The 144179-nt window shown below is 43.5% G+C and overlaps 2 protein-coding genes across 3 annotated transcripts; one reads left to right on the top strand and one right to left on the bottom strand.

Moving 5' to 3' along the window:
- The first annotated feature begins 25228 nt into the window (after positions 1-25228).
- LOC121582834 (exosome RNA helicase MTR4) lies at positions 25229-78916 on the top strand. The gene is made up of 26 exons (XM_041898968.2): positions 25229-25354; positions 26110-26253; positions 27139-27205; positions 27347-27409; positions 27557-27669; positions 28284-28458; positions 28640-28855; positions 29392-29490; positions 30321-30441; positions 30587-30718; positions 38675-38754; positions 41391-41501; positions 41768-41869; positions 46892-47017; positions 49239-49389; positions 50478-50650; positions 50877-50945; positions 51159-51287; positions 53404-53514; positions 55429-55617; positions 59501-59664; positions 62533-62638; positions 69987-70043; positions 70807-70969; positions 78516-78620; positions 78802-78916. The coding sequence occupies exons 1-26, from the start codon at positions 25263-25265 to the stop codon at positions 78852-78854; spliced, it is 3111 nt and encodes a 1036-aa protein (XP_041754902.2). The 5' UTR covers positions 25229-25262; the 3' UTR covers positions 78855-78916.
- A 134-nt stretch (positions 78917-79050) lies between these two features.
- Positions 79051-130032, bottom strand: LOC121582835 (phospholipid phosphatase 1). 2 transcript variants are annotated; one of them, XM_041898969.1, is made up of 6 exons: positions 129503-130032; positions 113441-113595; positions 88725-89008; positions 84953-85010; positions 79885-80061; positions 79051-79607 (listed from the first exon to the last, which is right to left on the bottom strand). In XM_041898969.1, exons 1-6 carry the CDS (start codon positions 129558-129560, stop codon positions 79488-79490), a joined length of 852 nt encoding a protein of 283 aa, XP_041754903.1. In that variant the 5' UTR covers positions 129561-130032; the 3' UTR covers positions 79051-79487. The 2 variants fall into 2 exon arrangements, with proteins under 2 accessions (XP_041754903.1, XP_041754904.1); XM_041898970.1 differs by lacking the exon at positions 113441-113595 and adding an exon at positions 103897-104048 and having other exon boundaries at positions 129503-130031.
- Positions 130033-144179: the final 14147 nt, after the last annotated feature.

Genomic DNA, 144179 nt, shown 5'->3' with positions numbered 1-144179 from the left:
GTGCCATGGAACATTGAAAATCTCTTCTCAACTATTTTGCAACATGTATGGGGCTGCTGTCAACATTTTGGTCCTCAAATGAAACTGGAATATTTTTCTATTCATGACGATTGTTTTGGCCAATTTTGGTCTTTAATAAATAAAGGGCAGTCGCTGTCGTGCTTTCTTCATTACGTTGTCCGTGTGGTTCGACCATTTCAGCTTCTCTGAGATGTGTACGCCGAGGAATTTGAAGTTATTGACCATCTACATGGCGGCCCTGTTGATGGGGATGGGGGAGTGTCCAGCCTGGTTTGTCCTGAAGTCCACAATCAGCTCCTTTGCTTTGCTAACGTTGAGAGAGATGTTGTTTACCTGGCACCATGCTGTCAGAGTACCTACCTCCTCCCTGTAGGCTGTCTCATCGTTGTTGGTGATCAGGCCTATTAGTGTCATGTTGTCAGTGAACTTGATGATGGAGTTGGAACTGTGTGAGGCCACGCAGTCGTGGGTATACAGAGAATACAGGAGGGGACTGAGGACGCACCCTTGTGGGGCCCCCGTGTTGAGGATCAGTGTCGAGGAGGTAATGTTGCCTACCTTCACCACCTGGGGACGGATCGTCAGGAAGTCCAGGACCCAGTTGCATAGGGAGTTCGGATCCAGGGCTGTGAGCTTTGTAATGAGCTTATAGGGTACTATGGTATTGAAGGCCGAGCTGTAGTCGATGAACAGCATCCTCACATATGCATTCCTTTTGTCCAGGTGGGTAAGGGCAGTGTGCAGTGCAATGGCGATTGCGTCGTCCGTGGATCTGTCAGGGCGGTAGGCGAATTGGAGAGGGTTGAGTGTGTCTGAGAGGGAGGAGGTGATATGGTCTTTGCCAGGTCCGGACAGAGAAGAGCTTTGACACCAGACATGACACCAGACATTCCAAAGCATATTGCAACTTTTCAATACAAGAGGGCTAATTTTATTTGTTGATTTATACATGAATATAGAACCAGTGGTGTAAAGTACTTGTGTAAAAATACTTTAAAGTACTACTTAAGTCGTATTTTTACTTCACTACATTCCTAAAGAAAATAATGTACTTTTTACTCCATACTTTTTCCCTGACACCCAAACGTACTCGTTACATTTTGACAGGAAAATGGTCCAATTCACACACTTATCAAGAGAACATCCCTGCTCATCCCTACTGCCTCTGATCTGGCAGACTCACTAAACACAAATGCTTCATTTGTAAATTATGTCTGAGTGTTGGAGTGTGCCCCTGGCTCCCCAGCCACAGCCTGTTCACCCCGCTACCATCCAGAAGGCAAGGTCAGTACAGGTGCATCAAAGCTGGGACCGAGAGACTGAAAAACAGCTTCTATCTCAAGGCCATCAGACTGTTAAATAGTCACCACTAGCCGGCCTCCGCAAGTTCCCTGCCCTGAACTTTAGTCACTGTCACTATGCTATTTTATTGGACAAAAAAATGCTTTCCTATCGAAAACAAGGACATTTCAAAGTGACCCCAAACTTTTGAACGGTAGTGCCTTCGGAAAGTATTCAGACCATTGACTTTTTCCACATTTTGTTACGTTACAGCCTTATTCTAAAATGGATTAAATAAAAACAATTCCTCATCAATCTACACACAATACCCCATAATGACAAAGCGAAAAAAGGTTTTTATCAATTTTGCAAATTCATTAAAAATAAAAAGCAGAAATACCTTATTTACATAAGTATTCAGATCCTTTGCAATGACACTCGAAATTGAGCTCAGGTGCATCCTGTTTCCCCTGATCATCCTTAAGCTGTTTCTACTACTTGATTGGAGTCCACCTGTGGTACATTCAATTGATTGAACATGATTTGGATCGGCACACACCTGTCTATATAAGGTCCCACAGTTGACAGTGCATGTCAGAGCAAAAAGGTTGAGGTCGAAGGATATGTCTGTAGAGATCTGAGACAGGATTGTGTCGAGGCACAGATCTGTGGAAGGGTACCAAAAAATGTCTGCAGCATTGAAGTTCTCCAAGAACACAGTGGCCTCCATCATTCTTAAATGGAAGAAATTTGGAACCACCAAGACTCTTCCTAGAGCTGGCTGCCCGGCCGAACTGAGCAATCGGGGGAGAAGGGCCTTGGTCAGGGAGGTGACCAAGAACCCGATGGTCACTCTGACAGAGCTCCAGAGTTCCTCTGTGGAGATGGGAGAACCTTCCAGAAGGACAACCATCTCTGCAGCACTCCACCAATCAGACCTTTATGGTAGAGTGGCCAGACGAAAGCTACTCCTCAGTAAAAGGGACATGACAGCCTGCTTGGAGTTTGCCAAAAGGCACCTAAGGGACTCTCAGACCATGAGAAACAAGATTCTCTGGTCTGATGAAACCAAGATTGAACTCTTTGGCCTGAATGCCAAGCATCACGTCTGGAGGAAACCTGGCACCATCCCTACGGTGAAGCATGGTGGTGGCAGCATCATGCTGTGGGGATGTTTTTCAGCGGCAGGGACTGGGAGAGTAGTCAGGATCGAGGGAAAGATGAACGGAGCAAAGTACAGAGAGATCCTTGATGAAAACCTGCTCCAGAGCGCTCAGGACCTCAGACTGGGATGAAGGTTCACCTTCCAACAGGACAACGACCCTAACCACACAGCCAAGATAACGCAGGAGTGGCTTCGGGACAAGTCTCTGAATGTCCTTGAGTGACCCAGCCAGAGCCTGGACTTGAACCCGATCTAACATATCTGGAGAGACCTGAAAATAGCTGTGCAGCGACGCTCCCCATCCGACCTGACAGAGCTTGAGAGGATCTGCAGAGAAGAATGGGAGAAACTCCCCAAATACAGGTGTGCCAAGCTTGTAGCGTCATACCCAAGAAGACTCGAGGCTGTAATCGATGCCAAAGGTGCTTCAAGAAAGTACTGAGTAAAGGGTCTGAATACTTATGTAAATGTTACATTTCAGTTTATTTATTTTTATAAATGTGCATACATTTCTAAAAACCAGTTTTTGCTTTGTCATTATGGGGTATTGTGTGTAGATTGATGAGGGGGGGAAATCCTTTAATACATTTTTGAATAAGGCTGTAACCTAACAAAATGTGGAAAAAGTCAAGGGGTCTGAATACCTTCTGAATTTACTGTGTATATATACAGTATATTTATACTCTAAAAAAATAAAATAAAATAAATAAATAAAAGGAAAGTACAAAAAATTAAAATAAAATATGCATTCACTAACTGTAAGTCGCTCTGGATAAGAGCGTCTGCTAAATGACTAAAATGTAAATGTAATATTACTGCACTGTTGGAGATAGGAACACAAGCATTTCACTACACCCGCAATAACGTCTGCCAAATATGTGTATACGACCAATAAAATTAGATAAGATTTGATTCTTATGTATAATTTTTTGCACTGACTCTCTTGCACAGGCTCGATGTACACTCACTGGACTCTAACCACACACTCACACACACACACACAGACACTCACACAAAACACACACATGCATATTGATGACACACACACACAGCTGTGTTTTCATGACATGTCTGGACTTTTTGGAGTGTAGAAATGTTTCACCGTTACAAATCCTATTTTCCTTATTTTGCAATTTTGTCATGTAAAAACTGGCGCACTGGCATTTATTTTCCAACCCTAATGTCAGGTTCTGCAATTTACCTATATGACATTAGCTCGCTTGCGCTGTGGTGGGAGGTGTGGCAATATGTGTCCTTAAAAACAAGCCTGTCACAAGCGTAGAGAGGAGTAGGCAGGAGGCAGTCGCAGGTTTAGAACTACAGAATTTATTTAAGCACCATAGCTTAAACGGGACGAAACCCACAGTGCAAAATATAAAGTACTCAGGAGAGAGAATCCTCTCAGGAAACAAGCAACATATACAATGACCGACAAAGACAAATGACAGAGGGAGTATATATACAGTGATAGAGTGGGGATTGGAACCAGGTGTGTGTAATGATGATGAGACATGTCCAGGGTTGATGAGTGAAGGGCGTTTGACAGCAGCAGGTTTGGCTGCAGCTAGAAGGCCGGCGACGGCGAACGCCTGAGCTGGACAGGAGGGTGAGCCAAAGCGAAGGCTGGTGTGACAGAGCCCATCCTCCTATAGCTCCTTCCACCAGCCTCCTCTGATGCATCCCCATTTTCAAAGAGCGCCCCTCGTCCGATTTCATACATACAGTCGTGGTCAAAAGTTTTCAGAATGACACAATTATTGGTCTTCACAAAGTTTGCTGCTTCAGTGTTTTCAGATATTTTTGTCAGATGTTACTATGGTATACTGAAGTATAATTACAAGCAAAGGCTTTTATTGACAATTACATTAAGTTTATGCAAAGAGTCAATATTTGCAGTGTTGACCCTTCTTTTTCAAGACCTCTGCAATCCGCCCTGGCATGCTGTCAATTAACTTCTGGGAGAAGTTGCTCTCGGAGGATGTGTTGGTACCATTCTTTATTCATGGCTGTGTTCTTAGGCAACATTGTGAGTGAGCCCACTCCCTTGGCTGAGAAGCAACCCCACACATGAATGGTCTCAGGATGCTTTACTGTTGGCATGACACAGGACTGATGGTAGCGCTCACCTTGTCTTCTCCGGACAAGCTTTTTTCTGGATGCCCCAAACAATCGGAAAGGGGATTCATCAGAGAAAATGACTTTACCCCAGTCCTCAGCAGTCCAATCCCTGTACCTTTTGCAGAATATCAGTCTGTCCCTGATGTTTTTCCTGGAGAGAAGTGGCTTCCTCGCTGCCCTTCTTGACACCAGGCCATCCTCCAAAAGTCTTCGCCTCACTGTGCGTGCATATGCACTCACACCTGCCTGCTGCCATTCCCGAGCAAGCTCTGCACTGGTGGTGCCCCGATCCCGCAGCTGAATCAACTTTAGGAGACGGTCCTGGCGCTTGCTGGACTTTCTTGGGTGCCCTGAAGCCTTCTTCAAAACAATTGAACCTCTCTCCTTGAAGTTCTTGATGATCCGATAAATGGTTGATTTAGGCGCAATCTTACTAGCAGCAATATCCTTGCCTGTGAAGCCCTTTTTGTGCAAAGCAATGATGATGGCACATGTTTCCTTGCAGGTAACCATGGTTAACAGAGGAAGAACAATGATTTCAAGCACCACCCTCCTTTTAAAGCTTCCAGTCTGTTATTCTAACTCAATCAGCATGACAGAGTGATCTCCAGCCTTGTCCTCGTCAACACTCTCACCTGTGTTAACGAGATAATCACTGACATTATGTCAGCTGGTCCTTTTGTGGCAGGGCTGAAATGCAGTGGAAATGTTTTTGGGGATTAAGTTCATTTTCATGGCAAAGAGGGACTTTGCAATTAATTGCAATTCATCTGATCACTCTTCATAACATTCTGGAGTATATGCAAATTGCCATCATAAAAACTGAGGCAGCAGACTTTGTGAAAATTAATATTTGTGTCATTCTCAAAACTTTTGACCACGACATGGCTTGAATGTAATGCAAATCTATAAGATGGTTCCATGATGTTTATAAAACATTACATTCATGAGCAGTATGAGTTGACAATCCCCCCTTTCTCTTTATATTGGATGTTTATCCAGCTCCTGTGAAACGTTTGGATGTGCGTAAAACCCTCCATAGTCTAAGTTGCCTTGTCTGTATTATACATCCACAGGGAGCAATTATGGTGCCTGGAACTGTATTTAGACATAGCCTATTTAAAACAAGTTGTTTCATTTTTATTCTAATTTGATTAGCAATATACACTGTCTTTTTAGGCCTTATCAATAGCCTAGGGAATGTAATCTTTCTTATTGATTACGTTTGGCATGTCCGAGCCCCTATATCAGTGTGAATGCTATAGCCTATGTTTAACAATGTATTTCCGTATTGAAGCAATGCATTTACAACAATGTAGACTGAAAACATGTTCAACATATTTAGCAAATATGGGGCAGGCTATTTAACAAAGTAGGCTATAACGGACTAACATTCCGTAAAGACCGTAAATACACAACTTGAAGCAACCACATATTTAGCCATGGAGCACATTCTGATTGGCCAGTGAGGGGCCAAGCCTCGACACATCAACAACTTGTTTATTCATCAAAACCCAGCCCTTTCGCACCATTGCCAGCTACTGCGCCCATAATTCCGGTTGTGAAAATAGCAAAGATATTTCTGACACACTCTCGAACCTATAACACTACCGCCAGCGCTGAGATTTGACATTGTGTTAGGTTTCTTAAAATAGAGCCCCTAATATGGATGCAAAGTGTTCAGCTGTCTGGCAAACTCTTTGAGATGGGTATTCTGCTGTTTTAAAGTGAAGATATCTTCTTGTTTTCTGCTCAGTGTGGCATGGCATGTAGCTGTGGAGATTCATAGTCTGTCATTCACAAATAAACCATATGGTTGTTTTAAATGCAAAGAAAGCCATGTCCATATTTGGGCCTTTGTGGTCTGAGCGAGCCTCAGCCACAGAAATACAGAAGTGAGTGAGGCCTGAGAAAACACAGTGGTAGAATCAGCAGAAATGGGAAATCACACAAAATAATGTCTCAACACTCTACTGTCCAAAACGGCAACTGGTGGTTAAAACGTCATATCAATTATTTCTTAACAATGATGTGTGTGAGTTTTGTCACACAGGGGAGGAGAAGGTCATGATGGAGTCATCTCCATGTATTTTAATTTGTCCTTTATTTAACCTGGTGATCACATTGAGATTAAATATTATTTTCAAGTGAGACCAGTCACTGTGTGAGGTCAGTCGGTGTTCATAAATATTGGTATGTTCTGTTGTCATGGAGGGGTCAGAGAGGGACTGAGAGGGACTGCACTTTATTAAAGCAGAGGTATCTTACCTGGGTTGTGTTAGCGCACACAAGGGAAAATGTTTCAAAACGTTTGAACTGAGCCTTTTATATTGTAGAAGTCAAGGTAATCCCCCCCTGTTTCAGTCCGTTTTCTCCCATTTGGTGCCTAATGAACATGGCCTTGAAGACCTTTATTATATATTCAGGAAATCAAGGTGTAAATTATACCACACTGCCAGAACACACACAGGCATGTGTACACAGTACACTTAGAAAAAAAGGAGTAAAAACAAAATAGATTTGTTTACCCTCCGGGTGCATGGCCACTTCTTTTCTGTGGTTTCTAAATGTCAAGTCAAGTAAATTACATCATAATACATGAAGCTAGCTAGGGGGATAGATCCCTTGATAGTCATTAAAGCAATATTGTTTGTTTGTGTCACAGACAGAGAAAGTATTGGGTTACAGCACTAGGCACAGCTGTTCTCGTTCGTTATTGTTTGGAGATGTTCTATTCTATTCTCATAGACATAATGTTTGGGCATCACCAGTGGCATAATTGCAGGATTATTTCAAGGATGTTTACTAGAATCAAACACAAATCTATTACACTTTTGTTTCTGTCTTTTGGAAAACAGAAACAGTAAACAATTACCAAAGGACGACTGTTACATTCCGAGGGAGGGAGCCATGAAAATTAGTTTTTTCCTAAAACGTATATTCAACATATATCAACACCAAAGACAGTTTTATTTTATGTTTGGCAACAGTCATCATTGGAAAAGAAATATGCTATTTTGTTTAATGATTTACATTTTATTATACAATCACCACCACCCTCTTATCTTAAGGTCATCCATCTGTCCCATCTATCCACCCATCTTGTCTCAGGGACATCTCTATAACTGAGGTCTCCAATGAGAAGTCAGAGTTCACAGTGGTCAGAAGATGTTCTCCATCTTGATCAGTTCTATTATCAACTGGATGGTCTTCTCATCTATGTCAGGGTTGAGTGTAGAGGTAGCGTAGAATCACATGCAGGACACACAGAGGTTTCAAACAGACGTCTTTAGTGAAGTCCAAAGAACAAGTCAACCACGGCAACAGGCAACAGGCGAACTTTACGCACAATGGTAAAGTACAAAATAAAGGCGCACAAAGTGCGGGACTCTCTCTAACAAAAATATACAGAGAGAACAGAACAACAAACTAACACAACACGTGACATCGAACAATTACACACAACACCTGACAAAACTCAAGAGAACTAAATAGGACGCATAATGAACACTAACAAGGAACAGGTGTAACAAAACAGACAAAACCAATCAAACATAGAAACATAGAACGGTGGCAGCTAGTACTCCGGAGACGACGACCGCCGAAGCCTGCCCGAACAAGGAGAAGGAGCAGCCTCGGCCGAAACCGTGACAATCTACAGTTGAGAGACAAAGATAATCAATAATACCATTAGACACTACACAGTGAAACAACACACAGCAAAATGTTTTTATATCATGAACACACAAAAACAAAATTACAGAATTTGAAATGATGAGAGATCAAAAGGAGGGGGAAAGACAGAGAAAGGGTAGAATATTTGGGTCCAACCTCACCATGTCACAATAAGATGAGAAAAACATGCACAAGTTTGTGTGAGAGAATATAGTAGAGTAGACCTGCTGTTCGATCGGCCTCTTTCTTACCGTTTCCCCGGGCTGGGTACGGATGTGGTGTTCAATGAGGGTCGTGCGGCCCAGCTTCTCGGAGAACACCGCCGTGTTCCGATCGACAAGCTCCCGGAGCTCTTGCTTCTGGGCCGGGTCGAGGTCCTCACTGCTCGGGACCACCACTGGTACCGTTGGCGTCCTGACCATAACACGGCCAAGGCTGTCCTCTCGTGCCACTTCTTCAACAGGTTCACGTGGTAAATCTGTTGAGGTTTCCGTCTCCCTGGTTGCCGTACGCGGTAGTTGACAGGTCCCAGTTTCTCGACCACCTCGTATGGTCCGTGCCATGTTGCCAGGAACTTACTTTCGGCTGTGGGGATCAACACCAACACCCTGTCTCCCACCTGGAATTCTCGGGGCTGGGCTCCCCGATTGTAGACCTGGGCTTGGGCGCGTTGGGCCTTCTCCATATGTTCCCTCACGACTGGCCATATGGCTGTCATCCGCTCCCGCATCGTCTCCAGGTGCTCTACCACGCTGCATAAGGGGGTCGGTTGGGCTTCCCAGACGTCCTTGGCGAGGTCCAGTAGGCCACGTGGCCTCCTCCCGTAGAGGAGTCCAAACAGGGAAAACCCAGTGGAGGATTGGGGTACTTCTCGGATTGAGAACAATAGGTGGGGTAGTAGCTGGTCCCAGTTCTTCCCGTCCTGCTCGATGACCTTCCGCAGCATCTGTTTGAGCGTTTGATTAAAGCGGAAGTCCGGATCTGCTTGATCTGCAGGAGGGCACACAACTCTTTCATGAGGCGGGACATAAACTCTGTACCTTGGTCTGTCAGGATCTCATTCGGGATGCCCACCTGGCTAAAGAAGTGGAACAGCTCCCGAGCGATTCCCTTGGATACCTCCGCCCGTAGGGGAATGGCCTCGGGATACCGGGTGGCATAGTCTACTATTACCAAGATGTACCTGTGTCCTCATGCAGTCTTTACCAGGGGTCCCACTATGTCCATGGTGATGCGTTCAAAGGGCACCCCGATGATCGGCAGGGGGACCAGAGGGTTTCGGAAGTGTGCTTTCGGGGTCTTCTCCATTCCCAGGTGCGCCCCCAACAGGTGGGTGTGGGCCAGCTGAAGAACTGTTCCTACGCACTGTCGGGGCAGCAACAATACCTCTTGAAGTTCCCCCTGTTGGCGTGACACCTGATACAAAAGGTTATTCTTAATTTGGAAATGGGGGTATCGCCAGTCACTCACTCCCGGAAGTAGCTGTCCATCCACCGCTATCACTTGGGCTGCGGCAACTTTCAAATTCGGATCCTCCCACTGGGCCGTTCCGAATTGTCCCCTCAGTTGGCCCCCAACGGGGGTCTCGACTGGCCCCTCGATATCGAGAAGGGGGAGGCTGGGCTCCTCCTCCAGTGGTTCCCCAGGGGGTTCAGGTTCCGGCTCCCCCTCCGACTCCGACTCCGGACCGGTGGAGTCAGGTTGGTTAACCGGTGGCGTCCTGGCCGCACAGGCGAGGGGTCGTCCCCGCTCTCTTCCTTGGCCGGCTTGTATCTTTTTTTCAACTCGTGCCCCCATAGGGCCGCAAACAGCGGACAATCCCGTCCTACTAGGATAGGTACCGGCAGCTCTGGTACTGCACCCACCATCATCTGGCAGCTCCCTTGTGGTGTCACGATGTTGGTCCATACGGCGGGATACCGCTTTGTGTCACTGTGAACACAGGAAATGGAATCTCCCTACCCTGTTTGGTCTCCTGGTTCAGCAGGCCTGTGGTTATGAGCGTAACCATGCTTCCGGAGTCTAATAGCGCTTCTGTGTCGTGTCCGTCAACCTTCACCGGGACCATGGGTGCAGTTGATTCACGGTGCGCCCAACAGGAGGTGACATAGTTCACAGCGTGACCCACCTGGCCTCCGGTGCTAGCTGATGGCATCGACTCCTCTCGAGCAGGGCAATTCCAGGCAATGTGCCCCCGGTCGCCACACTCAAAACACCTCTGTTGGTCTCCATCTACCTGGGGTCGTCGGTGGAGGGTCGGCCCTTCCCCAACTGTCTCTCCATGGGTTTGCGGTCCCTTGGCCCTGCCGACTGTCTGTTCAGGGTACACCGCGGTGGGGTTGTCCTTCCGTCCCCTCGTACAGGTCGCCGACTCGTCCCGGCTCCCCCTCAGTAGGGCCTGAGTGTTCTGATGCGTCTCCACGGCTTCCAGGAGGCCCTCCAAGGTCTGGGGCGTGCATAAGTTCGCTGCCCTCTTCATATCATGGGGTAGCGCCCGTACGAAGCGATCCAAGATGCCCGTATTCTCCACCACTTGTGGCAGATCAGGGTGTTGGTTCAAGACGTTTACACAGATCAGACACGGACAGAGTATGATTAGCTCGGTTTCAAGGGTGTTTATTAATAAAATAATCAAAAGAAAAGGATAGGTTGCGCCCATGAGACCCTCTCCAGGATACTGTCTCCAACTACTCAGAAGTTTACCTTACTTCCCCCAGTCCTCCCTCGTGTGCTGCCCTTCTGGCAGCTTTATGGGCCTTGCACAGCTGGTGAGCAATCCGCCCTTAATTTGGTTGGTCAGTTAGTGAATGAAGATGGATAACTACTCTCATATGGGGATTTTCTTGATAAATTAAGAATTCCAATAATCCCGAAAGAATATGCAATTGCTTTTGATGCGATTCCAAGGGAGTTTTTATTCTTTTTTTTTATTCCTCTGTGGTTGATGTAAGTACCATAGATTTACATGAAAATATATTAATTGGCAATATTAACATCCTCAAAGATAAACGTAGCAATAAACAGATTAGGAATATTGTTTGTGATACTACATTTCCCTCATCAAGATTATGTTGGTCGAATATCTATGGTGTTATACATGGAAAATTCCTAACAAATATTGTACTTTAACTAAAATGAAAAACAAAAAGGCAAATCAAACTTTATTAATGAATATGATTAGTTTGTTTAGGATTCCTGGCAATGTAAATAGTTTGTATGTATGCTTGTTTGCATGTGACTATTCCTCTTTTGTTTGTTGATATTTGTTTGTTAATAATAATATAAATAAAATGTTTTAAAAAATAAAAATGTAAAGGACAAAAACAAACAAATAAGTAGCTGCATTTGTTTAATCTGTTTTCTAGTGACATTTATTTAGATACATCCATAACGATGAGCTAATGAGGTGTGATTCCGCCTGGCATAGAAAATGTGCTCTCTCGTCAGGACACTGTTGTTCAGAGGAGCTAACCAACAGCACAGGTAACACAATCACTTCAAACTGAAGCTGGAAAGACTGCAAAGTAGCTGCACAAAAAAAGGACAAAAACAAACAAATAAGTAGCTGCATTTTAATTTGTTCTACCTGTTTTCTATTGATAGTTCTTTATATATATGCATAAACATTATGCTGATTCATGATTTCAACTGGCTGAGAAAAGCCATCCCGACTCCCGACACGTGCATTACTATGGGACAGCTGGACATCGAATTTGAATATTGAAACAATGTTGCAAATATCAGAGAGACAGACAGCAAGGTTTATACAAATCTCCGCTGTTGAAAACTAAATGTTAGTCTAAAATAAATGTGAGATAATGTCTAGATGCTTTTTACAGTGGAGATCAAGTTTATAAATTGCCTGGCTGGGCTGATGAGACAGTGGATTGTGCAGTCAGATGGAACAGAGTAAATAAGCATTTTAACATCATAGATTTATCCAGTGGTAACTTGTGGAATAGACACCAGCTGGAATGTGGTTTTAACCAATCAGCATTCAGGATTAGACCCACCCGTTGTATAAATAATCATGCCACATCAATAATAATGTTTTGGCTGGCCCGAGAATTTTGCAACAGAATCTGCGTAAGCTTGGACATGCGAGGTTCGACTTCAAACAAGGAAGCAAAATAGAATCCATCGTTCTATGTTGTGGTAGGCGGTTTTGGCAACAGCCGCGCTAGACTGTGGTCGACATGGATGATAGTTCTGATGGTATGGGTGGGGATGATGAAAGTCATGGACCTGGATCGTCTGTGGTGAAAAGGAAAAAAAATAAAATGGGCCTGCTCTAAGCGCTGCTGACAGCAGTGGCCCTTCTAGTGTTGAGAATGTGAAAAAACTAAAGTAATGATGTGTCGGAGTGGAACGTTTTAATCATGTTTGAATGCGACCACGGGGTCTCATCTACACCCTATTCGATTAACTAATGCCGTTAAGAAAGAGATAGCTGAAGTCGTATTAGCCCGGTTCATTGGTAATGGTAAGAAGATTCTTAAAATGAAAACTCTCATGGGGAAGAAAATCACAAGTCATGTCCCTGGAGCTTCGGCTAAGCTGAGGGGGGTCATTTCTGGGGTTCCACTACCTATGTCCATAGATGATATAAAAGCTTCCTGGCTTTCACTGTTAGAGAGTTTGTCCCACCTCTATTAATGTGTTTTAAATGCCAAAGAATGGGATATGTAGCGGCTCTGTGCAAAGGAAAGAAAAGATGTGCCAAGTGTAGAGGGGAACATGATTATGGTGAATGTGGGAACAATGTCAAGGTTAAATGTTGTAATTGTGGGGGGCAACCGGTGGATGACCGGTGCAGAAAGAGGCTAGAAAGGCCCAAAGATATAAAATCAGTCATAATGTCTCTTATGCAAAGGCTGCAAGGCAGATTGGTGGAACTATTAGGCAGAATGGTGGAGATAATAGGGTTACTCCTGGAATAAGTGGACCTACTGTAGGAAATGTTGCTTATGTTGGTCCAGACACGGATACGAGACCTGCTCAGAAATCTTGCTCTCACAAATGTGTCGTTTCAATGGACACCTTAATAGTTAATCAGATTGACTTTATAGCTTTCATTGGAAAGGTTATCAACCTGACTGCATTTGTGGAAAGAAGAACTGCCAAGTTGAAGATCGTTGTAGAAGCAGCGAGTTTTTAGGAGTAACAGATGTTACTGTCGCCATGATTGTTGATATGTTGACTCCTAATAATACAAATGATGGAATGTCTCAGTATGATGATAATTTGAGTTATGGTTTTTGTTATCCTTCAGTGGAATGCCAGAAGCCTTATTGCTAACGGTCAGGAGTTTAAGAAATATGTAATTGAATTAGAGATCAAACCTGATGTGATATGTGTTCAATAAACATGGCTTAGACCACATCTTGATTGTATTATTCCTGGTTATTGTTCAATGAGATCTGATAGATCAATTGGACAGAGTGGTGGTTGTGCTACGTTCATAAGAGAAGGTCTTGTATATCGTAATATAACTGTCCCATCTGAATATGAATGTGTGATGGTGGAAATCTACAGTGCAGGTAGTAATATTAAGTTACACAATTTTTACAACCCTTGTCGTCAACTATCTGTAGCGATGTTTGATTAAATATTAGGAGAATTGGGCTCTAGAGAGATATGGTGCAGCGACTTTAATGCACATAATAGTTTATGGGGAAGCACACATACATATGCTAATGGTACTATTGTGGAAGATATGATGGAAACAAGAGCATTAGTATGTCTTAACGATGGATGTGTGTAAGGGATCGGGGGTTGGCAGGGCCTAGACAGAGTCTGACACTTCCCCGATCTACAGAGAGGGGGAGTCATCAGACTCGATCTGGTTCACCTGAGTTCTGAGCACACATGTCAGTAATTAGTGTAGGATTTAAGGTGTGCTCAGAAGCTCAGTCGGCGCGAGGTATTGTTCCTTTGTGACTTGCTAAGCGTTTTGTTCCGAGAGAGAGAGAGAGTTTGTTGTTTTTGATTACCCGTGTATCCGACCTGTGCCTTGTTGTTTGACTCCCCGAATTGCTTAATCCTCTGCTTGTCTACCCCAGTGATTACCGTCCTCTGATCCTGTGCCTGTGCCCTCGACTACGACTAAGCCCGCTCCATTGGTACCTCTGCCTGTCTATGCCTGGCCCGGTTTTGACCACAGCCCGCCCGACCACGATTAAGCTATTCCCTTGTCTGTACTCTAATAAAGCATCGCTATTCTGCGATTGGATCTTACCACTCTGTCCGAGTATTCATTACAGAATACCTCGCCATTACCATGGATCCAGCGGAATTACAGAGGCGATGGGAGATACAGGAGAAACGGATGGATGAACTCCTACAGTTACTCAACGCTGGTGCGGCTGAAGGCACCACCCCGAGCACGGTCAGTCCTCGTCATGCACCTCCGATTTCTCTACCTACAAGGTACGACGGGGAACCTGGCAAATGTCAGGGGTTTCTACTCCAGACGTCCCCTGTATATGTCGTATAATCGTACTATGTTTTTCCGATGACCGTAGCAGGGTGGATTTCATGATTTATCTGCTAACGGGAAGAGCACTGGATTGGGCTACTGCGCTTTGGGCAGCTGAGGTCCCCGAGTTGAATGCGGAAGTTCAGTTCAAGAGACTGTTTCAAGAGGTGTTCGACCACCCAGTATCTGGGCGTAGTGTGGGAGACCAACTATGCGAACTTCAGCAGGGCCGTCGCACAGTAGCCGACTACGCTTTAGAGTTCCGTACTATAGCAGCCGGTAGCGGATGGAGCGAGACTGCTTTGCTCACAGTTTTCCGGAAGAGGGCTGCGCAAAGACGTACAGACTGAGTTGGCTTGTCGAGGAGATATCACTGCGCTACATGAGTTTATCAAAATAGCCATCTCTATTGATAATCTTATAGTGCAACACAAGGCATCCACAATCCGGGAGTCCTCGATCACTGGTCCTATGCAATCGACAGAGCGGAGGAGAGAATCTGAGGAGGAACCTATGCAACTGGGACGGTCACCTCTACAAGGTTCGGTGAGACAACAACGTCGGCAAGACGGACTATGCCTGTATTGTGGTCAGTCGGGTCATTTCGTTCGTCAATGTCCGGTACGACCTAACCGTACACCAGGATATCGCCTCGGAACTGCCAAACCGGTGAGTGAGAATCAAGTTTTGAACATTACATCGAAACAAATGTATGTGCCAGTTACCTTATCTGTCGGAGAGAAAGTGCGCAGGTTGGAAGGACTTATTGATTCCGGAGCGGCTGCCAGCTTTCTGGATATGGGTCTTGCTGAGGAGTTGGGAGTTCAACTTATCCCAATTCAACCTCCCCTGCGAGTCAACGCGCTAGACGGTGAGCCCATGGGCACTGGGTTCATTACGCACCATACAGAGGTAATCAAGTTACAAGTGGGCTCCATACACCAGGAGAACATCTTTTTTTTCGTCATCTCCGCTCCACGGGAGCCACTAGTTCTCGGCCACCCCTGGCTCGTCCTCCATGATCCGGTCATCTCCTGGAAATCTGGCGATATCACAGCTTGGAGTGAGGTATGTAGGGCAGAGTGCCTCAATTTACCGTGCAAAATGTCTACTGTGGAGGATGCGCAGGGTGCGGTGTCTACTGTGGTCCCTACAGAATACCAGGATTATGCGCAGGTGTTCTCCAAGGAGAGGGCTACCGTGTTACCACCTCATCGGGCCTGGGACTGCGGGATTGATCTGCTATCCGGAGCTACACCTCCTCGTGGAAGAATCTACCCGTTGTCACAGCCGGAACGAGAAGCGATGAGCCAGTATATTGATGAGGCGCTACAGCAAGGGGCCATTCGCCCATCGACGTCTCCCGCCGCATCCAGTTTTTTTCTTTGTGAAGAAAGGGATGGCGGACTGCGTCCTTGTATAGACTATCGAGGGTTGAACGATATTACCATCAAAAATCGTTACCCTCTTCCTTTGATTCCAGCAGCCCTTGAACAGGTGGGACAGGCCTCCATGTACAGTAAACTGGACCTCAGGAGTGCGTACAATCTGGTGCGTATTAGAGAGGGGGATGAATGGAAGACCGCCTTCATCACACATCGAGGACACTACGAATATTGTGTCATGCCCTATGGACTTACCAACGCGCCCTCAGTATTCCAGGCGTTCATGAATGACATTTTCAGGGACATGATTGATCGATTTGTCATAGTGTACATTGATGACATCCTAATATATTCTAACTCTCTGAGTGAACATGTGTCCCATGTACGACAGGTTCTGGATCGGCTCCTACAACATTCTCTGTTCGTGAAGGCAGAAAAGAGTGAATTCCATGTCACTACGATTTCCTTCCTTGGGGCCATACTCACTCCCGACGGGGTTAAACTGGATGAATCCAAGGTACAAGCGGTACAAGACTGGCCTCAACCCAAGACGGTGAAGGAGCTCCAGAGGTTCTTAGGGTTTGCCAATTACTATAGACGGTTCGTGCGTAATTTCAGCACAACCGCAGCCCCCCTGTCGGCGATGACCAGCTACAAGGGTCGCGGTCTGAACTGGACGGAGGGGGCAGTGCGTGCGTTTGAGACGTTGAAACAACGCTTTACCACCGCTCCTATTCTATGTCAGCCGGACCCTACCTTACCGTTTATCGTGGAAGTGGACGCTTCGGAGGTTGGAGTTGGAGCCGTGTTATCCCAACGCCAAGGTGAGCCGCCTAAATCACGACCCTGTGCTTTCTTTTCAAGGAAACTGAATTCTGCCGAGCAGAACTATGACGTGGGTAATCGGGAATTACTGGCGGTGAAGTTAGCACTGGAGGAGTGGAGACATTGGTTGGAGGAGCAGAGCATCCGTTCCAAGTGCTCACGGACCACCGCAACCTGGAGTATCTTCACAGTGCCAAACGACTGAACTCCCGACAGGCAAGGTGGTCTTTATTCTTCAACCGTTTCCGATTCACTGTCTCTTATATCCCCGGGTCCAAGAATAGTAAGGCGGACGCGCTTTCCCGACGGTTCGAGCGCACGGAAAGACCCGTGGAGCCAGAACCTATTCTCCCTATGAGTTACCGTGCTGGTCCGGTGAGGTGGGCTATTGATGACACGATTCAGGAGAGCTTACAAGCGGAACCAGCCCCTCCAGAAACCCCGGGGTCTAAGGTGTTTGTGCCAGCTCCTCTTCGACCTCAACTGATGGAATGGTGCCACACGTCGCTGGGATCTGGTCATCCCGGAATCACTCGTACTACACGACTCATCAGCCAAAAATACTGGTGGGATTCCCTCACAGATGACGTCAGAGACTATGTCTTATCCTGTCCAGTATGTGCTCAGTCCAAGGTACCTCGTGCACTACCGGAGGGTAAGCTGATGCCATTGCCAACTCCTCAACGACCATGGTCGCACATTGCTATGGACTTTGTTACCGACCTACCAGAATCAGAGTGCCATACTGTAATTCTCGTGGTCATCGATCGTTTCTCCAAGATGTGCCGGTTAGTACCCATGACCCGTTTGCCTAACGCCACTCAGATGGCTGAGACTATGTTTACCCAGGTGTTCCGGCAGTTTGGTGTCCCGGAGGATATTGTTTCCGACCGGGGACCCCAGTTTGTATCCCGGGTATGGAAGGCCTTCTGCGAACGCTTGGGCATCTCGGTTAGCCTAACCTCCGGATATCATCCCCAGGCCAATGGGCAGACAGAACGGCTTAACCAGGAAATTGGGAAATATCTACGGCAACAATGTTCGCGGCAGCCGCAAGAGTGGAGTCGATTCCTTCCTTGGGTAGAGTATGCTCAGAACTCACTCATTCACACCTCCCTACGCTTAACGCCCTTCCAGTGTGTTCTAGGGTATCAACCCCCCTGTTCCCGTGGGATACCGCATCAGGGATGGTACCGGCGGTGGACGAGTGGTTCCGTCGGAGTGCGCAGGTCTGGGAGACGGCCCATCAACATCTCAGTCAAGCCTCACAACAGCAAAAGACCTACGCCGACCGACGCCGGAGACCTACTCCCACTTATCAACCCGGGCAACGAGTGTGGCTGTCTACCCGAGACCTGCGGTTCCGACGGAGCTGCAAGAAGCTCCAACCCAGGTACATTGGTCCTTTCAAAGTTCAGAGACGTATTAACCCTGTCACCTACCGTCTGTTACTCCCTCGACACTACAGGATAAACCCTACGTTCCACGTCTCCCTGTTGAAACCTGTCCATTATAGCCCGATGTATCCACCAATCGCTCAACAATCTACTACACCACCTTTGGAGGATGAACAGGACACCACCTATACAGTCCACGAGATACTGGAGTCAAGACGGAGACGAGGGGGCATCGAATATCTCGTGGACTGGGAGGGATATGGACCTGAGGAACGGTCCTGGGTTCCGGCTAAGGACATACTGGATCCCGCTCTCAAGGCCACTTTCCACGCTGAGCACCCAGATCATCCAGGACCCCGACCCAGAGGAAGACCACCCGGTAGAGGTAGAAGGCCGTCAGGAGCCGGCCCTGGGGAGGGGGATACTGTAAGGGATCGGGGGTTGGCAGGGCCTAGACAGAGTCTGACACTTCCCCGATCTACAGAGAGGGGGAGTCATCAGACTCGATCTGGTTCACCTGAGTTCTGAGCACACCTGTCAGTAATTAGTGTAGGATTTAAGGTGTGCTCAGAAGCTCAGTCGGCGCGAGGTATTGTTCCTTTGTGACTTGCTAAGCGTTTTGTTCCGAGAGAGAGAGAGAGTTTGTTGTTTTTGATTACCCGTGTATCCGACCTGTGCCTTGTTGTTTGACTCCCCGAATTGCTTAATCCTCTGCTTGTCTACCCCAGTGATTACCGTCCTCTGATCCTGTGCCTGTGCCCTCTACTACGACTAAGCCCGCTCCATTGGTGTCTATGCCTGGCCCGGTTTTGACCACAGCCCGCCCGACCACGATTAAGCTATTCCCTTGTCTGTACTCTAATAAAGCATCGCTATTCTGCGATTGGATCTTACCACTCTGTCCGAGTATTCATTACAATGTGGTACAAGAGTTTATGTTGTTAGAGGCGTAACATCCTGTCTGGACCTCACACTGGCTTCTAACTCTATTGCATCTATGTGTAAATGGAATGGAATGAATGATTCTACTGTTGGAAGTGCTCATGTCCCGATTTGGTGTACCATGAACTTTGATGTTACTATTCCAAATAGGGTACCATTCAGAAGAGTGTGCTTTCATAAAGCAGACTGGGAAAAGTTTGATGATCATTGCTTAAAGTCTGTTGGACAGTTGTCTTTAGAGAGGCCAGTTAATGTATGTGCTGCCTCTGACCTCTCCGATTTTGGGTGCTGCGAATGTAATTTATATGTACCAATGAGTGAAGTGGGTGAGAAAAGGAAGGTGATTCCTTGGTGGACTGAAGAGTGCACTGCGGCTATTCGAGAAAGAAATAGGGCTTACAGAGTGTTGCGTAGGAATATGACTCCTGGGAATCTAGTTGATTTCCAAAGGAAGAGAGCTTTAGTACGTAGGGTCAGTCTGTCAAGAGAAATGCATGGAGACAGTTCTGCTCTACAATAGCCAGGGGTACTGAGCTGGGGAATGTATGGTCATGTTGAAGAAGATGACTGGAAGAAGCAAGTCCAATCGAATTCCAGTTTTGGTTGTGGGTCAAAAAATGGCCATAACTGATAAAGAAAAAGCTGACTTGTTGGCGAAGACATTTGCTAGGGTACATAGTGGGGTTACTTTGGATGAAGTATACAGTGCTATGAAAAAGTATTTGCCCCCTTTCTAATTTAAAGCAACGCATCCCCAAACCATCACACCACCACCACCATGCTTGACCTTTGGTATGATGTTCTTACTGTGGAATGCAGAGTTTGGTTTTCGCCAGGCATAATGGGACCCATCTCGTCCAAAAGGTTGGCTCAAGTTTGCCAAAAAGCACCTGGATGATCATCAAGACTCTTGGAAGAACGTTCTATGGACAGATTATTCAAAAGTATAACTTTTTGGACAACATGGTTCCAGTAATGCCTGGCGAAAACCAAACTCTGCATTCCACAGTAAGAACATCATACCAAAGGTCAAGCATGGTGGTGGTGGTGTGATGGTTTGGGGATGCTTTGCTGCCTCAGGACCTGGACGACTTGCCTTAATAGAAGGAACCATGAATTCTGCTCTGTATCAGAGAATTCTAAGGGAGAATGTCAGACCATCCATCTGTGAGCTGAATCTGAAGCGCAGCTGGGTCATGCAGCAAGACAATGATCCAAAACACACAATCAAGTCTACATGGAAATTGCTAAAAAGTAACAAATTGGAAGTTTTGGAATGGCCTAGTCAAAGTCCAGACCTAATCCCAATGAAGATGTTGTGGCAGGACTTGAAACGAGCAGTTCATGCTTGAAAACCCACACGTCACTGAGTTAAAGCAGTTCTGCATGGAAGAGTGAGCCAAAATTCCTCCATAGCGACGTGAGAGACTGATCAACAACTACAGGAAGCATTTGGTTGGAGTCATTGCAGCTAAAGGTGGCACAACCAGTTATTGAGTGTAAGGGGGCAATTACTTTTTCACACAGGGGAATTGGGTGTTGCATAACTTTGTTTATGAAATAAATATGTAATTGTTGTGTTATTTGTTCACTTATGTTCCCTTTATCTAATATTAGGTTTTGGTTGAAGATCTGATAACATTCAGTATCACAAATATGCAAAAGTAGAGAAAATTAGAAAGGGGGCAAATACTTTTTCATAGCACTGTATAAGCAACGCAGGTGTGAGATTTTAATTGCTCATGTTAATATGGATAAGAAAAGGGATACTGTTGACTCTTCTTTGGATGCTGATTTTGCCATATATGAGTTGCGTTCAGCCTTTATATGCTTTGGATATACAGCCCCAGTTCTTGATCAGTTGTGCTATGTAATGTTTAAGCATCTACCTGATGAGGTCATACATGTTCTCCTGGGATTATTTAATACGATTTGGAGTGAGGGGGTTATACCTTCTGGTTGGAAACGTGCAGTAATATTACCTTTTGTAAAGCCTGGTAAGGACCCTTCATGTGCTGATAGTTATAGACCAATAGCACTGACCTCTAACTTGTGTAATCTAATGGAAAAGATGATAGTCAACAGATTGTCATATTTCCTGGAACATAGAGGTTTATTGAGTCAATGTCAAAGTGGATTCCGTAAAGGTAGATCTACTTTGGATGCATTAGTAAAGGTGAGCAATGAAGTTGAAAAAAATCTGGTCATGAAAGAAGTAATGGCTACCGTCTTTTTTTTACATTGAAAATTGTTATGACACTATGTGGAGAGAAGGCCTACTGATTCAGTGTCACGATCGTCGAGAAGAGAGGAGGACCAAGGCGCAGCGTTGAAGGCGAACATATTTATTTATAGAATGATCACACGATCAAAACAACAAAACGATGACGTGACAGTCAATGGTAATACACAAACCAAATACGAACAAGAAACCACACCAAATGAATGCCTAACGGCTACCTAAGTATGACTCCCAATCAGAGACAACGAGCTACAGCCGTCTCTGATTGGGAGCCACCCTGGCCAACATAGAATTACAAAACCAGAAAGTGAAACCTAGAACACACAGACTATACACACCCTGGCTCAACATATTAGAGTCCCCAGAGCCAGGGCGTGACAGTACCCCCCCCTAAAGGCGCGGACTCCGACCGCGCCCACCAATCTACAGGGGAGGGACCGGGTGGGCACTCCGCTAGGCGGCGGATCCGGCTCAGGGCCTGATCCCCGCTCCCTCTCCAACCCCCAAAAGTACCCCTGGTCCGGTCTGGCCCCGCTGGCCGGAGCTGGACTGCACACTGGTGGAGCGGATTGCTCTAGCTCCGGCGTGAAGCATCTGACCGGTGCCGGACCAGCCACCGGTGGAACAGGCACGGGCCGTGCCGGACTGACGACGCACACCACTGGCTTGGTGTGGGGGAGCAGGAGCGGGCCGAGCCGGGCTGTCGAGCGCACCACTGACTTGGTGCGGGGAGCAGGAACGGGCCGAGCCGGCTGACGGGCGCACCACTGACTTGGTGCGGGGAGCAGGAACGGGCCGAGCCGGGCTGACGAGCGCACCACTGACTTGGTGCGGGGAGCAGGAACGGGCCGAGCCGGGCTGACGAGCGCACCACTGACTTGGTGCGGGGGAGCAGGAACGGGCCGAGCCTGCTGACGAAGCGCACCACTGACTTGGTGCGGGGAGCAGGAACGGGCCGAGCCGGGCTGACGAAGCGCACCACTGACTTGGTGCGGGGGGCAGGAACAGGCCGGACCGTACTGGGGACACACACCACTGGTCCTACGCAGGGATCTGGAATGGGCCGGACCGGACTGGTAACACACCCCAGTACCTCTCGCCGTGCCTCTACACCTTCCACCCCCTCTTCGACCAGTGGCCCCCGTAACCTGGCGGCCTCCTCTGCCAATCCGCTGGGCCGCTCTGCCGCGGTCTCCTGCTGGCCCGTCGTCCAGAAAGTGAAACCTAGAACACACAGACTATACACACCCTGGCTCAACATATTAGAGTCCCCAGAGCCAGGGCGTGACATTCAGTTGGTAAGACTTGGTATTGGTGGGAGATTATATAACTTGGTTTTGGCCTTCTTATTTAATTGCTCTTTTCGAGTTAAAATAGGATCCATTTTATCTGATGCCTATGGAGTTGACAATGGTATTCCTCAAGGTCGTGCAGTCAGTCCTATTTTGTTCAACAATATGATTAATGATGTGTTTTTTCGAATGTAGATAGGGGTATTGGGGCTTCCCAATATGCTAATGATGGAGCTATTTGGAAGAGGGTAAGGAATGTCTCTCGTGATCAAATCTATTCAACAAGCTATAGTGGATGTTGAAAGATGGTCGATTGACTTGGGTTTTTAATTGTCAGTGGCGAAGACTTGTATGTTCTTCTCGAAGAAGAAAGTTGCTGATAATATACAGTTGTTTGTGTATGGACAGCCTATGGTGAGGGTTTCTAAGTACAGATATTTGGGTCTATGGTTCAATGAGTGATATACATGGAAAGAGCATGTCATAAATGTTGAAACAAAGTGTAAGAAGGTGGTGAGTCTTATGCGCTCTGTCTCTGGTTCGTAGTGGGGTGCTGACAAACAATTGTTGATGGATATTTATAGAGCTCTGATCAGGATGACAATTGATTACGGGTGTATAGTTTATGGAACAGCGGCGAAGACTTGGCTTCAGAAGCTGGACAGAATCCAGTATATAGCTTTAAGGATATGTATTGGTGCATTTAAATCAACATCGTAAAAAATTGTCATTAGCTTATTGGGTTAGGGTGAAAAGCTGTGAGGTTGAGCATCCCATTGCTACTGTTCTAGATGACTGCTGGGAATATAATTGTAGACAAGGCAGTGGTTTTGGTTGGACAGTTGGAAAGCTTGCTGATGAGAGTGGTTTGAGGGAGTTAGAGGTTGGCCCTTCTGTGGTGATAGGGGACGTTCCTCCATGGTTACTCCCAGATCCTGTTGTTGATCTAACCTTGGTAGAGAAAAGGAAAGATTGGTCAGATGTCAGTGATATAGGGAAACTGGTTGACAATTACATTGGTAGATGTTTTATGCTTTTTTACCGCTTTTCACAGATGGATCCAAGGACCCAGATAGTGGGCGCACAGGAGCAGGCATTTACGTTCCTGAATTTGATGTGCAGATATGTAGAAGACTAACAGATGAACTGTCAGTATACTCAGTTGAACTGTTGGCGATAATAGTTGCCCTCCTGTGGGTGGAGGACATAGAACCTGTTAGAATTATAGTATGCTCATATTCTCTGTCTGTCTTGAATAGTTTATCATCTGGTAAATCTAATAGGAGTGACCTACTATTGGAGGTATTCATGTTATTATGGATAATTGAGAGAATGGGTGTACTAGTGAGATTCTTCTGGGTCCCAGCACATTCGGGTGTGGAAGGGAATGAAATTGTAGACCAGTTAGCCAAAAGAGCGTTGAAACTAGATATATATTTATATTAATGTTCCACTGGATAGAGGTTAGGCCAAATGTAAGATCAGAGCCATTTTGATAGAAATGTGGCAGAAGAGATGCGACTCTGAGCACAAGGGCTGGCATTTATATGCCCTCCAAAGAAAGGTTGGTGGATCAAGATTCAATGGTCAGATTAGGAAGGAAGAGGTGGTGTTTGCTCAATTGCGCTTAGGACATTGTACATTGAACTCGTCATTACATCTGGTTGGCAAGCATGTGAATGGTGTGTGTCTGGAGTGTATGGTCGATGAAACGGTGGAGCATGTGTTGTAGGGTCATTGAGGTTGGAAGGGATTTGGGGGATGGGGGAGGGTCTATTAGAAGTTTGTAGGGCTCATTTTTATTTTCTCAGAAGTGCCTAGTTAGGTAGGAGGATTTAGAAATGTTGTAAACTGTGATTGACCACACACTCCAGCACATTAGGTGGCGGCATGCACCTTTAACGTTGATTTGCGGACCGCTAATATATCACCAGAGAATTATAAAACCAGAGGCGCAACATCGCAAGACTTCTGGGAACGCTTGCGAAACAGACAAACAGACAAGACCGGGGTTTGGGGTTTGAGAAGTCAATGAGAGTTGTTCATTTTCTCGAAATCTAAAGGCACAACCTAGATTCGAGCCAATGTCTTAAGTAGCTGAACATGTTATTACTCCAATCTTGTGAGAGTGACAAACTGACACGTTTGCATTTTCGTCAAAAACAACTTTATATTGATGGAGTGCCTTTTATTTGACAGCCTGCACATGCGCAGTTTGGCGCGAGACGCCCGTGACCTACAAGTGTGATCGGGGATTTCCGTTTTAGCCTATCGTCATTCTGTACTGTCTTTGATAATACTGTGGCTAGTTTTCCGAATAATAAAACGCGTTTTAAAATATTTTTCGCGTGTTATGAATTGGTTGTTTCCGGATGCCGTACAGGAAGTGACATTGCGGATACTTTTGCATTGTGGGATCTGTGTGCTTTCCTCTTGCAATCATGGCGGATGCCTTTGGTGACGATTTGTTCAGCGTGTTTGATGAAGAACAAACAACTTCAACTAAAAAGAAACCCGCGATACCTGAAAAGGGGTATGTATGTTATGGGTTTTCACTCAGTTAGGAAGATTTTCAGTTCAAGTAGTGACATAGACAACTATCAAATGAGAACACGCGCAGACAGCATCATGTCTTACAGTAGCTAACGTTAGACCTCAATGGTAATGCTACAGTATCTAGCTAGCTAAAGCACATTGCCCACGTTTACACCGGCGTTGTATTTGTTTAATCCCAGACCCTTGGTAGTTAGATTGATTTGTGTTTACTACCTAGCTATTGAGAATAAACTCTCGCCACTTTTTATTTGTTGAAAATGTGAAATATGTTAGTGATATAGGATGCAGTCTAGTGAGTCAACTGTTTATCTTACCTGGTACTCCATCCACACACACAAACACAGTTGTCTCAGTCATATGTAGGTATTAGATAGAAGTGGTGGTATTGTCCTGGATTTCATATCTGAGATCATTTTGATTGGCAGGTCTATGTTACTTAGCTCGATGCCATGTAAATTATTTAAATAACAGCCAGATATTGGCGAGGAATGATTCCTACCAACATATGGTGGTCCTCTGTAGCTCAGCTGGTAGAGCACGGCGCTTGTAACGCCAAGGTAGTGGGTTCGATCCCCGGGACCACCCATACACAAAAATGTATGCACGCATGACTGTAAGTCGCTTTGGATAAAAGCGTCTGCTAAATGGCATATTATTATTATATGGGGCTGCAGATAATCTACTTGTTTCTTTCTTAAAGTAACAGTACCGTAAAATATTCTCCCCCATTAGGAAATCAACCAGTAAAAATGGCAAAGGAGGAAAGGACGAGTTCTCTGCAGCCAAGAGTAAGCGGGAAGCAGACAACAACGGGACAGACGAGGTGGTGTTTGGAAAGAAGGCTAAACTGGAGACTGTTTCTACAGAAGAGATCAAGTAAGATTATGACTTTGAACAAGGCTAGATTTGTGGGCAAGGGTGGTCTAAACCGCTGCCTCTGGATTAGCCCAATATTGGACTAAAGGAGCCTAACGTTAGACCAAGGACCTCACATGTTCAGTTTAAATGGCGAATTGGCTCTGGAAGCAAAAAAACCGGCCGAATACTCCATCTAAACGTGAATCAATTCTCAATTGCGGTATGGTTCTTCAAACATAAATACCTTTAAAATCACATCAAATTAATTTCACAATGCAAAATACACACTTACTGGGTACTGTTTTAACCAGTTTTAACACAGTTGCAGCCGACAGTATTTGTTGGTGACAACACGTTTTGTGGCGTCTGTCTTCTGTTTACACACAGGTGTTCAGGGACACAAATAGCTCATTAACACATGTAGTCCACTTTGTCTTTTGTCTGTTTTTCTGTAAAATAGTGCTGTAACATGGCCATGAGGGAACCCTAACCCTCTTCGATATGAAGGATAAGGCCCTTATGCTTCCAAAACCGTACCACAAGCGATGCGTGTTACTGTTCAGACCGAATGTCGGGGCTCTTAACAAAACTCCCCCCTACAGAAGACTCCTTCGTCTGTCCAATTAGATATAGCTACCGCTGCAGCAGGGGTTCTAATCCAGCCCACTGCTATTTCTGCACACTCTATCTTTCATCGCTACCGACTGCCACACTCATTAGAAAAAAAGAACAAAGAAAAATATGACGAGGCTAGATTAGTATTATTGTCTGGTGTTAAGTGTTGTGATTCCTTGTTATAGACACAATTCGCTTCATGACTATATGATCTGCAAAGAAATGTGAATTCTTCTCATTGTTGGTTAATGGATTGAATACTAATGAATGTGTAACTCCCATTTTCAGTCTTGCCGACTGCATGCCCAAGGTGAAGGTGGAGCCGGTTGAGACAGTGGAAGGATGCAATCACGAGGTAAGCGTGCTCACAGGACTTTTGAAATATGAATTTAATGACTTCATTTTTTGTATTCATTTATGAAACCTAGGTAGGCCTATATCCCAAAATTACAACTTGGTTCCCTTTACTGAAAATCTGCTTTCCTTACCTGAACAGGTGGCCCTACCAGCCAATGAGGAGTTCACGCAGTTAAAGCCTCGTGTGGGGAAAGCAGCAAAGGTACTGTAACGGTACATCAGTCCACTGATTGGATAGGGATACTTTGAGAGCACAGTCTGAAACTCATGGCCTTCAACATGGCCTTGTCAAGTGACTCCAGTCCAACCATCTATGTTCCTGCTAACATCAAACTGATCTCTTTTGTAGGAGTACCCCTTCGTTCTGGATCCCTTCCAACGTGAGGCCATTCTGTGTATCGATAACAGCCAGTCAGTGCTTGTGTCTGCCCACACCTCTGCAGGAAAGACTGTCTGTGCAGAGTGAGTTTGATACACTGATACCCTTTTAGTTTTAACACTACAGAGTTTGGCCGAACTAAGCCAAGCTGTAATGTACTGTGCAGCACAGTATGTATCGGGTCAGCAAGATGGTGTGAAAAGGGTATGAGTGTGTTCAGATGTTTTGCGTGTTTGGGATGTGACTGGACTGTATACAGCAGTGTTTTTTAAGAAAACATTTTTTCCATCCAAAACTATTTTCAGTGTAAACTTAAACAACTAAAACCAGATATAAAGTATGTATGCATTTTAAAATAAGATCATCTTTGAGAACTGACAATCACTACATTAAAAGCTAGACACTCAGTGACAATCAAAATGATGCATTCAGGAGTATTTATGTCATGGCCCCCATTTGAATTTGTTCTAATGTTATAGCATAAGCAATTGCAAAATGTCTAGAATTGCAGGAAATTAGCTTTAAAACAGCTAAATTGTCACTGCAGCCAACAGGAGGGCCTCTAAAATGTTCGGTCGGTGACCTCGCCATTGGCCACGCCCCCACCACACACACCACCTAAGACCCATTTTGATTCAGAAAAAAGCCTCTTACTCACTTTCCCTCCCTTCTCCCCTCCCTCCTCCTCCTCATCCAGGTATGCCATAGCTCTAGCTCTGAGGGAGAAGCAGAGGGTCATCTTCACCAGCCCCATCAAAGCCCTGAGTAACCAGAAGTACAGAGAGATGTACGAAGAGTTCCAGGATGTTGGCCTGATGACCGGTGATGTCACCATCAACCCCACTGCCTCCTGCCTCATCATGACTACTGAAGTATGACATTGCAGCGTCCCATTTATAATTACATTATTCTCTCCAACAATCTCTACTGTGTCTTTAGGCTGAGCTAGAATATGACTAAGTTGTACTTACGTTTTTCTCTAGTGATATTAGTATATCTAATTGAATATTATCAAATATATTATGACATATTTCATTTGTTTCTGTGTTTCAGATCCTGAGGAGCATGTTGTACCGAGGGTCAGAGGTCATGAGAGAGGTGGCCTGGGTCATCTTTGATGAGATCCATTACATGAGAGATGCCGAGCGTGGCGTGGTGTGGGAGGAGACCATCATCCTGCTTCCCGACAACGTCCACTATGTCTTCCTGTCCGCCACCATCCCAAACGCCAAGCAGTTCGCTGAATGGATCTGCCACCTCCACAAACAGGTTCATTTTTTTTATTGACTTTTATCAATGTGTATAGGCTACCATGGAGCGACCTTAACCCAACAACTAGAGACCTCGTCAAGGGGTTTGAATCTCTTGGGCTAAGGTGTTGGGTTGACAGTTAAAAGGTCCCAGGTTCATCAAGACCTGGTTGGGACTACCCTACAATGTATTTCCCTTACCCCTGCCCTGTCTAGTGATCAGCTGCCGGTCTCATTCCAATGCCAGATCAACCTCAGTCAGCAGAAGGCAGGGCCACAACATTGGCATCTCCATTTTGAAGGCTGAGAACACACAGCCAAAAATATCCCTTATCTGCTTACATGTGTATCAAGCATCATTTGATTCCATTCAGTTGTTTAACAATCTTCAGGGATTGTGTTGAGGTGCTCATACAATTGACTTGTTCTTGTCTCCTATAAGCATATATTTTTTATTTTACCTGCATAGCCATGCATCAAGCGTAATTGTTTTAATAAAATGGTTTAAAAGAATTTCAGGGATTGTGCTGTTGACTTCCTCCTGTCCCCATGCAGCCCTGTCATGTGGTGTACACAGACTTCCGGCCCACCCCCCTGCAGCACTACATCTTCCCAGCAGGTGGCGACGGACTTCACCTTGTGGTGGATGAGAACGTAAGGAAATTCACAAAGCTAGAGGTTTCTTCTGTCTTGACTCGGACGACAATACATTACATTCTACATTTACGACACAGTGAGATAATGCACACCCTGTCACAGTGGGAATATCCTTAATTCGGTTCCTTGTACAATAATTTGATAGATGTATCAGTAAAGATAATCTAGTGCTGTGTTGAGCATTGCTTGCCTCACTGTGTTGACCTAACAGACCAGGGTTTCCCAAAAGCATCGTAGCACTAAGATAATAATTTTGTCAATTTAGTTTCAATGTAGTTTAAATAATCTTAGTGCTACCTTGCTTTTGGGAAACCCAGCTCAGATAGGTTACAGTGCTGGGAACATACAGAATTCCACGCACTTCATTATTTAGGTTTGGTTTACAATGTCGGTCAGTGACTAAACATGGTGTTAGGTACTAGGCTAAGCATACAATTAGTAGTTTAGAGTATGAACCATTCACACCTCTAGGAATGACCGATGTGTTGAGTAATGGGGCCAGGTGCATAACGTCAAAGATTCTGACTGTTATGATTTGTTATTAGACTGCATCCCACATCACTGACATATTTCATATTTTCAACAAATAAAATGTATATAGAGTTTACTCTCATTAGGTACTAAACACACAAGAATCTCACTGCCAAGGGTCTGTGAATAAAAAATGCTGTAAATAAGTTTTATACTTTACCACACAAGACCCACCTGAGTTGTGTTTAGATCTTAGTCGGTTTGTTATAGAATGTGAAATGAGGCCAGTTTGTCTGCCTGGTCTACTGTAGGGTTAGGTTTGGCTATTGATCCTTTGCTTGTCTTGTCTCCTCAAGGGAGAGTTCAGGGAGGACAACTTCAACACGGCCATGCAGGTGCTGAGAGACACTGGCGACTCTGGAGGCAGCAGCGGGGGGGGCAAATGGGACCCCAAGGGACGCAAAGGAGGGACACGAGGTGTGTGTGATTTAAGACCGATAAACCATGATGTGATTTTAGAATACCACAAGTATTTGTGAGTAGTGTTGTCAGGAGATTGTGACATCTAAATTAGGGTTGCAAAAGGGTTGCTTTTTTTCAGCGTGGTTGTGTTTCTCCTTAGGGCCATCCAACGTGTTTAAGATTGTTAAGATGATCATGGAGAGGAACTTCCAGCCTGTCATCATCTTTAGCTTCAGTAAGAAGGAGTGTGAGGCCTATGCCCTGCAGGTGTCCAAGCTCGACTTCAACACAGGTATAGTTCTCCCCATAGAAATATACAGTATAATAGCCTAACTCTAACGATACTCCCAGGTGTCCAAGCTCGACTTCTATAGCGGTAGCTACTCCTTCAATGAGTGGGATGGGTAACACTGTGTCCTAATTGGAATTCATTAGGGCACACTGTAGCAAAGTGCTTTTCAATGGAAAAGGGGTGTTTCTTATTGGAGAAGTTCAGTTAGTTTATTTTACTGCTGCTCTTTAGTTATTTGCTTTTATTTTCTTTACTTAACAAAATGTAATGTTGTACCTGTTGTATTCGGCACATGTGGCAAATAAAATTTGATTTGATGTACTCCCTCGAAAGGTGGGACATGTCATGAAGTTTGCTACGGGTGTTTTTAATCATTGGCATCACTCAAGTGGCGCAGTGGTCTAAGGCTGTGCCACTAGAGATCCTGGTTCGAATCCGGGCTCTGTCGTAGTCGGCCGCGACCGGTAGACCCATGGGGCGGCGCACAATTGGCCCAGCGTCGTCCAGGGTAGGGGAGGGAATGGCCGGCAGGGATGTAGCTCAGTTGATAGAGCATGGCGTTTGCAACGCCAGGGTTGTGGGTTCGATTCCCACGGGGGGCCAGTATGATTTGTAATTTTTTTTTAAATGTATGCACTCACTTAACTGTACGTCGCTCTGGATAAGAGCGTCTGCTAAATGACTAAAATGTAAATGTAATGAAGTTTGCTAAGGGTGTTTTTAATCATCGGTTTCACTCAAGTCATTCAATGTAATGTTTTCTATTAACTGTACACATAACTCAATGTTCTCTCTCCTCTGCTCTCCTTGGGGGGTGACATACATTGCTAAGTAAACCCACTGATGTGAACACACAGCATGCCACTCAACACTTGACTACACACTTTCTGTGTGCTGGAAATGCATAGCATCTGTCCCAAATAGCACCCTATTCCGTATATAGTGCCATTTCGGACAGACACTAAAAGTAGTGCATTATATAGGGAATGGGGTGCCATTTCAAATGCAGCCATAGATTTGCCACCCAATACTCGACTACACACTCTCTGCAAATAGGTTATGCAGCCTGTGCTGATTCGTTGCATGATGACCCTGAGCAGCAGGATGAATCTGGGCTGCAGATCTAATTGGTTAGACCTAACTGTGAAAAACACCAGTCCGAGTCCGTCCTGCATAGCTTGCGAATCTTCACACTTTTGTGTGTGATTCGATTTAAGTCAGTTACGTGCAACAACACCAAATGCTCTCTTTCCACTGGGCATTATGTGAACAATCTCTTATCGGGGTGATATGAATATGGGTATTGTGCTTTCGCAGCTGTTTTTAGATGTTCACTGATCCACTTCTAGTGAAAAGATGCATTATGGTGTTACTGCCCAGTCAGTCTCAGAGGGAGGAGAGAAGACAGTGTGTTGATAAATATGGAGCAAATTTCTCTTTGCTTGACTGGAGCCAGGCCCTTGGCAACATAGGTTTCTATCTCCCCCAGCCTGACCACAGGCAGATTCTGTTTGTAATGGAATTCACTTCAGCATGTGTTTCAGTTCAGAGCAAATATTTAGACATTGTGCCTTTTCTCTTTCACTTGCAACACACTGACACCGAATCATCTTGTGTAAGATGTTCTATTTACACAAACAATCTGACTAAGCCGTACATATACAATGTGGGATTTATACTGAAGATTTTATGAGAACTCCTCGAGACCATTCTAGACAGTGCTAGTGCTCTCCTCTGCTGTCGTTCCAAAGAGTGACGTGGCTATATTATGGAACGTCAAATACTTTTTGTTTTCCATTTGCTCTTTTCTGAACCATTTTTGAAATAAGCAGCAGCACTGTTGTGGGCTAAGACGTAGTTTCGTATTAGTAGTATTTATAGAAACAGAGCTGCTGGCCTGTTTTCAGGTTTAGGCTAGCTATTACAGTGGGGAAAAAAAGTATTTAGTCAGCCACCAATTGTGCAAGTTCTCCCACTTAAAAAGATGAGAGAGGCCTGTAATATTCATCATAAGTACACGTCAACTATGACAGACAAAATGAGAATTTTTCTCTCCAGAAAATCACATTGTAGGATTATTTATGAATTTATTTGCAAATTATGGTGGAAAATAAGTATTTAGTCAATAACAAAAGTTTCTCAATACTTTGTTATATACCCTTTGTTGGCAATGACACAGGTCAAACATTTTCTGTAAGTCTTCACAAGGTTTTCACACACTGTTGCTGGTATTTTGGCCCATTCCTCCATGCAGATCTCCTCTAGAGCAGTGATGTTTTGGGGCTGTCGCTGGGCAACACAGACTTTCAACTCCCTCCTATGGGGTTGAGATCTGGAGACTGGCTAGGCCACTCCAGGACCTTGAAATGCTTCTTAAGAAGCCACTCCTTCGTTGCTCGGGCGGTGTGTTTGGGATCATTGTCATGCTGAAAGACCCAGCCACGTTTCATCTTCAATGCCCTTGCTGATGGAAGGAGGTTTTCACTCAAAATCTCACGATACATGGCCCCATTCATTCTTTCCTTTACACGGATCAGTCGTCCTGGTCCCTTTGCAGAAAAACAGCCCCAAAGCATGATGTTTCCACCCCCATGCTTCACAGTAGGTATGGTGTTCTTTGGATGCAACTCAGCATTCTTTGTCCTCCAAACACGACGAGTTGAGTTTTTACCAAAAAGTTCTATTTTGGTTTCATCTGACCATATGACATTCTCCCAATCCTCTTCTGGATCATCCAAATGCACTCTAGCAAACTTCAGACGGGCCTGGACATGTACTGGCTTAAGCAGGGGGACACGTCTGGCACTGCAGGATTTGAGTCCCTGGCGGCGTAGTGTGTTACTGATGGTAGGCTTTGTTACTTTGGTCCCAGCTCTCTGCAGGTCATTCACTAGGGCCCACCGTGTGGTTCTGGGATTTTTGCTCACCGTTCTTGTGATCATTTTGACCCCACGGGGTGAGATCTTGGCAAAGGAGAAATGCTCACTAACAGGGATGTAAACAAATTTGTTCACAAAATTAGAGGAATAAGCTTTTTGTGCGTATGGACTCAGGAGAGGCGATGGTCGAGAGCCATGTGTCCTCCAAAACACGACCCTGCTTCTTGACACACTGCTCGCTTAACTCAGAAGCCATCCGCACCAATGTGTCAGAGGAAACACTGTACACCTGGCGACCTAGTCAGCTTGCAGGCGCTCGGCCCGCCACAAGGAGTCGCTAGAGCGCGATGGGCCAAGGACATCCTGGCCAGCCAAACCCTCCCCTAACCCGGATGACGCTGGGCCAATTGTGCGCCGCCTCATGGGTCTCCCGGTCACGGCAGGATGTGACTCAGCCTGGGATTGAACGTAGGTCTGTAGTGACGCCTCAAGCACTGCGAGGCAGTGTCTTAGACTGCTGTGCCACTCGGGAGGCCACTGAGTTTATATTTTTGTTCAGTATGTAATGGTTATCATCTGATAGTCACACTGTTAAATAAATAGTATATCACTTGACCAGGCTGCCAAGAGCATCAGACAGACGGGCTTTATAATAAATGGTAATACGTTTCTGGTGCTGACCTGGTTACTATCTACAGTACCAGTCAAAAGTTTGGACACCTACTCATTCAATGGTTTTTCTTTATTTTTGTTCTATTGTATAATAATAGTGAAGACATCAAAACTATGAAATAACACATATGGAATAATGTAACCAAAAAAGTGTTAAACAAATCAAAATATATTTTATATTTGAGATTCTTCAAATAGCCACCCTTTGCCTTGATGACAGCTTTGCACACTCTTGGCATTCTCTCAACCAGCTTCATGAGGTAGTCACCTGGAATGCATTTCAATTAACAGATGTGCCTTATTAAAAGTTAAATTGTGGAATTTCTTTCCTTCTTAATGCGTTTGAGCCAATCAGTTGTGTTGTGACAAGGTAGGGGTTGTATACAGAAGATAGCCCTATTTGGTAAAAGACCAAGTCCATATTATGGCAAGAACAGCTCAAATAAGCAAAGAGAAACGACAGTCCATCATTACTTTAAGACATGAAGGTCAGTCAATCTGGAAAATTTCAAGAACTTTGAAAGTTTCTTCAAGTGCAGTTGCAAAAACCATCAAGCGCTATGATGAAACTGGCTCTCATGAGAACCGCCACAGGAATGGAAGACCCAGAGTTACCTCTGCTGCAGAGGATAAGTTAATTGGTTACCAGCCTCAGAAATTGCATCCTAAATAAATGCTTCACAGAGTTCAAGTAACAGACACATCTCAACATCAACTGTTCAGAGGAGACTGTGTGAATCAGGCCTTGATGGTCGAATTGCTGCAAAGAAATCACTACTAAAGGACACCAATAACAAAAAAACTTGCTTGGGCCAAGAAACACGAGCAATGGACATTAGACCGGTGGATTTTTGGTTTCAACCACCGTGTCTTTGTGAGACGCAGAGTAGGTGAACGGATGATCTCCGGATGTGTGGTTCCCACCGTGAAGCATGGAGATGGTGTGGGGGTGCTTTGCTGGTGACACTGTCTGTGATTTATTTAGAATTCAAGGCACACTTAACCAGCATGGCTACCACAGCATTCTGCAGCGATACGCCATCCCATCTGGTTTGCGCTTAGTGGGACTATCGTTTGTTTTTCAACAGGACAATGACCCAACACACCTCCAGGCTGTGTAAGGGCTATTTGACCAATAAGGAGAGTGATGGAGTGCTGCATCAGATGACCTGGCCTCCACAATCACCCGACCTTAACCCAATTGAGATGGTTTGGGATGAGTCGGACGCAGAGTGAAGGAAAAGCAGCCAACTCCTTCAAGACTGTTGGAAAAGCATTCCAGGTGAAGCTGGTTGAGAGAATGCCAAGAGTGTGCATCAAGGCAAAGGGTGGCTATTTGAATAATCTCAAATATAACATTTATTTTGATTTAACACTTTTTTGGTTACTACATGATTCCATATGTGTTATTTCATAGTTTTGATGTCTTCACTATTATTCTACAATGTAGAAAATAGTAAAAATAAAGAAAAACCCTTGAATGAGTAGGTGTGTCCAAACCTTTGACTGGTACTGTACAGTGGGGGGAAAAGTATTTAGTCAGCCACCAATTGTGCAAGTTCTCCCACTTAAAAAGATGAGAGAGGCCTGTAATTTTCATCATAGGTACACGTCAACTATGACAGACAAAATGAGTATTTTTTCCAGAAAATGACATTGTAGGATTTTTTATGAATTTATTTGCAAATTATGGTGGAAAATAAGTACTTGGTCAATAACAAAAGTTTCTCTACTTTGTTATATACCCTTTGTTGGCAATGACACAGGTCAAACGTTTTCTGTAAGTCTTCAAGGTTTTCACACACTGTTGCTGGTATTTTGGCCCATTCCTCCATGCAGATCTCCTCTAGAGCAGTGATGTTTTGGGGCTGTCGCTGGGCAACACGGACTTCCAACTCCCTCCAAAGATTTTCTATGGGGTTGAGATCTGGAGACTGGCTAGGCCACTCCAGGACCTTGAAATGCTTCTTATGAAGCCATTCCTTCGTTGCCCGGGCGGTGTGTTTGGGATCATTGTCATGCTGAAAGACCCAGCCACGTTTCATCTTCAATGCCCTTGCTGATGGAAGGAGGTTTTCACTCAAAATCTCACGATACATGGCCCCATTCATTCTTTCCTTTACCGGATCAGTCGTCCTGGTCCCTTTGCAGAAAAACAGCCCCCAAAGCATGATGTTTCCACCCCCATGCTTCACAGTAGGTATGGTGTTCTTTGGATGCAACTCAGCATTCTTTGTCCTCCAAACACGACGAGTTGAGTTTTTACCAAAAAGTTCTATTTTGGTTTCATCTGACCATATGACATTCTCCCAATCCTCTTCTGGATCATCCAAATGCACTCTAGCAAACTTCAGACGGGCCTGGACATGTACTGGCTTAAGCAGGGGGACACGTCTGGCACTGCAGGATTTGAGTCCCTGGCGGCGTAGTGTGTTACTGATGGTAGACTTTGTTACTTTGGTCCCAGCTCTCTGCAGGTCATTCACTAGGTCCCCCCATGTGGTTCTGGGATTTTTGCTCACCGTTCTTGTGATCATTTTGACTCACCCACGGGGTGAGATCTTGCGTGGAGCCCCAGATCTAGGGAGATTATCAGTGGTCTTGTATGTCTTCCATTTCCTAATAATTGCTCCCACAGTTGATTTCTTCAAACCAAGCTGCTTACCTATTGCAGATTCAGTCTTCCCAGTCTGGTGCACGTCTACAATTTTGTTTCTGGTGTCCTTTGACAGCTCTTTGGTCTTGGCCATAGTGGAGTTTGGAGTGTGACTGTTTGAGGTTGTGGACAGGTGTCTTTTTATACTGATAACAAGTTCAAACAGGTGCCATTAATACAGGTAACGAGTGGAGGACAGAGGAGCCTCTTAAAGAAGTTGTTACAGGTCTGTGAGAGCCAGAAATCTTGCTTGTTTGTAGGTGACCAAATACTAATTTTCCACCATAATTTTCAAATAAATAAATTAAAAATCCTACAATGTGATTTTCTGGTAAAAAGTTTCTCAAATTGTCTGTCATAGTTGACGTGTACCTATGATGAAAATTACAGGCCTCTCATCTTTTGAAGTGGGAGAACTTGCACAATTGGTGGCTGACTAAATACTTTTTTTCCCCCACTGTATATAGCGGTGTGACTATCGCTAGTGCTGGTGTGGTCATGCTGACCGCTAGCTCTGTAACACTATACAGGCTCCTCTTGTGCTGATGGTCGCGTAGCAGTTATGTGGTTGTGTGTTTAGAGTTTAACGTGAGTGTTTCTGTTTTGAGGCCTCAGAGCCAAAACAGCCTGCTCTGGCTGTGGTTTGTCTGCTTGCTCTCTTGTTCTGTCATTCTGTCCATGTGTTTTTACTGCTGCCCTGAGACTGTCCTCACTTCTCAGGGAGCTGCGGGCAGTGGCACAGCCGTACTACGGGCACTTACAGCAATACCCTGAGGAACCATTACTCAACTAGAGAGCCAGCCGTGGTTAGGCGTACATCTGTGACAGGCAGTTGGTGGAGGGTGAGGAGAGGCACACTATCTGATGCACATTGGCTTACACCAAACTCATTTCATTGAGGGTAGTGTCTGCTTGTTTTATATCCTTTCAATTTGTGTCCAATTAACACCTAGACAACCAGGTGAGGGGAGTTAATACAAATGAGTGTCCTTGATTGATCAATTAAGTACAAGGGAGGCGTGAACGTGCACACACAGCCCTCCATGGAATGAGTTTGACGCCTGTGGCTTAGTCTTTGTGGTGTGGAATATATGTAAATATTTAAGGGTTATCAGATCTGCGTCAGACCTACAAAGCGTCCACGATTCACACAGAATGGGGCTTAATTACGCATCTCTTTCTCAATCGACTTCTATTACACCGTCGACTTCTATTGCATCCAGGCTCTGTCGCAGCCGGCCGCGACCGGGAGACTCATGGGCGGCGCACAATTGGCCCAGCGTCGTCCAGGGTAGGGGAGGGAATGGCCGGCAGGGATGTAGCTCAGTTGATAGAGCATGGCATTTGCAACGCCAGGGTTGCGGGTTCGATTCCCACGGGGGGCCAGTATAAAAAAAGATGTATTCACTAACTGTAAGTCGCTCTGGATAAGAGCGTCTGCTAAATGACTAAAATGTAAATGTAATGGTTGAGAAGCCAAGACTTACTCTTATCACATCCAAACTACTTTCTTTATCTTCCAATGACATAGGATCCACCAGTCTATCAAACAGTACATTTCTGTACTTTTACAAAGTATTCAACATTGGCCTCAGACAGAACAAAACACACTCCCTGCTCTGTCAGAAGGATAATGTTTAGCTTTAGTGACTCCACTCCATTGGTCAGGTGGCAGAAGGCACACGATACAAGTCTGATTGTTAAGTAAATGTGTAAATGAATATCTAAATCTGTTCCATTTTTTTCCAGATGAGGAAAAGAAGCTTGTGGAGGAGGTGTTCAACAATGCTGTAGACTGTCTGTCAGACGACGACAAGAAGCTGCCTCAGGTGAGTACTTCTCATAGATTTATTTGAAAATATGCTGAACAAAAATATGAATGCAACATACAATTTCAACGATTTTACTGAGTTAAAGTTCATATAAGGAAATCAGTCAATTGAAATGAATTAATTAGGCCCTAATCTATGGATTTCACATGAATGGGCAGGGGCGCAGCCATGGATGGGCCTGGGAGGGCATAGGCCCACTCACTTGGGAGCCAGGCCCACGCACTGAGGAGCCAGGCCCAGCCTATCAAAATGTGTTTTCCCCCACAAAAAGGCTTTATTACAGACAGAAATACTCCGCAGTTTCACCAGCTGTCCTGGTGGCTGGTCTCAGACGATCCCGCAGGTGAAGAAGCCAGATGTGGCGGTCCTGGGCTGGCGTGGTTACATGTGGTCTGCGGTTGTGAGGCCGGTTGGACGTATGGCCAAATTCTCTAAAATGACGTTGGAGGTGGCTTATGGTAGACAAATGAACATTCAATTCTCTGGCAACAGCTCTGGTGGACATTCCTGCAGTCAGCATTCCAACTGCATGCGCCCTCAACTTGAGACATCTGTGGTATTGTGTTGTGTGACACAACTGCACATTTTAGTGGCCTTTTATTGTCCCCAGCACAAGGTGCACCTGTGTAATGATCATGCTGTTTAATCAGCTTCTTGATGTGCCTGTCAGGTGGATGGATTATCTTGGCAGAGGAGAAATGTTCACTAACAGGGATGTAAACACATTTGTGCACAACAGTTGAGAGAAATAAGCTTTTTATGCATATGTAAAATGTATCTGTGATCTTTTATTTCAGCTCATGAAACATGGGACCAACACTTTGGATGTTGCGTTTATGTTTTTGTTCAGTATACATATAGCCACTTCAGCCAGAGGCAACATATTAAGGATTACCACAGCAAAGCTCAAATAAAATAAAATACAATTTTGTTTGTCACATGCAACAGGTGACACAACCTTACAGTGAAATACTTACTTACAAGCCCTTAACCAACAATGTAGTTTTAAGAAAAATAACTTAAAAATTAAAGAGCAGCAATAAAATAACAGTAGCGAGGGGGTACCGGTACAGAGTCAATGTGCGGGGGCACAGGTTAGTCAACGTAATTGAGGTAATATGTACATGTAGGTAGAGGTAAACGAATTGCAAAAATCTCTGAAGCTGGAGACACTTATCTCCCTCACTAACTTTAAGCATCAGTTGTCAGAGCAGCTTACCGATCACTGCACCTGTACACAGCCCATCTGAAATTAGCCCACCCAACTACCTCATCCCCATATTGTTATTTATTTTGCTCATTTGCAACCCAGTATCTCTATTTGCACATCATCTCTTGCACATCTATCATTCCAGTGTTAATACTAATTGTAATTATTTTGCACTATGGCCTATTTATTGCCTTACCTCCATAACTTGCTACATTTGCACACACTGTATATATATTTTCTGTTGTATTTTTGACTTCGTTTTGTTTTACCCCATATGTAACTCTGTTTTTATCGCACTGCTTTGCTTTATCTTGGCCAGGTCGCAGGTTAAATAAAGGTGAAATAAAAAGTGCATAGATAATAAACAGAGTAGCAGCAGCGTCATTTTGGTGGTCCTCATACTCTGGTTAGTTGAATGTGACGGTACACCTGGGGTCTTATCCCCACATTGACTGTTCACACACACAGAGAGAAAGCAGCCTGATTTGCTTGTTTGGAATAAGGGCTGTTGTCACTTAAATCAGTGATTTGGTAGCCTTCTTCTGGCGCCTTGTAAGCCATTAAATACGTTCCCCATTTCCTTCAGCGACCTTTTATGGACTAAGCTCTCATCACGCTAAGCTTTTAACTGCTGTGAAGCGTCACTATTTCATACACGCCTCAACCATTTTATACGCACAACGCAATGTCAATAGAGGCACCAGGAATGCGTCTCCCATCGCGTTGAACGCCACTAATAAAGAAGTCTGTGAAAATTGGGTCTCCTTGCTGTTTGTGGTTGTCTGTGAATATCATAACCACACCACTTAAGCCACAGCAAAGAGCAACCTGAATATGAGAGCTTGTTCTGAAATGGCTCCGCTCAGTGACATGGTGAGGTATTTTGGATGTTCTAAAAGTCGTCTTTTAAGAGGGCGCTGTAAAAGTTTCCACTCTTTCTTTGTGGCTCCCGCTGGTGGCACACACACAGTGTTTTCGTTTCCCTTAATGCCGTATGTTCATGCTGTATTGGATTTGTTCTCCTGTGCAGTTGTTTCTCATAGTGTAGTTTCATTAGACTCAGCGGTGGGCGTTGGTGTGTTGTGTAGTACAGGTGTAAGGAGAAGGCTGCTACGCTATGAAAGCCGGCTCAGCAGGCTTGTTAATGGTCACAAGCATGTGTGATCGTGGCTCTGCTAGGGTCAGAGGAGGACAGACACATTATTTCTATTGTCCGTGAGATGGATGGCTGGCTCATGCTAGTGTGAGCAGTTTTTGTATACATTTGATCTGACTTGATTGTTGTATAGCTTCACTTTGATTTATATTGTAGTTTGTGCCAGCTTTGGCTTTGTTGTGCTGTCTTTGGCATATCTTTGTGCTATCTTTGACAAGAAATGTGTTATTAATCAAATGTCTGATTATTCTTGCTATGTGTTTCCAGGTGGAGCACGTCCTGCCTCTACTGAAGAGGGGTATAGGTATTCATCATGGAGGACTGCTCCCCATCCTAAAGGAAACCATCGAGATCCTGTTCTCTGAGGGGCTACTCAAGGTAGTCTGGAACTCACCTGGATCTCACTTTGAATTATACCAACTGTTGTCATTCACTAGTTACCCTTTTCACACTATGGCTCTGACCCCAACCATTCTGTGCTGGCTCGGATATTGTCCTTTCCAGCACGGTTCCAGCAACTATTATGGCCAGTACAGCTCTGCTCATCTCAGCTCGGTAGTGTGAAAAGGCTGTAACCCGAAGGCCTTCCTTTGTGTTTCAATAGGAGTGAGTGTGCTAAATGTGACATTATCCTCTCTCCACAGGCCTTGTTCGCCACGGAGACCTTTGCCATGGGCATCAACATGCCCGCCCGCACCGTCCTGTTCACCAGCGCACGCAAGTTTGACGGCAAAGACTTCCGCTGGGTAACACTCCTTTTAAAAAGTCTACTGTTACTTACTTAGCTACTACTTAATCATTAGGGATTTAAAGATTCACATATATGCATCGGTCCTGGTTATTAGGGTTATGAGTGCATCGGTCCTCGGGACCCCAAACCGTCGGTTAGGAAATCGCTGGTCAAAGCCAGAGAAGAAGAGAAGCTCACTCTGAGTCGGTCAACTTTCAAACGGTCTAAACCAGGGGTGTCAAAGTCAAATGGACGGAGGGCCAAATAAAAAATTTAGCTACAAGCCGAGGGCCGGACTGTTCGAATGTTCATTGAAAATTTTTTAAATGACGCATATAGTCTAGTGAACCTAATTGAACCTACTGAAAACCTAACAAATATATTCCAATATGATCAGATAAATAAAGCAATATTTTCTTATGGCTCTGTCAGTAATCTTTAATTTTCAACAGACACAAAAGACAAATTTCCTTTATATAAAAATCCCCATAACATGAACATTAAATGAAAGAAACCGGTATTCAAGGCACCATCAGTAGCCTATATTTTCTATTTTAGCAAAAGTGGGCTAAATTTACTTCAAAGAAAAAAACAATAATAGCAATTTTCTATCATCCACTCAACTGAAATATTTTTAAAATATAATTGGATTGAAATACAATAAAATAAAGTGCAAAAATCTATTAATCAAAAACAACACTTTGTTTAAGGAGAAGTAACATGCAGTGAAAACAAATATTAAACTTTAACTTTTAAACTTGAACTGAGTAAAAACTCTAAATATGTGATTGCACAGTAATGTTCACTTGTTTGAGGTTGAGGGTGATACTTGGTGGTGTCCCATCTTTTCCACAAGTTCATCAATGTTCGGGGTAAGGCTCTGAGCTGAGGAAATCCTCAGAATTGAGTGGAGGTGTTCAGCACTACCTACTCAGTAAATGGCCGGGCTGATTTAGCGATCTCTTCTGCCAAAATAAAACTGGCCTTGACAGCAGCCTGGCCTTGTGATTTGGCTTTTTGAACAGAGCCTGTCGAGATTTGAGGCCTCGTTTTAATTCCTCTGCCTTTTGTAGCCTTTGTTCCATGTCCATATTCTTGTTTTTGTCCGCGTGTTTCGTTTCATAATGTCGTCTCAGATTATACTCTTTCAGTACCGCCACACTTTCTCCACACAGAAGACACACAGGTTTTCCAGCTACCTCCGTGAACATATACTCCGACTCCCACCTTGTTTGAAACCCCGGTTCTCAGTGTCCACCTTCCGTTTTGCCATTTTTGATGGGTATCTGAAAGTTAATTTTACTGTGATGCTGACGACTGCTGTGCCAATAAATATTGAAATGAAGCAGCCTACTGCTCGGTGCGTCACCGTTGCATTGTGGGAAATGTAGTATTGGTGCGTGTAAAAGATCTGCGGGCTGCCGGCTTGCTGCGGTCTGCGGGCCGGTTCTAATAATAAATCAAGATCATCCCAGGGGCCGTAAAAAACCTTCTCGCGGGCCGGATGTGGCCCGCGGGCCTTGACTCTGACATATGTGGTCTAAACCATTCGATTATAAGATGGGGTGAAATCCAAACTTGTGCTATATAGTCATTGACTATGTCATAGCACATTTTTAAAGATGCATATTGATACATTACACTTTTAATCTGCAAAAATGACAAATTAATTAGCGGGAGATGTCAGATCAAAAGTGTGTGTGTGTGGGGGGGGGCATCAGCAGCAGATGTATTTTTTATTATTATTATTTTAGCAGATTTGAATTTAGAATGGAAAATGTTAGTGCATCGAATCATATTGAACCGAATCTCATCGATCCTCTAATCAAACCGAATTACACTGAATCGGTTCAAACTAAAACGTATTGTTCCTGTATCGTATCGGAGCCCATGTATGTAGATATGTATCAAATGGTTTTTGAAAGGGAAAGATGCACACCCCTATTAATAATCTTAGTTCATGGAGGAACATAGGACCTGTACATAGTGCACTGTACTGTCGTCGTATTCCCCCTCCAGTCAATGAAGTGTCCAGTTGATCTTCCAATATTCCCAATCTGTCCTGTTTAACTGGCTAAATCCAGGACTGTGATTGTGCCACGTTAGTAAAGACAGGGTCATATCATTTGTCAGTGACTGACTGACTCCTCATGGGGACATTTTATTCATTACACAGTTTCATCTAGGGCTTTATCAACATTTTAAGCTAAACATTATGATCCGTTGTGTCAGCCTCATTACTTAAATGTTTTTTGATGCTAGTGGTTGTATTAATTTGGGATCTATCGCATCCCACAACTGTCACAGACTATGTTTGTAATATTTATTTCTCGCACAGAATAGAATACAATGTGGGATAGTAGATGGACATAGGGTTTTACTGTTTGTTAGGCCTACTCATCTTGTTGGCTGATAAAGTAAATGTGGACAGTTCTTAATTTTTTCTGTATGTGCCTCGCAATTTGATAAGAACGCATGCAGTTGCGTCCCCGATGTATCCATCTTCACTTGTAGCCTGTGAAAAAGACCCGATCATGTGACGGAGAGCCATGTGAGAGAGATGTGCTCCCAGTGCTCCCGGTGCGCCCAGCCGGGAGAAGGGAATTATGATTATTATATTCAGCCCAAGGGCACAACGGCCACTGGCTGCAAAAGGCATGGATTTTTTTTACGTTTGTGTGGCATTACGGCCACACAAAGGTGATGCTGCAGGGAAATTCGAGGCATTATCAAGTGCTTGTCAAATTGTGAATGAGCGACTGATGAAGTGTGTACAGCCTGCGCAAAAACAAAGCAGAGCTCATGCCTTTCATGCAACTTTTCAAATCATCATTAGTCTCATCATGCAGCCTTAGAATGTATTAAAAATCTAAACATATAGCCCAGCGTTTGTATCACAGCTAAAGTTACATAAATAACTAAATTAAGTGTATAGGAATACTTGTTTCTTTGTTAACCACTCAACACAAAATAGCCGCATGTGCACACACCCTCAAATACTTTGGAGAAAATATCCTTTCTATTTTATTCAGCTATGTTCAATTGTTTTCTTCATACTATAAAATAATGCCACGGAATTCTAAGCAAATCTTGTCTGCTAAATGAACTAGTGTAGCCCACAGCCATATGGCATAGCCAGATCAGGGCCTAACATAAGGCAACCTCAGAGTATCCTATTCTGTTCTTCTGAAATAGACTAGATTTTCTTCATATAATGTTTCTTTAGACCTGTCTAAAATAAATAATGGATTTATTGTGGTGGATTTATTAGACTTTTTTAAATGTAGACGTTCCAATGGTCTGCATCAGTGGCTTGTAGGCTATGCGTGGAAGCCAGGAGATGCAAAATGTGTTTATGTTAATTAGCGGTTGATTACCGTGAGACCGGCAGTTATTTGCTTGACAATCACCGGCTGACAAAATTTCATGACCGCCACAGCCCTAGTTTCATCACTCCCTGGAATGATTAATAGCCATCATTAGGTTTGGATAAACACAATACAGATGTCTCTATCTGAGTAATCCCTGCTATGTTGTAACCAGACTGACGGATGAACCAAGGGTTGATGTAGTGCAGAGTTCTCTCTTTCTGTCTCTGTCTGACTGACTCCTCATCTTGAGGCTTCCTCATCATTTCCGCTGTGTGTGATGCCTTTATAAAGCCATGGCGGGAGCCAGTGAGGCTCTGATGTAAGATAAACAGCCACGTATTGTTTATGTGTGGAGCTGGGTGCCACAGGGACGGTCGTGAATCAAGCTGTTTGGAATAAAAGGGCTAGATTATTACCCCTTTGGCTCGGGGATGGGGAGAGAGAGAGAGGGAGAGAAGAGCGATTTGCTAGATAGAAAGAGGAGCGGAAAGAGAGAGGTGGAGGAAAGAGAGAAGGGAAGCGGCTGTCCAAGAGGCTCGCGAGGAACATCTGGTGTGGGAGAACTGATGCCAGAACACCACGCATGCAGTCAAGGCCTTACCCTCCCCCTCTCGCTCCATCCCTCCCTCCCTCACAAAGCAAAAGGGAGAGATCCAGGGCCCCTTCACGGGGTGACTGCCCCTTCTTAGCTCCTCTCTCGCTCTGTCATGGTGTGTGTGCGTCTCTCAGAGATTTAAGGAGAGAGTACAACCCCGTGCCAGTGTTAAAATCAGGACCAAATGTTGTAGTGCACCAACAATGCCCAAGAGATTAGGCTTGAATCTGCTTGACAAAGGCATGAACGGAACTGTTTGGATTTGCTAGTTCGTGGCAGAGTTTGTAATGTTTATAAGTCAGACACCAAATGGAATCTGGTGATTAATCAGGGCCATGTGTGGCAGGCAGCGTTAGTAAAGCAGAGGGTTTAAAAGCCAAGTGGCCGTTCCAGCTCTTCTCCATGTTGATGTTCTGAAGAGGTGTTGGTGCACGTTGCAACTAGCGCTGGCACAATTACCGTATAGCCTACGGTTATTTTTACTATTTTCTACATTGTGGAATAATAGTGAAGACATCAAAACTATGAAATAACACATATGGAATCATGTAGTAAAAAGTGTTAAACAAATCAAAATATATTTTAGATTCTTCAAAGTAGCCACCCTTTGCCTTGATGACAGCTTTGTACACACACAATCCATGTCTCAGTTCTCTCAAGGCTTAAAAATCCTTCTTTAACATGTCTCCTCCCCTTCATCTACACTAAACAATCTAGCTTTAGGAACAAACCCCCGCTCAATGTTCTGGCTCATATTTGTTTCAGAAGAATGCATTTGACCTCTAAAAGAGAATCGTCATTGTTTGAGTAAATTTATCTGATTCAGTACACATTTCTAATGACGATTAGGCCAAATAGTTTGCCTTCTGTCATTGATACTAGCTAGCTACACACTTCCAAACTACTTCTCCCACACAAAACATGTCCATGCCTGTGTGAATATTGACGTGGCTGCTATTTGAGTGTGTGTCTGTGAGCGAGCAAGCCTGTGTGTTTGAAAGATGTGACTATTATTAGTGACAATGTTAATGTGTTGTGCTCTGCTCTCTTTCGCGCTCTCTCTCTCTGTTAGATCACGTCTGGCGAGTACATCCAGATGTCAGGTCGAGCTGGCAGGAGAGGGATGGACGAGAGGGGTATCGTCATCTTCATGGTGGATGAAAAGATGAGCCCTGCAGTGGGGAAACAGCTGCTTAAGGTACTGACTAAACACACACTGCACGCTGTGGCTTTAAAAAGCAGCTGTGTGTCATTTTCATACAGATGGATCATCCTCATAACTTTTCTCCCATGTGTGTACGTACAGTATGTCAATAGACACATGAATGATTGGGATGCCTGCAGGGTTTGCATTGATCTGATATATGTTTTTGACGTTTTATGAGTCCTACAAGACCTAGTAGTCCAGTTGTAAGAACACTTTCAGCACCAGATCATTAACTCTTGAATCTTGCACTAATCCTAACCCCTGCTGGGATGATGTCACAATGGTTCTCGGGCCTGGTGTTTTTAAAAGGACGCAGTCCTCCCCTCCACACACTGTCCGAGTGACATACAGGCTCTATGAATGATTGCACAGAGGGGGGTAGAGAGGGTAAGGGTTTTACAAGCACAACCTGAGCCAAGAACCCTAATATCCTCCTGAGCCACAGTAATGGAGTGAGTCAGTCGTTTTGGGGTTCTCAACTGGGTCACATAGCTACTTCCTGACCCTCAGGTCATTTACACACACACACACACACACACACACACACATACACACAGTCTACCGAATCGCATCGTTAAGAGAGCTGTTCATTTGGCTCCCTAATTTGCATACTGCTAGGCGATTATCTGCAGATAAATTATGAAAACATTCAATGAAGATGGTGAATCCTCCTCACTGCAGGAACAATTCATAGGCTAGTGGATCAATAGCCTCACTCTGGTCCAAAATATGATAAAAGAAAACAGATTGAATTGTTTTAAAAGCTAATGTTTCTAATATGGTATTTTCAAAGAATGATATATATCATTGATTTAATCAAAGTGTTGACAATGGGGGTAGTCAACTGCTGCTTTCTGTGTAGCAAAGCCCATGATTAACACCTGCTTCGTTCTTCAATTATACCGGTATTGCAGATAGCTGAGAAAATTATTTCACTAATTTAACTGACGTCGTTCTATCTCTTTTCTGAACATGTATGGACCCATAACTTAATTGAGCATCTGTTCTGTTTATTTTAGAGACCCATTTTTCCATTAGAAAGTGCCCATCACACAGTTTATTTGAAATGTTACCTTTTAGTTTTTTCACAATAGTTTGGGCTATTTACTAAATTGTTCTGTTTGAATAAAATGCATAATTTGAAGAACAAACATAATTGTGGCAATTCATTCCTTGCAGTAAAATACTTTAATTTCAAGCAAAGACTGGTTAAATGTCGTAAAGGCCTAGACGATATCCCAAAAAGTGAACAATACACTGAATTCATACATTTTCAGTATTTGAAATTGTAAACACAATACCACAACAAATTTGTCCAATCTGTGAGGTAAACTCAACAATAAAGTATTCAATAATTTAGCTGTGTATTTCAGATGGAATGAAGGCATTAGAATGTACCAGAGGTCACCAAAATAGAGCTTGTTCGGCAAACAATTCTTAAACCCGCGGGGGGCTGACCCCCTAGGGGGTCCTGGCTGGCTACTCCATGTGCTTGTGGAAAACACATGACAGATTCATTGCAGATAGTGAAATTTGTCTCATTTTAAATGAATTATCTGGCTGCTCTGGAGTAGATCTCATTTATCTTCTTACTGTACTGTTGTAATCGCTTTCTGGAAATCATAACTAAAGGATATGTTTTGATTGCGAAAGAAAGATTCTGCGAAAATCAAACTGCCCTTGGCTTCATAGACAAGTGGTCTCAAACAGTTCCTTGGATAATACAACTTTTCTGTCGTAATGTGATTTCACAATTTGTTACATTTAGTCCCTCACCATCAGCTTGTGTTGATTTTAATGATTGCCAAACTCCATGTTCATGTTTCAGTCCCTAACTAGAAGATTTGTCAGAATAGGACGTGATGACAATGTTTGACTGATTCATGGTCTTAAGTTTAAACTGTTCCATGAGTTGCTCAGCTGTCCTTAGGACATGCATTGAATCAGGGTTAACCAAACACTCCATTTCAATTCAGTCAATTGATGAAGTAATCTGAAATTCCAATGTTCCTCATTGAAAAGCATGACTTGGGTCTTTTGTACCATACGTTCAGTGAGTTACTCAGCTTTCCTTATGACATGAGTGTGTCTTTTGAATGACCATCTTCTCCCCTGCTCCACCTGCGCTACAACATCGTGCTCAACCTGCTGATACGTACCTATCGGTCTAAACCTGACCACCTCTCTCCTGTCTTCTCCTTTCTCTCCCCAGGGCTCGGCAGACCCTCTGAACAGTGCCTTCCATCTCACCTACAACATGGTTCTCAACCTGCTGCGAGTGGAGGAGATCAACCCGGAGTACATGCTGGAGAAGTCCTTCTACCAGTTCCAACACTACAGGGCTGTGCCCGGGGTCGTAGAGAGTGAGTCCAGATAAGGCCATCTACTCAAGTCCTATATTTGGCTCTCAACCTCTCCATTGGTTGGGAATTCCCCTGCTAGTGGTGCTTTATGCAAGTGAATAGACCAGATTGATTCAGTAGACTGTTCTGATGATTTGGTTTGGCCAAATATAGTACGAGCAGAGCTTTGTGAAGACTTGTTTGATGTCGCCTAGTTGTTGGTGTATAATTGACCATCTTAATGCTAGGAGAGCCGAGAGCGTTGACTCAAGCCAATGTACTTTTTTAAATTACTCTACAATGTCCCCTGCCCGTTCTTGACTTTTCCTGAATATGTCTATTTAAAACACTGTCATTGTTAGAATCTTAATATCATAAGCAGTTTTTAAGAGAACATGTCATTTCTTCCCACTGCCCCTCATTCACAGCAAGTCATTCACTGGCAGTCAGCCTGCGCAGCTGATGGCCCATCGAAACTATATCGAAACTAATTTCACACATATAATAATAGTTAGCCTAAAAACGATTAAATTGACAATCGTCTGATTGGTGAGAATATTATCAATTGTCAAATTGTATATGAAGAATCTGATTAGCAGTGCACCTTGGAATTGACACAGAGGCAGGTAAACGGAGCGCCAAAAAGTTACTCCTAGTCACTGGCAGGTAAGATGTTTTGATGTCTGTATAGTATCAAAAAGAGCAGATTCTGCAAATCTGTTTCCAAATCACCTATCCTTGCCAAACAACGAAAATGACCCTGTGAGCTCTATTTCAAAATATAACTTTTTGGCAGAATCTCCGCAATTCCGTGAACTTGCAACACACAGTAATTTTTGCAATAGCATATATTAAATGTATTTATTAGAATGTTGAAGTTCAAAAGACGCGTCATTGGCCCTAAAGGGGGGGGGTCAATCGAGGTTAGGCTTTTCTAGTGTTAACGCCTCGTATATATCATGCATCGGTGTGAGCTGCTATTTTTAGCTGCTCGTTCCATACTGTTGACCAGAATTACTAGAACGGGATTCCCCACTCTAGTAATGCGCATTCCCATTCTAGTAATTATATTTCAATGTGTATGACTGACTTTCCTCTGATGTCCACAGAGATGGCGAAGCTGGAAGAGATGTATAACGCCATAGAGATCCCCAACGAGGAGAGTGTGGTGACCTACTATAAGATTCGCCAACAGCTGGCCAAACTGAGCAAGGAGATAGAAGAGTTCATCCACAAACCAAAATACTGCCTTCCCTTCCTCCAGCCTGGCAGACTGGTCAAGGTTAGAGACCAAAATACTAATACCACCAACTCAAATACTTACTATGTAGCACAACCCAAAGACAAAATGTACACCACCATTCTTCATCTTTTTGTCTTTATGTGCTGTTCAAAAGGGCTTACGCAGATAAAATACATTATGTAAACTTAGTTTTTCTCAGATAAGGAACTATATGAGTGTTTGTTGTACATATAGATGTGCCTATAAATGTTGACCTATTTTTCAGGTCAAAAACGAAGATGCTGACTTTGGATGGGGCGTGGTTGTTAATTTCTCAAAGAAGGCAAATGTGAAGGTAATTTTTATAAATTGAATGTTATCAGAAAGTATCTGTAGTTACTTTTAATACAAAAGTTATGTTTTCACAATGTAGATAAACCTTGTGTTATAGCTTGTGTTTATATAGCATGTGTTTTCGACTCTGTGTTATGCATTTGTTGTCCTTCAGGTTAGCACATAATGCTTAGTGTTGCACCCATGTTGAGTATATGTGATGGTTTCCCTCCAGGCCATTATGGGTGATGCAGACCCTCTATATGTGGTAGAGGTGCTGGTCCACTGCAGTAAGGAGAGTGTGAAGAACACAGCTACAGAGGCTGCCAAACCTGCTGCCGCTGGGGAGAAGGGAGAAATGCAGGTGTGTACATGATGGGAGACGACATGGTTCCGTCAGAAATGGCTCCCAAGTTTTTTTTTTAAGGATCTCAGGCTTTCAACTTACTCTTAAAAGTTGTAATAGTAGAATGCACAAGGTGCAATTTTGAAATTGGGTATTGCATCAGCAGTTTTCCTCTTGTCATGTCAGTCATTGCAGACCTTGGAGAGCTATTTATAACTTGTCAGAAATGTCTAGATCATCTTGCCCATAGTTACTGTTGTAATGTTTGAGTCACTCAGATATCACATGAACACACATAAGACATGGCAAAATGTGTAGAATTGCAGGAAATTGGCTTTAAAATGGGAAATAAATATATCCACCCCAGGGTGAAATGTATAGAATTGCAGGGAGAAAAAATACGTGGCGTGTGATGTTCCCCAATGATGGAAGGGCCAGTGAAAAAGTTTGGCAACCACTACCCTAGTGCACTACTTTTGACCCTATATGGCCTCACACAGAGTCAAAAGACCTGATGGGTTGCCAATTCAGACATAGCCAATTCATTGCTGTGATAAAATAATACGACTGGACACTGTGTACTCCTGGTTTGGTGGTCTGCCGCAGGATGGAATCCAACATTGAAGTGGTTGGTTCTAGAATGTAGACCACACACAAGTCATTATGTGAGCGGTTACTACACTGTAACTGTCCTTGAGACTGAAGGAAATCAAACATGGCCAAGTCGTTAATGGTCAAACTGCTGCTGTGCTGTGTCCTAGAGCTTCCCTTTAACTTAAAGCAACAACCACATAATGAAATGGAACACTATTATATCTCGATGGCAACATCTCTTGTTTTCAAGAGAAATTAGCTCGTATGCTATGTCATTAGAGTTATCTTATACAGTATCTTCATGCTCACATTGAAACACCATAAATGGTGTGGTCGGGATGGATACCCCTCGTTTAAAACATGTATTTATTTTCCTTTGGTTTTGTAACCCTCCATTTAATATAAACACCATTCAAACTTTGAGACTTCTCTCAGTTTAGGTTCATATTCAGTCACATGGGCACACACTTATTTTTTAAATCTTATTTCATCCCTCTCTTTCTCTCCCCTCGCTCTCTCTCCCCCCCTTGCTCTCTCTGTCTCCCCCTCACTATATCGCCTTTCCTCTACCCAAATAGCCACCAGACCTGGGTTCAAATACTGTTTGAATCATTTCAAATACTGTATCTGTGCTTAATTGAGCTTGCCTGTTGCAGTGGAACCAATAGAAAACTCTCACATCTACAACACTCGCCCACCTGGCACTCCAGGCAGGCTAAATCAAACGCTCAAAGAATTTGAAAATTTCAAGTACTATTTGAACCCAAGTTTGCCAAATACCATTCAATTAAACTGCTGCTTCTTTTACTGCCTGTGCAAGTTTCCTCCATTTTGCGCTAGTCCCTTTAGAGTCCGTGTCTTGTTATTTAGTGCAGTCCTCTTGTCCTAAACTCCTCTGTGACCTCTGTCTAGATCAAGATGACTTTAGCTGCCTGCCTGTCTCTCGTCTCGTATTATTCTTCCAAATCTCGGAGGAGCCTTTAAACTCTAGCTGAAACGATGTCTGGCCCTGCTCTCTGGGCTCGCTCCTGCAAAACCGTTACGATGAATCCCTCCACATTCTCTCCCCTCCCCACTCTCTCCCTCATATCTTCCCCTCCACTGTCAAAGTACGGCAAAGTCCCTCTCTCCCCAAGCTCTTCTAGCTCCTCTGTAGCCTGTGCCGTCTGTACCTGGCAGTGTGTGGACTGGAGGGATCTGCAGGCCAATATCCAGTGGCCTTTCTTGCATGAAGAAGTACAGGCTAGGGGATCAAATTTGATTTAAATGAAGAGGTTGAATCGGGTGTTCTGCAGTTTGTGCCAATGTACAGATCCCTTAGACTTGTAGACATAGCAGCAGTCAGGATTGCATCTTGGTTCTGTATAAAACCCCATTTAGTAAGTGTTCAGGATCTCCTGAGTCAGTCAATGATGATAGCTATGATGACCGCTACAATGTTGGATACAAAGTAAATAGATACAAATATGATTGTATAATAACAGTATACATAAAGTGATATACTAATATACTTCTGTCCATTTGGATTGTTTCTGATCAGGTGGTTCCTGTGATGCTCCGCCTCCTGACCTCCATCAGTTCAGTCCGTCTCTACATTCCCAAAGACCTGCGGCCTTATGACAACAGACAGAGCATGCTCAAATCCATACAGGTGAGAACCAGGGATGCAAACTCGTCACTTTTTGGCAATATTTGCCGTTTTGATCTCAAAATAGGCCATCCACATGAATCGTGTAGTCTACAAGATCTGGGGGGGGGGGTCTGACGAAAAATGAGCTATAAAAGAGAAAAGTGAACAGATATTCTCCCTGTGTGATCACTAAATAATGGTGTATGTTTCTCATATCGAAATTAATGACTGAGCACAATACATCCCTACGCGTCCTACAAATTGAATATCAGAGTTCAGAGCGTGATGTCAGATATGTCATATCAGAATGAGTGCTTCATCCAATATCACGTGACAGCTGTCACCAGCCAGCCTCATCCCCTACCAGCCATTAGGCAATCAGCTGCTTCTGTCTGTTCTTTCTCCGCATCTCCATCTATTTTCAAATGTTATTTAGCCGTGATGGCAAGCTGCGGTGTGCAGTCCGCTGTAGCTCAGTTGGTAGAGCATGGCGCTTGCAACGCCAGGGTTGTGGGTTCGTTTCTCACGGGGGGCCAGTATGAAAAATGTATGCACTCACTTAACTGTAAGTCGCTCTGGATAAGAGCGTCTGCTAAATGACTAAAATGTAAATGTAAAATGCAGACAGTGATGGGGTTTCTGTTACATTTGTTTAATTATTGGAGCAGATTGCACACGTATCTTTTCATTTCGCCTGTCTGGCGAGGCTTCGTTGTCACGCAGCCTCTGAGTGCCATAGAGGAAAAATGGAGCACAATGAGAGTCATGCTTGCGCCTTTACATCACTGAAAAACGTGAGTTTCTAGTCCACAAGTTTTACTGGAGCTTCCTTCTCCCCTTTTTACTGTGAATCGGGGCACATTTGTTATATACTTTTATAAACCATGTAGCGGGCCGCTTTAAACTAATCGCGGGGTGCGGGTTTTGGGTTTGATAACAAACAAGCTTGTTTAGTCATGTTACATGGCTTGCTAGCTAACAACGTGGTACCATGGCTATGCACATTTGGATGGCACAGGTAAAACAGAAAAAGGATAGATGGCCTGCTCAAAGAGATGCTTCAAAGGTAGGATGCATTTACAATGCGTTACAATTTTTATGTAATTCTAAGCTAAATCAGAATGAAAAAATCGTTATCTTTTTCTGGTGTTCTTTAAATTCTGTTTAGTGCCTAACTTTTGGGAGCGTTGTGTGTGTGTGAAAGTGGTGTGAGAGAGAAAGGATGTGTGTTAGCGAGGGGGGGTGGTCTGTGTGTAATGTTGACTGAAGAGTATGCTAAAGATGGTTTCATATAGGCCTAGTGTGTTTTCCCTATACTGCCACAATGAAAATGCAGATCATTATGCATTTATATTCCTCACTACATTCCTCCTGCCCAATCACAGGTAGGCCTTTGGATATGAGCAAATCAGATATTTTCTGCAGTAGTGTTTTCTATTATACATTTAGTGTGAAGTTAAATTCAATGTGTTGAATTGAGTTGAGATGTGAATATCAGGGACAGGTGTTTGTGCAGCACACATGCAGAACATATAGAAAATGGGAATACTACTCGGTATGGTGATACATGGCCTGGTATCACATCATTAGTAAAATGTTGGTATTGTGGCAACCCCACTTTTTGGGCCCTCACCAGTTTGCATTCCTGGAGAACACACCACAGTGATAAATATTTATCAAAGCTACTCGGAGACGTAGGCTCTATTTCAATCGTTTTTTCTTAAAAATCGGTCCTTCTCTAGTGTAATAAAAGAAAACCGGCGAGGAGAAGATGGATGTTTTTAGACAATTGAGAAAGAGCCTTGGTGTAATACAGAGGTTGCATGGGACATAGGTGACTGTTTTATATATCATTTAGATATATTTATTATATTTGTCAACGGTTATCAAAGGCTTTCTCATGCTTCATTCTCTGGTCCTGTCCCCACCACACAGGAGGTGCAGAAGAGGTTCCCGGATGGCGTTCCCCTGCTGGACCCCATCGATGACATGAGCATTAAGGACCCGGGCCTGAAGAAGGTCATCCAGAAGGTGGAGGCGTTTGAACACAGGATGTACTCCCACCCCATGCACTCTGACCCCAGCCTGGAGGCCGTCTACTCCCTCTGCGAGAGGAAAGCCCTGGTGAGGATGGGTGGGGTGGTGGTATTTGGAATGGTTGGTTGGTTCATGTCCTGTAGGGCCACACTGCCCAGTGTATGGCTCGGACCATATAATGTTTTGTCAGTAGTGATTGGCATGGCAATGGGGCTATGATGAGGGGTTTGTTTTGTGGATAGGTTGGGGTTCAAGAAACTTTATTGACTTTGACAAAAAGTTGTGAACATTGTATTTTTCTGTTGACGTAAATCAAAGCTTGTGTACTATATCCTCCAAGCGCCCACACACCAAGGCTTGTTTTTTTCAGTCACTTACGTAGATCTAGCCTAAATCAGAACCATTGTGTTTTTGGTCCCTTCCTGTCCGTCTGAGCTGGAAACGGTAATGTACTGACAGAAACAGACAGGGTGTGGTGAAGGACAATATGCGATGGAAATGAGAACACTCTCATTCATCTAACTTTGGCAGAACATTCAGCACCAACCGACTGTACCTCTTTTAATTGGCTAGCTCTAAAATGCGAAGGAGGGAGATTTTTATGAAATAAGGAGTAAAGTTAATAGTTGTGTGGCCAAGTACCTGTGAGAGGATGAGTGTTAAAGATGCACTATGCAGAAATTGCTCCGCTATTTCCTGGTTACAAAAATTAAGAGTTCGCCTAATTTCAGTTTGTGTGAAAACAAGCAAGTATTGTGTATAGAATCATTGTACCATCTAAACCGCTGTGAAATATATTTTTCATAACCAGAAATATTGCATCTTTAGCTGTTTGAAGCTGGTGTACAAAACCGAAACTAAAAGACGCAAACACATAACTTAAGAACGGGAATCATAGATATAGCGCACATAGAACAGATCTATTGCTTCTTAGACTTGCTTTCAATGAGAGGGACAGATTTATAACACCTTTCGATGTGAATTTGGTCGGGAAGCCCAAAAAGTTACATATTGCAGCTTTAAAGGAAAAATGTATCCAAAACCACCCATTTCTGTAATTTACAGTATTAAATGACACGATGTGAGAATAATATTTTTTGTGAACAAAGGTTTCATTTTGTCATAACTTTGGTAGCAACGTGAAAATCGTTGTGGAAATCTGTTGCAGTTCAAGTCGACTACAAAACCCACAATGCAATGCTCTCTATGGGCTGGCTAGCAAACATGGCTACATACAATAATACCAAAGACAATATCAGCATGTAAAGTAGCTAGTTAGCTGTAAAATCTCCTAAACAAACTGCACTATCAATTTAGGAGTCTACAATCTCACCAGGTTCAACCTGCAGATAGATGTGCCTCACAGAGTGGAGTCTGATGTTCACAGCGGCAATGCAAAGGCACCATACAATGCACCCTGGACTGAAGAGGCAGACAAATAGGAGAAATGTGCTGGGCCCTCTGTTAAATTACACATTTCTCAAGGTAGTAATATGGCAAAAATATGATCAATGACTCATTCCAGAGAAGACAACCTCCCGCGACATCGTCCAGTATTGCAATTTGATGTCCTATTAACTTCCAGTGTAGTGAGAGCAGCTTTATCACAATGATACGTCATACTGGCTGAATTTCTGGCTGCTTGAATGGCAATAACTCAGATATACATGAAATGACCCTGGAATCGATAGAACATCGCTCAGAGATGCACAAAAACAATATAGCATTCACGTGCGTAGCTTGTTTGTGTATGGGTCCCGGTTATGGGTCCTGTCTGGCTCGGTTTGTAAAGAATGGTGCTTGCAACGCCATGGTTGTGGGTTTGACTCCCATGGGGGACCAGTACATGGGGGGGAGTATGAAAATGTATGCACTCACCACTGTAAGACTGTTTTCACATATATTCCTCTTCATAAGAACTGATCTCAGTCATCTTTAAAGTGAACTCTGGGGTAAAAAAAAAAAAAAGCAAAATAACTCTGTTCTCTTTGTATACACACTGTCTTTGAATGAGGACTCAACTCTTTTGCCAGTTCACTTCACCTATTTTATGGGCTGAGTCCTCTTTGCATTCACATTGCTATGTTTAGAAGGAACCAAGATTTTTTCCCCAACATTCACTCAATGCACTCTGCTAGATATGCCCACTTACATTTGGAAGCTAATAGATTGCATTTAGTTAAAATATTATACATAATTGTCATCAACAGATAATATTAACATTTAATATGATTGGTAACAGAATAAATAACTGAAGAATAATTGCAGATTAAATAATGCTGTAATTGAAAATTGTACACCCAATGTAGGCTACTGCCCCTAGAATTGATTTTGTACCCTATGTAGTAATTCTCACCAAATATGTTGTCTTCGCACACTATTCAAACCCCACAATCGAATAAACAACTTATGATGCTATCTTAGCCTATAGATCACATATTGCAAACAAATAATCTGAACCAAAAACTATTTCTGTGCATCCTTGATAATCAATATCTAGAAACGACACGTTTTTTCCATGAACCTTCTCCTTTGTGGCACCAATGGCGTTATGGCAGTGGAAATGGTGTTGCAGTAGTTTAGTGTGTGGTGCGGGAATAATGGCAAGCGAACCTGGGGAGCTTTGTGTTCACATTGCCCTAAAAAAGGGTACCGGACCACGGAATTCAAGGGAACCGAACTCAGACCACCTCTCGAGATGGTCTGTTTGGTTCGCTTCGGGGCTCTTTTGAGGGGTCTGAGTTCCTTTAGTGTTCACACTGCACAAAAAAATTTGCAAACCACACTGAGTTCACAAAAATTGTCTGAAAGGGATCAAGTGTGAACACACTCTTTGGAGAAAAGTGTCTGCTAAATGACAAAAATGTAAATGAAAAATCAAAGCTGCAAAGAGGCTCAATGTGTAGCAAGTGGAGTGAGAGTTTTCAAATGCAACTCAAAATGGAACTAAATTACGGGATCAAAAGAGGGAAATGAGAAGGAGTAGGCTGTATCTGAATGGGGTTGGGGAGAAAGCACAGCATGTAGCCTCAATTAGCCTAGCTAGCTAGCTTCTCTAGGCTACTCCAGTCAAGACAGTCACTGTTATATTGGATAATACATAACATTGTGGCTGCTACAAGTTAGCTAGTCTTGGCTGTTGCCTTGGCTAACCTTACTTCATCTCTCTCTCCCTCCGTCTGCTCGGCTCGCTCCCATCTCTCACACAAGGGCCCCTCTCCAGCTGCAGCATTAGAGCGCCAGCGTTTCCCTCGCGCAGCAATGCTCCGGTTAAAAACGTACATTTAAAAAAACATGTAGGCCTATTTAGAACATCTAGATATTTCAAACCCCATCCTTACCCTACACTTTTACTGTACTGAGTGATAATCACTCAGAGCCCACATCTCGTAACCTGTATACTCCACAACATATGTAAACAAGCTCTGACTCAGTGGGTCAACTAGAGCTGTGGTGACTGAGGTTGCCTACTACTGGTGTTGTTTAGTTGTCCCATGTTGTTAGTCAGACTCTCCCTGCAGCATGATATAATGGTGTTTGGGTGAGCCTGTAATTGGATAATGGTTTTAAGCAGGGACATTTAGGCACGGTGTGTGGCAGAGAGGAAAACACATGCCTGCAACAGACCAAGACTGTTAACCAACACTATCTCCGTCTCGGCTGTCAGTCTCGGCTGGGCTGAGCTCTGATTTGGATTGAATGCCTCAGTTTGCAGCTTCAGTCATGCAAGACAAATCTTCATCTGGACTCTGAAAACATCACTGGACAGAGACTGCACATTTAGTCACAATACGGCCTTATGATATGAATAAAATGGTACATTTTAAATGGATTGTTCAGCTAAATTACAAATGTACATAATTGTTTCCTTGAAAGCAGTCTATGGACAGGGTTGTTTATTTTCTTCATATGGTTCCTTACTAGGGCGCAATGTGTTTAACAGTGTCATGTTATCCTGTCTGTATGTCAGATTGCAGGGGACATTAAAGGAACCAAGCGGGAGCTTAAGAAGGCTCGGACCGTCCTGCAGATGGACGAGCTCAAGTGCAGGAAGCGCGTCCTGAGGCGTCTAGGGTTCGCCACTTCCTCGGATGTCATCGAAATGAAGGGCCGAGTGGCCTGTGAGATCAGCAGGTAAGGAAAACAAAAAACACTGGTATGACTTTACCCGAATATATAAAAAATATATAAAATGATACAATTAATAATAACAATTGGTTTTATTTTTGTTTCCTCTTTTTAGTTTTTCCATGTTTTCGCTCTCAATCACTTTTTTTTAATAGAAACAATTCCACAACAATGCTTAAACCACATCAAGAGACTACTTTTGATGTCTGGGAAAAATATAATAATTTTGTGGGTTTGGGTGTAGTAACCCTTTAATACAAGTGTGCCCAGCAAGAGACCATTGTTTGGTTAGCGATGTTTCTGTGATTGCGGAGTTTGCAAAGCAAATGGCCACTCGACTAATGCAAATAATCATGATATCATTCTCCCAGGTAGGCATAGGCTACTTTGTTGTTAACATTTAATTGAGAAGGTTTTTGGGAAAGCCTTTCCGTCTCTACCAGAAGGTTGTTATATTTAGCATAATTGCTAACGGCTACATAGTGTAGACATACACGTGCACCACGCACACAGACCGGGGCGTTCCTGTTGTGTGTCAAAAAGTTGCAGGAAAATACGAATCACTGATGCATTTTAAGTGTCTTATAATTAACTTGGACAAATGTATGAATTTTCTACTAAGTTCAATATTTTTTGGAATATTGTTGAATTACATTTTTATGGTTCCGTGGTTTAGAAATTGCATAGTCCCCCCATTTTAGGAGACCAAAAATATTGGGACAAATTCACGTATGTGTATTAAAGTAGTAAAAAGTCCCATATTCATAGCACACAATGACTACATCAAGCTTGTGACTCTACAAACTTGTTGGATGCATTTGCTGTTTGTTTTGGTTGTGTTTCAGATTATTTCTAGCCCAATAGAAATTAATGGTAAATAAAGTATTGTTATTTTGGTGTCACTTTTATTGTAAATAAGAATAGAATATGTTTCTACTCACTTCTACATTAATGTGGATGCTACCATGATTACGGATAATCCCGAATGAATCGTGAATAATAATGAGTGAGAAAGTTAGATGCACAAATATCATATTGGAGCTCACTGTATTCCCAAATAAATGTATTCTCAAACATGTTATTTTCTCTGTTAAGCTGTGTGCACTGAACTGACATGATTGTTGACACTCCGATGTTCAGATGAAGTGAATGAAATAGTCTATCATGCGCACCACCGCCGCGCTCAACTCAGACAGCAGTGTGTATGCCTGCTGTAGCTGCTGGTAAAGTAATTCAAAGCCTCTACTTTATCAATCAGGATGTTACTTTCCAGTGCTACTATTTTTGCCATGTAATGTGATTAAAACACCATCAGACAACCTCATAGTAGAATAGTTTACCTATTTAGCTAGTCGGCTTGTTGATGTGTGTTCTATGCAAGATAAATATTCCTCTCGAGGCGCTTTCAAATTGCGAGAGCCAAAGGGAGGGAAACATTTATTCTGACAAGCAGTTTAACAACAATTCCTAATGCAATCGCGGGAAAACACTTTTGAAAGCAGTTTTGTCCTTTGTTAAAAAGAGGGGGGTCCTAGTTTTCTATTGCTACCACGTTATTTCTTTACTCCTTCAATTGCACGAGTGGCATCATTTTACAAATGGTTACAACTGCAGTTTCAAGCATGGTGGAGCAGCTGCGCAACAGTAGTGATGGGTTGTTCACAAACCATTTTGGGTGAACGTCGGGAACCGAATTGCATATTTTAAAGAGCTGTTCATTTGGCTCCCAGCCCCCTGATTTGCATACTGTTACTATTGCTGTTTGAATTCCAGACATCGACTATCTGGAGATAAATTATCAAAACATTATCTGAAGATGGTAATTCCTCAGTGCAGGAACAATATGGTGAGGGAGAGCCTCATTCTGGTCCACGCTAATTTTGCAGGCCATCTAATAATTTGGTCAGGTAAAAAAGTATTTGAACTGACATTTCACAATCTGACATAATGGTAAGCAACGTTTTAGACTTTAAATTAATGGTTTTAGGTCAATTTCTAAGCATTACTGAACGAAGAGCCGTTTGGGAGCCAAATGAATGTCTCTTTTTAGGTGAATGTAGCCAAATGATTCGGCTCACAGAAAAGACTCGAATGCCCATCACTACGCAAAGGGGACAATGATATCTTAAAAGGGCAATGACATACTTCGTAATAAAAACCAAAAACGTAAGATTTTTCTAGTGAATAATAATTTGTCCATTATTTTTATTTATAATGAAAGAATTATTATTAATAATAACAATCAGGATGTTTCCAATGGGGTAAATGCAGATGCACAAACTCCATGCTTCAGCCTATGTACATTTTATAGCCACTATGCTGCATCAGTTGGGCTACAGGTGATAATGCTTATTGCTAATAGCACATCTGATAATATAGACAATATGCACAGTCCAATATGTACAAATAAATGTATAAGTTTTACCAATATGTTTTGGGGATAATTTCTGGAAGTGGACATTATATTTTAGACATTATCTGCATACTTTTATTTTCATTCATTTTGGAGTATAATGTCATTTTAAAAAGTCACCAGAACTGAGCTTCTCAGTCCTTCTATATAAAATGTATCCCGCAAGGGGACTGGAATTGGCCAAACTCGCAGTTTAATACAGGTACAAAATAATAATATTTCCCTAAAAGCGTGATGGTCATGACTTTCTTACATGAAAGGGGAGGTTAACTTGGCCCAAGACAATCCATCTGAGATCGAATTAAGTTTGTCATGGGATAATTTTTGTTGCTTTAACCCCTGGCTGATGAGCTGCTGATGACTGAGATGGTGTTCAGCTGATCTTAGAACAGTTATCTATATTAACATGTTGTTAAAAAAAACTCTGTCACTGACTGATCTGAGACCTGTGTTTGATCCAGTGCTGATGAGCTGCTACTGACTGAGATGATGTTCAACGGCCTGTTCAACGATCTGACTGCAGAACAGGTTACCGCTCTACTCAGCGTCTTCGTCTTCCAGGAGAATGTAAGACGCACGCACACACTACTTTTCCTACGTAATCAGATAAAACATACTTTTGGCCAGATAGACAACATCCTTCTTTCCCACACTCTTCAACTTCAAACGTCGTCACGACATTTCTTACACCGTTCACTAAAAGCACTCTAACCTATTACTTCAAGTCTGATAGTAGCCTAATGTCCCCATATCTTGAATTTTATGTTTTTTTTGATGAATCAAATCCTCAATACATCAACTTGATGCTTCCTCTCCCAACAAGGAATTCCTGTGTAAAATGTTTGAAAACTTTGTCTTGGCTTCCTAAATGATTGACCTCCCCACTAACAAATTCCACTCTGTAAACTCCATCGTACAGGCAGTTGGTCACTCTGGGATGTTTCTCCTCTCTGAGTGTTCATTGTTCACTGTAAGCTGGGCGATACAGCGCCACAGACTCTTCACTGCTGGTCCCAGTATGGCAGCCCTCACGTTAGGATGTGTTCCAACTTAGTGATGGGGTGTGAAATGCCTGGAGTCATGGTCTTGCTACCTCCATGTGTTTGTGTATCATAGTGTAATGACAGTACAGGTGTATTCATCAGCAAAGGTCTAGTGCAGTGTGTGCATCATCAAGTCAAGAATACATTGAAGGGTCTAGCTCTGTGTTTGTGTATTATCATGTCAACTGTCTATACTTTAATTTAGTTTTAGGCTTCTATATGTATCATGTCATATCTACTGCCTGCAAGTCTTTCTCTCTCTCTCTCGTGCCTCTGTTGTCTGTTAGCAGATCAGCTCTGTGACATTCACATGCAGCTGTCGTCCAGTGTCCTGTCGCCCCACTGCCCTGCATAAAGGCTACAGTGTGTTGTATGTTGATATTTATGCAGCTGCTCCCTCTCCTCTGTTGCTTCTACCTAATGCTGCTGCTGGAGAGGATGGTGAGGGCACAGACAGGCAGAGCAGATCTCATGACAGGCTAAAAACACCAGGGCTTAATGGGGCGTCACACAGGGCACTGAGCCAGAGAGAGAATAGGCTTGGGAGTAGGGCACAGAGAGGGGAGAGGGGCCTGAGGCACTACCATAGGAGAGTGGGAAATGGGATCAAGAAAACAGTCACACATATTTATTATTTCCCTCGAACAAGTGGGAAACTTTATAAAGACAAAAAGTGGGGGAACAGTCTTGTATCCCCCCCTCCGCATCTGCAGGAGGTAGACTTTCACTTCACCACTCTGACCCTTTAAAAGTTCAATGCAGCAGTTTTTAATCTCAATATCAAATCAGTTTTGAGTAACAATTAAGTACCTTACTGTGATTGTTTTAAATTAAAATGGTCAAAAAAACTAAAATCGCTTCTTAGCTAACCGCTATTTCTCAAGCAAGAATTTTGTTAAGACTGTCTGGGAGTGGTTTGAGTGGGGAGGGGAAAACTGAAAATTAGCTGTTATTGGCAGACAGATTTGGAACTTTATTTCTTATTGGTCTATTAAAGGAAAATCCACCCAAAAACTGTATATTGGTTTTTGTTTCATTAGTCCATTGTTGATATAGTCCCAAAATGTTTTGCATGTCAGAAATCAAGTTTTCAAAAAGGTACAGTACCTGTCAAAAGTTTGGACACACCTACTCATTCAAGGGGTTTCCTTTGTTTTTACAATTTTCTACATTGTAGAATAATAGTGAAGACATCAAAACTATGAAATAACACACATGGAATCATGTAGTAACCAAAAAAAGTGTTAAACAAATCAAAATAAATTTGATATTTGAGATTCTTCAAATGGCCACCCTTTGCCTTGATGACAGCTTTGCACACTATTGGCATTCTGTCAACCAGCTTCATGAGGAATGCGTTTCCAACAGTCTTGAATGAGTTCCCACATATGCTGAGCACTTGTTGGCTGCTTTTCCTTCACTCTGCGGTCCAACTCAAATTTCAAACCATCTCAATTGGGTTGAGGTTGGGGGATTGGGGAAGCCAGGTCATCTGATGCAGCACTCCATCACTCTACTTCTTGGGCAAATAGCCCTTACACAGCCTGGAGGTGTGTTGGGTCATTGTCCTGTTGAAAAACTAATTATAGTCCCACTAAGCGCAAACCAGATGGGATGGCGTATCGCTGCAGAATGCTGTGGTAGCCATGTTGGTTAAGTGTGCCTTGAATTCTAAATAAATCACACAGTGTCACCAGCAAAGCACCATCTCACCACCTCCTCCATGCTTCACGGTGGGAACCACACATGCGGAGATCATCCGTTCACCTACTCTGCGTCTCACAAAGACACGGCGGTTGGAACCAAAAATCTCCAATTTGGACTCCAGACCAAAGGACACATTTCCACCGGTCTAATGTCCATTGATTGTGTTTCTTGGCCCAAGCAAGTCTCTTCTTCTTATTGGTGTCCTTTAGTAGTTGTTTCTTTGCAGCAATTCGACCATGAAGGCCTGATTCACGCAGTCTCTGAACAGTTGATGTTGAGACGGGTCTGTTACTTGAACTCTGTGAAGCATTTATTTGGGCTGCAATCTGCGGTGCAGTTAACTCTAATGAACTTATCCTCTGCAGCAGAGGTAACTCTGGGTCTTCCTTTCCTGTGGCGGTCCTCATGAGAGCCAGTTTCATTATAGCACTTGATGTTTTTTGCGACTGCACTTGAAGAAACTTTCAAAGTTCTTAATTTTCCATATTGACTGACCTTAATGTCTTAAAGTAATGATGGACTGTCTTTTCTCTTTGATTATTTGAGCTGTTCTTGCCATAATATGGACTTGGTCTTTTACCAAATAGGGCTATCTTCTGTATACAACCCCTACCTTGTCACAACACAACTGATTGGCTCAAACGCATTAAGAAGGAAAGAAATTCCACAATTTAACTTTTAACATGGCACACCTGTTAATTGAAATGCATTCCAGGTGACTACCTCATGAAGCTGGTTGAGAGAATGCCAAGAGTGTGCAAAGCTGTCTTCAAGGCAAAGGGTGGCTACTTTGAAGAATCTCAAATATAAAATATATTTTGATTTCTTTAACACTTTTTTTGGTTACTACATGATTACATATGTGTTATTTCATAGTTTTGATATCTTCGCTATTATTCTACAATGTATAAAATAGTAAAAATAAAGAAAAACCCTTCAATGAGTGTCCAAACTTTTGACTGGTACATAGTGTGGAGAATATATATATACACACACACACACACACACACACAGTGGGGAGAACAAGTATTTGATACACTGCCGATTTTGCAGGTTTTCCTACTTACAAAGCATGTAGAGGTCTGTAATTTTTATCTTAGGTACACTTCAACTGTGAGAAAAATCACATTGTATGATTTTTAAATAATTAATTTGCATTTTATTGCATGACATAAGTATTTGATACATCAGAAAAGCAGAACTTAATATTTGGTACAGAAACCTTTGTTTGCAATTACAGAGATCATACGTTTCCTGTGGGTCTTGACCAGGTTTGCACACACTGCAGCAGGGATTTTGGCCCACTCCTCCATACAGACCTTCTCCAGATCCTTCAGGTTTCGGGGCTGTCGCTGGGCAATACGGACTTTCAGCTCCCTCCAAAGATTTTCTATTGGGTTCAGGTCTGGAGACTGGCTAGGCCACTCCAGGACCTTGAGATGCTTCTTACGGAGCCACTCCTTAGTTGCCCTGGCTGTGTGTTTTGGGTCGTTGTCATGCTGGAAGACCCAGCCACGACCCATCTTCAATGCTCTTACTGAGGGAAGGAGGTTGTTGGCCAAGATCTTGCGATACATGGCCCCATCCATCCTCCCCTCAATACGGTGCAGTCGTCCTGTCCCCTTTGCAGAAAAGCATCCACAAAGAATTATCTTTCCACCTCCATGCTTCACGGTTGGGATGGTGTTCTTGGGGTTGTACTCATCCTTCTTCTTCCTCCAAACACGGCGAGTGGAGTTTAGACCAGAAAGCTATATTTTTGTCTCATCAGACCACATGACCTTCTCCCATTCCTCCTCTGGATCATCCAGATGGTCATTGGCAAACTTCAGACGGGCCTGGACATGCGCTGGCTTGAGCAGGGGGACCTTGTGTGCGCTGCAGGATTTTAATCCATGACGGCGTAGTGTGTTACCAATGGTTTTCTTTGAGACTGTGGTCCCAGCTCTCTTCAGGTCATTGACCAGGTCCTGCCGTGTAGTTCTGGGCTGATCCCTCACCTTCCTCATGATCATTGATGCCCCACGAGGTGAGCTCTTGCATGGAGCCCCAGACCGAGGGTGATTGACCGTCATCTTGAACTTCTTCCATTTTCTAATAATTGCGCCAACAGTTGTTGCCTTCTCACCAAGCTGCTTGTCTATTGTCCTGTAGCCCATCCCAGCCTTGTGCAGGTCTACAATTTTATCCCTGATGTCCTTACACAGCTCTCTGGTCTTGGCCATTGTGGAGAGGTTGGAGTCTGTTTGATTGAGTGTGTGGACAGGTGTCTTTTATACAGGTAATGAGTTCAAACAGGTGCAGTTAATACAGGTAATAAGTGGAGAACAGGAGGGCTTCTTAAAGAAAAACTAACAGGTCTGTGAGAGCTGGAATTCTTACTGGTTGGTAGGTGATCAAATACTTATGTCATGCAATAAAATGCAAATTAATTACTTAAAAATCATACAATGTGATTTTCTGGATTTTTGTTTTAGATTCCGTCTCTCACAGTTGAAGTGTACATATGATAAAAATTACAGACCTCTACATGCTTTGTAAGTAGGAAAACCTGCAAAATCGGCAGTGTATCAAATACTTGTTCTCCCCACTGTATGTATGTATGTATGTATGTATGTGTGTGTATGTGTATATATATATATATATATATATATACATATTACCGTTCAAAAGTTTTGGGTCACATAGAAATGTCCTCGAAAGTTTTCGAAAGAAAAGTAGTTGTTTTGTCCATTAAAATAACATCAAATTGATCAGAAATACAGTGTAGACATTCCCCTCAGGAGACTGGAAAGATTTGGCATGGGTCTCCAGATCCTCCAAAAATTCTACAGCTGCACCATCGAGAGCATCCTGACTGGTTGCATCACCGCCTGGTATGGCAACTGCTCGGCATCCGACCACAAGGCACTACAGAGGATAGTGCGTACGGCCCAGTACATCACTGGGGCCAAGCTTCCTGCCATCCAGGACCTGTATACCAGGCGGTGTCAGAGGAAGACCCAAAAAATTGTCAAAGACTCCAGCCACCCTAGTCATAGACTGTTCTCTCTGCTACCGCACGGCAAGCGGTACCGGACCGCCAAGTCTAGGTCTAAAAGGCTTCTTAACAACTTCTACCCCCAAGCCATAAGACTCCTGAACAGCTAATCAAATGGCTACCCGGACTACTTGCATTGTTCCCCCCACCACCACCTCTTTTACGCTGCTGCTACTCTGTTGTTTATTGTCTATGCATAGTCACTTTAACTCTACCTACACTACCGTTCAAACGTTTGGGGTCACTTAGAAATGTCCTTGTTTTCTATGAAAACATACATGAAATGAGTTTAAATAGGAAATATAGCAAAATGAATAGGAAATGTAGTCATTGACAAGGTTAGAAATAATGATTTTTAATTGAAATAATAATTGTCCTTCAAACTATGCTTTCATCAAAGAATCCTCCATTTGCAGCAATTACAGCCTTGCAGACCTTTGGCATTCTAGTTGTCAATTTGTTGAGGTAATCTGAAGAGTTTTCACCCCATGCTTCCTGAAGCACCTCCCACAAGTTGGATTGGCTTGATGGGCACTTCTTACGTACCATACGGTCAAGCTGCTCCCACAACAGCTCAATAGGTTTGAGATCTGGTGGGGGGTGGGGGGGGGGAATAGGCTTTGTCGTGCCCTCTTCATGACTGTCTTGGTGTGTTTGGACCATGATAGTTTGTTGGTGATGTGGACACCAAGGAACTTGAAGCTCTCAACCTGCTCCACTACAGCCCCGTCGATGAGAATGGGGGCGTGCTCGGTCCTCTTTTTCCTGTAGTCCACAATCTCCTTTGTCTTGATCACGTTGAGGGAGAGGTTGTTATCCTGGCACCACACAGCCAGGTCTCTGACCTCCTCCCTATAGGCTGTCTCATCGTTGTCGGTGATCAGGCCTACCACTGTTGTGTCGTCGGCAAACTTAATGATTGTGTTGGAGTCGTGCCTGCCCATGCAATCATGGGTGAACAGGGAGTACAGGAGGGGACTGAGCACACATCCCTGAGGGGCCACCGTGTTGAGGATCAGCGTGGCAGATGTTGTTACCTACCCTTACCACCTGGTGGTGGCCCGTCAGGAAGTCCAGGATCCAGTTGCAGAGGGAGGTGTTTAGTCCCAGGGTCCTTAGCTTAGTGATGAGCTTTGAGGGCACTATGGTGTTGAACGCTGAGCTGTAGTCAATGAATAGCATTCTCATGTAGGTGTGCCTTTTGTCCAGGTGGGAAAGGGCAGTGTGGAGTGCAATAGAGATTGCATTATCTGTGGATATGTTGGGGCGGAATGCAAATTGGAGTGGGTCTGGGGTTTCTGGGATAATGGTGTAGATGTGAGCCATGACCTGCCTTTCAATCACAATCTCGGAGATCTATGGACAGTTCCTTGGACTTCATGGTATAGTTTCTGCTCTGACATGCGCTGTCAACTATGGGACCTTATAGACAGTTGTTTCTTTCTAAATCATGTCCAATCAATTGAATTGGCCACAGGTGGACTCCAATCAAGTTGTAGTGACATCTCAAGGATGATCAAAGGAAATTGGATGCACCGGAGCTCAATTTGGAGTGTCATAGCGAAGGGGTATGAATACTTATGTACATGAGATTTCTTTATTCCATTTTCAATACATTTGTTAATATTTCTAAAAACATGTTTTCACTTTGTTATTATGGGGTATTATAGTGTAGAAGGGTGAGGAAAAAATATATCAATTTAATCCATTTTGAATTCAGGCTGACACAACAAAATGTGGAATAAGTCGAGGGGTATGAATACTTTCTGAAGGCACTGTAGCCTTCACAGTAGAAATGATGAGGTAAAGAAACAGAAGACTGCTCCCTCCCATTACTGATGTAGCTCACTCTGCATGTTTCTTCTTAAATCAATCACCTACTGGTAGCAGTAATGTTTTGACACTTTTCTTATTAGGAGTACTAAGGGCGGAGACAGACCAATACTCCTGCTACCAAGTGCCTCTTACCACAGTATCAGCCAAAATTTTTTGTTTTTCAAATTATTCTACATGTTGAATTGGTGAAAACACGTTCGCTCCTTGACACCCAGCAGGTGGTCGCGGTGTGTCCAAAGCTTTAGACTAACGTCATCATGTTGTGTTTCTGTTCTCTTCCTTCTCTCAGGCTAGCGAGATGCCCAAGCTGACAGAGCAGCTGGCTGGACCACTGAGACAGATGCAGGTAAACATTATTCACTACACAGCAGAATAAGCTCTGTCCTGGGGGTTAGCATACGTTACAAAGCAGGATCAATATGTGTGACTGGTCAAAAGTAGTGCTCTGCATACAGTAGGGAATACAGTGCCATTTGGGATACAGCCAATGAGTGTAGCAGCTCGCTTTTCTAAATATGATTTAAATAACTTCATAATTCTGCTTTGTGATACACCCCTCAGACCTGGTTTAGTCTGCTTTTCTGATGTGTGGTTTCTAACACTAAGCTCAGGCTGTTTGTGAACCAAAGCATACACCGGCATGTGACTTGGCATCCAACCAGTCTACCTAGTCTGACTTACTGCTGTTTCTGTCTGCTGAAACCTGTCAGCACTGCCAAGCCAGCTAGAGTCTAGGCGGACAGTCTACAACCTAGATGTTTGGTGAAAGATAAAAGATTGGGTCTCCCTGTCTGAGTGTTTGCCTTCATGTGAATGGATGTTTGCTGAAATAGCATCATCAAAGAGTAAGATGGGCTATGTACTTTTAATTCGTACTTGTTTTCCCTTTTAAATTGTTTTATTGTTTCTTTTTTATGTTAGCCTATACCCTATAGCTATGTATGTCGGTAAATGGTTGTATCCCAAATGTAGTGCTCTACTTTTGACCAGTATACATAGGGCTCAGGTCAAAATTAGTGCACTATAAAAGTAATAGGGTGCCATTGTGCATGCAGCATTTGACTGTCATATGGATGTAATAAAATCTTGAATTTATGTCTGGTTGTTAGGAGTGTGCCAAGCGCATTGCCAAGGTGTCTGCGGAGGCTAAGCTGGAGGTGGATGAGGAGACCTACCTGGACAAGTTCAGGCCTCACCTAATGGACGTGGTCTACACCTGGGCTAACGGATCCACCTTCGCACAGATCTGCAAGATGACCGACGTCTTTGAAGGTAACTCACCTGGCTAACCTCTGACGCTCTAATATATGTCCAGTGCCTATGAAATGGACAGCGCTCTCCAAACGTTCACTGCCGGTCAAAAGAACACCTACTCATTCAAGGGTTTTATTTAAACTATTTTCTACATTGTAGAATAATAGTGAAGACATCAAAAGTATGAAATAACACATGGAATCATGTAGTAACCAAAAAAGTGCCTTGATGACAGCTTTGCACACGCTTGGCATTCTCTTCATGAGGTAGTCACCTGGAATGCATTTCAATTAACAGGTGTGCCTTCTTAAAAGTTAATTTGTGGATTTTATTTCCCTCTTAATGCGTTTTAGCCAATCAGTTGTGTTGTGACAGCCCTATTTGGTAAAAGACCAAGTCCATATTATGGTAAGAACAGCTCAAATAAGCAAAGAGAAACGACAGTCCATCATTACTTTAAAACATGGTCAGTCAATACGGAACATTTCAAGAACTTTTAAAGTTTCTTCAAGTGCTGTTGCAAAAACCATCAAGCGCTATGATGAAACTGGCTCATGAGGACCGCCACAGGAATGGAAGACCCAGAGTTACCTCTGCTGCAGAGGATAAGTTCATTAGAGTTACCAGCCTCAGAAATTGCAGCCCAAATAAATGCTTCACAGAGTTCAAGTAACATACACATCTCAACATCAACTGTTCAGAGGAGACTGTGAATCAGGCCTTCATGGTTGGATTGCTGCAAAGAAACCACTACTAAAGGACACCAATAAGAAGAAGAGACTTGCTTGGGCCAAGAAACACGATCAATGGACATTAGACCGGTGGAAATTTGTCCTTTGGTCTGGAGTCTAAATTGGAGATTTTTGGTTCCAACAGCTGTGTCTTTGTGAAACGCGGTATGGGTGAACGGATGATCTCTGCATGTGTAGTTCCCACCGTAGAGCATGGAGGAGGTGTTGTTGCTTTGCTGGTGACACTGTTATTTATTTAGAATTCAAGGCACACTTAACCAGCATGGCTACCACAGTGTTCTGCAGTGATACGCCATCCCATCTGGTTTGGGCTTAGTGGGACTGTCATTTGTTTTTCAACAGGACAATGACTCAACACACCTCCAGGTTGTGTAAGGGCTATTTTACCAAGAAGGAGAGCGAGGGAGTGCTGCATCAGATGACCTGGCCTCCACAATCCCCCGACCTCAACTAAATTGAGATGGTTTGGAACGAGTCGGACCGCAGAGTGAAGGAAAAGCAGCCAACAAGTGCTCAGCATATGCGGGAACTCCTTCAACACTGTTGGAAAAGCATTCCAGGTGGAGCTGGTTAAGAGAATGCCAAGAGTGTGCAAAGCTGTCATCAAGGCAAAGGGTGGCTATTTGAAAAATCTCAAATATATTTTGATTTGTAAAACAATTTTCGGTTACTACATGATTCCATATGTTATTTCATAATTTTGATGTCTTTCATTATTCTACAATGTAGAAAATAGTCAAAATAAAGAAAAACCGTTGAATGAGTAGGTGTTCTAAAACTTTTGAATGGTAGTGTAGTTTTTCTGTTTCCGTGTGGGGTATTTTTATTTATTTTATTTAAGCTTTATTTAACCAGGTAAGACAGTTGAGAACAAGTTCTCATTTACAACTGCGACCTGGCCAAGATAAAGCAAAGCAGTGCGATTAAAAACAACAACACAGAGTTACATATGGGGTAAAACAAAACAAAGTAAAAAAATACAACAGAAAATATATATACAGTGTGTGCAAATGTAGCAAGTTATGGAGGTAAGGCAATAAATAGGCCATAGTGCAAAATAATTTACTATTAGTATTAACACTGGAATGATAGATGTGCAAGAGATTATGTGCAAACAGAGATACTGGGGTGCAAATGCGCAAAATAAGTAATATGGGGATGAGGTAGTTGGGTGGGCTAATTTCAGATGGGCTGTGTACAGGTGCAGTGATCGGTAAGGTGCTCTGACAACTGATGCTTAAAGTTAGTGAGGGAGATAAGAGTCTCCAGCGCCAGAGATTTTTGCAATTCGTTCCAGTCATTGGCAGCAGAGAACTGGAAGGAATGGCGGCCAAAGGAGGTGTTGGCTTTGGGGATGACCAGTGAGAGATACCTGCTAGAGCGCATACTACGGGTTGGTATTGCTATGGTGACCAATGAGCTAAGATAAGGCAGGGATTTGCCAACAGTGATTTATAGATGGCCTGGAGCCAGTGGGTTTGGCGACGAATATGTAGTGAGGACCAGCCAACAAAAGCGTACAGGTCACAGTGGTGGGTAGTATATGGTGCTTTGGTGACAAAACGGATGGCACTGTGATAGACTACATCCAATTTGCTGAGTAGAGTGTTGGAGGCTATTTTGTAAATGACATCGCCGAAGTCAAGGATCGGTAGGATAGTCAGTTTTACGAGGGCATGTTTGGCAGCATGAGTGAAGGAGGCTTTGTTGCGAAATAGGAAGCCGATTCTAGATTTAACTTTGGATTGGAGATGCTTAATGTGAGTCTGGAAGGAGAGTTTACAGTCTAACCAGACACCTAGGTATTTGTAGTTGTCCACATACTCTAGGTCAGACCCGTCGAGAGTAGTGATTCTAGTCGGGTGGGCGGGTGCCAGCAGCGTTCGATTGAAGAGCATGCATTTAGTTTTTAAGAGCAGTTGGAGGCTACTGAATGTAAATGTACTGAAGGAGTGTTGTATGGCATTGAAGCTCGTTTGGAGGTTTGTTAACACAGTGTCCAATGAAGGGCCAGATGTATACAAAATGGTGTCGTCTGCGTAGAGGTGGATCTGAGAGTCACCAGCAGCAAGAGCGACATCATTGATATACACAGAGAAAAGAGTCGGCCCAAGAATTGAACCCTGTGGCACCCCCATAGAGACTGCCATAGGTCCAGACAACAGGCCCTCCGATTTGACACATTGAACTATCTGAGAAGTAGTTGGTGAACCAGGCGAGGCAGTCATTTGAGAAACCAAGGCTATTTAGTCTGCCAATAAGAATGCGGTGGTTGACAGTCGAAAGCCTTGGCCAGGTCGATGAAGACTGCTGCACAGTACTGTCTATTATCGATCGCGGTTATAATATCGTTTAGGACCTTGAGCGTGGCTGAGGTGCACCCATGACCAGCTCGGAAACCGGATTGCATAGCGGAGAAGGTACGGTGGGATTCGAAATGGTCGGTGATCTGTTTGTTAACTTGGCTTTCAAAAACTTTCGAAAGGCAGGGCAGGATGGATATAGGTCTGTAACAGTTTGGATCTAGAGTGTCACCCCCTTTGAAGAGGGGGATGACCGCGGCAGCTTTCCAATCTCTGGGGATCTCAGACGTTACGAAAGAGAGGTTGAACAGGCTAGTAATTGGGGTTTCGACAATTTCAGCGGCTAGTTTTAGAAAGAAAGGGTCCAGATTGTCTAGCCCAGATGATTTGTAGGGGTCCAGATTTTGTAGCTCTTTCAGAACATCAGCTGTCTGAATTTGTGTGAAGGGGGGGGGAGTTGCAGAGCTGGTGGTTGGGGTAGTGGTAGCCAGGTGGAAAGCATGGCCAGCCGTAGCAAAATGCTTGTTGAAATTCTCCATTATTGTAGATTTATCGGTGGTGATAGTGTTTCCCAGCTGGGAGGAGGTACTCTTATTCTCCATGGACTTTAGTGTCCCAAAACTTTTTGGAGTTAGTGCTACAGGATGCACATTTCTGTTTGAAAAAGCTAGCCTTTGCTTTCCTAACTGCTTGTGTATATTGGTTCCTAACTTCCCTGAAAACTTGCATATCGTGGGGGATATTCGATGCTAATGCAGTACGCCACAGGATGTTTTTGTGCTGGTCAAGGGCAGTCAAGTCTGAGGAGAACCAGGGGCTATATCTGTTCTTAGTTCTGTATTTTTTGAATGGGCATGTTTATTTAAGATTGAGAGGAAATTACTTTTAAAGAACAACCAGGCATCCTCTACTGACGGAATGAGATCGATATCCATCCAGGATACCTGGGCCAGGTCAATTAGGAAGGCCTGCTCGCTAAAGTGTTTTAGTGAGCGTTTGACAGTGATGAGGGGTGGTCGTTTGACCGCGGACCCGTTACGGACGCAGGCAATAAGGCAGTGATCGCTGAGATCCTGGTTGAAGACAGCGGAGGTGTATTTAGAGGGTAAGTTAGTCAGGATGATATCTATGAGGGTGCCCATGTTTACAGATTTAGGATTGTACCTGGTAGGTTCGTTGATAATTTGTATGAGATTGAGGGCATATAGTTTGGATTGTAGGATGGCCGGGGTGTTAAGCATATCCCAATTTAGGTCACCAAGCAGTACGAACTCTGAGGATAAATGGGGGGCAATCAATTCACATATGGTGTCCAGGGCACAGCTGGGGGCTGAGGGGGTCTGTAGCAAGCGGCAACAGTGAGAGACTTATTTCTGGAAAGGTGGATTTTTTGAAGTAGAAGCTCAAACTGTTTGGGCACAGACCTGGATAGTATGATAGATCTCTACAGTAGATTGCAACTCAACCCCCTTTGGCAGTTCTATCTAGATGGAAAATGTTGTAGTTGGGGGTGGAAATTTCAGAATTGTTGGTGGCCTTCCTAAGCCAGGATTCAGACACTGCTAGAACATCAGGGTTGGCAGAGTGTGCTAACGCAGTGAATAACTCAAACTTAGGGAGGAGGCTTCTGATGTTTAACGTGCAGAAAACCAAGGCTTTTACGGTTACAGAAGTCAACAAATGATCGTTCCTGGGGAGTAGGAGTGATACTGGGGGCTGCAGGGCCTGGGTTAGCCTCTACATCACCAGAGGAACAGAGGAGGACTAGAATAAGGATATGGCTAAAGGCTTTAAGAACTGGTCTTCTAGTGCGTTGGGTACAGAGAATAAAGGGGGCAGATTTCCGGCCATTGTAGAATAGATTCAGGGCATTATGACAGACAAGTATATGGAAGGATATGAGTACAGCCTAAGCGTTGGGTAACAATGAAAGAGAGAGCATCACTGGAGGCACCGATTGAGCCGTTCTCGGCGTGTATGGGGGGTGGAACAAAGGAACTATTTGAGGCAGTTTGAGAGGGACTTGGGGTTCTACAGTGAAATTGTATAATAAGAACTAACTGGAACAGCAATAGGCAAGGCATATTGACATGGGAGAGAGGCATAAGCAATCACAGGTGTTATTAGAGAGAGCTAAGACAACAACTGGTAATGGCGATAAAGTTTGGGCTGAGGCTAAACAGATAAACAGGACAGGGTACCATGTAAAGGAACAGTCCAGCAGGCATCAGCTGTGCAGCTGAGTGATCAGCAATATGTGAGTCCGAGAGCAGTTCGAATTGGTGCTACGGAACAGCGAGCAGGAAGCACGGCTGTTGTTTGCGTGTGTTAGCGGGCCGGGGCTAGCAGATGGATCTTCGTGGTCTTCGCAACGGGAAGCCTGTTGAAACCACAGACCAGTCGTGATGGATCGGCGGGGCTCCGTGTCGACTCTAGGAGGTCCCGTCCGGTTGACAGAGAGGTAGATAGACGGGAGATGTGCCTGACTCAAGGCTAGCTCAAGGCTGATTAGCCAACAACAACGTTCATTTGGTTGCAGCTAGCTAGTTGTGATTATCCAGTGTTAAAGGTCCAGTGATTCAGTGATAACGCGCTGTGCAGACAGTGCAGACTGGCCGATAATAGTCCAGGCTAGAGCTGGCTGGTAGGTAGTGCAGGCCACGGACAATGGTGAAAAACCGCTAACGGTGGCTGGTTAGCTGGCTACTTTTGTCCGGTAGACAGAGAGGTAGATAGCCGGGATATGGGCCTGCTCGAGGCTAACTGGTGCTTGCTTCGGGGGCAGTGGTGATTTAGCCTACAGCAACATCCATTCGACATCCATTCGGTTGCGGCTAGCTAGTTGCGATCCGCTGTTAAGGTCCAGTGATTCAGTTATTCCGGGTTAAAACCGCTAACAGTGGCTAATAGCAAGTAGCTAGTTAGCTTGCTGGCTAGTTTCAACTGGAGATTCTTGATAAAGGTGAGTAAATATTTAATCCGTTCCACATTGAGTAAGGCGGGTTGCAGGAAAGTATATTTAGTAGAAGGATGAAAAGTGTGATAGGGAAATATATACGGAAAAAACTGGCTATTTACATGGACACACAAGAGAACACGACCGCACTGCTACGCCATCTTGGGTATCCCCATGCATTTGGTAAACCTATCCAGTGCAAGGTAACTCTCCTAACACAAGTTCAGTGCCAATCTAATGGACAGCTCTCTCCAATTGTTGTTTTTCTGTTTCCATGTGGGGTCGTCCGTTGGCCGATGTCTCTATGACTAGCAGTTAATAACTTTTATTTGTTTTGCAAACTGGCATGTTGTAGTACATGGAAGGAGAGCCAGAAGACCGGGTGAAGAACTCTCATGTTGAAACACATGGTTTTCTCTTCATTCAGAATTGGCTGTAGGCCTAGTCCCTTATGGCTGGAATGGTTTCTGTCTTTCTGAGGTATACTTCAGGGAAGAATAGCTTTTTACCTCATGTATGAACTGCAATGGGCATGGGCTGCAATCAATTAAATGTATTTATAAAGCCCTTTTTACATCAGCAGATGTATAGCTTCAAAATATGTTTACCACTATCATGTGTATATCATGGACTGTCAGTCCTTGCATCTAGAGGCGCCGTCTATGAATTTGAGAGGGGTTACGTTTCCCCAGTCCCATCCCTCTAGAGTGACAGGGCTGCTGTTTCGCTGAAAAACAAATCCCAGATTGTAGCTTTAAGGCACCATGAGTGTAGAGGATTTAAAATGAGAAATAGCTGAAACCGATCTCCCCCTAATGCTCTCATTCTCTCTCCAAAGTAGCTCTAGCGATAAGACTGGTATTTGGTTCTGTATATCACCCTGACATGAGCAGGAAAATATGCATCTCCCTTTTTAATTGCGACACGCAAGATTATCAGAGTTCAGTTATCAGATCCTTCTGAGATTTTGGCTCTAGATTCCATGTGAAGCTAAGGTGTAAACTATGTGGTTGTATTTTTATAAGGGGAGTTGGAGTGAGTAGGGGAAGGGTTGTTCTTCTCGCTTGGTGAGTGGGGGTTCTGGTCACAGTGGCAGGCGAGCCTTGGTGTGGTTGGTACTCATGGTACCATGTTGTTGTATAGTTCAGCTGGAGCGGTCTTCCAATATTGTTTAGGTTAACCATTTAATGGCCTTGGGCCGAATCTTAACTGAAGACTCAAACTTTTAGGCAACTCCCCCATTGACTACAATGGATAATCTCCCCTGATTTTCCCAAGTTATACACACATCCTCCTTTATTTGAATGACTCCAGTGCTGTTATTTTGACTGCGGGCTATCACTCTATAGGTATTGCTCTGGTCAAACTGACCCATATCTCAAGAGACTCCTTTTTGAGTACGGATCCCTGTCTCCCTGATCTGTGCATAGTTGACAGTTTTCATACTGATCCCTGTTTGTCTATCCATAGGGAGTATCATCCCATCTCTCTGCTCTGTCTGTGGTATAACTGTCTCCCTGTGCTGGCTGACCTTCTCTCTCCTTTGTCTGTAGGGAGTATCATCCGCTGCATGCGTCGCCTGGAGGAGCTGCTCCGTCAGATGTGTCAAGCTGCCAAGGCCATCGGTAACACCGAGCTGGAGAACAAGTTTGCAGAGGGTAAGATCTGTTCACTGCCCTATATCTACTGGTTTCAGCCTGACAGAATGCTCATGTGTAGTCTGTAAGCTCAAGCCAATAGTAGGAGAACAAGTCTGCGGAGGGTGATCTGTTCTAGTCTACATTGAACAATATCAACGCCAAGTATACTCATGTATTTCTTTTGTGTTTTTCATTATAGGTATTACAAAAATCAAGAGGGATATTGTGTTTGCTGCCAGTCTATATCTGTGATTTGTTGTATTTTGTGACATCTTTGTAAGAATATGATCACCTTTGTTGGTTTAAGTATCTTCCATCATGACATTTTTATTTGTGTTCATGTTAATAAGCATAAAATGGCTTCTTTTCCTTCCAAGAAGCGCAACATTTGTACATATTTGAAACAATTTTAATAAAGTCTGTATAGTGATTTCTTTTAACATACAGATGGATTAAACATTGTATTGTTTATTTTTTTTGTTGCTTCAGTTGAAGATACATATTGGTCTGGATAATAATAATACACAGGAAGCTGTAATAGCAGCAGTAGCAGTCCAGCCAAGGCAATATGGGTGGGACTCAGAGTACAATAGGGAGCTCAGACAGCTTGGCTCCAGGTCATAGGTCAGGAAAGCACAAAGCAGGGTTACATTCACATGTCTTTCTGCTTCCCAAATGGCACCCTATTCCCTACATAGTACACTAGTTTTGGTAATAGCCCTATGGGTCCTGGTCAAAACTAGTGCACTATTTAGGGAGTAGGGTGCCATTTGGGACGTAGCATTTATTTCCACCCCAGTGGTCCGACCCTTAGTGGGATATGATGTGCATGCAGTAAACGCTTCCCACCGGATACGCGGGTGCATGGTTCCTTTTCTCTATAGCTTAGTTGGGGCTGCTGTCGTAATGGTTTCCGTTAGTGGGTGTCTCTTGCAGGCTGGTATGGGGAATCTCCACCTCCTGAGGTTCCACCCTCTTCTTGAAGAAGTCTGACACGAAAAATACCTGCAGGGGAAAGACAAGTGTTCATGATTTTATTGAAGAGATTGGCTATATGGCTACTTAGGTAGAAAGTAAAGAAGTAAGGCTTTAAAGTGGGACATGTATAGGTCTATATAGTATCTCAGGTCAGGAGACACCTTTTGACTACAAATCATGGGGTCTGGGTGAAATACCCCTCTAACCTCAGGGTAATAGTAGCTAAGAGTAGGAGACCAATTTTCATTGTGACAAATAAAGCTGAATTGCCTTAACCAAATGTAGCAGTGTGGTGGTAACTCACCACCAGTATGGCCATGAGTGCCCCCTGAATAAGGCCAGCCAGGACGTCGCTCCAGTGGTGTTTGTAGTCGGACACACGTGACAGGCCAGTGTACACGGATGCAGCGATCGCGAAGAACTGGAGTGTTGGTCTCAGGAGTCTAGCCCACTCTGCCTGCAGTCTGGCCTGGATGTACAGCTGGGAGACAGATGGAAATGAGTTTAAAGAGTTGCCTAGTTAAATAAAGGTGTAAAAAAAAAAGTCCTTGTGGTTTTTACTACTAAACTTGTTCGGCAAGTTAAAATGGAAATGAGTTACTCTAAATGGATTTAATACGAATTTGACCTGTTAGACTACAATTATACTTTATTGTTAATTTTACAACAAATTGGTTTGCTGTCACAATACCCAACCTTGCACACAACACAAGGGTGGGTGGAGCACAGCATCTGCTGCATAGCAACGTTGCCAGAGCAATTGTAGGTTGAAACCAGTAGTTGCCATGGTTTAATCCTCTTTTGTTTTCTTGTTGAGGTTCGTGTTGACTACTGTTTGAAAGTCTGGTTTTCTGCTCCTCCATTGATGTTTATGAGCTGGTTTTGCCACTGTGTGTTCTGGTTATTGTTTGTGTGTATGCAAACATCATTCTGGTTTTGATGCTGTTTTCTTAAACCAACTCTGACTCCGCACTCTAACTGCTCTACATGGCAGCTTCTCAAGTCCTGGATATAAACCTACTGCACAGTTAAAACTTCCAAAGTAGTATTTAACCAACCAATCAGCCTTCTGCCCATTTTACTAGGCCTATAAATTGATAAAGTTAAGGCCTTGAAATGTCAAATTCCATATACAGTAGAGATAAGTGAGTGAAATAGATCAACATATCAAAACAAGTGTAATCTAATAATCTACTGTTCAATTTAGAGCCATTTCCAACTCCAAAGTTGACTGCTTATCATAGTGTAATACATTTTCCAAATCAGTGTACATGGTTATGGCCTGTCTGTACCCTTGGATCATTTTGTTCAATGGGACAAAAATCTGCTCGACTCAGTAGTTCTGAATGTGTTTGTACAATGACGAGTGTGTCTGGTCTATTCATTTTAAAAGGAAAACAAACCAGTGACGCTTCTTAAAATAGACTATGAACTTCTCATTCGCATTGTGATTTTACTGGTATGCAGAGAGACTGGACACACCTCTCTCTGTTCTTGGACTTTAAAACTGCTGTTTGAAGGTCTTAACTGCCTTTGTGACACAGTTCCATTTGCTGCAGTAATTGTCTGCACTCGGTACAGTGCCAGGACTTTGTCCCCCACGACCTTTGATCTGTTTCTGTCGACGTATAGGGGTAATGGTTGTTATGCTCATCAGTCTTACTCATAACTGAAGTTTGGTTCCTGGAGGGAGCAAAATAGCACTGGCTACCTCTGTCAATGTGCTGTTTTGTTGGCTTTAACAAACATACTATAGAAAGATATGCCACCTTACCCAAGGTTACTGTAGGTAATGAAAGGGTGTATTAGTGTGTAAAGCATTGCTGTACACCTGAGTCCTGCATCACCTGAAGAAGGACATCCTGTTTCTAAGATAACAGAACTAGGGTCCATTTAGCGTGTTATAGTCAGAGACCCAGCTCACAAAATACGACTTTGTTGACCATCCACAGCTGTCTAAGCCAACATAACTGTCTACACCCCAGTAAAGATCAACGTAGTGCACTGATATGTTTTGCTGCATTTTGAGTATCAGTATTCGATGTATGCAATGGGCCTTTATATTTATCATCCCATGTCTCTGCACTGTAGTGAACTTGAGGTAAAATCAGTTCTCTAATATGAATCTGAACCATGTACTGTATGTCAACAAGTATATTGAACAAAAATATAAACGCAACATGTGAAGTGTTGGTCCCATGTTTTATGAACTGAAATAAAAGATCCCAGAAATGTTCTATACCCACAAAAAGCTTGTCTTATTTTGTGCACAAATTTGATTACATCCCTGTTAGTGAGCATTTCAACTTTGCCAAGCTAATTAATCCACCTGAGGCATATCAAGAAGCTGATTAAACAGCATGAACATTACACAGGTGCACCTTGTGCTGGGGCCAAAAGGCCACTCAAATGTGCAGTTTTGTCACAACACAATGCTGCAGATGTCTCAAGTTGAGGGAGAGTGCAATTGGCATGCTGACTGCAGAAATGTCCGACAGAGCTATTGCCAGAGAAGTAAATGTTCATTTCTCTACCATAAGCCACCTCCAATGTCATTTGAGAGAATTTGGCAGTACGTCTAACCAGCCTCAACTGCAGACCACGTGTAACCATGCCAGCCCAGGACCTCCACATCCGGCTTCTTCACCTAGGGGATCGTCTGAGACCAGCCACCCGGACAGCTAATGAAACTGAGGAGTATTTCTGTCTGTAATAAAGCCCTTTTGTGGGGTAAAACTCAATGTGATTTGGTAGGCCTGGCTCCCAAGTGGGTAGGCCTATGCCCTCCCAGGCCCACACATGGCTGCGCCCCTGCCCAGTCATGTGAAATCCATAGATTAGGGCCTAATTTATTTATTTCAATTGACTGATTTCCTTACATTAAATATAACTCAGTAAAATCGTTAATTGTTCCATTTACATTTACATTTTAGTCATTTAGCAGACGCTCTTATCCAGAGCGACTTACAGTTAGTGAATACATTTTTTTTTAGTATATATATATTTTTTGGTATTTTTTATTTTTTTCATACTGGTCCCCCGTGGGAATCGAACCCACAACCCTGGCGTTGCAAACGCCATGCTCTATCAACTGAGCTACATCCCTGCCGGCCATTCCCTCCCCTACCCTGGACAACGCTAGGCCAATTGTGCGCTGCCCATGAGTCTCCCGGTCGCGGCCGGCTGCGACAGAGCCTGGATTCGAACCAGGATCTCTAGTGGCACAGCTAGCACTGCAATGCCTTAGACCACTGCGCCACTCAGTTACGTTTATATTTTTGTTCAGTATATACTGTACGTCTCTGCGCTGCAGTAAACTCAGTTGGTCTAACAAATCTGATTTACTTGCCGACGACGTACACTACCGTTCAAAAGTTTGGGGTCACTTAGCACATTTTTTGTCCATTAAAATAACATCAAATTGATCAGAAATACAGTGTAGATATTGTTAATGTTGTAAATTCTATTGTAGCTGGAAACTGCTGATTTTTAATGGAATATCTACATAGGCCCATTATCAGCAACCATCAGTCCTGTGTTCCAATGGCACGTTGTGTTTGCTAATCCAAGTTTATCATTTTAAAAGGCTAATTGATCATTAGAAAACCCTTTTGCAATTGTTAGCACAGCTGAAAACTGTTGTGCTGATTAAAGAAGCAATAAAACGGGCCTTCTTGAGACTAGTTTAGTATCTGGAGCATCAGCAATTATGGGTTCAATTACAGGCTCAAAATGGCCAGAAACAAATAACTTTCTTCTGAAACTCATCAGTCCATTCTTGTTCTGAGAAATGAAGTCTATTCCATGAGAGCAATTGCCAATAAACTGAAGATCTCGTACAACGCTTTGTACTACTCCCTTCACAGAACAGCGCAAACTGGCTCTAACCAGAATAGAAAGACGAGTGGGAGTCCCCGGTGCACAACTGCGCAAGAGGACAAATACATTAGTCTCAACGTCAACAGTGAAGAGGTGACTCCGGGATGCTGACCTAGGCAGAGTTGCAAAGAAAAAGTCCAGTGTCTGTGTTCTTTTGCCCATCTTAATCTTTTATTGGCCAGTCTGAGATATTGCTTTTTCTTTGCAACTCTGCCTAGAAGGTCAGCATCCCGGAGTCGCCTCTTCACTTTTGACGTTGAGACTGGTGTTTTGCGGGTACTATTTAATGAAGCTGCCAGTTGAGGACCTGTGAGGCATCTGTTTCTCAAACTAGACACTAATGTATTTGTCCTCTTGCTCAGTTGTGCACCGGGGCCTCCCACTCCTCTTTCTATTCTGGTTAGAGACAGTTTGTGCTGTTCTGTGAAGGGAGTAGTACACAGCGTTGTACGAGATCTTCAGTTTCTTGGCAATTGCTCGCATGGAATAGCCTTCTTGTCTCACAACAAGAATAGACTGACAAGTTTCAGAAGAAAGTTATTTGTTTCTGGCCATTTTGAGCCTGTAATCGAACCCACAATTGCTGATGCTCCAGACACTCAACTAGTCTCAAGAAGGACCGTTTTATTGCTTCTTTAATCAGCACAACAGTTTTCAGCTGTGCTAACATAATTGCAAAAGGGTTTTCTAATGATCAATTAGCCTTTTAAAATGATAAACTTGGATTAGCAAACACAACGTGCCATTGGAACACAGGACTGAGGGTTGCTGATAATGGGCCTATGTAGATATTCAAAAAAAAAAAAATGTATCAGCCGTTTCCAGCTACAATAGCCATTTACAACATTAACAATGTCTACACTGTATTTCTGATCAATTTGATGCTATTTTAATGGACAAACAAATTGCTTTTCTTTCAAAAACAAGGACATTTCTAAGTGACCCCAAACTTTGGAACGGTAGTGTATATCAGATTCATGGTATTTTTGCTGCATTTGGAGTATTAAATATTCATATAGAATTATTAACACATCCAATGACCCTCTATAAATGTCCACTGTGTCTCTGCACTGTAAACTGATAATGGATATGATACTTTCTAATATGAATCTGATACATTAGAGCTGGGACGATAAACCGAAAATGATCGACACCAACCAAACAGACCACTTATCTTGAACATTTTGCTGATATCGTTCATTATGATAAATAACCTATAGGGCCCTACTAGAGAAATGTGAAGTTTGAAATGAAATACATTTTCTAATATGGGTGACTGTTGATGGAACAATTTTTGGCTACATTTCAAGTGGTAGTTAAAGGTTAAAAAAAAAAAAAAAAAAACTGCTGCCCATTGCTTTCAATTTATCGTTGTAATTCAATACATTTATCATGATATGGATTTTTGTCCATATCGCCCAGCTCTATGATACATGCCCTATTAGTGAGTGCACATATTTGCCCTTTGAGGAAACCCCATAGAGCATACTTACTGCCAGGAACAGCATGCAGTACATGGAGAAGGAGGAGTGGCCGGAGTAGAAGGACAGCCTGCAACACAACACACAATGGCATCATGGGATTGCTGTGGTGGCTGTGTGCACTGGGAAAAAGACACTGAAATAATTCACCCACCCACTTCAAATTTCACCCACCCACTTCAAATCGGCTCTGTGTTGGTGATAGATACCTATTGTTCTCCTGAATAACATAGAAACACATACACAGTGGCTAAACTGTGACACACCTTTTCTGGGTAATAGGGTTGTGCTGGAGAGCGGGGATGGATGTCCGCTGAAGTCTGTTATGGAGCACTGACTGTTGAGGGGGGGTTGGGATATTGAGACAGCGTCAGTCGGCCTGGCCGGGCGGTTAGAGGGCCGCTACCCTAGCCCACTTATCCGGTCAGCTTTAGTGTCTTCCTGTTTACTTAAGCAGTGCTGCGCTGCCCAGCGGAGGCATCCGCCCGTCCAACAAATGACCGATAACCAGCCGCTGATATAAAGTGGGGATAGCTGCAGGCCCACAGACACAACACTCTAGTCTGCCCTGGTACCGAAGTGGACACTAGTTAGTGTTGAGAGAAATCCCTATATCTGAGTGGGCAGTAGTTAGTGTTGGGAGAAAGCCCATGGTTACACACACTGCTCCAGTACTGAAGTGGACACTATTTGGTGTTGGGAGAAAACCTGACCATGCGGACTGAAAAGTCCACAGTACTATAACATAATCCACCAGCCTAATGTCATAACAATCGAGACCTGCATACAGCTTCTCTAGTGGTAATGGCTGAAAACAGCGGTTAAGCCAGATATCACACAGAGAGAGCCAAGAGGGCTCTAACTCAACTCCCTTAATTCAATTATCTTTATTAACTGTGTGAGGACAGTACTGCAGTGAGGGAAGACTGATAGATTTAACCCACAGGACCCAAACCCCCCTGTAAACCATTATAGAGGAATACCGCTGATTCACTGAGGGAGGTTTCCAAGTGTAAGGCACTTGGGACACACACACACAAGCCAAGGCTCTGAGGGAAATGCTCACATTGCAGAAAGAGGATTCAAGGGGTTGATCTGACCTGCTCTCATCACTCGATCCACCAGGCAGTTATTTGTTCTATTAATGACTACCATACCAAAGAAAACACCCAGAACTGGGCCCTCGACCGGGAAAGGGCTGCCAAGGGAGACCAGAGCAACACCCAGGTAAATATGACCTTCTAGGGCCACAAGAGACTGGGAGAGCCCACCCAGGGATCAGGGTAGAGATTGGAGTAGTCTCTATGGGGTATACTCAGGTTTCTAGGGTTACACGGGAGAGGCTTACCACATGAGGTAATGATAGTCTACAGATAGACAGACCGAAAGACAGCTGTCTACAGCTGTCTCACACCACAGCCAATGTGTATAGTCTGTATAGAGACAGCCAGCTAGTGAACTAACTATCGCCCACCACTGCCAATAACACTTTGGTATGACTGAGGATGGGACAGACCGGCAGGCACTTGACAACTAGCTCTCTATTTATGTTTGTTGTTGGTCTATAAATGACAAGTCCTAGATGTTGATTTCAAAATCAAAATAGGGACAGACTTCCTGTCCTTCGTCTGTTTTCGAGTAGATGAAAAAGGAGGATGTTCCAAGTTTGTCAGATTGAAATTTAGAGTGACTGTTTTACAGAATTGGGTTAGTGCCTCATCTGATACTGGTAATTAACCTTGGTCTCCATGGTGAATACGAGTATGCTTGGAGACCAGCTTTCAGTGAAAGCTCAGAGAATCAGAATTCGTAAGGAACGTCTAAGCTCAGACCCACGTCTGGCTCTGGAGCAGGCTTGCAAAGCTGGGTCTCCTGACCTGGAAAGACCCATTTACCCAAAGGCAAATCAAGGTAAAACCATGGTTCCTAGTCCATTGTATTTAGGGCTTAAAGCAACCCCAGGCATCCCAGTACAATGTAGGAGCTATGAGACAGGCAATTTGACCGACTTCTGTTTATTCCAGTTTGGCCTGGACTCCAACAGTTATTTGTGGAATTGCAAAACATTGTAAAGATTAAAGTACAGAGAGACCTCTAGCTGAAGTCATTTCCCCCTGATAAGCAGCCAGCCTAGCTGTCAGTGTCAGACACATCCCCTCAGTGAGTCTTTATTGAAGATTTCCAGCTGAGCAGTTGTTCAACTTGGCACGGCCAGCGTCCAAAATGTCACCCTATTCCCTATATAGTGCACTACTTTTGCTATGGGCTCTGGTGAAAAGGTGTGCACTAAATAGGGAGCCATTTTGGGCATAATATAAACTTCAAAGTGTGGGCTTGCCTTACTCAACAATGATCTCATGGTCAGCACTCAGCATATCAGAACCATACCTATTGGATTCTATTTCTATGAACAGAACATTATCAGCAGTAAAGCAGGAGATATTATATTTCAGTGATATCATAATTGAGTCAGACGATTTGTAACAAGCATCCCAGCCTTTCCCAAATCGTTCCTTACCCCTTCCTTTGATGTTTGCAGAGCTGTAAAAGTCAATTTATGCTTGATCCAACAATGCTGTACGGAGGGTGTGACACAATTGCGGAGCCTCCAGAGGCTTGCGGAGGCCAAATCGAGCTCTGTACCGCATCGCTGTGCGCCTCCCAAATTTTGTAACAATGCAGAGAGCTCCGTATAGCTCCGCATTGACATGATTGGTTGACGGTAGGTGGGGGCGGTACATCCTGTATAAACACAAACTAACTTCCTTGACAACAAACATGGAGAAATTTGACAAAAGGCTATCAAACAAGTTCACAAATAAAACACATTTTATGATACCTCGTGTAGGGATTTCTAAGACACTAAAATGAATTTGAACTCCTGGAAAGAGATCAGGGAGGTAATGGGGGTAGATGCGGTAAAGAGGTCAATGGAATGCAGACCGTGGGGGATAGGAGGACGCTGGATTGGCGCACTTTCAACAAATCTTATCTAACAAAGTGGATTTTTGTCAAATCCGTCATGGTTGATGTATTGTAACAGGCCCACAATGTGGTTACTAAAATTCGATTTGGATATATTTGGCTGTTTTCGCTGCATAACATTTAGAAGTTGTCCCTTTTCAGGTTTAGAAAAAGTGACTGCTAAACGCTAACACCCATTCGTATAAGCTGGTAGCATAGCTAGCATACAGAAATCGGTGGTGGTAGTCAAAGTCGTTTTTAACTGTAATGCAGTTGATTGACGATGACATGAACATATATTGGGGCTGACATGCATTTAAGCATTATACTCCGATTTTTACCTCAACATAGTGTGTAATGAACAGCCTAAATGTAGGCACATTTTGGGGCGATTCGGGATGGAGATGCAGGTGGGAAAACAGTGCAGTCTTTTTACTTCATGCTATCTTGGCTGATCTATGTCAAGCACCGGAAAACAGACTCCAACATCTCAGAAGAGTTAAGGTCTTGTCTTTTCATTTAGCCAGTTGCTTGTAATTAGCTGGATGGCTATAGAGATTAGCCCTGAATCACTACGAGTGGTGCGGTGCAGAAGTATGAATGCTCCGACTTCTACGGAGGCTGCATCACAGTAAATGCTGTACAGCCACTGCAGACTTCGGATTGACCGTGCAAAACCTTTTAGGCATAAGATGGAAGCTTCACCACTTCACTGCCTATACCTTTCCAGACTCATCAGATATGCCTTATACCCACCCGATCTGTAAATACTGAAGGGTTAGAAGGGCCCAACTGTCAGTTTCCCCTCAACAACACCCACCTGGCCTCGTTGACCATGTGCGTATCCCCGGTGCAGGTGAAGTCCTCGATGTAGGCACCTGCCGTGCAGTTGATCAGCTTCCAGTCGGGCTTGCACACGTCCAGGAAGTGAGGTCGCAGCCGACCAATCGAATACTTGGCGATGTCAGTGAGCGATTGGCTCATGGCAGCCCCGAACACGAAGGTGCCGATGGCTTTGTAAACACTGGCCACATACATGTTGCTGAAAGAGGACTTTGATTTGATGTGCTTTAGATAGACTGAAAGGCACTCTCCAAAGACCATCTGTGAGGAAGGGAGGAGAGGAAGTAGACGGGTAGAGGTTAGATCACTTACTGGTCCCTCACAGCTTAAAGTTACAGTATTTGCACATTAGTATTGTAATTTATGTCAAAGTCATTACAATTACAGGTATTTTTTGAGGAATGTCCATCTGAGTTAATATATTATAAAGGCCTAACAAGGATGTCCACTGAGAAACATGTCTAAAGTAAAATGAGTAAAGACCTTTTTAAAAGGGGAAATATCACAATGAGCGGCTAAACTTAACATGTTCCCTTATAAGATTTCACTATGTGGTAAAATGTGTGTCAACGGTAGAAACGATTGAGACCATGTTGAGTGCAACAAACACGCGTCATTTAAACATTGTGGACGGTTGGGGAAGTGGGTCTTTTTAATGTCATGTTCTTCTAAAATAGTGTGGACTACTTTCTGACTCACACCTCTCTACCACACTGTGTGACAATGGACCTGAAAGCATAAGCAGTTATCTGGGAGTGTATTGACATTCCCCTATCTGGAAATAGGCCTATAACTACAATATTAACATACGCTTACTACTGTACTCTACACTCTCAAGAGGTGGGTGTTGCCCTGATAACGGTTGACTGTTCAACTGTTTAAATGTCAAGGGTAATTACCACCATGACACAGATGCAATCAAGTCATAACCTGAAAGCCTTTGTGTGTGAAGGAATGGTCGAGGAACTGTCTTGATGATAGAGGAGGGAGTCCCCAACTTTCATTCATGACCTGTAAATGAGTTACATCCTGTGTGAGGGTTTCTACTTGCAGAGTACAATTGCACTGACTGACTGGAAATGTATGTGGACCATGGGATGTGAAACATTGTCTTTTACCATTTTTCTGTTTTATGTAAATTTAATGGAACTAAAAAGCTTTTTGATTTTGCAAAACCAGGACTTGATAAGTAGACTTGATAACAGCTGCAAAAAGGCTCCTATAGTGCCTCATTTAGGCATTTTTACTGGTATCTATCTGGCCCATATTCACAAAGTCTCAGAGTAGGAGTGCTGATAGGATCAGTTGTCTTTTTGACCTGGGGTTCCCAAACCTTTTCACTCGGGAGCCTCCCTTTCAGCATTGGGGAACATCCAGCACCCACCCTGTGTGTCACGTCACGTCTATTTCTATGGGCACAAGCACTGTTCATGACAAACTGTTCACACCCCTCGTTGGTGGAGAGAAATTTCCCAGGTTTAAAGCTTATTTCCTGCAATTCTACACATTTTGTCATGGGGTGCAAAGAAAATGTTGCAGTTTTAAAACTAATTTTCTTGCAATTCTATACATTTTGCCATGTCTAATGTGTATTCATGTGATATTTGAGTGACAAAAAAATTACAACAATATCTATGGGCTAAACCCCCCCACCCCACAGAAAACATTAGCTGACATGGGCTAGTTGATCTGGACATTTCTGACAAGTTATAAATAGCTCTAAGGTAAGCAATGACTAACATGACAAGACGAACTGATGATGCACTACCCAACAAGAGTACGTTTAAAGCCGGATTGAGTTCCTAAAATAAAAAAAGTAATATATATATATATATATATATATATATATATATATATATATATATATATATATATATATATATATACACACACATACATACATACATACACACACACACGTTCAAACGTTTTAGAACACCTACTCATTCAAGGGTTTTTCATTATTTTTACTATTTTCTACATTGTAGAATAATAGAGAAGACATCAAAACTATGAAATAACACATATGGAATCATGTAGTAACCAAAAAAGTGTTAAACAAATCAAAATATATTTTATATTTGAGATTCTTCAAATAGCCACCCTTTACCTTGATGACAGCTTTGCACACTCTTGGCATTCTCTCAACCAGCTTCATGAGGTAGTCACCTGGAATGCATTTCAATTAACAGGTGTGCCATGTTAAAAGTTAATTTGTGGAATTTCTTTCCTTCTTAATGTGTTTGAGCCAATCAGTTGTGTTGTGACAAGGTAGGGGTTGTATACAGAAGATAGCCCTATTTGGTAAAAGACCAAGTCCATATTAAGGCAAGAACAGCTCAAATAAGCAAAGAGAAATGACAGTCCATCATTACTTTAAGACATGAAGGTCAGTCAATCTGGAACATTTCAAGAACTTTGAAAGTTTCTTCAAGTGCAGTTGCAAAAACCATCAAGCGCTATGATGAAACTGGCTCTCATGAGAACCGCCACAGGAATGGAAGACCCAGAGTTACCTCTGCTGCAGAGGATAAGTTAATTGGTTACCAGCCTCAGAAATTGCAGCCCAAATAAATGCTTCAGAGTTCAAGTAACAGACACATCTCAACATCAACTGTTCAGAGGAGACTGTGTGAATCAGGCCTTCTTGGTCGAATTGCTGCAAAGAAACCACTACTAAAGGACACCAATAAGAAGAAGAGACTTGCTTAGGCCAAGAAAACCGAGCAATGGACATTAGACCAGTGGAAATCTGTACTTTGGTCTGGAGTCCAAATTTGAGATTTTTGGTTCCAACTGCTGTTTCTTTGTGAGACGCGGTGTGGGTGAACGGATGATCTCCACATGTGTATTTCCCACGTGAAGCATGGAGGACGAGGTGTTATGGTGTGGGGGTGCTTTGCTGGTCACACTGTCAGTGATTCATTTAGAATTCAAAGCACACTTAACCAGCATGGCTACCACAGCATTCTGCAGCGATATGCCATCCCATCTGGTTTGGGCTTAGTGGGACTATCATTTGTTTTTCAACAGGTTCAATGACCCATCACACCTCCAGGCTGTGTAAGGGCTATTTTACCAAGAAGGAGAGTGAGGGAGTGCTGCATCAGATGACCTGGCTTCCACAATCCCCCGACCTCAACCAAATTGAGATAGTTTGGGATGAGTCGGAAAGCAGAGTGAAGGAAAAGCAGCCAACAAGTGCTCAGCATATGTGGGAACTCCTTCAAGACTGTTGGAAAAGCATTCCAGGTGAAGCTGGTTGAGAGAATGCCAAGAGTGTGCAAAGCTGTCATCAAGGCAAAGGGTGGCTATTTGAAGAATCTCAAATTTATTTTTTTGGTTACTACATGATTCCATATGTGTATTTTCATAGTTTTGACATCTTCACTATTATTCTACAATGTAGAATATAGTAAAAATAAAGAAAAACCCTGGAATGAGTAGGTGTTCTAAAACTTTTGACCGGTAGTGAGTGAGTGAATATACACTGCTCAAAAAAATAAAGGGAACACTTAAACAACACATCCTAGATCTGAATGAATGAAATAATCTTATTAAATACTTTTTTCTTTACATAGTTGAATGTGCTGACAACAAAATCACACAAAAATTATCAATGGAAATCAAATTTATCAACCCATGGAGGTCTGGATTTGGAGTCACCCTCAAAATTAAAGTGGAAAACCACACTACAGGCTGATCCAACTTCGATGTAATGTCCTTAAAACAAGTCAAAATGAGGCTCAGTAGTGTGTGTGGCCTCCACGTGCCTGTATGACCTCCCTACAACGCCTGGGCATGCTCCTGATGAGGTGGCGGATGGTCTCCTGAGGGATCTCCTCCCAGACCTGGACTAAAGCATCCCCCAACTCCTGGACAGTCTGTGGTGCAACGTGGCGTTGGTGGATGGAGCGAGACATGATGTCCCAGATGTGCTCAATTGGATTCAGGTCTGGGGAACGGGCGGTCCATATCATCAATGCCTTCCTCTTGCAGGAACTGCTGACACACTCCAGCCACATGAGGTCTAGCATTGTCTTGCATTAGGAGGAACCCAGGGCCAACCGCACCAGCATATGGTCTCACAAGGGGTCTGAGGATCTCATTTCGGTACCTAATGGCAGTCAGGATACCTCTGCGAGCACATGGAGGGCTGTGCGGCCCCCCAAAGAAATGCCACCCCACACCATGACTGACCCACCACCAAACTGGTCATGTTGGAGGATGTTGCAGGCAGCAGAACGTTCTCCACGGTGTCTCCAGACTGTCACATGTGCTCAGTGTGAACCTGCTTTCATCTGTGAAGAGCACAGGGCGCCAGTGGCGAATTTGCCAATCTTGGTGTTCTCTGGCAAATGCCAAACGTCCTGCACGGTGTTGGGCTGTAAGCACAACCCCCCACCTGTGGACGTCGGGCCCTCATACCACCCTCATGGAGTCTGTTTCTGACCATTTGAGCAGACACATGCACATTTGTGGCCTGCTGGAGGTCATTTTGCAGGGCTCTGGCAGTGCTCCTCCTACTCCTCCTTGCACAAAGGCGGAGGTAGCGGTCCTGCTGCTGGGTTGTTGCCCTCCTACGGCCTCCTCCACGTCTCCTGATGTACTGGCCTGTCTCCTGGTAGCGCCTCCATGCTCTGGACACTACGCTGACAGACACAGCAAACCTTCTTGCCACAGCTCGCATTGATGTGCCATCCTGGATGAGCTGCACTACCTGAGCCACTTGTGTGGGTTGTAGACTCCGTCTCATGCTACCACTAGAGTGAAAGCACCGCCAGCATTCAAAAGTGACCAAAACATCAGCCAGGAAGCATAGGAACTGAGAAGTGGTCTGTGGTCACCACTTGCAGAACCATTCCTTTATTGGGGGTGTCTTGCTAATTGCCTACAATTTCCACCTGTTGTCTATTCCATTTGCACAACAGCATGTGACATTTATTGTCAATCAGTGTTGCTTCCTAAGTGGACAGTTTGATTTCACAGAAGTGTGATTGACTTGGAGTTACATTGTGTTGTTTAAGTGTTCCCTTAATTTTTTTGAGCAGTGTATATATATATATATATATAAAATGCACATACATACATACATACATCTGCATTCGGAAAGTATTCAGACCCCTTGACTTTTTCCACTTTGTTACGTTACAGCCTTATTCTAAAATTGATTAAACTGTTTTTCCCCCCTCATCAATCCACACACAATACCCCATTATGACAAAGCAAAAACAGGTTTATAGAAGCAAATATTTACATAAGTATTCAGACCCTTCACTCTTTGTTGAAGCACCGTTGGCAGCGATTACAGCCTCGAGTCTTCTTTGGTATGACGCTACAAGCTTGGCACACCTATATTTGGGAAGCTTCTCCCATTCTTCTCTGCAGATCCTCTCAAGCTCTGTCAGGTTGCAAAGCTATTTTCAGGTCTCTCCAGAGATGTTTGATCGGGTTCAAGTCCGGGCCACTCAAGGACATTCAGAGACTTGTCCTGAAGCCACTCCTGCGTTGTCTTGGCTGTGTGCTTAGGGTCATTGTCCTGTTGGAAGGTGAACCTTCATCCCAGTCTGAGGTCCTGAGCGCTCTGGAGCAGGTTTTCATCGAGGATCTCTGTGTACTTTGCTCCGTTCATCTGTCCCTTTATCCTGACTAGTCTCTCAGTCCCTGCCGCTGAAAAACATACCCACAGCATGATGCTACCACCACCATGCTTCACCGTAGGGATGGTGCCAGGTTTCCTCCAGACGTGACGCTTGGCATTCAGGCCAAAGAGTTCAATCTTGGTTTCATCATACCAGAGAATCTTGTTTCTCATGGTCTGAGAGTCTTTAGGTGCCTTTTGGCAAACTCCAAGCGGGCTGTCATGTGCCTTTTACTGAGGAGTGGCTTCTGTCTGGCCACTCTACCATAAAGGCCTGATTGGTGGAGTGCTACAGAGATGGTTGTCCTTCTGGAAGGTTCTCCCATCTCCACAGAGGAACTCTGGAGCTCTTTCATAGTGACCACCGGGTTCTTGGTCACCTCGCTGACCAAGGCCCTTCTCCCCCGATTGCTCAGTTTGGCCGGGAGGCCAGGCCTAGGAAGAGTCTTGGTGGTTCCAAACTTCTTCCATTTAAGAATGATGAAGGCCACTGTGTTCTTGGGGACATTCAATGCTGCAGAAATGTTTTGGTACCCTTCCCCAGATTTGTGCCTCGACACAATCCTGTCTCGGAGCTCTACAGACAAATCCTTCGACCTCATGTCTTGGTCTTTATTCTGACATTCACTGTCAACTGTGGGACCTTTATATAGACAGGTGTGTGCCTTTCCTAATCATGTCCAATTAAGTTAGAGAAACATCAAGGATGATCAATGGAAACAGGATGCACCTGAGCTCAATTTCGAGTCTCATAGCAAAGGGTCTGAATACTTACAGTGGGGAAAAAAGTATTTAGTCAGCCACCAATTGTGCAAGTTCTCCCACTTAAAAAGATGAGAGAGGCCTGTAATTTTCATCATAGGTACACGTCAACTATGACAGACAAATTGAGAGAAAAAAATCCAGAAAATCACATTGTAGGATCTTTTATGAATTTATTTGCAAATTATGGTGGAAAATAAGTATTTGGTCATCTACAAACAAGCAAGATTTCTGGCTCTCACAGATCTGTAACTTATTCTTTAAGAGGCTCCTCTGTCCTCCACTCGTTACCTGTATTAATGGCACCTGTTTGAACTTGTTATCAGTATAAAAGACACCTGTCCACAACCTCAAACAGTCACACTCCAAACTCCACAATGGCCAAGACCAAAGAGCTGTCAAAGGACACCAGAAACAAAATTGTAGACCTGCACCAGGCTGGGAAGACTGATTCTGCAACAGGTAAGCAGCTTGGTTTAAAGAAATCAACTGTGGGAGCAATTATTAGGAAATGGAAGACATACAAGACCACTGATAATCTCCCTCGATCTGGGGCTCCACGCAAGATCTCACCCCGTGGGGTCAAAATGATCACAAGAACGGTGAGCAAAAATCCCAGAACCACACGGGGGGACCTAGTGAATGACCTGCAGAGAGCTGGGACCAAAGTAACAAAGCCTACAATCAGTAACACACTACGCCGCCAGGGACTAAAATCCTGCAGTGCCAGACGTGTCCCCCTGCTTAAGCCAGTACATGTCCAGGCCCGTCTGAAGTTTGCTAGAGTGCATTTGTATGATCCAGAAGAGGATTGGGAGAATGTCATATGGTCAGATGAAACCAAAATAGAACTTTTTGGTAAAAACTCAACTCGTCGTGTTTGGAGGACAAAGAATGCTGAGTTGCATCCAAAGAACACATTTACATTACATTTACATTTTAGTCATTTAGCAGACGCTCTTAACACCATACCTACTGTGAAGCATGGGGGTGGAAACATCATGCTTTGGGGCTGTTTTTCTGCAAAGGGACCAGGATGACTGATCCGTGTAAAGGAAAGAATGAATGGGGCCATGTATCATGAGATTTTGAGTGAAAACCTCCTTCCATCAGCAAGGGCATTGAAGATGAAACGTGGCTGGGTCTTTCAGCATGACAATGATCCCAAACACACCGCCCGGGCAACGAAGGAGTGGCTTCGTAAGAAGCATTTCAAGGTCCTGGAGTGGCCTAGCCAGTCTCCAGATCTCAACCCAATAGAAAATCTTTGGAGGGAGATGAAAGTCTGTGTTGCCCAGCGACAGCCCCAAAACATCACTGCTCTAGAGGAGATCTGCATGGAGGAAAGGGCCAAAATACCAGCAACAGTGTGTGAAAACCTTGTGAAGACTTACAGAAAACGTTTGACCTGTGTCATTGCCAACAAAGGGTATATAACAAAGTATTGAGAAACTTTTGTTATTGACCAAATACTTATTTTCCACCATAATTTGCAAATATATTCATAAAAAATTCTACAATGTGATTTTCTGGATTTTCTTTTCTCATTTTGTCTGTCATAGTTGACGTGTACCTATGATGAAAATTACAGGCCTCTCTCATCTTTTTAAGTGGGAGAACTTGCACAATTGGTGACTGACTAAATACTTTTTTTCCCCACTGTATGTAAATATGGTTTCTGTTTTTAAGGTTTAATACATTTGCAAAAATTTCTAAAAACCTGTTTTCGCTTTGTCATTATAGGGTATTGTGTGTAGATTGATGAGGAATAATTTTTTTAAAATCCATTTTAGAATAAGGCTGTAACGTAACAAAATGTGGAAAAAGTCAAGGGTCTGATTACTTTCCGAAGGCACTATATATATATAGCAAAAACATTTGTCCATTAAAATAACATAATATTGATCAGAAATAAAGTGTAGACATTGTTAATGTTGTAAATGGCTGATTTTCTATAAAATAGCCATGTACTTAGTACAGTCGTGGTCAAAAGTTTTGAGAATGACACAAATACTAATTTTCACAAAGTCTGCTGCCTCAGTTTTGATGATGGCAATTTGCATATACTCCAGAATGTCATGAAGAGTGATCAGATGAATTGCAATTAATTGCAAAGTCCCTCTTTGCCATGAAAATGAACTTAATCCCCAAAAAACATTTCCACTGCATTTCAGCCTGCCACAAAAGGACCAGCTGCCATCATGTCAGTGATTCTCTCGTTAACACAGGTGAGAGTGTTGACGAGGACAAGGCTGGAGATCACTCTGTCATGCTAATTGAGTTAGAATAACAGACTGGAAGCTTTAAAAGGAGGGTGGTGCTTGAAATCATTGTTCTTCCTCTGTTAACCATGGTTACCTGCAAGGAAACACGTGCCGTCATCATTGCTTTGCACAAAAAGGGCTTCACAGGCAAACATATTGCTGCTAGTAAGATTGCACCTAAATCAACCATCTATCGGATCATCAGGAACTTCAAGGAGAAAGGTTCAATTGTTGTGAAGAAGGCGTCAGGGTGCCCAAGAAAGTCCAGCAAGCGCCAGGACTGTCTCCTAAAGTTGATTCAGCTGCGGGATCGGGGCACCACCAGTGCAGAGCTTGCTCAGGAATGGCAGCAGGCAGGTGTGAGTGCATCTGCGCGCACAGTGAGGCAAAGACTTTTGGAGGATGGCCTGGTGTCAAGAAGGGCAGCAAAGAAGCCACTTCTCTCCAGGAAAAACATCAGGGACAGCCTGATATTCTGCAAAAGGTACAGGGATTGGACTGCTGAGGACTGGGGTAAAGTCATTTTCTCTGATGAATCCCCTTTCCGATTGTTTGGGGCATCCAGAAAACACCTTGTCCGGAGAAGACAAGGTGAGCGCTACCATCAGTCCTGTGTCATGCCAACAGTAAAGCATCCTGAGACCATTCATGTGTGGGGTTGCTTCTCAGCCAAGAGAGTGGACTCACTCACAATTTTGCCTAAGAACACAGCCATGAATAAAGAATGGTACCAACACATCCTCCGAGAGCAACTTCTCCCAACCATCCAAGAACAGTTTGGTGATGACCAATGCCTTTTCCAGCATGATGGAGCACCTTGCCATAAGGCAAAAATGATAACTAAGTGGCTCGGGGAACAAAACATCAACATTTTGGGTCCATGGCCAGGAAACTCCCTAGACCTTAATCTCATTGAGAACTTGTAGTCGATCCTCAAGAGGCGGGTGGACAAACAAAAACCCACAAACTCCAAGCATTGATTATGCAAGAATGGGCTGCCATCAGTCAGGATGTGGCCCAGAAGTTACTTGACAGCATGCCAGGGCGGATTGCAGAGGTCTTGAAAAAGAAGGGTCAACACTGTAAATATTGACTCTTTGCATAAACTAAATGTAATTGTCAATAAAAGCCTTTGACACTTATGGAATTACATTAACATTTTAGTCATTTAGCAGACGCTCTTCATGCTTGTAATTATACTTCAGTATACCATAGTAACATAAATATCTCATAACACTGAAGCAGTGAACTTTGTGAAGACCAATACTTGTCATTCTCAAAACCTTTGACCACGACTGTACATAGGCATACAGAGGCACATTATCAGCAACCATCAGTCCTGTGGTCCAATGGCACGTTGTGTTTGCTAATCCAAGTTTATCATTTTAAAAGGCTAACTGATCATTAGAAAACCCTTTTGCAATTATGTTAGCACAGCTGAAAACGGTTGTGCTGATTAAAGATGCAATAAAACTGGCCTTCTTGAGACTAGTTGAGTATCTGGAGCATCAGCAATTGTGGGTTCGATTACAGGCTCAAAATGGCCAGAAACAAATAACTTTCTTCTGAAACTCGTCAGTCTATTCTTGTTCTGAGAAATTGTATTTATTTTTATTTTTTATTTTATTAAATTAAGGCTATTCAATGCAAGAAATTGCCAAGAAACTGAAGATCTCGTACAACGCTGTGTACTACTCCCTTCACAGAACAGCGCAATCTGGCTCTAACCAGAATAGAAAGAGGAGAGGGAGGCCCCAGTGCACAACTGAGCAAGAGGACAAATACATTAGTGTCTAGTTTGAGAAAGACGCCTCACAGGTCCTCAACTGGCAGCTTAATTAAATAGTACCCACAAAACACCAGTCTCAACCTCAACAGTGAAGAGGCGGCTCCGGGATGCTGACCTAGGCAGAGTTGCAAAGAAAAAGCCGTATCTCAGACTGGCCAATAAATATAAAAGATTAAGATGGGCAAAAGAACACAGACACTGGACTTTTTCTTTGCAACTCTGCCTAGGTCAGCATCCCGGAGTCGCCTCTTCACTATACAACTCTTCAATATACTAACATGCTGACTAGACCGGGCGCGCGCGTCCGCGTGTGCCATCGCACACTTGTTTATTTTGTCCGTTCACACCAGACACGATCAGGACACGCAGGTTGAAGTATAAAAACGAACTCTGAACCAACTACAGTGAGGGAAAAACGTATTTAATCCCCTGCTGATTCTGTACGTTTGCCCACTGACAAAGACATGATCAGTCTATCATTTTAATGGTATGTTTATTTGAACAGTGAGAGACAGAATAACAACAAAAAAATCCAGAAAAATGCATGTCAAAAATGTTATAAATTTATTTGGATTTTAATTAGGGAAATAAGTATTTGACCCCTCTGCAAAACATGACTTAGTACTTGGTGGCAAAACCCTTGTTGGCAATCACAGAGAGATCAGACATTTCTTGTTGTTGGCCACCAGGTTTGCACACATCTCAGGAGGGATTTTGTCCCACTCCTCTTTGCTGATCTTCTCCAAGTCATTAAGGTTTCGAGGCTGACATTTGGCAACTCGAACCTTCAGCTCCCTCCACAGATTTTCTATGGGATTAAGGTCTGGAGACTGGCTAGGCCACTCCAGGACCTTAATGTGCTTCTTCTTGAGCAACTCCTTTGTTGCCTTGGCCATGTGTTTTGGGTCATTGTCATGCTGGAATACCCATCCACGACCCATTTTCAATGCCCTGGCTGAGGGAAGGAGGTTCTCACCCAAGATTTGACGGTACATGGCCCCGTCCATCGTCCCTTTGATGCGGTGAAGTTGTCCTGTCCCCTTAGCAGAAAAATACCCCCAAAGCATAATGTTTTCACCTCCATGTTTGACGGTGGGGATGGTGTTCTTGGGGTCATAGGCAGCATTCCTCCTCCTCCAAACACGGCGAGTTGAGTTGATGGCAAAGAGCTCGATTTTGGTCTCATCTGACCACAACACTTTCACCCAGTTCTCCTCTGAATCATTCAGATGTTCACTGGCAAACTTCAGATGGGCCTGTATATGTGCTTTCTTAAGCAGGGTGACCTTGCGGGCGCTGCAGGATTTCAGTCCTTCACGGTGTAGTGTGTTACCAATTGTTTTCTTGGTGACTATGGTCCCAACTGCCTTGAGATCATTTACAAGATCCTCCTGTGTAGTTCTGGGCTGATTCCTCACCATTCTCATAATCATTGCAACTCCACGAGGTGAGATCTTGCATGGAGCCCCAGGCTGAGGGAGATTGACAGGTCTTTTGTGTTTCTTCCATTTGCGAAAAATCGCACCAACTGTTGTCACCTTCTCACCAAGCTGCTTGGCAATGGTCTTGTAGCCCATTACAGCCTTGTGTAGGTCTACAATCTTGTCCCTGACATCCTTGGAGAGCTCTTTGGTCTTGGCCATGGTGGAGAGTTTGGAATCTGATTGATTGATTACTTCTGTCGACAGGTGTCTTTTATACAGGTAACAAAATGAGATTAGGAGCATTCCCTTCAAGAGTGTGCTCCTAATCTCAGCTCGTTACCTGTATAAAAGACACCTGGGAGCCAGAAATCTTTCTGATTGAGAGGGGGTCAAATACTTATTTCCCTCATTAAAATGCAAATCAATTTATAAAAATTTCTACATGCGTTTTTCTGTATTTTTTGTTGCTATTCTGTCTCTCACTGTTCAAATAAACCTACCATTAAAATTATAGACTGATCATGTCTTTGTCAGTGGGCAAACGTACAAAATCATCAGGGGATCAAATACTTCTTTCCCTCACTGTATATTCATTTTGGGACAGGTCGAAACACATGAAACATTCATGGATATTTAGCTAGCTAGCTTGCTGTTGCTAGCTAATTTGTCCTGGAATATAAACATTGGGTTGTTATTTTACCTGAAATGCCTTTTTTTCTGGATCTTTGTAGAATTTTGACCCATTTTGAGTCACACAAAATCGTGTGTTCTCTACTCCAACAATTAATCCACAGATAAAAAGGGGAAGCCTTGTTAGTTTCTAGTTATTTCTCCTCCAGTCTTCTTCTGTGGACTTTACATGGCGGTTTTCAACCAACTTTGACTGGATTGTGGACCTCAGTTCATCTTTCAATTACCCACCTGGTTATATGCTCCTATAAACCAATGAGGAGATGGGAGAGGAGGGACTTGCAGCGCGTCAAGCATCAAAAATAGAACCAAGTTCTATTTTAGCGCCTGGCTACGCATACACTCGCGAGCAGTTTGGATGAAATGATTGAATAACATGTATGTGTAAATGTATTTTGCAATGCTCGCGCGGGCGGTGTGGTCAGCATCGCTCTGGATAAGAGCGTCTGCTAAATGACTAAAATGTAATGTTAGATGGTCAGTCAGTAGAATACTGGCCCAGAGTCATGAGAAATCTCGGAGGGCAGAGGGAGGGACAGTTTGGCTATTCCTATTGTACTGTTCAGATAGAGACTGAGTAGACTTATGGAGAGGCCTTTATTACTGGGACTTTAACGGTCAACTGCCATGGTCTGATACATTTGTGATTATGAGTACATGGAGAAGCAACTAGCAAGAGTTGGGGATTTGTTTGCTTTTTCAGTTCTCAAGTAATACTTTGAGCATCTCTAAAATATGCAGTTCAAATTACAAATCAGTTTGTTTGCGTTGCTTTTGCAAGGAGGAGTATGATGCTCCATTTATTTATTTTCACACAGAAAGTGATAGACAATGTGATTAATGAAGCCAAGCAGTTCAACTATATACATATCATTGCTACAATGATGTATGTATAGCATAAATTAATGACAAGCACTAAGACTGGGAAAGGAAGAGACATAAGTTACAGTGGGGAAAAAAAGTATTTAGTCAGCCACCAATTGTGCAAGTTCTCCCACTTAAAAAGATGAGAGAGGCCTGTAATTTTCATCATAGGTACACGTCAACTATGACAGACAAATTGAGATTTTTTTCCCCAGAAAATCACATTGTAGGATTTTTTATGAATTTATTTGCAAATTATGGTGGAAAATAACTATTTGGTCAATAACAAAAGTTTCTCAATACTTTGTTATATACCCTTTGTTGGCAATGACACAGGTCAAACGTTTTCTGTAAGTCTTCACAAGGTTTTCACACACTGTTGCTGGTATTTTGGCCCATTCCTCCATGCAGATCTCCTCTAGAGCAGTGATGATTTGGGGCTGTCGCTGGGCAACACGGACTTTCAACTCCCTCCAAAGATTTTCTATGGGGTTGAGATCTGGAGACTGGCTAGGCCACTCCAGGACCTTGAAATGTTTCTTACGAAGCCACTCCTTCGTTGCCCGGGCGGTGTGTTTGGGATCATTGTCATGCTGAAAGACCCAGCCACGTTTCATCTTCAATGCCCTTGCTGATGGAAGGAGGTTTTCACTCAAAATCTCACGATACATGGCCCCATTCATTCTTTCCTTTACACTGATCAGTCGTCCTGGTCCCTTTGCAGAAAAACAGCCCCAAAGCATGATGTTTCCACCCCCATGCTTCACAGTAGGTATGGTGTTCTTTGGATGCAACTCAGCATTCTTTGTCCTCCAAACACGACGAGTTGAGTTTTTACCAAAAAGTTCTATTTTGGTTTCATCTGACCATATGACATTCTCCCAATCCTCTTCTGGATCATCAAAATGCACTCTAGCAAACTTCAGACGGGCCTGGACATGTACTGGCTTAAGCAGGGGGACACGTCTGGCACTGCAGGATTTGAGTCCCTGGCGGCGTAGTGTGTTACTGATGGTAGGCTTTGTTACTTTGGTCCCAGCTCTCTGCAGCTCATTCACTAGGTCCCCCCCGTCTGGTTCTGGGATTTTTGCTCACCGTTCTTGTGATCATTTTGACCCCACGGGGTGAGATCTTGCGTGGAGCCCCAGATCGAGGGAGATTATCAGTGGACTTGTATGTCTTCCATTTCCTAATAATTGCTCCCACAGGTGATTTCTTCAAACCAAGCTGCTTACCTATTGCAGATTCAGTCTTCCCAGCCTGGTGCAGGTCTACAAATTTGTTTCTGGTGTCCTTTGACAGCTCTTTGGTCTTGGCCATAGTGGAGTTTGGAGTGTGACTGTTTGAGGTTGTGGACAGGTGTCTTTTATACTGATAACAAGTTCAAACAGGTGCCATTAATACAGGTAACGAGTGGAGGACAGAGGAGCCTCTTAAAGAAGAAGTTACAGGTCTGTGAAAGCCAGAAATCTTGCTTGTTTGTAGGTGACCAAATACTTATTTTCAACCATAATTAGCAAATAAATTCATTAAAAATCCTACAATGTGATTTTCAGGATTTTTTTCCCTCAATTTGTCTGTCATAGTTCACGTGTACCTATGATGAAAATTACAGGCCTCTCATCTTTTTAAGTGGGAGAACTTGCACAATTGGTGGCTGACTAAATACTTTTTTCCCCCACTGTATCTAGGGAACATAAAACAGGTGCACTTACAGTGAGTACTGTGACGGGTATCATAACTCCACCTAACAACTGATAGGATATGGTGTCTTCTTTAAGAGGGTACTTGATTGAATCATCGTTACAGAAAAATCCCCGTTTGAAGGGATTGTGTAGCGGTGTGAGTATTGCGAATGGGAGTCCAGCTAGCAAAAAGCAAAATGAGAGAAAACAGAACAAGAGAAATTGGTTAGGAGCAGGCTCTAAACACCCTCTTTAAACCGCACCCATATAAAGTGCACACCTGTCTAAAGGCATCCGCATGCTTCCCAGCCAAAACAGTTCGGTAGAGTTTGTGCATATACAGTGCATTCGGAAAATATTCAGACGCCTTGACTTTTTCCACATTTTGTTACGTTACAGCCTTATTCTAAAATTGATTAAATCGTTTTTTTCCCCCCTCATCAATCTACACACAATACCCCATAATGACAAAGCAAAAACAGGTTTTTTGAAATGTTTGCAAATGTATTAAATTATAACATTTACATAGGTATTCAGACCCTTTACTCAGTACTTTGTTGAAGCACCTTTTGCAGCGATTACAGCCTTGAGTCTTCTTGGGTATGACGCTACAAGCTTGGCACACCTGTATTTGGGGAGTTTCACCCATTCCTCTCTGCAGATCCTCTCAAGCTCTGTCAGGTTGGATGGGAAGCGTCGCTGCACAGCTATTTTCAGGTCTCTCCAGAGATGTTCGATCGGATTCAAGTCCGGGCTCTGACTTTTCCCGAAGCCACTCCTGCGTTGTCTTGGCTGTGTGCTTAGTGTCGCTGTCCTGTTGGAAAGCGAACCGTTGCCCCAGTCTGAGGTCCTGAGCGCTCTGGAGCAGGTTTTCATCAAGGATCTCTTTGTACTTTAATCTGTTAATCTTTGCCTCGATCCTGACTAGTCTCCCAGTCTCTGCCGCTGAAAAACATCCCCACAGCATGATGCTGCCACCACCATGCTTCACCGTAGGGATGGTGCCAGGTTAACTCCAGACGTGACGCTTGGCATTCAGGCCAAAGAGTTCAATCTTGGTTTCATCAGACCAGAGAATCTTGTTTCTCATGGTCTGAGAGGCTTTAGATGCCTTTTGGCAAACTCCAAGTGGGCCGTCATGTGCCTTTTACTGAGGAGTGGCTTCCGTCTGGCCACTCCAACATAAAGGCCTGATTTATGGAGTGCTGCAGAGATGGTTGTCCTTCTGGAAGGTTCTCCCATCTCCACAGAGGAACTCTAGAGCTATGTCAGTGACCATCGGGTTCTTGGTCACCTCCCCGACCAAGGCCCATCCCCCCGATTGCTCAGTTTGGCCGGGCAGCCAGTTCTAGGAAGAGTTTTGGTGGTTCCAAACTTCTTCCATTTAAGAATGATGGAGGCCACCGTGTTCTTGGGGATCTTCAAATGGTGCAGAAATGTTTTGGTACCCTTCCCCAGATCTGTGCCTTTACACAATCCTGTCTCGGAGCTCTACAGACAATTCCTTCAACCTCATGGCTTGGTTTTTGCTCTGACGTGCACTGTCAAATGTGGGATCTTATATAGACAGCTGTGTGCCTTTCCAAATCATGTCCAATCAATTGAATTTACCACAGGTGGACGCCAATCAAATTGTAGAAACATCTCAAGGATGATCAATGGAAAACAGGATGCACCTGAGCTCAATTTCGAGTCTCATAGCAAAGGGTCTGAATACGTATGTAAATAAGGTATCTGTTTTTTATTTTTTATAAATTTGCAAACAATTCTAAAAACCTGTTTTCGCTTTGTCATTATGGGGTATTGTGTGTAGAATCCTGAGGGAAAAATATTTAATACATTTTAGAATAAGGCTGTAATGTAACAAAATGTGGAAAAAGTCAAGGGGTCTGAATACTTTCCGAAGGCACTGTATTATGACAACATTTAGTGACATTTCTGTTCGTTTTGGACTTCGGTGAGTGTTTTTTCGGCTTTTTTCTGGAGGCAAGCCAAAGTCTGGAGCCGAAATATATGCCCCTTCATCAGTGATTGGCCAACAGTAGGGATTCTTCAAGAAATGATTTGTCGTCATTCAATGAGAAATTACTTGTTTTCATGCAAATTTTTTCATTGACAATACTGCACCAAACATCTTGGTTAGAGGGGTCCCGTGTGGCTCAGTTGGTAGAGCATGGCACTTGCAATGCCAGGGTTGTGGGTTCGATTCCCACAGGGGACCAGTATGGGAAAATGTATGCACTCACTACTGTAAGTTGCTCTGGATAAGATCGTCTGCTAAATGATGTAAAATTGGGCAACTAATATCGCTTTGAAAGATTTCTTGAGTTATCTTAGATTAATTCTGACTATTTTGAGGAAGTGTCTACTGGCTACGGCGTCTCAAAACGGACAAACAGTACTATTGCCGCTTTTGTCTCGTTTTTCAAGCGAAGGTCTTTTAAGGGAGTATGCGAGCACACTCGTTCGGCTAGGCGCCAGCCGAAACTGAAGCATGCGGACACCTTAAGACTGACAGGAATAGAACATTCAGAGAGGAACGTCAAGACATATCTAAGTAGATATTTAAATACCGCAGGCTGTCAGGAACATAAGGAATGAAAAGTTAATAACATTGTGGTTAGAGATTTGTTATGGCAACAGCCACTACTCACTCCCCTGGTGAAGAGAAGGTGTTAATGGAAGAACAAACCACGCCCAAATGATTCCCCTGCACTGCTTCACACCCTTAATTAACTTTCACAGCTGCTTTGTGCTTGAGTGCACAGTGCAGTGGACTGGACATGCAATCTGACAAGTAGTTGTCCATTCCACAACAATTCCCAATAGTGCTTGTTCTCTCTTGATCTCCCTCTCTGTCACCCTCTCCGGGTTCCTTTAAGGGCACAGCAGGTCATCCTATTGGAAGTGGGCGATTCCACGGCAACAAAAAATATTTTTGGCATCTCAGATTGTTCTGGCAATTCTCACATAGAAACGTCATTAGGAGGAAGGATGTTGGACCTGCCTTTTTACATTTATCACAAACCATTTTTGAGAAAATCATAAAATCATCAATTTTAGGCCCTTTTTAGACCTATACATGCCTCCTGTAAGACCTTATGATCCGTGAACCGTACATGATACAGACAATATCTTCGCGTCATTACACTCTTTATAGTGTACTCTATGGAGTATTTCTAGATTATTAAATACACATTTATTTTCAACATAAAATTATATTAATACCTCAAAATTACTAAACCAATTACTTTGGTGTTGTTCATTTTAAGACATTGTTTGGAACATTATACTCTACAAGTACATCACATTTCCAGAGGGGGCTCTCTGCTAATTCTGAAGTTCTGATATATTTTATGAGCACCACCAACACGGATTAAACGGGAACTCCCTCTGCTTGTGATTTGCTGAATGTGCAATCCTAAAGGAGGGCTGTGATTGGTTAATGACCTATAACGTCAATTTCTATGTATAAAATGGGTCATATCATTAAAAGTACCAGAGAGCCCACTCCGGAAATGTGATGTGTTTGAAGAGTATATTGTTTCAAACAATGTCTAAACATTAGCAAAATCAAAAAGGGCATTTGAGATATTCATATAAATGTTTTAATGTTGAATAGATTAACGTTAAAATTGGTATTTCAGAATCTCGACATACTCCATATGTTAACGCACACTATAAGATGTACAATGACACCAAGATGTTGTCTGTACCATGTACGGTTCACAGCTCATAGGGTCTTACAGGAGGCATGTATAGGTCTAAAAGGGCCTAAAATGGCCACTTTCATCATGATGATATAAATGTTTAAAAAGCATGTCAAACATCCTTCCTCCCAATGAAGTTCCTATGTGAGAATTGCCAGAAAGATCGGAGATACCAAAAACATTTTCCGCTCCCGCTGGCCCTGAATCGCCCAAGTAACTCGGAGGAATGCTGTAACTCCTCTGAGGAAGATTCACCTGGTTTCAATGTTAGTTACATGAGAAACTTCACAATAGAGTTTCACACTACATACGTACTGTATTTGCTTCTAACGTGCTGTGGAAGCATGTTTTTATTTCACCTTTAATTTATACAGGGAAGTCAATTAAGAAAATGTTTTAATAGTTAGTAATAAACACAAAAACGTAACATCCCACACTGATAGCTCTACAACACACATTGACCCAAAGAACGTAGAAACTGGACATGTAGAAAGCCCCCCAAAAGAGTTGAAGTTAGTTAACATTAGTATGCAAATACTCTCCATGACTGATCTAAGGGGGTTGTATTTCTGGACGTTATCATGGTCAGATCATGCTGCTGTCATCACAAAGGACCCCAGAACAGTCTGGCTGTCAAGGACTGAGAGGAGAAACTGGTCCAACACAGAGCCACGTGACAGATTCACTCTCGCTTTACAGACCCACTGTTCCTCAGAGCGAAAGCTGCATTGTGAAGCACCACAGTCTGAAATGTTGATGTATAATACAAATAAATCTGTATAAACCATAAATAGTGTAGTCCAGGGGACTGGAGTGGAAATAGTAAACAGAAACAGTGAAACTTGTGTATGGGACTCCAGTAGATTATGACGGCATAAGCATTGGTAATGGAAAACAAAAGTCTAGAGTGTGTGTACACGTTTTACTATAATCTGTATCAACATAGTCAAATCAGAGCGTTCCAGGAAAGTATTCCAGTTGGACAGAGAAAGTAGCCGGTGTTTGTTCCAAAGCCTATCAACAGGTCCCTCAAGTTTCAATAACATCTCTACATCCAAAGCTCAATTACAAACATGTTGAATTTCTTCTAAATCTAATTTCTGTGTTAGCAGATAAACCTTAGGATCAATTATGTTTGCTATTGCCAAAGTTGGCAAAAGTGGTTAAGGGCAATTCGACAATAACGGAATTGCGCTGACTCAGATTATTCACTTTAAATGTATGCCAAACAAAAAAACATTTATTTCAAAGTTTAACAAACCATAACACTCTATGCACAAAGACTACTTTTAACAATTTATACTGAACATTTTACAAAAACACATTTACTGGAAGAACTGTGCAAATGCAAAGTTTGGTAACAGAATTTTGGTAAAATCTCCAACGTTTCCAAAAACTCTTAAATGCTGTATCTGCTCCGAATTAATATTTAACGATGTCTGCAGAAAAATGGTGTGTCTGCTATGATATGACACATTGACTTTGAAAAAAAATCTATTTTGGTTATTGAACTACAGTAAGTGAACTGGATTTATACCCGGTAACGGAATGTCATCGTGGGTCCCTGATCTGTAGTACACAGAAATGTATAATTATGGATATGAAAGTGATTCTCTTCATGTATCCTGAATAAGTACACAAAAAGGTAGAAATATGCAATATCCTCACTACTACTACTACTACTACTACTACTACTACCCCCCAAACAAGACAAAATTGTGTAGGTCCGAATCTGAACAAATCATTGATATCTATATTTCACAAGTAGGGGACATCAAAGTACAGAACAGTAGAGTACAGTACGAGTTCAGTACAGTAGACTAAATTACAGTACAGTTCAGTACAGTACTCAACTCTAGTGTGCTGTACTGTAACGAACTCTACTGTACTATACTTTTATTTACTGTACTGAACTCTACTGTACAGTACTGAGCTATACTTTACTGTGCTGTCCAAACTTGTGAATCCAACTGTGGTTTGTGACTACTATGATTTGTCATTGTAGCCAATCAAATTGCAGAAATTATGTTACGGATTCTTCTGAAATTCCGTTACCGATTTGATATATACCAAAAAAAGTTAATCACTTAATAATTTCTAAAACAAAATAGATATTAGTAAAAACACTATAAACTAGTTGATAGGTCTACTTTTACTTGTTAATTCTGTGAGCTTAAATGATCCTCCCTCCTGAGGGAGAGATATTAGAAAATATCTTAAATATGTTGTTTTTTTGGTAACGGAAATTCAAGGCACATAAGGCAATGTTTCTTAAACTTACAGAAGGCAAAGAATTTTATCCAAAACTAAAAATAAGTGTTGATATTAGTTGGTAGGGGTCTTCAACATTGTGTTTTGATGTATTTCTAATACCTTTTAAGATTTTTCTGGTAGATGTTCTCTAAGACACCTTTTCCATCTGTTTGACCAGAACTCAAAGCCTTTGCTTATTCAAAATTTGTACAATGGAAAATGGTTGTAAAATGTATATACAGTACCTTGTGAAAGTATTCAGACCCCTTGACTTTTTCCACATATTGTTACGTTACAGCCTTATTCTAAAATTGATTAAATAAAACAATTTCCTCAGCAATCTACACAAAAAAAAACATAATGACGAAGCGAAAACAGGTTTTTAGAAATGTTTGCAAATGTATTCAAATCAAAAAACAGAAATACCTTATTTACATAAGCATTCAGACCCTTTGATATGGAGGCCCTTTGCTATTGAGCTCAGGTGCATCCTGTTTCCATTAATCATCCTTGATTGGAGTCCACCTGTGGTCATTTCAATTAAATGGACATGATTTGGAAAGTCACACACCTGTCTATATAAGGTCCCAAAGTTGACAGTGCATGTCAGAGCAAAAACCAAGCCATGAGGTCGAAGGAATTGTCCGTAGAGCTCCGAGACAGGATTGTGTCGAGGCACAGATCTGGGGAAGGGTACCAAAAAATGTCTGCAGCATTAAAGGTCCCCAAGAACACAGTGGCCTCCATCATTCTTAAATGGAAGAAGTTTGGAACCACCAAGACTCTTCCTAGAGCTGGCCGCCTGGCCAAACTGAGCAATCGGGGGAGAAGGGCCTTGGTCAGAGAGGTGACCAAGAACCCAATGGTCACTCTGATAGAGCTCAAGAGTTCTTCTGTGGAGATGGGAGAACCTTCCAGAAGGACAACCATCTCTGCAGCACTCCACCAATCAGGCCTTTATGGTAGAGTGGCCAGACTGAAGCCACTCTTCAGTAAAAGGCACATGACAGTCCGCTTGGAGTTTGCCAAAAGGCAACTAAAGACTCTCAGACCATGAGAAACAAGATTCTCTGGTCTGATGAAACCAAGATTGAACTCTTTGGCTTGACTGCCAAGCGTCATGTCTGGAGGAAACCTGGCACCATCCCTACGGTGAAGCATGGTGGTGGCAGCATCAAGCTGTGGGGATGTTTTTCAGGGGCAGGGACTGGGAGACTAGTCAGGATCGAGGCAAAGATGAACGGAGCAAAGTACAGAGCGATCCTTGATGAAAACCTGCTCCAGAGTGCTCAGGATCTCAGACTGGGGCGAAGGTTCACCTTCCAACAGGACAACGACCCTAAGCACACAGCCAAGACAATGCAGGAGTGGCTTTGGGACAAGCCTCTGAATGTCTTTGAGTGGCCCAGCCAGAGCCCAGACTTGAACCTGATGGAACATCTCTGGAGAGACCTGAAAATAGCTGTGCAGCAACGCTCCCCCATCCAACCTGACAGAGTTTGTGAGGATCTGCCGAGAAGAATGGGAGAAACTCCCCAAATACAGGTGTGCCAAGCTTGTAGCGTCATACACCCAAGAAGACTCGAGGCTGTAATCGCTGCCAAAGGTGCTTCATCAAAGTACTGCATAAAGGGTCTGAATACTTACATAAATGTGATATTTCAGTGTTTACAAAACCCCACTAACATTTATAAACAGTTTTTGCTTTGTCATTATGGGGTTTTGTGTGTAGATTGATGAAAACAATTTAATCAATTTTAGAATAAGGCTGTAACCTAAAAAGTCAAGGGGTGGAACAGGGCTGAAACCGTCCAAACACTAGCTACCCCACCTGCACTCCCCTTCGCCATCTACACTGCCTCATTTATTACTATTGTTGTCACGTTCTCTTGCATAATTCAACAAGTGTGTCAATAGCAGGATACCCTCAGATTAAAAATCCACACGCTTGGCTCTAGATTACACCCATCTAAAACATACTTGACGTTGTTTGCGAGATCAGACATATCACTATAATCTGAGTGTTCATTTTCTGAAGTTTTTCATTTCAGCGCATCTAATTTTTTAACATTTCAACTGTAAATTATAACTTTTTTCAATTGCACGAAAAAGGAACACCCATCAAAATAAAGTAATTGTTCTTCTCTTTCTTGTGATGCAAGTGTCGAGACGGTGCGTTAAATCCCAGACTAAGCTTTGGCGTATTCCATTAAGACCATTTCAGCCATTAACGGGGTGTGTTTGACAGGTCATTACAAACATTTCCGCGGTCGTAAAGTTAACGGGAAAAATTGACAGGCACAACAAAAGTATGAAAGCGTCGCAGGAGTAAAATCAATCTAGTGAGATTTAAGTGACAAGTGGATTTTGCCTAGTTAACAAGGTAACAAAATAAACCGTTTGAGCACAGGGAGTTGCTGGTTTCTCTCAAGTCCTCTAATCTCTTTTTACATTTGAGTCTTTTAGCAGATGTCTTATCCAGAGTGACTTACAGTGAGTGCATTCATCTTAAGTGCTCTTAAATGCTCTGTGATATTCAACCCCAGAACACCCATCCTGTGAGTCGCCTGCAAACACCAGGACTTTCTCGCTGATCCGTTGGACTCTAAAGGCCTACTGTTGATGAAAACTTCAGAGAAGCTTTTATAACACAAGCTACAGAAGTGACTGAAATTACATGTGGAAATCAGGATATGTGAAATGAAACGGGGATATGTGAAGGGGAATGGGAACTCTGTTGACTGGACATCATCTTTTGAGTTAACCCTTACACAGTTGGCAAAGCTGGTTGAAATAACATGATTACAACCAGTTCATAGGGTTGTAATGGCATCATATCAACTCGTTTTGCTTACTGGGTATGACCTTGTTGAACTTAACCCTTCGGTTCGGACACCTAAGCTCAGTGGACATCCTCCCTAATGTTGAGGCCTTACAGATACGATATGCATCATGACCAAGGCCCCAGATTCATAAAACCTTAAGAAGAAATTTCTTCTTAACTGCCATTTTTTCCTTAACTATAGATTTAAGACGTTAAGCAAAGTTGCTATTACTCAAAAAGGTTATTGGAAATGTTATTGCGCAATTTCTTATGTTTCTCCTTAGCAAAAAGTTAAGAAATTAGATTCTTGAAAATAAAGTTATTGGAAATGTTCTTAATTTCAAGATAGCTAAACCATTATCTTAAACTCAGGCCATTGAGAGAAATAGCTCATTAAAGCAATTGAAGATGTTTAATTCACAAAAACTTCATCTGAAAGTTTCAGTATTGATTATTTTAAACCCAAGAACATGTTTAAGAACAGTAATCTCAGTAAGAAATATGCTAACATTTCTTAAGTTTTTGCGTAACAAGTGTTTTGTGCATCTGGGCCCAGGGGTTTAACATAAGAACTAAATGTAACATCTTTATGTGATATGTATGTTATATGTGTATTATATTGTATCAATGCATTTAACTTTCACTGAGAGAACAACTGCCTGTTTGTTAGTCATTGTGTAGTAGTAACAGTAACTGCGATGCATTGGTAATTATGCTGCTGTTCAATATTTGGTCAGTTAAAATCTAAGAAATATATTGTATTGTCAATTCTACTATTGTTACTTACACAGCAAATGGGCAGAGCGAAGCCCACCGTGTAGAGCACAGTGGAGGTGACTGTGCTCTGGTGGAAGGGGTAGCTGATGCTGTCATCGTTACAGAAAAAGCCCCTCTGATAAGGCTTGATTTTGCCCAAGTTAAAGGCTGCCAGGGGCAGTCCCCCTGTGGATGGAGAGAGGTGGTTAAGGGGTTAACTTTGTAATAAAAAAATATAAAATTGAAGTGATACGAGGAATAAACACAGTGAATAATGAATAACAATAACAAGTAAAAATTATATTTATATATAGGGATTACCAGTACCGAGTCGATGTGCAGATGTAAGAGGTAATTGAGGTAGCTATGTACAGTCGTGGTCAAAAGTTGAGAATGACACAAGTATTGGTCTTTACAAAGTTCGCTTCTTCAGTGTTATGAGATAATTTGTCAGATGTTACTATGGTAAACTGAAGTATAATTACAAGCATTAAGAGCGTCTGCTAAATGACTAAAATGTTAATGTAATTCCATAAGTGTCAAAGGCTTTTATTGACAATTACATTTAGTTTATGCAGAGTCAATATTTGCAGTGTTGACCCTTCTTTTTCTAGACCTCTGCAATCCGCCCTGGCATGCTGTCAATTAACTTCTGGGCCACATCCTGACTGATGGCAGCCCATTCTTGCATAATCAATGCTTGGAGTTTGTGGGTTTTTGTTTGTCCACCCGCCTCTTGAGGATCAACCACAAGTTCTCAATGGGATTAAGGTCTGGGGAGTTTCCTGGCCATGGACCCAAAATGTCGATGTTTTGTTCCCCGAGCCACTTAGTTATCACTTTTGCCTTATGGCAAGGTGCTCCATCATGCTGGAAAAGGCATTGGTCGTCAACAAACTGTTCTTGGATGGTTGGGAAAAGTTGCTCTCGGAGGATGTGTTGGTACCATTCTTTATTCATGGCTGTGTTCTTAGGCAAAATTGTGAGTGAGCCCAGTCCCTTGGCTGAGAAGCAACCCCACACATGAATGGTCTCAGGATGCTTTACTGTTGGCATGACACTGATGGTAGCGCTCACCTTGTCTTCTTCGGACAAGGTGTTTTCTGGATGCCCCAAACAATCGGAAAGGGGATTCATCAGAGAAAATGACTTTACCCCAGTCCTCAGCAGTCCAATCCCTGTACCTTTTGCAGAATATCAGGCTGTCCCTGATGTTTTTCCTGGAGAGAAGTAGCTTCTTTGCTGCCCTTCTTGACACCAGGCCATCCTCCAAAAGTCTTCGCCTCACTGTGCGCGCAGATGCACTCACATCTGCCTACTGCCATTCCTGAGCAAGCTCTGCACTGGTGGTGCCCCGATCCCGCAGCTGAATCAACTTTAGGAGACGGTCCTGGCGCTTGCTGGACTTTCTTGGGCACCCTGACGCCTTCTTCACAACAATTGAACCTCTCTCCTTGAAGTTCTTGATGATCCGATAAATGGTTGATTTAGGTGCAATCTTACTAGCAGCAATATCTTTGCCTGTGAAGCCCTTTTTGTGCAAAGCAATGATGACGGCACGTGTTTCCTTGCAGGTAACCATGGTTAACAGAGGAAGAACAATGATTTCAAGCACCACCCTCCTTTTAAAGCTTCCAGTCTGTTATTCTAACTCAATTAGCATGACAGAGTGATCTCCAGCCTTGTCCTCGTCAACACTCTCACCTGTGTTAACGAGAGAATCACTGACATGATGGCAGCTGGTCCTTTTGTGGCAGGCTGAAATGCAGTGGAAATATTTTTTTTGGGATTAAGCTCATTTTCATGGCAAAGAGGGACATGATCACTCTTCATGACATTCTGGAGTATATGCAAATTGCCATCATCAAAACTGAGGCAGCAGACTTTGTGAAAATTAGTATTTGTGTCATTCTCAAAACTTTTGACCACGACTGTACATATAGGTAGTGGTTAAGTGACTTGGCAACAGGATAAATAATAGACTGAGCTGTAGCAGCAGCGTATGTGGAGCAGTAGCAGGAGTGTGTGTGTGAGTGTGTGGTGTCAGTATGCATGTGTGCGCATGTTATGAGTGTGTGTATGTAGCGTGTATGTGTGTGTTGGGATGTCAGTGTAAAGGCGTCAGCAGGCTTTAGTTCAGCTGTATAACCTTTTGAGGATCTGAAGGCCCATGCCAAATCTTTTTAGCCTCCTGAAGGGGAAGAGGTGCTGTTGTGCCCTCTTCACAACAGTGTGTGAGTGTGGACCATGTTAATTCCTTAGTGATGTGGACAGCGAGGAACTTGCAGCCCCATCGATGTGGTTGGGGGCGTGCTCGCCCCTCCGTTTCCTGTAGTCCACGATCAGCTCTTTTGTCTTGCTGACATTGAGGGAGAGGTTGTTGTTCTGGCACCACACTGCCAGGTCTCTGACCTCCTCCGTATAGGCTGCCTCATTGTCGTCGGTGATCAGTCCTACCACCGTCATGTCGTCAGCCAACTTGATGATGGTGTTAAGAGTCGTGCGCGGCCATGCAGTCGTGGGTGAACAGGGAATACAGGAGGGGACTAAGCACACACCCATGAGGGCCCCCCGTGTTGATGGTCAGCGTAGCTGATGTGTTGTTGCCTACCCTCACCGACTGGGGGTGGCCTGTCAGGAAGTCCATGATCCAGTTGCAGAGGGAGGTGTTCAGTCCCAGGGTCCTGAGCTTGGTGATGAGCTTGGAGAGGACTATGATGCTTAATGGTTAGCTGTAGTCAATGAACAGCATTCTTACATCGGTATTCCTTTTGTCCAGGTGGGTGAGGGCAGTGTGGAGTGCAATAGAGATTTTGTCATCTGTGGATCTGTTGGGGCGGAATTTGAATTGGAATGGGTCCAGGGTGTCTGGGATGATGGTGTTGATGTGAGCCATGGTTATAGATGCGAGTGCTACGGGGCAATAGTAATTTAGGCAGGTTACCTTGGCGTTCTTGGGCACGGGACTATGGTAGTCTGCTTGAAACAAGTTGGTATTACACACCGGGGCAGGGATAGGTTGAAAATGTCAGTGAAAACACTTGCCAGCTGGTCAGCGCATGCTCCGAGTACACGTCCAACAGGGTTGGGGTCAATTCAGTTTTCTATTCAGTCAATTAGGAGGCCTCCTGTAGCTCAGTTGGTAGAGCATGGCGCTTGCAACGCCAGGGTTTTGGGTTCGTTTCCCACAGGGGGCCAGTATGGAAAATGTATGCACTCACTAACTGTAAGTCGCTCTGGATAAGAGCGTCTGGTAAAATGACTAAAATGTAAAATTTGTAAGTGAATTTACATTGTTTTGAGGAGTTTTGGGCATCGACTTGGACTTGAATTGAAATGGAAATGACCCAAACCCTGCTACCTATAGCCTACTAGCCAGCCACAACCAAACCTTCCAAGCTGCTCTCTCTTTTCTGTCTGGTATCTAAATCTGGGGTGTTCATTTCTCATTGTCAGCTGTGCCACCCCGTTAAGTTGAGTGGCAGTGACAGCTGAGAGTGCCTGTGGGTCTGTAAAACACAGCAGGCCACAACAAAATCCCAGGACTCCCTTTCCTCTCTCTCTCGTAATCTTATCCTGTGTTGGCCTCCTCTCTTCAAAGAGGACAGGGACACTGGTCATGGTTAAGCTTCAGTGTAAATAGCCCAGAGAAATATCCATGCACCAATACACTCAATTAATACTAGGCTAGGAGGCTTCTGGGTCTAGGGAAAGAGTGTGGTTAGAGTGTGGTCAAATTGAAAAGTCAAGTCAAACATTCAAATGGGCTGTTACACTCCTTCATATGTTTAGGTTACTTTATTGTCTGTGAAACGGCAGAGATAAAAGCACCACCAACATGCTGTCATGAGCAGAGTAACTTAAAACCAACCATATGGGTTTAGTTATGTGAGCAAGCCTGACAAATACACACACCCCTAGTATTTACCTATAGACCACAATTTCAAGAGACAGCTATGAAGTTATCGGTAGTCACCTCCTGTAGACACAAATCTAGACATCGGTGATTGAGGGGCCATACAGTGGCTTGCGAAAGTATTCACCCCCCATGGCATTTTTCCTATTTTGTTGCCTTACAACCTGGAATTAAAATTGATTTTTGGGGGGGTTGTATCATTTGATTTACACAACATGCCTTCCACTTTGAAGACGCAAAATATTTTTGATTGTGAAACAAACAAGAAATAAGACAAAAAAAACTGAAAACCTGAGCGTGCATAACTATTCACCCCCACCAAAGTCAATAATTTGTAGAGCCACCTTTTGCAGCAATTACAGCTGCAAGTCTCTTGGGGTAGGTCTCTATAAGCTTGGCACATCAGCTTGGCGAACACCAAACGTTATTGCTTATTTTTTTCTTTAAGCAATGGCTTTTTTTCTGGCCACTTTTCCTTAAAGCCCAGGTCTGTGGAGTGTACGGCTTAAAGTGGTCCTATGGACAGATACTCCAATCTGCGCTGTGGAGCTTTGCAGCTCCTTCAGGGTTATCTTTGGTCTCTTTGTTGCCTCTCTGATTAATGCCCTCCTTGCCTGGTCCGTGAGTTTTGGTGGGTGGCCCTCTCTTGGCAGGTTTGTTGTGGTGCCACATTTTTTCAATTTTTTAATAATGGATTTAATGGTGCTCCTTGGGATGTTCAACGTTTCGGATATTTTCTTATAACCCAACCCTGATCTGTACTTCTCCACAACTTTGTCCCTGACCTGTTTGGAGAGCTCCTTGGTCTTCATGGTGTCGCTTGCTTGGTGGTGCCCCTTGCTTAGTGGTGTTGCAGACTCTGGGGCCTTTCAGAACAGGTGTATATATACTGAGATCATGTGACACTTAGATTGCACACAGGTGGACTTTATTTAACTAATTATGTGACTTCTGAAGGTAATTGGTTGCACCAGATCTTATTTAGGGGCTTCATAGCAAAGGGGGTGAATACATGTGCACGCACCACTTTTCCGTTATTTACTTTTTAGAATTCTTTAGAATTCTTTGAAACAAGTTATTTTTTTCATTTCACTTCACCAATTTGGACTATTTTGTGTATGTCCATTACATGAAATCCAAATAAAAATCCACTTAAATTACAGGTTGTAATGCAACAAAATAGGACAAACACCAAGGGGGATGAATACTTTTGCAAGGCACTGAACAGTTTCGTCTCAAACTCCTCATCAGCCAAATAAAATCGTTGACGTAGTTGCACGTGATAGAACTAGCTTTTTCCCATCAGATAACCTGGCATACTTGGCCCTATGCTATTGCTAACACCACCAACTGGACGTGATTATTTCCATTGACAAATGCTAGATCAGCCAATTACAAATGTTGACGTAGTTGGACGAGGGTCCTTAACAGAAGTCACACGGCACCATCTGCTAATCAAAGTTATTAAAACACGCATTGTAGACACTATTTCACATTTCTTGTTTATGTGCGCATCTGTTTGTTTGGCTGGCTCTGCTGAGTCTACCTCTTTCACAATTTGCAGCAAGTTCAAATCCAGGTGAGATATAATTTTTTCCTTGGAAATGTATAATTACAGTGGGGGAAAAAAGTATTTAGTCAGCCACCAATTGTGCAAGTTCTCCCACTTAAAAAGATGAGAGGCCTGTAATTTTCATCATAGGTACACGTCAACTATGACAGACAAATTGAGAAAAATAAATCCTGAAAATCACATTGTAGGATTTTTAATGAATTTATTTGCTAATTATGGTGGAAAATAAGTATTTGGTCACCTACAAACAAGCAAGATTTCTGGCTCTCACAGACCTGTAACTTCTTCTTTAAGAGGCTCCTCTGTCCTCCACTTGTTACCTGTATTAATGGCACCTGTTTGAACTTGTTATCAGTATAAAAGACACCTGTCCACAACCTCAAACAGTCACACTCAGGGCTTTGTGATGGCCACTCCAATACCTTGACTTTGTTGTCCTTAAGCCATTTTGCCACAACTTTGGAAGTATGCTTGGGGTCATTGGCCATTTGGAAGACCCATTTGCGACCAAGCTTTAACTTCCTGACTGACGTCTTGAGATGTTGCTTCAATATATCCACATCATTTTCCTTCCTCATGATGCCATCTATTTTGTGAAGTGCACCAGTCCCTCCTGCAGCAAAGCACCCCCACAGCATGATGCTGCCACCCCCGTGCTTTACGGCTGGGATGGTGTTCTTCGGCTTGCAAGCAGCCCCCCTTTTTCCTCCAAACATAACGATGGTCATTATGGCCAAACAGTTCTATTTCTGTTTCATCAGACCAGAGGACATTTCTCCAAAAAGTACGATCTGTCCCCATGTGCAGTTGCAAACCGTAGTCTGGCTTTTTTATGGCGGTTTTGGAGCAGTGGCTTCTTCCTTGCTGAGCGGCCTTTCAGGTTATGTCGATATAGGACTCATTTTACTGTGGATATAGATACTTTTGTACCTGTTTCCTCCAGCATCTTCACAAGGTCCTTTTGCTGTTGTTCTGGGATTGATTTGCACTTTTCGCACTAAAGTACGTTCATCCCTAGGAGACAGAATGTGTCTCCTTCCTGAGTGGTATGATGGCTGCGTGGTCCCATGGTGTTTATACTTGCGTACTATTGTTTGTACAGATGAACGTGGTACCTTCAGGCATTTGGAAATTGCTCCCAAGGATGAACCAGACTTGTGGAGGTCTACAATTTATTTTCTGAGGTCTTGGCTGATTTCTTTTGATTTTCCAATGATGTCAAGCAACGAGGCACTGAGTTTGAAGGTAGGCCTTGAAATACATCCACAGGTACACCTCCAATTGACTCAAATTATGTCAATTAGCCTATCAGAAGCTTCTAAAGCCATGACATCATTTTCTGGAATTTTCCAAGCTGTTTAAAAGGCACAGTCAACTTAGTGTATGTAAACTTCTGACCCACTGGAATTGTGATACAGTGAATTATAAGTGAAATAATCTGTCTGTAAACAATTGTTGGAAAAATTACTTGTGTCATGCACAAAGTAGATGTCCTAACCGACTTGCCAAAAATATAGTTTGTTAACAAAAATTTGTGGAGTGGTTGAAAAACGAGTTTTAATGACTCCAACCTAAGTGTATGTAAACTTCCGACTTCAACTGTACGTCTTGAATCTAGCACCATTGACCGGCAGTAAAGATATTTTTTTTGTTGTTGCCGCAATGGGGTTCGAACCCATGATTAAAGTGCTGTAATGATTTTGAGTCAACCACTTTAGCAGTGTGTGCCACCAAGAAGCAATGGTAACAACTGTACACGACTGCTATTTGACAAGTCCATAAGACTAATCGTTTTTACGATGTACGTTAAACTGACATGTTTTAAGGACCTCATTTATCTTTTTTCCTTAAAAGCACATGGATGTGTGTGAAACAGATAAGCAAAAACGTAAACATTTTGTCTAACGTTAGTACTAGTAGCCTAGTCAAGGATGCATTTTCTTACAGACCAACAGAACAAAAGTAAACCTTGGTGGCTAGGGTTGACCTATTTTAACAAACGCCATTGGTTGGTGGATATAAAGTCTAAGATCTTTGATATGTTGATGCAGAATTTGTTACAGGAAATAATCACTGTGAGGTTAGCATAGGGCTAACATGTGCCAGGTTATCTCATGGACTCAGCTACAATGTAGCATTCTATCACGTGCAAGTAAATCAACGATTTTAATTGGCTGATGCACATTGAGACCGAGAAACAATTTTAAGTTATGGCCCGAAGGGTTTGCGTTTTGAATGCCATCATCACACCAAACCACAAACCAAATAATTTATGTGTGTCATGACTGAGGAAGCTAAGGACCACGGGACTGAACACCTCCCTCTGCAACTGGATCATGGACTTCCTGTCGGGCCGCCCACAGGTGGTGAGGGTAGGCAACAACACATCCGCTACGCTGACACTCAACACGGGGGGCCCCTCAAGGGTGTGTGCTTAGTCCCCTCCTGTACTCCTTCACCCAAGACTGCGTGGCCGCGCACGACTCCAACGCAATCATTAAGTTTGCCGACGACAATACGGTGGTAGGCCTGATCACCAACGACGATGAGACAACCTATAGGGAGGATGTCAGAGACCTGTCAGTATGGTGCCAGGACAACAACCTCTGCCTCAATGTCATCAAGACAAAGGAGCTGATCGTGGACTACAGGAAACGGAGGGCTGAGCACGCCACCCATTCACATCGACGGGGCTGTAGTGGAGCAGGTCGAATGCTTCAAGTTCCTCAGTGTCAACATCACTAAGGACCTCATGGTTCAAACACACCAACACAATCGTGAAGAGGGCAAGACAATGCCACTTCTCCCTCAGGAGGCTGAAAAGATTTGGCATGGGCCCTCAGATCCTCACAGTTCTACACTGCACCATTGAGAGCATCTTGACTGGCTGCATCACCGCTTAGTATGGCAACTGCTTGGCATCTGACCGCAAGGCGCTACAGAGGGTAGTGTGAACGGCCCAGTAAATCACTGTGGCCGAGCTCCCTGCCATCCAGGACCTCTATACCAGGTGGTGTCAGAGGAAGGTCCTAAAAATGTCAAAGACTTGAGTCACCTAAGTCATAGACTGTTATCTCTGCTACTGCATGGCAAGCGGTAGCAGAGCACCAAGTCTGGGACCAAAAGGATCCTGAAAGGCTTCTACCCCCAAGCCATAAGACTGTTGAACAGTTAATCAAATGGCTACCCTGACTATTTGCATTGACACCCTTTTTATTTGCATTGACTCCCTTGCCCCGGTTCTATGCACACTCACTGGACTCTACCCACACACTCACATATAATACACAGACACTCCAACACAGACATAGTACATACTCGCACACACACACACTGACGCCACACACAAATGCATATTGACTCTACACACGCAACCACACTTCACATACGCTGCTACTCTGTTTATTATCTATCCTGATTGCCTAGCCACTTTTACCTTGATTACCTCATATACCTGCACATTGACTCGGTACTGGTACTCCTTGTATATAGTTTCGTTATTGTGTTAATATTTCAGTTTTCTTACTTTTTAACTCTGCATTGTTGGGAAAGGGCTCGTAAGTAGGGATTTCACAGCTACACCTGTTGTATTCGGTGCATGTGACAAATAAACGTTGATTTGATTTTGCTTGTTAGAGTAAATGGAAAGAGGGTAGGTGGTGGTGTCATGGTAGGTGTCAGTAAGAGCCGGGAGAGGTGACATTAACTAGAGAGCGGCAGAGAGGGAGGGAGAGGTTGTCCAGACTGTTTTCACAGTCTTGCTTTGACCACCAGACAACAGAAAGAGAGAGAAAAAAAAGTTATGAGCTGAACATAACAGTATGCCAGTGGAAGGAAGGACAGTAGCAGGTGACCCAACTGTGGTTTGTGACTACTATGAGTTCCCATTGTAATTCTGTTACTGATTTGGTGAAAGAATTACATGTTTTAATCACTTAATAATTCATAAACAAACTTGATATCAGTAAAAACACCAACTAATTAGTACGTCTACCTTTATGTGTTACTTCTGTGAACTTTCATTATCCTTCCTCCTCATGAGGGCGAGAAATTTGAAAATATCTTTACGATATGTGGGTTTTTGGTAACAGAATTACAAGGCAACCTTAAACTGACAGAAGGCAAATAATTTATCTAAAACAAAATATACGTTTTGATATTAGTTGGCAGTGGTCTTTACTTAAAAATTGTGTTTGATGTATTTCGAATACCATTTAAGACTTTTTCTGGTAGATGTTGTCTAAGGCACATTTTCTATCTGTTTGACCAGAAATCAAAGCCTTTGCTTATTACACATTTTTAGGATGGAAAATTGTAAAAAAGATATGCCTTAATTTCTCCCCACCCAAAATAGACTAAGCTTTGATTTGACACCCAATTTGACATGGTCCTATTAACTTAATGTTGGGGCTCATGGGTCCTTTTAGAGATGGACATGCCCCTAATGTTCAGCACACAGGGAAATGAAATTAGAGCACTGCACTTTGGGATACATTATCTATGACTCATCCAGGACTTCCATAATTCAGAATGAGATTAAACCCCTACACAAATCCGTTGAGACATGAGTCATAATCTGAAAAAGAGATGATCAGAACTTTACATGATATATTATTTAGGCCTAGTATCGCATAAGCCAGGCATTGTTATAAGTAGCCTAAGTTACAAAATGCACCAGTGCAGACTGACAACTTGACCAGGTAATCATTTTAGAATTCCTAAGTATATAATGAGACGGGTTGGGTTATCCATAATGGGTTTTCTATAAAGCGATTGAGAGAATCCCTAACACAATAAGGCCATGTTTCCAGGTAAAAATGAAAAAATCATCACAAATTAATGGCAATTCAATATTGCCTGAAATAGAAGACAGTCCCTGATAGCGTTGAATAGATAATGTGTAGACGCATGAGAGGTGTTGGCTGGAACTTGATGCAATCTAAACAACACCAAGGCTCATGCCATGGTTCTACAGGTTGTCAGGAGTTACATTGTAACAATCATTATAGAAAGCAAGTGTTACATTTGTTACCATTCTCTATTACATTGTAACCACATCAACCTCACATGCACCATGAACTGATCAACATCAATCAGCTGAGTGACCCAGCAGCAGCAGTCAATAAAATATGTTCTGCGGTTTATTATTTATAATCAAACTAACTTATTCAAGAAAGATGCACACTCTTTTGTTTGACAAATAGGCAACATATAACCACTCCCTTCGTCTTCCACTGTGGTTTGAGATTCGGTATTTGCCAGACATTCAGACCTTCAAACTTCAATTGCTTGCAAATGATTTGAGCAACATACCTCAGGTTCTTTATCAAGGAAAAATGGTTAACAACATTGCACAGGTCTTATTTCCCCACTTCAGACACGAGTTTCATAAATCACATAGCAATGTTTAGGCAGCCTGGCACGCCTACAATGTAACTAGCTAGGGACTGTCAACAAAGTGCATGATCACAACATTCACGTTTCAATAGCTCCTCAACCATGTGACTTAGCAACCTCATTTCAATTGTCTATTATTCCTTACATAGAGAGGAATGTTGCACAGCCTTTAGTTCTCACAAAATTATTCCAACACTTAAAATTATATATACACTACCTTTCAAAAGATTGGGGTCACTAAGAAATGTCCTTGTTTTCGAAAGAAAAGCATTTTTTTGTCCATTAAAATAACATCAAATTGATCAGAAATACAGTGTAGACATTGTTAATGTTGTAAATGGCTATTGTAGCTGGAAACTGCTGATTTTTTATATCTACATAGGTGTACCGAGACCCATTATCAGCAACCTTCAGTCCTATGTTCCAATGGCACATTGTGTTTGCTAATCCAAGTTTATCATTTTAAAAGGCTAACTGATCATTAGAAAACCCTTTTGCAATTATGTTAGCACAGCTGAAAACCATTGTGCTAATTAAAGAAGCAATAAAACTGGCCTTCTTGAGACTAGTTGAGTATCTGGAGCATCAGCAATTGTGGGTTCGATTACAGGATCAAAATGGCCAGAAATAAATAACTTTCTTCTGAAACTCATCAGTCTATTCTTGTTCGGAGAAATGAAGGCTATTCCATGCAAGAAATTGCCAAGAAACTGAAGATCTCGTACAACACTGTGTACTACTCCCTTCACAGAACAGCGCAAACTGGCTCTAACCAGAATAGAAAGAGGAGTGGGAGGCCCCGGTGCACAACTGAGCAAGAGGACAAATACATTAGTGTTTAGTTTGAGAAACAGACGCCTCACAGGTCCTCAACTAGCAGCTTCATTAAATAGTACCCGCAAAACACCGGTCTCAACATCAACAGTGAAGAGGCGACTCCGGGATGCTGACCTTCTAGGCAAAGTTGCAAAGAAAAAGCCATATCTCAGACTGGCCAATAAAAAGTAAAGATTAAGATGGGCAAAAGAACACAGACACTGGACAGATTGGGAAAAAAGTTATGGACAGACAAATCGAAGTTTGAGGTGTTCGGATCACAAAGAAGAACATTTGTGAGACGCAGACCAAATGAAAAGATGCTGGAGGAGTGCCCCGTGTAGCTCAGTAGATAGAGCATGGCGTTTGCAACGCCAGGGTTGTGGGTTGGATTCCCACGTGGGGCCAGTATGAAAAAGTATGCACTCACTAACGGTAAGTCACTCTGGATAAGAGCGTCTGCTAAATTACTAAAATGTAAAAGAAAATGCTTAATGCCATCTGTCAAGCATGGTGGAGGCAATGTGATGGTCTGGGGGTGCTTTAATGGTGGTAAAGTGGGAGATTTGTACAGGGTAAAAGGGATATTGAAGAAGGAAGGCTATCACTCATACAATTTCCTCCTACAAAAGGACAATGACCCAAAGCACAGCTCCAAACTATGCAATAACTATTTAGGGAAGAAGCAGTCAGCTGGTATTCTGTCTATAATGGAGTGGCCAGCACAGTCACCGGATCTCAACCCTTTTGAGCTGTTGTGGGAGCAGCTTGACTGTATGGTACGTAAGAAGTGCCCATCAAGCCAATCCAACTTGTGGGAGGTGCTTCAGGAAGCATGGGGCGAAAACCCTTCAGATTACCTCAACAAATTGACAACTAGAATGCCAAAGGTCTGCAAGGCTGTAAATACTGCAAATGGAGGATTCTTTGACAAAAGCTAAGTTTGAAGGACACAATTATTATTTCTATTAAAAATCATTATTTCTAACCTTGTCAATGACTACATTTCCTATTCAAACTCATTTCATGTATGTTTTCATGGAAAACAAGGACATTTCTAAGTGACCCCAAACTTTTGAACGGTAGTGTATATGTATATATATATATATATACACACACACACACACACTGCTCAAAAAAATTAAGGGAACACTTAAACAACACAATGTAACTCCAAGTCAATCACACTTCTGTGAAATCAAATTGTCCACATAGGAAGCAACACTGATTGACAATACATTTCACATGCTGTTGTGCAAATGGAATAGACAACAGGTGGAAATTATAGGCAATTAGCAAGACACCCCCAATAAAGGACTGGTTTTGCAGGTGGTGACCACAGACCACTTCTCAGTTCCTATGCTTCCTGGCTGTTTTGGTCACTTTTGAATGCTGGCGGTGCTTTCACTCTAGTGGTAGCATGAGACGGAGTCTACAACCCACACAAGTGGCTCAGGTTGTGCAGCTCATCCAGGATGGCACATCAATGCGAGCTGTGGCAAGAAGGTTTGCTGTGTCTGTCAGCGTAGTGTCCAGAGCATGGAGGCGCTACCAGGAGACAGGCCAATACATCAGGAGACGTGGAGGAGGCCGTAGGAGGGCAACAACCCAGCAGCAGGACTGCTACCTCCGCCTTTGTGCAAGGAGGAGCAGGAGGAGCACTGCCAGAGCCCTGCAAAATGACCTCCAGCAGGCCACAAATGTGCATGTGTCTGCTCAAACGGTCAGAAACAGACTCCATGAGGGTGGTATGAGGGCCCGACGTCCACAGGTGGGGGTTGTGCTTACAGCCCAACACTGTGCAGGACGTTTGGCATTTGCCAGAGAACACCAAGATTGGCAAATTTGCCACTGGCGCCCTGTGCCCTTCATAGATGAAAGCAGGTTCACACTGAGCACGTGACAGACGTGACAGAGTCTGGAGACGCCGTGGAGAACGTTCTGCTGCCTGCAACATCCTCCAGCATGACAAGTTTGGCGGTGGGTCAGTCATGGTGTGGGGTGGCATTTCTTTGGGGGGCCTCCATGTGCTCGCCAGAGGTAGCCTGACTGCCATTAGGTACCAAGATGAGATCCTCAGACCCCTTGTGAGACCATATTCTGGTGCAGTTGGCCCTGGGTTCCTCCTAATGCAAGACAATGCTAGACCTCATGTGGCTGGAGTGTCAGCAGTTCCTGCAAGAGGAAGGCATTGATGCTATGGACTGGCCCGCCCGTTCCCCAGACCTGAATCCAATTGAGCACATCTGGGACATCATGTCTCGCTCCATCCACCAACGCCACGTTGCACCACAGACTGTCCAGGAGTTGGCGGATGCTTTAGTCCAGGTCTGGGAGGAGATCCCTCAGGAGACCATCCGCCACCTCATCAGGAGCATGCCCAGGCATTGTAGAGAGGTCATACAGGCACGTGGAGGCCACACACACACTACTGAGCCTCATTTTGACTTGTTTTAAGGACATTACATCAAAGTTGGATAAGCCTGTAGTGTGGTTTTCCACTTTAATTTTGAGGGTGACTCCAAATCCGGACCTCCATGGGTTGATAAATTTGATTTCCATTGATAATTTGTGTGTGATTTTGTTGTCAGTACATTCAACTATGTAAAGAAAAAAGTATTTAATAAGATTATTTCATTCATTCAATTCTAGGATGTGTTATTTTAGTGTTCCCTTAATTTTTTTTGAGCAATATATATATATATGTATATATATACACATACACACACACACACACATATACATGCACACACACACACACTACCTGTCAAAAGTTTGGACACACCTAATTCCAGGGTTTTTCTTTATTTTTACATTGTAGAATAATAGTGAAGACATCAAAACTATGAAATTACACATGAAATCATGTAGTAACCAAAAAAGTATTAAACAAATCAAAATATATTTTATATTTTTGAATCTTCAAATAGCCACACTTTGCCTTGATGACAGCTTTGCACACTCTTGGCATTCCCTCAACCAGCTTCACCTGGAATGCTTTCCAACAGTCTTGAAGGAGTTCCCACATACGCTGAGCACTTGTTGGCTGCTTTTCCTTCACTCTGCGGTCCGACTCATCCCAAACCATCTCAATTGGGTTGAGGTCGGGGGCTTGTGGAGGCCAGGTCATCTGATGCAGCACTCCATCACTTTCCTTCATGGTAAAATAGCCCTTACACAGCATGGAGGTGTGTTGGGTCATTGTCCTTTTGAAAAACAAATGATAGTCCCACTAAGCCCAAACCAGACCTGAAGCACCTCCCACAGCTCAGCTGCAGTCCTCTGAAACTCCTGGAACATCCATCACGCATCTTGCTAAGCGCAAGAATTATAAAAGCCCTGACGCCTGCGGAGGCTGCATTGCAGTAAATGCTGTACGGCCACTTCAGACATCGGTTTGACCATGCAGAGTATTTTAGCCAAGAGAGACTAGTATGCATAGTATTGATATTACCCTCTGATTACAATGAAGGCTAAATGTGCCTCTCTGTTGTGGGCTTGCTGCAAAGGGTGTGCGATGTTTGGCCCTACCCTGTGAACATTCCATAGTTGGTTTGAGGTGTCTAGGTCACATGGTTAAGGAGCTATTGAATTTTAAGGATATATACATACATACACACACACAAACATTTGATAATTTTATGAGAAAACCAAAGGCTGTGCAACACGCCTCTCTGTGTAAGGAATACTGGACAGTTGAAATGAGATTGCTAAATCACATAGGTGAACAGCTATTGGAATTCTAAAGTTTTAAATATTTATATAAAATCGTATGAGTGCTTTTTCGAAAAACCAAAGAGTGTGCAATGTGCCCCCCTTCCTTTTGAGTAATACAAAGTTGGTTTGAAGTGCTTAGGTCTTGTGATGAAGGAGCAATTTAATTGTGAGAATTGTTTAAATAAATATATTCCAAAAAAAAAAGAATCATTTTATGATAAAACCAAAGGGTGTGCAACATGCCTCTCTTTGTAAGGAATAATGGACAATTGAAATTAGGTTGCTAAATCATGTGGTCCAAGAGTTATTGAAATTTCAATATTGTGATTATGCACATTGTTGACGGTCCCTAACTAGTTGCATTGACGTTGCGCCAGGCTGCCTACCCCATTGCCATTTGATTATAAAAAATAAGACCAGTGCAATGTTGTACACATTTTTTCCTTCGTAAAGAGCTTAACTTGAGGTATGTAGCTCAAATTGTTCGCGAGCTATTTAAGTTTGAAGGTCCGAATTTCTGGCTTATATCGAATCGCAAACCCACTGTCTCCCAACGCCATAGCCTATGCATACACGTGACAGCGATTGTCAAAAAATATCATTATGGAAATAAGGTTAACTCTTTACAATGTAACAACATTATAATAAGCAAGTCATGTCAAGCAGATACATACCGAGAATTAAACAGGCTATGTCAAGCAGAATAAAAGGAATCCCTCTCGTCTCGAACATGTTCGTTGCTTCTCCTCCTCAGTTCGTGTATACAGATAAAGACAATTGCTCGAGTTAATTGCTCCTTGGACTTGTTGTTGTCCTATCCTTGAAAGCGCAGTAGCCAAGCCTATCAGTAAACCGCAGATCTCATTAGACTAAAACTACACTACACTTCTACCTAAAAAGATTATTAAAAACCGTCTATTGAGTAGCCTACCATTTGAAAGCTACCCTAATGGCGACAGATAGCCTAATCGCCGTAATTTGACACGGAATGTAGAGCCGATCTTCCACTTGGAATTGTCGAATTATCGAGTGCATCGAAATTCTAATCAAAGGCGCCAACGGTGTCCCGGTAAATTAGACGATCCCTGCCGTCTAATTAAAAATCACTTGTCAGACGGCGTAAGATATTCGGTAGAGGTCTGTACGGGACTGCGCACCGAGCCATGGACACAGTGGGGTTTCATGATAGCAGCTGACGAGGATCAACAGAAGAGCCTATCGCCTGCTTGCCAGCACACTATGACAACACCGGTCACGTCCCCTTTCCGTACCTACTCTAATAATCCGTCCCATTGCTGTGTTACTTTTCTCAATTACAGTAGCAATGTTATTATGGTCCTTTAATAACTAATTGAGGAAAAGGCACACAGATATCAGGAAGAAAATAATCTACACAGGCTGCTTGATAGGTTAAATACAAAGCATGGTTTGCAAACCTGCAACACAAAGCTTTATTGGTTTTATAGATAAACATTGCCAAGACATCTCATCAATACTGTATGTCTTGAACTTTTAACTCAGATGGAAATATATAATTTATCTTGAACATTTGTTTGAGGTTTAGGAATCATAACCCGTAGTCGGGGCCGGTTCCAGGCCATATTCCAAGCATAAACGACATAAGCGGTCGCTTTTTTTACCCTGACTAAGTTCTTTGGGGGTAACTCAGGCGGGTCTAAACTTATTATTGAGAGTAATTATAGTAGAATACACCAGGTGCAAGTTCTAAATTTGGTTGTGCATCAGCAGGTTTTCTCTTGTTATGTCAGTCACTGACAGTCACTCAATTAGCCATGTCAGCTAACAATTTTTAGATTGGTAGTTAGTCTAGCCAGCTATCTAAACTTGTAGTAATCATGGCTGAATACCAACCAGCTGTGGCGACCCCTCATTCAGGGCAGGTGGGCCCCATCTGTTTAGCAATTATATTTTTTTTCGTGTTTTGCATGTTATTTTGTCATTAATACGTGTCACATATCAGTTTGCAAACTATGTAAAAAATAAAATACTCAAACATGGTCCCCTTTTTGCTTTCTTGAGTAAGGCAGCTCCAAAATGCAGGTGTTTCTGTGGTGGGGCAGCCAGCTGAAAATACGGCACGTAGGGGTTGGTAATGTTCTCTAGTTGCGCAGTGATTGGCTCAGTGGTCTGTCACTCATGGGGGCACTACGGCACCGCAAAATCTATGGGGAGAGCTCGAAAATTCCAGCCCCTTGGGTCCTGCCATAGAGTTACATTGGAAGTGCCTATCCAAGAAGGCTCAAGGTCATTGGCCACAGATAAAATGACTAAAATCACGTTATATGGACCGTAGCTTTGATTGGACTGATCATGTCAACAGGTGGAGGTTGTCGGGTGAGGTCGTCGGGTAAGCTTGGCTTTATACATAGTTTGGGCTTTGTCGAGTAAGGCTTAAACTATGTATTTAGATTGTAGTTAGGTATTGTAGGTAGTTATCGTGGGTTGTTGTATGTAATTATTGTAGGTTAGTATTGTATTCGCCTGAGCCTGGTGAAGCACGAAGCTAGCTGGCTAACCCACTACCTAGCGGGTAGCTACTGGCAACTATTAGCAACGGTATAGTTGTTTCACGCCTGAGAGTGCCTGTAATTACGCCAGCTGGCTGCCTACAATAATTACATACAATAATTGCCTACCATTCAGCTGTTTTCTAACCTCATTGTCTGAACCGTTAACGTTAGGTAGTAAGTGGCTACTGTGCCTGAAATTTAGCTAGCTTGTTGCTACCTGGATAGCAACTAGTAAACAATAGCTGGAACGACCTAGCGAACAGACGCGAACTGGCTGAGTCAATTCAGTGGCTAGCTTTGCACTTGGCTAGCTAACAGTAGCTGCTAGGGGTAAGTCATAACCTACATTTGTGTTTTATTTTTTACATATTGGTAGCCAGAGTCGTTCAAGGAATTCGGGACATGGGTGACTAGTTAACGTTAGTTTGGCTCTCTCTGTGTGTTCGTGCCGTGAAAGGAGGGGTTTCTTCTTTGTCTGAAAGCAATGGCTAGCTAGTATGCTAACTATTCTAGCTAACCAACTGGCTGAATAAGTTGACGACGGACTCGCTCAAGCTGTCGGGACTAACCCACAACGTTAGACACGGACACGAACGATCTGCTTGGCGTTTTGACACACTGGTGGTTTGTTGTGGCCGAGTATTGGTGCTAAACCGTGTTGTTGGAGTCCGGCATGCTAGCTGGCTGTGGCGTCTTATGACTAGGTGCCCTGGACGATTTTCACGGAAGAATACTGTACCTAGTTAGCTAGCTGAATAAACTAAGTTAGTCTATTCCTAGAAAACATTGAACCGCTGTAGTTTACAACAATTATAGTTTCTGAGGTGGAAGTTGGGAGAGTTATATTTGGGTGTTGTGGTGAGGGAGGCCCCGCTCTCTCCTTTCCAAGATGTTTAGTTCATTTCATTCCGATCTCCTTTGCATTATTGTAGCCATCTTCTGCAGCCTGTCAACTATGCCTCTGTCTATCCCTGTTCTCTCCTCTCCGCACAGGCTATACAAACGCCTCACACCGCGTGGCTGCTGCCTCTCTAACCTGGTGGTCCCTGCACGCACCACCCACGTGGAGTTCCAGGTCTCAGGCAGCCTCTGGAACTGCCGTTCTGCTGCCAACAAGGCAGAGTTCATCTCAGCCTATGCTACCCTCCAGTCCCTCGACTTCTTGGCGCTGACGGAAACATGGATTACCACTGAAAACACTGCTACTCCTACTGCTCTCTCTTTGTCTAACCATGTGTTCTCGCATACCCCGAGAGCATCTGGTCAGCGGGGTGGTGGCACAGGAATCCTCATCTCTCCCAAGTGGACATTCTCTATTTTCCCCCTGACCCATCTGTCTATCTCCTCATTTGAATTCCATGCTGTCACAGTCACTAGCCCATTTAAGCTTTATATCCTTGTCATCTATCGCCCTCCAGGTTCCCTGGAGTTCATCAATGAGCTTGACAAGTTCCTTTCCTGAGGATGGCTCACCCCTCACAGTTCTGGGGGACTTCAACCTCCCTACGTCTACCTTTGACTCATTTCTCTCTGCCTCCTTCTTTCCACTCCTCTCCTCTTTTGACCTCACCCTCTCACCGTCCCCCCCTACTCACAAGGCAGGCAATACGCTTGACCTAATCTTTACTAGATGCTGTTCTTCTACTAATCTCACTGCAACTCCCCTCCATGTCTCCGACCACTACTTTGTATCCTTTTCTCTCTCGCTCTCCTCCAACACTACTCACTCTGCCCCTACTCAGATGGTAATGCGCCGTCGCAACCTTCGCTCTCTCTCTCCCACTACTCTCTCCTCTTCCATCCTATCATCTCTTCCCTCTGCTCAATCCTTCTCCCTCCAATCTCCTGATTCTGCCTCCTCAACCCTCCTCTCCTCCCTTTCTGCATCCTTTGACTCTCTATGTCCCCTATCCTCCCGGCCGGGTCGGTCCTCCCCTCCAGCTCCGTGGCTTGATGACTCAATGCGAGCTCACAGAACAGGGCTCCGGGCAGCCGAGCGGAAATGGAGGAAAACTAGACTCCCTGCGGACCTGGCATCTTTTCACTCCCTCCTCTCTACTTTTTCTTCATCTGTTTCTGCTGCTAAGGCCACTTTCTACCACTCTAAATTCCAAGCATCTGCCTCTAACCCTAGGAAGCTCTTTGCCACCTTCTCCTCCCTGCTGAATCCCCCCCCCCCTCCCTCTCTGTGGATGACTTCGTCAACCATTTTGAAAAGAAGGTTGACGACATCCAATCCTCGATTGCTAAGTCAAATGACACTGCTGGTCCTGCTCACACTGCCCTACCCTATGCTTTGACTTCTTTCTCCCCTCTCTCTCCAGATAAAATCTTGCGACTTGTGACGGCCGGCCGCCCAACAACCTGCCCGCTTGACCCTATCCCCTCCTCTCTTCTCCAGACCATCTCCGGTGACCTTCTCCCTTACCTCACCTCGCTGATCAACTCATCCTTGACTGCTGGCTATGTCCCTTCCGTCTTCAAGAGAGCGAGAGTTGCACCCCTTCTCAAAAAACCAACACTCGATCCCTCTGATGTCAACAACTACAGACCAGTATCCCTTCTTTCTTTTCTCTCCAAAACTATTGAGCATGCCGTCTTTAGCCAACTCTCTTGCTATCTCTCTCAGAATGACCTTCTTGATCCAAACCAGTCAGGTTTCAAGACTGGTCATTCAACTGAGACTGCTCTTCTCTGTGTCACGGAGGCTCTCCGCACTGCTAAAGCTAACTCTCTCTCCTCTGCTCTTGTCCTTCTAGACCTGTCTGCTGCCTTTGATACTGTGAACCATCAGATCCTCCTCTCCACCCTCTCCGAGCTGGGCATCTCCGGCGCGGCTCACTCTTAGAATGCGTCCTACCTGACCGGTCGCTCCTACCAAGTGGCGTGGCGAGAAGCTGTCTCCGCACCACGTGCTCTCACCACTGGTGTCCCCCAGGGCTCAGTTCTAGGCCCTCTCCTATACTCGCTATACACCAAGTCACTTGGCTCTGTCATATCCTCACATGGCCTCTCCTATCATTGCTACGCAGACGACACACAACTAATCTTCTCCTTTCCCCCTTCTGATAACCAGGTGGCGAATCGCATCTCTGCATGTCTGGCAGACATATCAGTATGGATGACGGATCACCACCTCAAGCTGAACCTTGGCAAGACAGAGCTGCTCTTCCTCCCGGGGAAGGACTGCCCGTTCCATGATCTCGCCATCACGGTTGACAACTCCGTTGTGTCCTCCTCCCAGAGTGCGAAGAGCCTTGGCGTGACCCTGGACAACACCCTGTCGTTCTCCGCTAACATCAAGGCGGTGACCCGATCCTGTAGGTTCATGCTCTACAACATTCGGAGAGTACGACCCTGCCTTACACAGGAAGCGGCACAGGTCCTAATCCAGGCACTTGTCATCTCCCGTCTGGATTACTGCAACTCGCTGTTGGCTGGGCTCCCTGCCTGTGCCATTAAACCCCTACAACTCATCCAGAATGCCGCAGCCCGTCTGATGTTCAACCTTCCCAAGTTCTCTCACGTCACCCCGTCAACCCCACCTCTTTAAGGAACACCTGGGATAGGATAAGTAATCCTTCTACCCCCCCAAAGAAAAAATAAAAAAACATTGTAAAGTGGTTATCCCACTGGCTATAAGGTGAATGCACCAATTTGTAAGTCGCTCTGGATAAGAGCGTCTGCTAAATGACGTAAATGTAAATCATACTTTCAAAATCTTAGCTAGCAAGCTAGCAGTCATCATCATGAATCAAGTCGACAATCTACTGGCAAATCCTTTTCAATCCTTGTCATATGAAGAGAAATAATGAAGAGAAATGATAGACCAAAACATATCGGTGCTCATCTGCCATTGGACATAACAAGTTGGAAATCGCAAATTCAACAATGAGTGGTTTGGAAAGAATCAGTGGCTAACTGCAAGCATTGCAAAGCAATCACTAGCCTGCTATTCAGTGGAGTGGGTGTGTGGTCCAAGTCTGGGGTTAAGGGTCTATTTTCCAAGCTTAAAAGTCGCTCTGGATAAGAGCGTCTGCTAAATGATGTAAATGTAAATGTTAAAAGGATAAACATTCAACATTGGTCATGCTGTCAATCCAGCATGACTTCTGCTGCATTCGAAACAACTGAGAACTGGGAAATCTCAGATTTCAGTGAGTTCAAGACAACTGGGAACTCGGAAGAAAATGAGCTCCGACTGGGAAAATACGTTTTGAACAGACATCCAACTCAGAATTCCAAGACCAGGAACTCAAACCTCTTTCTAGATCACTGACGTCATGATTCAACCTTGTTTTTTTCTGAGTTCCCAGTTGTCTTGAAAGCACCATAAATCCAGAGAACGCCAGACTTTGATGATGAAGTTTCACAAAATTTGCCACAAAGGACCGCCGCGCCACATTCCTGTTCAAGTGAGCACAGCACCACAAGGTGAGTCAAAAATGTATTGTATGCTGCTGCATAAATGATGTAATATGCTAGGGAGATATGAATACTGTAGCTAAGAGTAATACTAAGTGTATGTTGTGTAGTAAGCTGTTAGTAGCCCATGTGCCTCATCCTAATAATTTGCTCCCCTTTCCCCTAGTAACATAGCCTACTGTTCTGACTTGGTGGTGCACATGTAGCCTATAGCCTGTTTTTGAGAAATGTCATCATCGAATATTGTAAGAGCTTTCGTTGTCTGCTTATATGCCCCCTTTATTTATCCTACGGTTCTGACTTGGTGTACAGGGAGAATACTGTAAGAACGGCCCATGTTCTGAATTCTGTCACTATATATTTCAAAAGTGCTGAACAATTAGTTATATTGACTACGTCCGTCCTAGCTCGCTCATTAATGTCTTCATCGAAATTACGGATTGCCTCTTATCCGCTCGTTGTCCCCTTATGCCATAATTTGTACATCTCAATTGTCAGTAGAAAACACATTTATTTAAGCAAGTCAACCATATCAGCTACAGTGGGGAGAACAAGTATTTGATACACTGCAGGTTTTCCTACTTACAAAGCATGTAGAGGTCTGTAATTTTTATCATATGTACACTTCAACTGTGAGAGATGGAATCTAAAACAAAAATCCAGAAAATCACATTGTATGATTTTTAAGTAATTAATTTGCATTTTATTGCACGACATAAGTATTTGATACATCAGAAAAGCAGAACTTAATATTTGGTACAGAAACCTTTGTTTGCAATTACAGAGATCATACGTTTCCTGTAGGTCTTGACCAGGTTTGGACACACTGCAGCAGGGATTTTGGCCCACTCCTCCATACAGACCTTCTCCAGATCCTTCAGGTTTCGGGGCTGTCGCTGGGCAATACGAACTTTCAGCTCCCTCCAAAGATTTTCTATTGGGTTCAGGTCTGGAGACTGGCTAGGCCACTCCAGGACCTTGAGATGCTTCTTACGGAGCCACTCCTTAGTTGCCCTGGCTGTGTGTTTCGGGTCGTTGTCATGCTGGAAGACCCAGCCACGACCCATCTGCAATGCTCTTACTGAGGGAAGGAGGTTGTTGGCCAAGATCTCGCGAAACATGGCCCCATCCATCCTCCCCTCAATACGGTGCAGTCGTCCTGTCCCCTTTGCAGGAAAGCATCCTGGTGTTCTTGGTGTTGTACTCATCCTTCTTCTTCCTCCAAACACAGCGAGTGGAGTTTAGACCAAAAAGCTATATTTTTGTCTCATCAGACCACATGGCCTTCTCCTATTCCTCCTCTGGATCATCCAGATGGTCATTGGCAAACTTTAGACGAGCCTGGACATGCGCTGGCTTGAGCAGGGGGACCTTGCGTGCGCTGCAGGATTTTAATCCATGACAGCGTAGTGTGTTACTAATGGTTTTCTTTGAGACTGTGGTCCCAGCTCTCTTCAGGTCATTGACCAGGTCCTGCCGTGTAGTTCTGGGCTGATCCCTCACCTTCCTCATGATCATTGATGCCCCACGAGGTGAGATCTTGCATGGAGCCCCAGACCGAGGGTGATTGACCATCATCTTGAACTTCTTCCATTTTCTAATAATTGCGCCAACAGTTGTTGCCTTCTCACCAAGCTGCTTGCCTATTGTCCTGTAGCCCATCCCAGCCTTGTGCAGGTCTACAATTTTATCCCTGATGTCCGTACACAGCTCTCTGGTCTTGGCCATTGTGGAGAGGTTGGAGTCTGTTTGATTGAGTGTGTGGACAGGTGTATTTTATACAGGTAACGAGTTCAAACAGGTGCAGTTAATACAGGTAATGAGTGGAGAACAGGAGGGCTTCTTAAAGAAAAACTAACAGGTCTGTGAGAGCCGGAATTCTTACTGGTTGGTAGGTGATCAAATACTTATGTCATGCAATAAAATGCAAATTCATTACTTAAAAATCATACAATGTGATTTTCTGGATTTTTGTTTTAGATTCCATCTCTCACAGTTGAAGTGTACATATGATAAAAATTACAGACCTCTACGTGCTTTGTAAGTAGGAAAACCTGCAAAATCGGCAGTGTATCAAATACTTGTTCTCCCCACTGTATGTATTTTTAGAAGGCAGTAAATGAGGCTGAATGAACTGTTTCACTGTCAGACAAGGCTCTGCTGATAGCCAGGTGTAGCAGTGGTAAGGTGTTGGGACTCTGCTGTTGGGACAGCTTTATGTAGGACCTAACAGTTTGTGAGCACCGTTTTTCACCGTTATAATGCAATTAATCTATTGTTTAGTGTTGTGTAGTGGCTTTGCTGGCATGCATCTAAAAACATTTTGCTGTTTTTGGCCCCACCAAGATTTACATGCTAAAATCACCACTGCCAACCAGGCATTCAGGGCATGTGCCCATGGCCCTCACCTCCAGGGGGCCCCCATTGATTTTGTTAGTCATTCTCACTCAATATCATTATTAACATGGCATGGGTTGTTCCACCAATTCGGTGCCTTTTGAGAAGTGTAACTTAGTAATTATTTTTCATAAACATTTGATTTCACCTAATTTTATCATTCTGTCATAAAATGAGCACATGCTCAACTTAATAAAAAACATATTTTCCCATCTCAAGAGGTAAAAATGACTATCATATAGCCTATTCAGTACCAAATAAAGTAAGAGGGTTGAACGTAACAGGGTTGACGATTTCTTCTTAAATCAGCCATGAATCTCCTGGTGACAGGGTGAATCGAAGCTGGTTGTGTGCAAAAGGGATTGGTAAGCTTCACAAAAATAATGAAATTATTAAATAATTTTCAGTCGTTCTATCTATCAGGCTTGACGTGTTATGCTCGACCCGCTCAGTAGAACCAGCTCACCTGCTTTTATTCTATGATTTGACTATTAGATGTTTGAAAAAATATTTTAAAAGGAATAGTTTCACCATGTTAAAATGAGAGTTCAGTTCACGTAACAGGGTTTACTTTAAAATGAGGGACAGACATAAATTAATCACTAATCATCACATTAAATACAGTGCATTCGGAAAGTATTCAGACCCCTTCACTTTTTCAGAAATACCTTATTTAAATAAGTATTCAGACCCTTTGCTCTGAGACTCAAAATTGAGCTCAGGTGTATCCTGTTTCCATTGATTATCCTTGAGATGTTTTTACAACATGATTGGAGTCCACCTGTGGTAAATTCAATTGATAAGACATGACTTGGAAAGGCACACCTGTCTATATAAGGTCCCACAGTTGACAGTGCATATCAGAGCAACAACCAAGCTTTGAGGTCGAAGGAATTGTCCGTAGGGCTCCAAGACAGGATTGTGTCAAGGCACAGATCTGGGGAAGGGTACCAAAACAATTCTGCAGCATTGAAGGTCCCCAAGAACACAGTGGCCTCCATCATTCTTAACTGAAAATAGTTTTGAACCACCAAGACTAATCCTAGAGCTGGCCTCCCGGCCAAACTGAGCAATCGGGGAGAAGGGCCTTGGTCAGGGAGGTGACCAAGAACCCGATGGTCACTCTGACAGAGCTCCAGAGTTCCTCTGTGGAGATGGGAGAACCTTCCAGAAGGACAACCATGTCTGCAGCACTCCACCAATCAGGCCTTTATGGTAGAGTGGACAGACAGAAGCCACTCCTCAGTAAAAGGCACATGACAGCCCGCTTGGAATTTGCCAAACGGCACCTAAAGGACTCTCAGACCATGAGAAACACAATTCTCTGGTCTGATGAAACCAAGATTGAACTCTTTGGCCTGAATGCCAAGCGTTACGTCTGGAGGAAACCTGGCACCATCCCTACGGTGAAGCATGGTGGTGGTGGCAGCATGCTGTGGGGATGTTTTTCAGGGGCAGGAACTGGGAGACTAGTCAGGATCGAGGGAAAGATGAACGGAGCAAAGTATAGAGAGATCCTTGATGAAATTCTACTCCAGAGCGCTCAGGACCTCAGACTGGGACGAAGGTTCACCTTCCAACAGGACAACGATCCTAACCACACAGCCAAGACAACGCAGGAGTGGCTTCAGGACAAGTCTCAGAATTTCTTCGAGTGGCCCAGCGAGAGCCTGGACTTGAACCCGATCGAACATCTCTGGAGAGACCTGAAAATAGCTGTGCAGCGACGCTCCCCATCCAACCTGAGAGCTTGAGAGGATCTGCAGAGAAGAATGGGAGAAACTCCCCAAATACAGGTGTGCCAAGCTTGTAGCGACATACTCAAGGCTGTAATCGCTGCCAAAGGTGCTTCAACAAGGTACTGAGTAAAGGGTCTGAGTACTTATGTGCTTCTGCTGTTTGGGGTTTTAGGCTGGGTTTCTGTAGAAGCACTTTGTGACATCTGCTGATGTAAAAAGGGCTTTATAAATACATTTGATTGATTGATTGATTGATTATGTAAATGTAATATTTCCGTATTTTTTTTCTCTCCATAAATTTGCTAAAATGTCTAAAACACTATTTTTGCTTTGACATTTATGGGGTATTGTGTGTAGATTGATGAGGGGGAAAAAAGCAATTTAATCAATTTTAGAATAAGGTTGTAACGTAGCAAAATGTGGAAAAAGTGAAGGGGAATGAATACTTTCTGAATGTACTTGTCACGCTCTGGCTCCGGGACTGTGTATTTTGAGCCAGGGTGTGTTTATTTGGTTGGGTTTCATTGTTTGGTCCAGTGACTCCCAATCAGTGGTAACGAGTGTCAGCTGTCGGCTCGTTATCTCTGATTGGGAGCCATATTTAAACTGTCATTGTTCACCTTGGGGTTGTGGGTTTTTGTTCCTTGTCAGTCATTGTAACGGAGGACTTCACGTTTCGTCATTGTTGGTTGTTTTCGTGTTTCGGCTTTAATTTAATAAAGTCATGTTCACCTTCAACGCTGCGCATTGGTCCTCCTCATTTGACGATCGTGACAGAAAAACCCACCAAGATGGGACCAAGCAGCGTGTCCAGGAGCCGTCGCCAGGGAGATCCCTCACAGATCTCCTTCGCCTCCTGGACTGGGTCAAGCCGAGTGAGGAGGAGAAGGGCTTGACACTATGGCAGAAGGGCGAGAGGCTGGCGAGCAATATGGAGACCTGGTCCACGGGTAGGAGAGACGGCCCGAAAAATTTTAGGGGGGGGCTCACGACGTCGGACCAGCAGGAGGCCGCGATAGAGCGGCCCAGTGGGTTGCCGGAGAAGGCCGCCGGGTTACGGGGGCCACTGGTCGAAGAGGGGATGGAGGAAGTAGAGGCACGGCGAGAGGTACTGGCGTGTGTTGCCAGGCCGGTCCGGCCCGTTCCAGATCCCGGTGTAGGACCAGTGGTGTGTGTCCCCAGTACAGTCCGGCCCATCCAAGCTTCCCGCACCAAGCCAGTGGTGTGCGTCGTCAGCCCGGCTCTGCCCGTTCCTGCTCTCCGCACCAGGTCTGTGGTGCACGTCGCCAGCCCAGTCCGGCCCATTCCTGCTACTCGCAACAAGCCAAGGGTGCGAGTCGTCAGCCGGATTCAGCCCATTCCTGCTACTCGCACCAAGCCAAGGGTGCGAGTCGTCAGCCGGATTCAGCCCATTCCTGCTACTCGCACCAAGCCAAGGGTGCGAGTCGTCAGCCGGATTCAGCCCATTCCTGCTACTCGCACCAAGCCAAGGGTGCGAGTCGTCAGCCGGATTCAGCCCATTCCTGCTACTCGCACCAAGCCAGGGATGCGAGTCTTCAGCCTGGTGAGGCCTGTTCCGGCTCCACGCACCATGCAAAGGGTGCGTATCGTCTGCCAGGTCCGGTCCATTCCTGCCTCACGTGCCAAGCCAGGGGTGCGCGTCGGCAGTCCTGATCCAGCTAACTGGGTCAGATCGGACTGGGGGCACTACGGGGGGATTGTAATAGGGTGGTGGTCAAGCCCGGAGCCGGAGCCGCCTCCGAGGAACAATACCCACCCAGCCCTTCCCTATTTGGGGTGTAGGCACGGTCGGAGTCCGCGCCTTTAGGGGGGGGTACTGTCACGCTCTGGCTCCGGGACTGTGTATTTTGAGCCAGGGTGTGTTTATTTGGTTGGGTTTCATTGTTTGGTCCAGTGACTCCCAATCAGTGGTAACGAGTGTCAGCTGTCGGCTCGTTATCTCTGATTGGGAGCCATATTTAAACTGTCATTGTTCACCTTGGGGTTGTGGGTTTTTGTTCCTTGTCAGTCATTGTAACGGAGGACTTCACGTTTCGTCATTGTTGGTTGTTTTCGTGTTTCGGCTTTAATTTAATAAAGTCATGTTCACCTTCAACGCTGCGCATTGGTCCTCCTCATTTGACGATCGTGACAGTACTGTAAATAATAATCTTCAGAAATGACTTTTGTCAAAGCAACAAAATAAGTAGGGATTTACAATGATGGTGAAACTTAAGTGGGTTAAAATCTTCCTAGAAGTGACACAGAGTTGATAGAGGGACATGTCAAAATGCAGAATCTTGGCACTTTAGCAAGCCTTTATTCATGTGGTCTATATGAAATATTTCTACTTAAAATATCAAAGGGACGCAAAGGCACTCATTTTGTGGAACGATAGCATAAGTCATTGAAAAATGTGTAGAATTGCTGTAAATTGGCTTTACAACTGCAAATAATTATCTCCACCCCATGATAAAATGGGTAGAATTGCAGGAAAATTGCTGTAAAACTGCAGATTTTTTCTCTCTGTCCCATGGCAAAATTAGTAGAATAGCAGGAAACTTGCTTTAAAACTGCAACATTTTCTATACGCCCCATGGCAAAATGTGTAGAATTGCACACAAAAAACATGCTACGAGGTGGGAGCCTACCCAACCAAATCTCACTTAGGGCCCCCAAAGGCCCTGCCTGTAGTGGCCACTCAAAGTTGGCCCCTCAACCTTGATTATGATGAGTGAAGTGAGTGAGTGAGAGGTTTTGTGTTTATATTACCGCAATATTTTATTAAGATCTGGGATATACACAGAGTATACAAAACATTAAGAACACCTTCTCTTTCCATGATATAGACTAACAAGGTGAATCCAGGTAAAAGCTATGATCCCTTATTGATGTCACTTGTTAAATCCACTTCAATCAGTGTAGATGAAGGGGATGAGACAGGTGAAAGAAGGATGTTTAAGCCTTGAGACAATTGAGACATGGATTGTGTATGTGTGCCATTCAGAGGGTGATATTAGGAAGGTGTTCCTAATGTTTGGTATATTCAGTGTATGCAGTGGTGGTACTGTATCTGTGAGTAGTTGTGTTTGTGACTGCTGGATCACTTGTACAAAGGACCTGTAGGCCATTGGTACTGATTCGGCTGTTACTCTTCTCAGGCATATTTTTTTTCTTCAAGTCCCAACATTTATTAAGAAGAAGATGATGAGCATTCATATAATTGCTTTACATTGTTACATTAGTTTAAATCCTCAGCGGTAGTTAGAGAATATGACCAAAAGTATGTGGACACCTGCTCGTCAAACATCTCATTCCAAAATCATGGGCATTGATATGGAGTTGGTCCCCCCTTTGCGGCTATAACAGCCTCCACTCTTCTGGGAAGGCTTTCCACTAGATGTTGGAACATTGCTGCAGGGACTTGCTTCCATTCAGCCACAAGAGAATAAGTGAGGTCAGGCAATGATGTTGGGCGATTAGGCCTAGCTCGCAGTCCGCGTTCCACACTTAGGCAGGTGTGCGGCTGCTCGGCCATGGAAACCCTTTTCATTAAGCTCTTGGCGAACAGTTCTTGTGTTGACGTTGCTTCCAGACGCGCTTCAGCATTTGACTGTCCCGTTCTGTGAGCTTGTGTGGCCTACCACTTAGCAACTGAGCTGTTGTTGCACCTAGAGGTTTCCACTTCACATATCAGCACTTAACAGTTGACCGGGGAAGCTCAAGCAGGACAATGTTTGTCTGTGGAGATTGCATGGCTGTGTGCTTGATTTTATACACCTGTCAGCAACGGGTGTGGCTGAAACTGCTTTGCTTCACAGGTACACTCGCAATTGCCGGCAGTCCACCAATTATGCCATCATTGTCTTGAATGGGAAGACCCGTTCTATTCAATGAGGGGATTCGATGAATCTGGCCAGGGCGCCCGGGTGGGCGTGTTTTGCACTAGGTGAAGTTTTGGAACCGGGCTGCCTCCCAGGTGTGAGCACATGGAGAAATGAGTAGGATTCTGTGGGAAGATCTCAATTGTATACTCCTCGCGTCCTCTCTCCTCGTCTCCATCTCAAAACACATTGAATAAGAAAGCCAGAGGTCCCGCCGCTCTGACCTTCTCCTCCAATGGGTTTTGAGAAGGAGAGAGGATGCAAAGAGTATGCAATTGGGATCTTCCCTGTGTTTTACATAACCCCACGGTTCTTAAACCTTGTACCTAGAGAGCTATCGTCCTATAGGTTTTCAATCCAACCCAACCCTAATCA

The sequence above is a fragment of the Coregonus clupeaformis genome, chromosome 15, assembly GCF_020615455.1.
Source record: "Coregonus clupeaformis isolate EN_2021a chromosome 15, ASM2061545v1, whole genome shotgun sequence".
Lineage (NCBI taxonomy): Eukaryota > Metazoa > Chordata > Actinopteri > Salmoniformes > Salmonidae > Coregonus > Coregonus clupeaformis.
Note: the sequence above shows the minus strand (reverse complement) of the source record. Positions and strands in the feature narration are given on the sequence as shown.

Coding starts and splice junctions, on each gene's coding strand:
- LOC121582835 (XM_041898969.1), bottom strand. CDS start 129,560: ATGTTCGAGACGAGAGGGATTCCTTTTATTCTGCTTGACATAGCCTGT. Junction 89,009..113,440: donor TCGCTCTGCCCATTTGCTGT/GTAAGTAACAAT, acceptor CCTTCCTCACAG/ATGGTCTTTGGAGAGTGCCT. Junction 79,608..79,884: donor CACTCATGGCCATACTGGTG/GTGAGTTACCAC, acceptor TTTCCCCTGCAG/GTATTTTTCGTGTCAGACTT.
- LOC121582834 (XM_041898968.2), top strand. CDS start 25,263: ATGGCGGATGCCTTTGGTGACGATTTGTTCAGCGTGTTTGATGAAGAA. Junction 27,410..27,556: donor GTGTGGGGAAAGCAGCAAAG/GTACTGTAACGG, acceptor TCTCTTTTGTAG/GAGTACCCCTTCGTTCTGGA. Junction 28,856..29,391: donor TCTGCCACCTCCACAAACAG/GTTCATTTTTTT, acceptor GTCCCCATGCAG/CCCTGTCATGTGGTGTACAC.